The sequence below is a fragment of the Diadema antillarum genome, unplaced genomic scaffold, assembly GCF_040938485.1.
Source record: "Diadema antillarum isolate AM-2024a unplaced genomic scaffold, OU_Dant_1.0 scf00000180, whole genome shotgun sequence".
NCBI lineage: Eukaryota > Metazoa > Echinodermata > Echinoidea > Diadematoida > Diadematidae > Diadema > Diadema antillarum.
This window is the reverse complement of record NW_027271069.1, coordinates 4,122,619-4,247,242: the sequence shown is the minus strand read 5'-3', so window position 1 is coordinate 4,247,242 and position 124,624 is coordinate 4,122,619. Positions and strand designations below refer to the sequence as shown.

General features: G+C 37.9%; 8 protein-coding genes and 1 long non-coding RNA gene across 9 annotated transcripts; 7 read left to right on the top strand and 2 right to left on the bottom strand.

Moving 5' to 3' along the window:
- The first annotated feature begins 8,349 nt into the window (after positions 1–8,349).
- On the top strand, positions 8,350–23,647 carry LOC139723051 (uncharacterized). The gene is made up of 13 exons (XM_071634326.1): positions 8,350–8,603; positions 9,325–9,521; positions 10,272–10,456; positions 11,066–11,287; positions 11,671–11,782; positions 12,519–12,820; positions 16,796–16,923; positions 17,626–17,778; positions 18,586–18,685; positions 19,636–19,773; positions 20,883–21,081; positions 22,279–22,406; positions 23,513–23,647. The coding sequence occupies exons 2-13, from the start codon at positions 9,398–9,400 to the stop codon at positions 23,609–23,611; spliced, it is 1,890 nt and encodes a 629-aa protein (XP_071490427.1). The 5' UTR covers positions 8,350–8,603; positions 9,325–9,397; the 3' UTR covers positions 23,612–23,647.
- A 7,140-nt stretch (positions 23,648–30,787) lies between these two features.
- Positions 30,788–36,530, bottom strand: LOC139723050 (mitochondrial inner membrane protease ATP23 homolog). Its single transcript, XM_071634325.1, has 6 exons — positions 36,380–36,530; positions 35,130–35,175; positions 34,227–34,314; positions 33,626–33,760; positions 32,708–32,794; positions 30,788–30,991 (listed from the first exon to the last, which is right to left on the bottom strand). Exons 1-6 carry the CDS (start codon positions 36,528–36,530, stop codon positions 30,788–30,790), a joined length of 711 nt encoding a protein of 236 aa, XP_071490426.1.
- Positions 36,531–42,700: 6,170 nt separating this feature from the next.
- On the bottom strand, positions 42,701–53,328 carry LOC139723049 (U3 small nucleolar RNA-interacting protein 2-like). Its single transcript, XM_071634324.1, has 13 exons — positions 53,266–53,328; positions 52,087–52,184; positions 51,011–51,135; positions 50,235–50,302; positions 49,458–49,626; positions 48,571–48,695; positions 47,994–48,086; positions 47,191–47,291; positions 46,423–46,557; positions 45,720–45,782; positions 44,595–44,749; positions 43,697–43,776; positions 42,701–42,919 (listed from the first exon to the last, which is right to left on the bottom strand). The coding sequence occupies exons 1-13, from the start codon at positions 53,326–53,328 to the stop codon at positions 42,764–42,766; spliced, it is 1,431 nt and encodes a 476-aa protein (XP_071490425.1). The 3' UTR covers positions 42,701–42,763.
- Positions 53,329–60,365: 7,037 nt separating this feature from the next.
- Positions 60,366–76,070, top strand: LOC139723048 (protein lin-37 homolog). Its single transcript, XM_071634323.1, has 5 exons — positions 60,366–60,522; positions 61,184–61,350; positions 61,909–62,040; positions 66,742–66,815; positions 75,945–76,070. The coding sequence occupies exons 1-5, from the start codon at positions 60,366–60,368 to the stop codon at positions 76,024–76,026; spliced, it is 612 nt and encodes a 203-aa protein (XP_071490424.1). The 3' UTR covers positions 76,027–76,070.
- LOC139722997 (uncharacterized) lies at positions 67,733–68,547 on the top strand. Its single transcript, XM_071634273.1, has 2 exons — positions 67,733–68,020; positions 68,155–68,547. Exons 1-2 carry the CDS (start codon positions 67,733–67,735, stop codon positions 68,545–68,547), a joined length of 681 nt encoding a protein of 226 aa, XP_071490374.1.
- Positions 76,071–86,326: 10,256 nt separating the features above from the next.
- On the top strand, positions 86,327–98,863 carry LOC139723047 (EF-hand and coiled-coil domain-containing protein 1-like). Its single transcript, XM_071634322.1, has 9 exons — positions 86,327–86,876; positions 87,563–87,998; positions 89,312–89,449; positions 91,832–92,070; positions 92,800–92,957; positions 94,209–94,262; positions 96,325–96,483; positions 97,203–97,290; positions 98,808–98,863. Exons 1-9 carry the CDS (start codon positions 86,327–86,329, stop codon positions 98,861–98,863), a joined length of 1,878 nt encoding a protein of 625 aa, XP_071490423.1.
- A 1,450-nt stretch (positions 98,864–100,313) lies between these two features.
- LOC139723046 (uncharacterized) lies at positions 100,314–103,069 on the top strand. Its single transcript, XM_071634321.1, has 4 exons — positions 100,314–100,783; positions 101,375–101,533; positions 102,054–102,401; positions 102,879–103,069. The coding sequence occupies exons 1-4, from the start codon at positions 100,753–100,755 to the stop codon at positions 103,067–103,069; spliced, it is 729 nt and encodes a 242-aa protein (XP_071490422.1). The 5' UTR covers positions 100,314–100,752.
- Positions 103,070–105,192: 2,123 nt separating this feature from the next.
- Positions 105,193–107,355, top strand: LOC139723105 (uncharacterized). The gene is made up of 3 exons (XM_071634372.1): positions 105,193–105,280; positions 105,748–105,876; positions 106,689–107,355. Exons 2-3 carry the CDS (start codon positions 105,750–105,752, stop codon positions 106,868–106,870), a joined length of 309 nt encoding a protein of 102 aa, XP_071490473.1. The 5' UTR covers positions 105,193–105,280; positions 105,748–105,749; the 3' UTR covers positions 106,871–107,355.
- Positions 107,356–108,728: 1,373 nt separating this feature from the next.
- LOC139723104 (uncharacterized) lies at positions 108,729–110,951 on the top strand. The gene is made up of 3 exons (XR_011710324.1): positions 108,729–108,839; positions 109,826–109,942; positions 110,775–110,951. It is a non-coding gene; the product is annotated as an uncharacterized lncRNA (long non-coding RNA).
- The last annotated feature ends 13,673 nt before the right edge of the window (positions 110,952–124,624 follow it).

Below are 124,624 nucleotides of genomic sequence, written 5' to 3'. Positions count from 1 at the left end.
CTGTCTATAGTGGCCACCTGCTGTATGCGACCGCTAAACGCAATTGCCCCCCCCCCCCCCCCCCCCCGAAAAAAGCCATGTTACAACCCTGTCTGTAGTGCCTACCTGTCTACAATGGCCACTTTTTTGTCTCCCTTGGGTGACCACTATAGACAGGCTTGACTGTATAACAAAACCCTCATAGCAAGGTGATTTTGATAATTTGCAGGTCCCAAGTCTTTATATTTCTTTGCTTTTGTTATGACAATATAATTGTTTTGTTTTTTCAATAGAAGGTTCCCCAGTATCTTTTTTTTTTTTTTTTTTTTTAAATGGGACAAATGGTACGTGATGAGAAACTTTATGTGACAAGATGCCATCATTGGAATGAAAAAGTTAACTTGATGTGAAACTATTTAGCCTCAGAGATCATAGGAAATACCTGTTTGCCCCCTCCCTCATTAAACACACACACACACACACACACACACACACACACACACACACACACAAAAACCAAAACAAAACAAAACAAAAATATTCATACAGGTATCAACAAGCCCGACTACCTGTGTTGGCAATAAAAGGAATTGACTGTGTGTACTGCATAATATACAGTATATACAGTACATGCATATACAAATAGAAGCATATCTATGGTGTGTCATCTCCTTGCAGTGTACATTTCACTTTCAGTATCTTACTCCCTGGCCGTGTACTAGAGAGATATTAAAAGGGGAAAGCCTTCAGAGATGCTTGTCGGTGTTGCGTTAGAAAAAAGGAAACTCTACAAGCCTACGCTTTGGCAGACCACCAGATAGAAACATTGCCACGAAATTGCTCTTAGACATTATCTCTGTCCATTAAAAACAGACTCCGTAAGATCTGTGCTCCAGTAAGATTTAGACACCGAAATCACTCTACATCCCTGCTTCTCAATTGGTGGACCGCGATGATGATAAAGAGTAGAGCAAAAAAAATTCATATTTCATGTAACTATGGGCAGCGAAATAATTTGTGGGAGTCAAAGTGGACCGTGTTGGGGTTGTAAAAGGTTGAGAAGCACAACTCTAGATAAATCTTCTGTTTATTTTGTGTACTTTGTTAAACGGATAAACTTGAATGAATATTCAAAGTCTGGCTCTGTAGTTTTGACTACATGAAATGAAGTGATTTGTGTGTGTGTGTGTGTCTCATGCTTTTTGTGTGGATCTCAACAAGGATATATTTCACATAATTAGTTGTGCATCATGGGCATTAACTGTTTTGTCGTAATAATGATTGTTATGTTGGCAAAGCTGTCCTTGACTAATAAGTCAGAAAAACACTATTCTCAAATCTTGATGTCAGTTTTAAAATATCAAATATAAACTGTATTCCTCCTAACATACAAATTATTGTATTGGTCATGAAATCAAGAGAACCAGACATAAAAATGCTTTCAAATTTTTTGTCCATGAAATGTATAAAAGGCTGTCCTCACCATACCACAAATTTGATTTGTACAAAGAATGAACTGTGCCCTTGGGAAATAAAGAGTTATGGTGGACTGCACTGCCTCTTGTTGCTCTTGTTGGTTTTCAAATACAGACTTTTTTCCTATCATATGTGTTTCTATCTAATGTCACTGCTTCTTCCCTCAATTTACACATTGTAGACCATGCTAGTAGAAGTCTTGTGTAAAAGCCAGTGTCCTAAAACCTTACTACACATACAGATTGGATGCCATGTTTAGACATTGGTGTTTAATGGGTCAAAAGGCTTCCATTTGACAAAGTGTGAACCGTTCTATGAAAATTGAGAGAGTAGACTACATTATTATCTGTCATGCTAAACCCTTACGTCTGTCATGTGTTGAAATTTGATGTAATCTTTGTAAGTGCTACTCTGCATGAGCAGTGATAAAAGCAAATTGCAGGGTTTTTGTTTTGTTTTGTTTTGTTTTTGATGAACGAAAAATATTTGACAGAACATTCTTACTGCCTATGTGAGGGTTATATGTATTCATTTAGTATTGCTGTCTGGTCTAGCTCAGTAACATGCAATCTGTCACCTGCATCCCCTCATAAAACCCTGTTCATTGAAGCTGTTAATACTGCAAATGAAGTTAATCTTGCTGAAAATCTTTAAAAAAAAATTTCTTTTGCTACTATTGCTACCTTTTTCTTGTTGAAATCTTGAAATCTTGAAATTCAAAGCTTTTCAAATTTTTATGAGGCAGGTTACTATGATGTGTGAATTGGCCTATGACTTTAAAATGCTTGATCTCCTGTATGCCATGTTGCATCTACAGTCAACCTTGCCTAAGTCAAATCTATTTGGACTGAAGAAATAGCTTTGCTTAGAGAAAATCCGACTTATGAGGGATTAAATTTAATAGAATATAAAGAGAAGAGGACTTGAAAAGCCCTCGACTTAGGCAATTATTCGACTTATGCGAGGTCAGCTTAAGCAAGGTTGACTGTATTTCAGTGCTGATTTTCTCAGAACTTTCCACATGTCGGGTAGCTTGGTTAAAAAGACATGATGGAAGAAAACATCAATGAAAAGCTTAAAGCGCAGTTGACTTCATTTCATGCCGAACCTAACAGTAAGAAGTTCATCAGAGCCGACTAAATTGGTAATGAATTGCATTTTCAAAGTTTGAAATTGATCAGACCAGAATCAGTGAATCAATTTTGGGGGACTTCGTTAGGCGTTTGCAGTGAGTGACAACATGTTATGATGAAATTATTAGTCTGTGTGTTATCTTTGAATAATGTAACGTGAGTGACTCATTGATATGTGTTCAGTACTTCCACAATGGCATATACCTTGTGGTATATCAACATGAAGTGTAAATACAGTGTACAGTGAATGCTTTATTGGTAAAGTTGATAGTGTATCTCTGATAGCAACAAATGTAATGAAGAAAATGAAGTTTTAGAGTGTTAAATTGTCATTATCAAATTCCTGTTGTAACAAATTTGCATGTAAATGCTTATACAGCTGTATTAAATTATATGATATGAAAAATACATACGGAAGCAATACAACTTTGTTTTTGCATTCTTTATTTTGTGTAGAAAAATCGAGATAATGTACCAATTTTGCTCCGGCCAATGCCAAATACATTGTAACAAATTTAGAACGAAGAACACAATGGTGAAACGAGGGAGGGAAAGAAACGAAGATAGAAAATGAGGAAAGACCAAAGACTTGAAGATACAAAGTAGAGAGGAATGATAGAAAGAATAGGGAAAATAAAAAATGAATGAAATAAAGGGGGAAAGTGAAAGGAAAGATGGAAGAACAGAAAGGGTAAATGAAAAGCAAGAAGCCTATATAGCTAGAGTGATTTATACAACCTAAGTGGCACAAAATCGCTTTAAATGAAACCATTTTTTTATTTTTGTTTTTGTAATTGACTTTCAATGTCCCATTGCATATTAAGAATAAAGAATACAAGTGCATAACAGTATCATGATTTAACCAGATAAGGTGCTTTCATTGGAAAAATCTAGATAATTAATTTCATTTAACAGGAAAGCAAATAAAAGATGATTAAAAAAAAAACTAATCTCAAATTTGTATGTAGCACTACTCTATTCTGCTTTTGTGCATAAACAAGATACACTATGTACTCTGAAATGCGAGTAATGCACAAATCATTTCAACAAATAATTCATAGTTTATTATACGAGTGAAGAGAAACTTCACGTAAACTAAGAGTAAACGGACTATGCTATGCAAACACACGTCGACTTGCTTTGCTACATCGTACCCTGATCATCACTTGTACTGTGGCCAAAAGAATATCAAAATATCATAACTTGTAGGCCTATGTTTCCCTGCAATGTCTTTGCTAATCACATTAGTAACACAGAAACATGCAAGTTATGCTCGGTCTAGAGAAGATGCATTCCAATGTCTTGGTCTTTGTTAATCATATTGATACTTTAGAATAATAGTTTTAAAATATTATCATGATATATATATATATATATATATATATATATATATATATATATATATATATATATATGTATGTATGTATATAATATTTTTCCCCCATAAGTGACGTTGTGAGTATCATGAATTAACACAAGTCAAGATGCATTTGCATTACATAGTTCCTCTAAATGTCCCCGTTTACAAATGTCTATCCTACTTGTGTATTTCCTGTGGGCACATGCTTCTACTAACTGTCATGTAAAGCCAGCTAGTTTTAATTATCTGCCCCCTTCAAGCTTTACTGCCATGGCATTCTTTCAGTTTCAGATGCAGCACGTGTAATGCTCTCAAATATGCATAAATATAGCTCTTAATGACGAGTGTGTCTAAAAATTCACTCAATGCAATTAACCAATCAGGTCCTGGTGATGTTTTGCTACAGAAAATAAAATTAATTATCATCTTATTAAATCCTAACTCTAAATTTCTGATCCTTATAAACCAATGTAATGTAGAAGAAAGATAGATGAACCATCGATATACATGTATACATACGTTGCTACATACACTGTATGGATTATCTCTGTCTATTTCTCTATCTATCTATCTATCTATCTATCTATCTATCTATCTATCTATCTATCTATCTATGTTATTCTATTTATTTATTTATCTATCTATCTATCCATCTATGTTATTGTATTTATTTATTTATCTATTTATTTATTCATTTATCTATCTATCTATCTATCTATCTATCTATCTATCTATCTATCTATCTTATCTATCTATATTGTTTATATATCGAGTATATGAGAGTGTAATATAATACGAACACTTCTACAAAAAAAAATATTACCCGGTAATTACACAAGATTGGAAAGAAATTCACAAACAAGAATTGTAATCTTCTTGATAAGGCCTAGGAGCTGTCAATTCAAAATCGGTTTCCAATTTAGAAATTAGGACAAGTCGGAAATTCGGTAATAGAAAAACAATCATAATTGACCAACAATCAAAGGGCTTAATAATGAAAGATTAATATTTCACTTTACTTCATTAAACACTAAAAAAGATTAGTAAAAAAGTACATCAACATTATAATATGGCATCAAACCACGGACTCGTGATTTAGTCGTGTTTTCTTTTTGATAATTCACATTCTTCCAACTTGATTATGCTAGAAAATTAGAACAAAAATATGTTGAATTTTCTTTACAATTTGTTTAGCGTTGTCCAACTATTACATCGCGAATTGCTGTAGTCTACCCCGTATAGTATACTCTACTTATCCAGCGAACTGTCAACATTCATATAATTATTTGGAAAGGATTCACTGATGAATACATGTATTTGTAATGATTCTGAACTCTCCAAATCTACATGTAAGTTTTTTCTATTTAAAGTTCTTTTGGGACTAACTGAACATTTACTTTAGGTTTGCGAACAAGCTCTAACAGTTTTCAACCAAGATATCATTTTGCGCTCTTCATACGCCGCAATGTGAAATGTTGGGACTGTTATGATCTAAAAAAAAAGGATCAATTTTGGCCATTCATCTGCGTGGAAAAGTCTTCGGAAAGAGAGAGGTGGAAAGAGAAGAAAGGGATGCCAACTTTTTATGTTTGGTTTTGATTAAAGGAGCTATTAATAGACATGACAGAGGTCCAATAAGAGAGAACGCTTTTTACTTGACGGACACTTATACTTTTCCTTTTTTTTGACGGCCATTTGATAACGTTGTGGGGGAGGAAAGTGGAGAGGACACCGTGCTCGCCACCCTGACGGCACACAAGAGAAGAGGGGCTCTAAAACCCTGTCCAGGCCTAAAATTTGCCCTTCTTTGAAGATTTTATCAATTTTTTCCTTTTGAGTATTTCGTGCCCCAACAAGTGCAAAGAAAAAAAAATAATCAAAGAAAATAATTTTCAAGTACAAAGAAGGGTAACAAACACAAAAAAGAATTTTCACTCAGATTGGACAAGAACCCATGAATGGTGATACGTGTTAGAATAACAGGACTTTTTGTTTGCATGTTGAAATGTGAGGGGAGAGGGGAGGGCAAGGACCATACCTTTGTACCCTGTATATGAATGTATGCTTTTGATTTGTTTGTTTGCATGTTTGTTTGTTTTGATCCACAAAATGAAGGTCAATGATTGTGAGGAACATTCAGGTTATGAGAGTTACTGCATGTAATACGAAGGCTATAACTTGCTGGGAAGTTGTCTTTAAAAAATAAAATCACGATACTTATAGAAAAAACATCGTTTACTAATCCTATTCTCTCACATCATGATTTGAACTTTGGTTACACAAACTATTGTATGCAAAGATATTATGTCATCAGCCATTTAAAAAAAAATAATCTGAGAAGCATGCCAGCCTGAAGAGTTTCAACACACATGATGTCAGGTTTGACAGGGAGGTGACAAATGAGGATGTCTCCTTGACGTTTCATCATTGATCCTCCCACCAGATATTTACCCTATATGAATCCTTTCTACTATTGAAGATAAAATATAGGAAATTTTACGATAACAGCATAAATCTTCTTTCTTCTATATACGTTGTAGAGTTCAAAGCCCGTTTCAGCTGAGTTAATTATATTCTTTATTCCAATTTCCAGCATCAAAACTTCTATTCCCCTTTCTTGGAAGAATTCCCAGCCAACATCGGACTGCCACTTTAGGGCGAAACAATCCATGATATTATGCTAAATCTTTCTATGCCATATATTTCTATTATATATTTCTGATATAAATTCGGCCATTATGTACAAGGGTTCTGTACCAACCCGCACTCAAAGCACTCTCCGAGTTAAAAATATTTTGACCTTCGACCCCGCTGCTGTTTCCTTAGATTCACATTAGCACGCTTAATTGGCAAGTCCACAATCACTGACAATATTCTCGAAACATTTTGCTTAAACGCTAGTATTATGAGGAAACGTTTTGTTTTGGCTTGTTTTGTTTGATCATTTTCAATCTATTTTCTCTTTCTCTGTCCCTTCCTCCACCTATCTCTCTCTTTATATATGTTTGTGTGTGTGTGTGTGGGGGGGGGGGTGCGTTTACATTAGTGTCTTTATATTTTGATCGGCTGGCCAGGTGAGCAATAAGGAGGTTTAAGCGACTGGGGAGTCACAACTGTCTTCCCTTGGTAACCCCGTCACTCATGGCAAACCGGATCTGCCTCACAGTCACAGATAGGAAGACAACTGATCCATGTCTCATCGCATTTTCACCTGCCACTCTCAGTCTGTATAAGAAAAATATATTATGGCTTTACGAGAGTAACAAACCATTTGCTGTTCTAGACATGAGCGACATATAATGGAAAATTAGACTACGGGGATGCACGAATAGAAATTGCGCAAATATTGAAGGAATAAATATCAAAATTAAGGGCATATGTCCGAGTATATTAACTGACCTATGATTTATAATGAATAGTGATGAACGTATCACTCGAAGATTTCGTTTGTCAGAACTAATCGGAAAATGATAGAACCGGCTTTCCAGATGGGTACGGCGTCAAACACTTGCACTAGCTCTGATTTACTTTTTCGCATGTTTCTCCACGGGATTGACTATTTTCTTTTATTATGTTCTGTAAATATGTGGAATTTAATTCAATTCAACGAATAAGCAAGCACGAATATATACCCGACAGAGGTTGGAAATGAATCTTCCAAGGCTGCCAACATTGGAAACTAGTTGAGAGTGAGACTCCCATAGGCCAATGCTGTAATTTAGGAGTCAAAATGAGTGAGATCAATAGAAATGCATGCAAATAAAATAAAGTTTTAGAGTGAGAAAGGACCAAAATGAGTGAGTCTCACTCTCAATGAGTGAGAGTTGGCAGCCCTGACTGTATTCTTCTCACGTGCTCAGTAAGACGGCGGATACTAGTGTAAACCCCTCTATCATCTACAACACAATTTCACCACTGGAATATCATTTTGTGCATCCCGTGACACCCTGCTGTTACTCGATTACAGCCAATTCGGAACTCCAGCTCTTCAATCTCCTTGGCTATATTACACACAGGCTCACTCGATATGAGTGATCGGATATTTCGCAATACGCAACTGCCGAAAGCCCCTTGTCTGTTAGTTTCAAACCCAGTACAAAGTGCAACCATGCAATATTGTGAGTCAACGGCAAACGAAATTACCCGAGTTAGCTCAGCTTCACGACGATCGGGGAATTCCCAAATTTTGTTGCCAATCAGTACAGACTACTTTATTGATTTAAAAAATTATCATAACCTTCAAATAATTAAATTCAACGATTAGTAAAAAATAAATTAGACATAAAAATATTTATTGTTTTATCTAAAATTAATAATGTGTCTATTAATGATATTCTTAAACATATTAATCAGACACTATTGGACATTTTAGGAAGTCTTGCAGCTGCAGGTCAACAAGATTCTTCCTTGGTCTCTGAACTTTTCATTTTGTGTGTTACTGGTCTCGCCGCTGAATTGAATACAGCAAAATTTATACCTTTCTACGCCTGACCCTCTCTAAAAATTGTGACGAGTGATATAAACATACATTGGCCCTGTCTTCGTTCTAGTATCGCCAATATGTCATTTGCTGTGTGTTGTTGGCGTTGCTAATCCGGATCATATCAGTGCATTATCCATTATCGCAGTGTCCAGTGACCATCGACAAGTGTGTGGTAAGGCGCTGGGCGTTGTTGAATGTTGCATTGCATTGCTCGTGCATGAGTATACGAATGTCCTGCACCTGTATTTTGTAAACGTTGGTTAAGGTTGCTACACAAATTTACTTCATGACAATCGTACGAACTATAATTTACTAGATGACCACTGTATATGTTTGCGTTATTGTGATGTTCTACTGACACTGTACTGTACATAAATACTAAAATAGACTCTACTAGATATTGACTCATACCTAGCTGCTGAGTGCTGTAGCCTGGAGGCTGTAGCCCCTGTACATGATGTAAGGTGTAGTTTATGTCTAACATACATTGTAGTAACATTGATTAGAAAGGCAGAGGCTACGTCGAATGACTTCTCGTACTAATTCCAGGAATTCCGCTCGGCGGGGGCTTTATATTCTCGAATTTCGCGAGTCAGGTGCTGCTAACACTATCATAATCGTTGATTTAAATGTTAGTAGGCTTATTGGCGAATTCAACAATGTGAAGATATTAATCTTAGTTACGGCCTATAGTATAAACCCGTTCACAACGAGATTAAAAAATCCCCATAGACTTTGTACAGGGCCCACCCGGTTCCAGTAGGCAACAGGTTAAAACTGTCAGTGACAGTGAGTGTATAATTATAAGTATGTAGCGTACAATGTAGGTTAACCTGCACTAAGATGCTTTATACATATATTCTTACAAAAGTACTTCTTTTCTCTTGGAACAGGTACAAACCTTTGTGAAGGATATTTCAAGACGGGATATACTATCACGACGGAAGTAGTGGAGAGACTGCAACAATGGCTGATGACAAACTCATCAATCCACACATGATACAGAGTGGTGGCCTCAACACCATGATGAACTCGGACGACCTGAAGACAGAGCTGAGGATAGCAATGACTGACAATGACCAGCTCAGAGGTAAAATAGAGCTCAACCAATCTCATGGTCTATTCACGAGGTTATTTATATGATGATATTTGATGATTCCTCAGTGATAATAGTGTAGTATCAGTAGTAATGATAATAAAAATGTTGATTGGTATTTGATAGATACTGTTCACAATGAGTATTGATCACAATGTCAAGATTACGGAATAGCAGTTATAACACATTATTAGCAAATACAATACCGAAATCTACAGAACTACAGATTTATTACATTTTATGGAATCAGTTGTAAATTGCTCTTTAAATGAGGTAATTGTGGAGGATTCTGTCATTGACCAGGGTATGGCATGATTGCATACTTTTTGAGGATGAATAGGCCTACTGAAACATTTAATAGAAGAGGATAGATTGAATCTAGTAACTACAGAATATATTTGAGCAGGACTAGAACAGAGATTTTGAGCTGTTTTATAGGGGAGTACCATCAATCTCATGCTTTTTTTAAAAAGATAAAGTTCTCCTCTTCATGTAGAATATTGTAATGTTTGGCCTTCAATTAGAGTGTGTGCCATTTGTTGAGATTTCACCCCAAATATATAAATCTGTTAAGGACAGGCTGATTTTGCTATAACACGCAGTTCCCGTAGAGACCTGCCCGAGTATGCTTAGGACTCATCCTCGTTGGGTTAAATGCTTATTGTTGGTTAGAAAGTGAGAGATTTGCGGTTAATACAATGAATTATTACAAGTAGTTTTTCTCTTTAATTCTTCTACCTATAGCCCAGCTAGCAGCTTGTACAAGTTCGATGAAACAAAAGATGCAAGAAATGGAGATCATGAAGCACACTAACAAACAGATTACTGAGCGCTATATCGGTCTGTATAAGCTGTCCAAAGCCAGTTCTGTCGCTCAGCGTAACAAGATTGCTGACTTGCAGAGCAAGAACCAAGAACTTGTACAGCAGGTAAGCCATTGGGTATTGTACGCAGTATTCTGTTGTTTTATTGTTGCACTGGGGCTACCACAAATTTACAGGTATTATGCAATTCAAGCCCTAAAAGTGCGATTCCACCCCATGTACTAGTAAATCTTAATAAGTAGAGTAAAACCACAAGAATGCAAAGGTAGGTCTTTTTAAAGGGACATTCCATCTTTGAATGAACACAAAAAATCAAAAAAAGCAAATCAGGGAAAATCTGAGATACATAAGCAAGATATGGACTTTGAAAGTTCAGGAAGTAAGAAAAATGGACAAACTTGTTAATATCTTGGTACTGAGCAGCTCTTTGTTTTGTTTTGTACAACAAAAAATCCTATAATTTTCATTTTCTTCGTATGTTTGGGCATTTTTTGAAGTGACATGCCAAAATGTATTACTCTTAATTACAGTGAGTGCATATCAGGGACAGGTCTGAAGAACATTTCTCTTGGGAGAAAAATGAATATTGGTGATTTTTTGAGCACACAATGACCAATCACAGATCTCTATTTATGTAGACCATTTAATGTAACTATACCTATCCATTCATTCATTTCATCTCTCATGTGCTTTCAATAATCTGCTCCTCCTCAGCTGGATGACCTAAGGAAGGGAAAGTCCCCAGTACAGCCCGGTGAAAGTGAGAAGCAGAGGGCAGTCTTGGAGGCTGTGAAGGGAAAAATAACGGCCATGGAGGATGTTTACGAGCAACTCCGAGGTGGCACTCATGAGGCTCGGATAAGCAACCTGTTGAAGCTACTCTTGGGACACTTGAAGGCTGCAAAGGAGTTGCTGGGAACATGTGACCCAGTTCAGGTAAGAGGCATCATATTAATGGATAACTTATTTCATAGATTGAGAGATTACCATTTCAAATCAATGGGGAGATAAATTTTTCTGTCCTTACATTAAGTCTGTTTTTTACTTATGCACACAAATATGTTTGCAAAGATGCATATCCTGTTTTATTTTCTATTTGTGGTGATTATACAAGCTAATGGAAATAATTATTCTAAGATCATTGCGATGACAGCCACATTCCTCCCTTTGATCACATGTATAGCACTTTGTGAGAAATACTAAAAGTTGGGAAAAAAAAAAGTGTCTAAATCTGACTTGAAAATTTGGTTCAGTCATGGAACTCAATACACTTGAAATGAATCTGAATCTCTTGATTCACCAGTCTGAAGGTGCAGTAGGAGGAGCAAACCGGTCAAGATATCGGACAAGCAGATGAGAAGGGTGATGATGGTCAGCCCAAAACTGACCAGCAAACCAAACCCAAAGTGATGTCACCCGTCTCTCCCACAGGTAAGGTGTATCAGTTAAACTTGTCTAACCAGTCTGGTACATAATTCTCAGTATTCCCAGTTTTAGTCAGTGTTGTGGCTCAGAAGTGAGTTTGATGTAGTCACTTAATTCTCCATGAATTGATGCCAGGTGCCCTCGTCTATACCAAGAGATTATACTTAACATGTATAAATTATGTATGTGTATCATATACATGCACACGTGTGTTTCATGCATTGAACAATGCCGGTATTGATCAAGTTGTTGCACAGGAGCATGTGTACAATCGTGAACTAAAGCTTTGCACTTGTCCATTATTATGTCTGAATGAGTGATGAATGCAGTAGTGGCAATTACTGAACGTTACCCATGAATGACTGGTACGGCTACAAAGCAGAAAACGCGCTGAATTGTCGGCTCCGCTGTAGCAGCTGCTCCGTGTGAGTCTGTTGTTGCTCCCGATGGCCGCTATAGAAAGGTTAAAATGTACCTCGGGAGACAAAATTTGTAACCGCTAGCTGTGTTAGACAGGTGGCCGCTATACACAGGGTCTTTGACAGGGCTTTTTCTCTCCGGGGGGGATTTTTCAGTGGCCGCATACAGCTGGTGGCCGCTATAGACAGGTGGCCACTAAGGCAGATTTGACTGTATTGAAACATTATCCAATGATAGATGATACATAATGCACACAGAAACATATTCCATGCATTGTTGCAATGCCTGATAGTTGTTTTTCTTCTGGCTGTATACTCTTCAGGTCAGCAAGCATACAGCAGGTCACTTCAGGCTCTGCTCATGAGTCTGAAGCAACAGGTTGATGAGAAGGACCGCAGCCTGCACCGAGAAGAGGAGCGCAACGCCGAGCTCCAGGGCCAGATCACCGCCCTCCAGCGGGAGCTCGGCACCCTCCGGGGAACCCAGCAGAACGTTGCCGCGGCGATGGAGAAGCAGCGGCAGGAAGACAGCAAGAGGTACGAGCAGGAGAAGAGAGAGCTGATGGCCAAACTTGATGAGCTTACTCTCCTCGCGGCGGACAAGCACCAAAGACATGCATTTGATGTGAGTGAAAGGCATGATTTTCTCAGGCAATTTTATCACACCAGTAAAGGGTGATGGTTGGATTTAACCCGTTGAGGACGAGTCCTGAGTATACTCGGGCAGGTGGCTATGGGAAATGCGTGTTATAGCAAACTCAGTCCGTCCTCAATGGGTTAATAAAGCTGTCCTTGCTGTAGAATCAGGTATCTTAATCAAGAACTTCACAAACCCAAGCCATCAGTGAAATTATTATGGCTAAGCAATGCTGCATTGAATTTAAAGCTTGCTGTTAGATAACACCACTATCATGATGTTGTAGACTGTCATCATAGTAATGCACAATATTTTCTTCTACTACTGCAATTATAAAGTGGCTTTACCACCTACAGGCCAGGCTGGGTTTCTGGAGATTTAACTTTTCGATTCATTTGAAATGAGACGTATAAGGGCAATTCCGCGGTTAGTAACGTTACATTTGAGGGACATTCTCATGATTTAGATTAGACTCATTTCTCTATCTGTGGATGTGAAGTCTCATTAATGTCACCAGAGATCATTCTAGTGTAGACCTAGAGCAGAGCAAAGAATGAAATCATTTCATGACTTATTTTAGAAGAAAGGTCTGCTTTTAATGCCGGTTAGTAAAGTTACAAAAAAAGGACATAAAAAATTGATGAGCACCTTTGAACGAAAAGTTTGCTAAAACTGGTATAGCTTGAAATATATCAACACTTATTTTTCATTTCTAGCTTTAAGGGCAATATCTACCCCAAATATCCTTTCTCCTTATAACTTTGTTTGAAAATTAAGTACAAAAATCATGGTTAGTAACGTTACGGTTAGTAACGTTACGGTTTGTCCAGTGATTACAGAATTGTGTGGTACCTCAAATCATTACATGTTTCCTCATGAGAATGCAAAGTTAAAGCTAAGAAACATCAGATAAGATATGAAACTCTTATTTCAACCATCAAACTCATGCAGTATAGTACCATAGTACTTGTACATGTTAAAAAAGACTAGGAAAAAAGTTTGCATAAATTACAAACTAAAGAAAATACCACTTTTAAAGACTAGGTCAAGTGATATCCAGTTTCATAACTTTGCCAATCACTGTTCATCATGACTCACAGTAATTCACAAAAGCAGCCTGTTTTATTGAGCAAAACAGTTAACGTGTTCCTTATCAAGAGTACCTTTAATAAAGGGGAAAGAAATCAAAGAGCAAAAACTATTAAAGGTACCAGTATGTAGTATGTACAGTGTATGGCCAATTGTGATGTGCGTAGTCATTGCACAATAGGAATCCAGCACTATGCAATGTTTTATATTATTGTGAAAGTACATTAATTCAAATAATAGTGTATAACTATACAGTGTATTAGTTGAATTCATGTTTATTCAAGTCTAGAGACATGTATTTTTTTTCTTTTAGACCAGTTTGAATGTCTAATCTCTGCATTGTTCTGAAAACAAAAGTCTGTTTGCTGTACCTGAAGTGTAATATACCCGACAAACCATTGTATGATAATTTCAAATTGGGAGAGAAAATTTGAAGTGACGGCCTCAATTGTTTTTAACACTACTTTCCAAACAAAATGCTCTGCTGGCCCACAGATTCCATCAATTGTCCCTTCCCATGCAAAGTGGCAATAAACCCCCCCCCCCCCCAAAAAAAAACAAACAAAAAAACAACAACAACATTCGCTCAATGTGCACCTTGTGAGCCTTCTCTTAGTGATGTGAATGTTGCAGATGCCCCCCCCCCCAACATTTCCCGCCACGATTCCGCAACGCGCAAAGATTTTGCCGCATCGTTTCATGACTTTTTTCATTGAAGTCTCCCGCATATTTTGAGACCAAATTTGCGACGTACGGGTACACCGTTCTGCAGTTACGTAATGTTTGCATAAATGCATGTCGACCTGAAAACAGCTCAAATTCATGATATCGTGTGCAAATCCCATGCAAATTGTGCTTTTTTTTTTGTTATTTGATATCAATTAGACTATTTCAACCTTTGACCAGTGAAATCAATCAATTCTAATGTAGATAAGCTTGAAAAAGAGCCTGCAACAGATTTTGGCAAAAAACAAACAATAGAAAACAAAGGTAATAAAACATTAAAATACATAAGAAATTAACAAAACAATAAAAACAAAAGAAACTCATTTTGATTTTGGTATTTTTGCAAGAAAATTGTTTGATGTATCTTGAGGAACTCTTACACAAAAATTTAGCAATCCTTCAGTCTTTTTTATGGAGTTATAGGTGAAAATATGATTTCTTGCATAAATTTGCATAATTAATTTACTAAAAAAAAAAGACAAAATTTTTCTAAAATTGTATCACCACGTAATCTCATAGTTGACATCTGGCTCTATCATCAGGCAAAATTTTGCCAGACCAAGACCTGTCCATTTGAGTCTTATTCACTTATTTCATGGTTAGTAACATTACAATACACACAGGCTGTGGTTAGTAACGTTACGTGGTTAGTAACGTTACACATTTTGACTGCTGTTATTTCTAACTTCTATAATCATTAGTAATACTTATTTTTATATTTCAATTAGTCATTGGACACGGCAGGAAAAATTGAAATATTATCATTCATAGACACTTTATACTTTCTGGAGGTAAATAATTTCACTTTTTGGTTAGTAACGTTACATGACTGTCCGATGGCTGGGGAAATGCAAACATGTTTGCATTTCGAAGACATGTAAGTCGATTTTACTTAATCTATCCATGGAAGCACTGCATTGCCTCTATGAATTCAATATTTGTGGCTAGAAAATGGCATTTAGCTGGACTAGCTATCTTCTTTGCCATTATGGAGATTTTGCTGATGAAATTCAATCTGAAAGATTACTTGTTCAAAATTGATGAATTCAATACCTAAAACTATCAAGATACCCTGAAAAATAGTTTTTCCTGAATTATCAATGTGTTTTTTTCTGAAGTCAAACACAAAAATCAAGGAAAAAACCAAATCGAAATTTTATGGTCATGTCCCTCTAACTGCGGAATTGCCCATAAGCATTCCAATTAATAACTACGAACCATACTCATATTGAGAATATCATGAATATGCAAATAGATATAGACATGTTGACAGTTTTCATTTTTCATTTTTGTTGTTGTAATTAGTGATGACAATTGTAAGCATTCCCTTAGCTTTGCTTTTTTTTTTCATTGAATGCTCTTTCTTTTTCTAGTTTGTCTTTCAAAGATCAAAGGGTCTAAATAATGTAATAAACCTATATCTACAACCTTAGATGGCATGCTGTTACATGTCTAACCAAGTGCTGTCCAAGTACTCCCATTTCTGTCTGAGATTGCTCAAATGTTCTGCAATTGAGAGACACTACATTGAACATGTTCACATCACATCTAATGTGATTGCTGTAATTAGAATGTCATTGAGTTGTTCAAATGTATGTAGGCTCAATGATTAGTTGATTATTCATTGTTTTTGTGTAGGTTCAGCATAGAATTGGTGTATTTGCTCTAAAGATGATAAATGTTATGTCACATATTTCAAATACTAGTACTTGTTTGTAACAATTATGTAGAATATGTATGTCATTTACTGTAAAAGTGGATATTTTCTCGCGACTAATTTTTTGCGCTTGGCCGGGTAAGAAGAGTTTCGCGTGTTGTTAATTCCGCGGAATCAAGACATCATGCACGAGAACATATGGCAAGCAAAAATATTCGTGTGTTTTTATTTTCGTGCTAGTTTCTGGTTGTGCGAAATGCGTGAAAATTTTAACACCGTGAAAATGTCCACTTTTACAGTATGTGATAATTCTTTTTTTTTTGTCCTTGTCAAAGATTATTATTTTTGAGATGAATTGAATTAAACTTGATTCTTGAGCATTGAATATTCTTGAAAGAAAAGAAAAAGGATCATGGTGCTTTCTGTTGGAAATTGACCCACTACTCCAAAAATTAATGAAGAGAAAATTAATCTGTGTCTATACTAACCAGGAGGAGCCACGCTATCACAGCGCCAGCAACGAGCTGAAGCAGCAAGTGACGAGTCTTGTGATGGAGCTGGAGCAGAAAGAGAGATATCTGGAGGAGGAGAAGAGACAAAACAAACTTCAGACCCAATTGTAAGCTGGCAGATGAACCATCACTATCTTCTACAACTACCTTTTTTTTTTAGTTTAAACTGGCATATGAAAAAAATAAATATCAAACTCTCATTCCCCTAAAACGTATACATAACTTTTTATGTGCTCAGGCATTTATTTTGCCAAGCTTTTTCATCAGGATTCAGCAGTCCCTTCAGATTTGACCTAGTTGTAAAAGGTATAAGCCCATTCAGGTGTAGCAATGTGCTTCCGTCTAAGAAGAAAGCCATGGTGACAAAATAGAGATGAGTTGGGAGTAGGTAATCTCTATTCATTGGCAATTTGTTTCCAGACACCTGAGCCAATCAACAAAGGAAGCACCCTAGAGGGTGTGCCAACTAGCAAACAAAGGACAGTGTGGGTTTAATGCATTCATTTAGCTCTTGTGCTCCATATCATCAAAACTTCACCCCTCCAATAAAAATTAAATTGATACCACTCTCAATGATTAGATATACCACTAGATCCAGTGTGAAAATGTTCATTGTATTTTAGTATATTTGTATAATTCGTGTCAAAAGTATTGTGAAAAGCTGTACGAGGTGGAACCATTACAAGTAACATTGGTTTGAATATTAGGTTATCTTCAGTCAAGTAATGCACCATGTTGTGATTCCACTGGTGTAGGAAGATTTTGCAAGGAGTGATCTGATAACCCATATTTTTTGAATCTGTCAACAGAAATGAAAGTTTGCAAGTAAAGGTGGCTACATACCACGAGGAGCTGAAGAAAGCAAGAATTGAGGCCCAGAGCTACATCGAGACCGTCCACTTAGAGCTGAAGAGGAAAGAAACCATGTATCTAGCTGAGAAGCAGAAGGCAATGCATGAAAAGTGAGCTCATACTTTCATGAGAAATCTCATTGTTGGGTTTTGGTTGTTCTTTCAGACTGCTGAGATGTGACTCTGAGTGCAAGATAGTGTTTGCCTGCTTTTGATAGGCTTTGTGAACAATGATGTACTTTACCTACACAGTGTCACAGGATCAAAACAGAAATTTAATTCAAATCAGCTTGATATGGGGTGGTCTCTTCTTTATTTTATCTTCTGCTTTTGAATACATTTTTCATATATTTTGTATTGCATTGAATTTTGTTTGATTATTTCATTTGAAAGAATTTATGTGATATTGAACATAAAATTTGATTTGATTTGAATTGAAATGAGACAAAAACAACAAAACAAAACATAAACAGTAATTTGAATGATTGCCAAAGAACACTAGTTAATCTTTGCCAGTAAATGAATTCTTCAGCTCAACAATGTTTATTGATGTGTTTTGCTTGAACTATGTAATTTGCCACACTTTGTACAACTTTTTGTCTTGTGGTTTTGATGAGCAGGGCTGGATGAGACAATTACTTGTACCTCCATAACTTTGCATAACATTATTCTGATGAAAGTTCATAAATTACTAGACAATGTTGGACATTTTGTCCCGTGAAAATTATCTCTCCGAGTTTCTCTTAGCATCGTATAAAAAGTGGTATTTGAGACCATAAAGAATACATGCACTGAGGTGAAGTGAATCATTTTGAACTCCAATACAGTGAAAAGACCTTTAAATTATCCATCATGAAGAGATATATACCCTTAAAATATTGGTAAAGAAGAGTGCAATTGCTCCTCTCTCTATTGTAGACTGCAGTATGACAAATGTAAAGATGACATGGCCACTCTACAGTCCCGATACAGAGAGATCCAAGCAGACCACAGCAAATTGAAGGATGTGGAACGACTGGTAAGATGAATGACACTGCATTTCATTTCAATGACTTTAAATCAATTAATATGGCGAGTAATGACAGTGGGTCATATGGGACATCTCTGTAGGTACCTTTTCTTCCAAATGCAGGAGACAACATGGAACAGCCAACAAAACTGCCTTCATATAATGGAGGCTATACATTACATACTGATCAAAGTTCTTGGCAAACTTTGTGAAACACATTTTGTTACTTATATCCAACTTTTTAAGGAGGTGCTATTTAATCCTTTCTTGTGTTCCTTCAGTTTTTTCGTAGAGTATAATTTTACTTTTTTTTTTTTTTTTTACCCCAAACCATCGTTCAAAATGTATTGGCCTGTTCAGCTATGTCACCCTGAGTATGTATGCACCTTGCCATAACTTTGTTGAGCCCGTCTATCAGTACTCGGGTTGCTCCCCAACAAATTTTGCTTTAATACACTCGGGTATGACAATGCAGTAGTCCTTGAACGAAGGCCATTGTGATGTACTGTAACAGTGGATATTTTTGTGTGAGTAATTTTTTTTTTTTTTTTTTTTTTTTTTTGGGGGGGGGGGGGGTTTGTGCCCAGCAGAGTAAGATGAATTTTGCATTTTTTGATTCCACAGAATCAGAACATTAATTACTGGACTGTATTCTCAAGCAAAAATATTTGTGTGCTTTTATTTTCATGCTTGCTTGCCATTACTTTTACAGTAATGGCATTTTAAAGGAAGACAACATTCATCCATGCACATTACAATTAGTGGCTGGATGTTTTTGCAGATTAGTTAAGAAATCGTGCCAGTGGATGAATTGTTCAGCCAACATGCTACACTTCGGACAAAACTGAGTGTTTAACGTGTATGCAAATTGGCATTATAGGCTGTTTGAGTAGGCAAATTTGTCATTCTAAAGATGCTATGTTTGATTTTCTTTTGTTTTTCTTCTATCAATGTACCAGTACCAGGAAAAGGAAGACAGACATCTGGCTGAGATCTTATCAGCGGAGGAGGCGATCCATGCCAAGGATCAGGAGAAGAAGAATTTCGAGAAAGAGGTCACAAAGTTAAAGGGTGAAATTCACATCTGGAAAACACAGGTTAGAATTGCATCAGTCCTTCTCATGTAAAACCATGTCTATGTGTGATATGAGGTGTGATAAAGTAGCTCAGATGAGCTCTACAAATATGCCTAACAGGTAGAGGAAAAAAAAAGAAGAAGACAGAAACAGGCAAAACTCTTGAGTATCCCTGTCATTAAAAGTAGGTTAGTGAGTGAAACAGGACTCTAGGCCTGGCCAGGTCAATGAATTCTGCCTTTTTCTCTTATTCACTATCAACCCTTTCTGTGCATCTTACGTTTGATAATGTTGCATATTCGTGATGTGATCTCACTATATGCAACACCAATAAACATTGTTGGAGAGCACTGTTGCATATTCATGAGGTGATCTCACTGTATGCAGCATGAATAAGCATTGTTGAAGAGCACTGTTGCATATTCATGATGTATTCTCTCTGTGTGCAGCACCAATTGACCGATTCTGTGACGCGCTATGTGTATTTTTGGCATGGGCGCAGCCATAGTGGGTGTATCAGCCGACCCCCCCTCCGCACTCCCCCACCCCTCTCCCTACATTAGCACGCGCGCAGAATGAAAAACTGCTTTAGCCAATAGGCGTCTCGTACTGAATGCGCGAATGCTTGCTTAGTGCGCGAACCTTTGTTACAAGTGCGTGATAAACATGTTGCCCCGGGGTGGGGGAGAGCAGGGGGGGTCGGCTGATACACCCACTATGGCTGCGCCCTGTGCCGTAAAATGTCTGCTGCCCTCAACGAACCCGAATTGGTCAATAAGCATTGTTGAAGAGCACTGTTGCATATTCATGATGTGATCTCACTGTATGCAATGTCAATAAGCATTGTTGAAGAGCACTGTTGCATATTCATGAGGTGATCTCACTGTATGCAATGTCAATAAGCATTGTTGAAGAGCACTGTTGCATATTCATGATGTGATCTCACTGTATGCAATGTCAATAAGCATTGTTGAAGAGCACTGTTGCATATTCATGATGTGATCTCACTGTATGCAATGTCAATAAGCATTGTTGAAGAGCACTGTTGCATATTCATGATGTGATCTCACTGTATGCAATGTCAATAAGCATTGTTGAAGAGCACTGTTGCATATTCATGTTCCATTCAGACGGAGGTGTGTCAGCGAGACTTCCAGGAGGAGAGGAGAGCTAGGGAGGTGATGCATACAGAGAAGCAACGGCTCCTTGGGAGGATTGACGAGCTTTCTAGGGAGAAGAAGAACATTGAGGAGGATCTCCAGTATTACCATCGTCAGCAACTACAGCAGACCAGGTACCAACAGGAGACCCCAATGTACGACAGATCAGGTGAGGGCAGCATTTGATTCGTTCACTTCTTCATTCTTTCATTTTCCTTTGTACATGTAGTGTAAAGCAAGATATGGTCATGGCTTGAAACTTTCACGGATGGGAGCCGACGACCTTTTTTCGCGGCACGAAATTGTCGGAAATTGTCACTGGCATTAAAGGCATATAGTGTAGACAAGAACTTTTGCCTGCATTTTAGTTTCATGAATTTTGACTCTCAAGAAATTTCGCAAAATTAAAATGCATACGAACATTCCTCATTTTACCTTATTTGATTTCTCTCTCATTTTGTTGTTGTTGTTGTTTTTTTAACTTGTCATGCTTCTTGATGCACTGGATATGGCCTACTTGGTTGTAGATAACTTGTAAACAAAGTAATGCATGAGTTATCAATTTCACCTATGGTGGACAGCCTTGTACGGCTCACTAAAGAAGCTATTTGCAATGTTAAAAGTGTAACAAAATGCAGCTTATGCCAAATTTAGCATGTTATGGACAAGATTCTGAAATCCACATATGTTTTGCATACAACATGGCAAGCTTCTGTTAACAATGATCAAAAGTGCTTGATGATTATGAGGGCATATTTTTAGGGATGCATGTGTTCTGTTGACTTGTCTCAAGAAAGCAGTTAGTGTTCGGTGGAGTTTTGTGGGAGAATTGTGTTTAGCAACTATTCTTTTCCAGTGTAATCACAATGTACCCTAAATGTGGTATTTTTCCTTTTTTTTGGGGGGGGGGGGCTGTTACATAAAAAAATATGAAAGTGCAGAATGTGTGTGTGTCTGTGTGTGTGTGTGTGTGTGTGTGTATGTGAGTGTGTGTGTTGTTTTTGTTTTGGGGGCGAGTTGTTTGTTTAGTTACATTTAGTGTGAATGAGAAAGAACTAACCCAAGAGGAAATTCAAACCTGAGAGTTACTGCCTTGAAAATCATTGTGAGCATGCTCTGCCATCCAACACTACCACCAGTACCACTTCTCCCATACCATGCAAAATGATCATATTTTGGTCCATTTTTTTCCAAATTCCCCAATCTTCTCAATCTTTCTTATACTGTATTGTAATTGGAGGCGATTTCACACATGCTGAGCTAATTGATTGTGCACATCCAAAGGAAAAACGACATTACATGCAATGATATGAAGCAACATCTTTTTAGCGAGAGTTTTTTTTTTCCCTTGCTTCCTCCCCCGAAGGTCGGACGGAGTATTTGCCGTTGAGGAGGCCTCAGTTTGAGGCAGCTGGAGAGGATGAAGCGGGAGGGGAGGCGATACTAGCACCCTTCCCAAGGGAACCAATGTACCCCGCTCCAGCTCCACGACAGGTGAGTACAGTGAACCAAACATTATTACCCCTAGTTACAGTCATTGAGAAGTGGTGTTGAAGACTATCTCATTGTTATGTGGTAGTGATTACGTAGTACAGAGCTGCCAAGTCTTTCCAAGTCTGCTGGAAGCTACTAAAAAAAAAAGAAAAAAAATGAAATCCTCCCTGATACTGGAATTGTTTGTGCTCATTGAGGTGCATATAATATGTGAGTGTTTTCCTACTTGCTCTTTGGACCCATCCTGATTTCAGTGTATGAATAGTGGTTGCTTGGATAGCATGTCCTTCCTCTTATATGGTTCAGTGCTGTATAGGTCAAATCTCTCAGGACTGAAGAAAAAAACTTTTTATTTGCAGAAAAATTGACTGGTGCAGGATGAATAACAAAACAAAACAAAACAAGGGAATGGGTTTTGGAATAAAAGTGTGACTTATAAAACGATACTGTATAAGCTATTTTCGCGAGGGTGTAATTTTCGTGAAATTCAGCAATCACTATTGGATCACGAATTTAACAACAAGTGAAAATGTTCCCATACAATACGGTAGCAATGCATTTATGATAGCTTCAGTGTTGATTTGCAAAAAATAACATCTCGCGAAAATGTCTGTGACCTCCTAATTCGGGAAAATATCTGTACACAAAATTAACAGCTTATACAGTATTTGACTTTTGTGACTTTGAGCTGTGTAGAGCCTACTGTATTCAGTTGAACCTTTCTCATCGACCGATAGTCTGTAGATTATCTGGCAGTATGACTCAGATATCCATATCACCTTGCATTAAGATACTGTATACTCCGAATATTTCGTGAAGTTTTTATTTTCATGAATTTCGCGAGTCAGGTGCTACTCGCGAAATGAAAGACACGCGAAAATATTGACTCTGATCCCAATGTGGATGCGACGTATGCGTGTACAATTCTCCGTTTAGTACAGGACTCCACGATTGCAAATTTAACCACTCGCAAAATCATCGGAAATTACCGATATGCGAAAATTTTGACTTGCAAAATATCTGGCGTATACAGTAGTATTGGAATTAATTCATGATCTTAATTAAGAAAAGGCATGTCTTTGTCTGTTTCCTTTTCTGTCCTACAGCCACAACAAGCTACCACAGACAACTGGTGCCCAAAGTGTGGTGAAACCTTCCCCGACTTTGATACCCTCACCATCCACATAGGGGACTGTATAGACTGAGGTTACCCACATTTCACTCTCTTTCTTCATAATACAATGTATATGCAATGCAGATTTGTTTGCTTATTTGTGTCTACATGTGTGTTGTTGGTCTTTCTTTAGAAAAGAAGAAGAAATTTCTTTCAATTACCTGTAAGTAAAAAGGGTATTTTGGTTGGAATGACGAATGTAACAAAGCCAGGGTTAGAAGGAAAATGTTCAGCAGTGGAGTGCATTTCTCCATACAATCATATCAAATGAGAATCAAAATAGCTAGCTAGGTCGCATGATTGTATTCTTTTTTTCTTTTTTTTTCATGAAAGCTGGACTTCCTGTTTTATTCATGATCAATTTCAAGACAAATTATATGAAGTTCATCAGCTGATTGCCATGCAGTGTCATGCACATTGAACATCACGATCATTTGTAGCAATTTTCTGCTGCCAAAGTCAAAACAGAGTTACAGATGGTTGTCGAAATTTAAATGAACAAAAAGTAGGTTACATAACTGTGATAAAATTCTTGTTCAAGTAAAATCTAAATTAGAATTTGAATTTAGATTTTGCTTTGGTTGAGGTGTTGAATCAAGAGTTTCTTATGTCTACTGGTATGTCCATTTCCTTTTCTTAATTTGACCGTGGTCCTTGTGGGGTATGAATTAAGCTCCATATACACAGGAGGAGTTTGTATTTGTGTTTATACTGTTCAGACAGAGAATGACAAACAGATTGTGTCTATACAGATGCTTCAGTACTAATTTAATTGTGCTTATGTTACACTATGTTATAATAACATATGCTACTCTGAGAAAATCATATGCTACTCTGAGAAAATCATAAGCAAGTTTGCAATGCAAGCGGACAAAATCATTAATCCATGTACAGTATGTATTGCTAGTATAAAGTTTGTTGTAGCCGTTTCCGTATTGATGTCTGGTACACTATATATAGTTAGAATGAGTGCAATAGGGTTGACAGAAGTCACATCTTGTGTGATATTGTCAAAAATGAATGACAAGGTACACTTCTAAGATGTGACAAGTTATTTTGTTTGTCTGTTAGTGTACACTCCTTCAAGTGTCTACCATGTCAAATAATGAGTGTGAAGGAGTCACTTTGTTATACTTGCCACACTTGCTTATCAAACATGCTGCGTACCATGGTTGTTATTATGATGAAAACTGCATACTGACATTGCTTGTCCACCAGTAGCCAAGGAGTACCGTTTTGTAAATTCACCTACCATGCGACTTTCATTCAAGGAAATAAAATAATGAAAAGAAAATAGATATCGATAAAGTATACCACTTTACTTATGAATTTCTGTACATCCAGCAGGTTTCTTGTGAGACCCTGAATATTCAATTACTTTGTTTGCAGCCCACCTCGTTTAAGTAGATCAAACATGGCCTTGCAAAATGCTAGCATAGTGGCATTTTTGTGCAACAGGTAGGGCTACAGCAGGTATACTTTCAAGAGCAATTTTGTTGATTTGGTTTTGGTTAACATTATTCTGATGTCACAGCCACTGGAGCAGGAACATGTTGCTGTGGTAGCCAACTTTTATACAATTCTGATATTACAATTACTTGCAAAACAACTAGCCTCTTCGGTTGTCAAGGTTTATATTATATAAGTGGGTTTGATCATTTTGATGTACAGCAGTGAAGTTTTAGTGGGAAATTTTGACAAAGAAATCCCTCCAAAAATCATAACACCCTCCAAAAAATATAGATCATTGCTAAAATTATCTGTTCAGGAATTTGTTACGCCTGGATTTAAAGCTCAATGTGAATCTGTACATCATTTGTGCTTTCATAGTTTCTTGAAGTACATGGATGTTTGTGAGGTCGTATCAGTGTGATTATTATTTGGCCACCTCTTACTGTGATATTTTGCTTTCAGTGGCACCAGAATATCTCAATGAGTCCTTGGTAAGGTATGCTCCCTCTTGTAATCTCAGATTGGCTCAGGAAAATCCTCTCAAATGTCCTGTCATCACAACTAAATTTTATAGTGAGCGATCTTTTGCTCATGCTGCTCCCACACTGTGGAACGCTGTTCCATGTTATATAAAGGAAGCTTCCACAGTTTTAAAGTTCAAAACTGTTCTTAAGACATTTCTGTTTAAAAAGTGTATTATGAATGAGTTTTGTTGTGCATCTACGGGACATACACTGTACATTACATTTCCTTTTTCCATATCAGAGACACTATGGTAGTGATATGTGCTATATAAGCACTGTATTATTGTTATTATTATCATCATCATTATTTGCTTGTCAGTGCCCAATATCAAAGTTTTCAAATAAGTTTGTAGCATAAGTGACCTGCTGCAGAAGCTCTGTGACCATGTGACCCTCCCCGTGTGAGAGTACACCTATTTGTATCTCATCAATTTTTATGAATCCATTGCTTGCCATTCATTGTAACTACCAACTGCTAGTTCACTTCTGTAGACACCACACTGTGGATCAGTGCGTCGAAGCACATGTAGTTTGTGATGGTTTACACATATATATATACAATGTATCAGATTATTCTGTGTGGAAGTCAGTCTCAGTTGGACAGAGCAAAGAGGTTTAAGAGAATGGAGTCACAACTGTCTTATTTCCTTTGCTAAATGTTTGATGCCGCCACTCGAAAATGCTTGAAGCATGAGCCAAACAGATCTGCTGCGCAGATCTAGGGAAGATATGTCTTTGTGATGGTAATTACTTTTCGCCATCCCTACTTATAAAAGATATGTGACATGTAATGGTAAAGACATGGGAATGCACGAATAGAAATTGCAAAAAAAAAAAAAAAATGAAATGAAAATAAAAATTACTCGACTGGGCAAGCCCTGGTACAAGTCTGATATATCTATCAATAAAAAAATTATACTTGAAGGTTATTCCATATCAGATTTATTTGCAGGAATTAAGTGGAAAAGTGATAAAACTGGTACAATTTTAAACACTTTCACATAATACAGCTCTCATTTACACTTCTGCACCAATATCTGGATGGGATTGACTTTTGTTGTATATGCTTTATCATCAAGTGAAATTTCGTGTCATTTGATAAATAAACAAGCAAAATATAGCCAACATTATGTTAACTTTGAAAACGAATCTTATTGCTCAGGAAGACGGCGGCATTGAACATTGATCATCAAAGGCACATATGCACTTGTGGATTTCTTTTGTACCTCAATAGAAAACTGAAAAGTTTGAATAATAGCAGCAAGTTGGAACTACAACTCTTAAACCTCCTCGGACAGAGTAATCTTTCTAGTCATACACATATAACAAATATTCATTGATAATTTGGTGGGTTTTCAATATTTGCAGTCAGCAGATGGTACAGTGCAGGATAACAGAAATGTAGTTTTAGGTTACAAGCTTTCCAGGCACACCAAATGCATGATGCTTGGGTTGAAAATAAATCTCACTAGACTTTGATGCTTTTGAAGGTAAATTAAGTATTATATATTATGTATTTTAGTCTGACCGCAAACACATGCTCTTTCAGGTTATTAACCAGCTTGTAAAACATATATATGGTGTCTGTATGTTAGTACATGTATCTATTCTGGGGAATCTGTGTTATCTTTATTATTGATTAACCAGAACTTTGCATTTAGGATATAGGGCATATCCACCATTATTGATGTCTTACATTTGTTGTTCTGCTCATATACTTTGTTGAAATTCAATTTACTTGGATAGTTAATGTGCATTGAAAATGAAGCACTGCATTTCATGTTTGTAATGATTGTAAAAAATTGTATTTTTTAATAAAGACATTGATCACCAAGAGGACTGTGATTTGTTTGAAAAGTACCTGGTATTCTGAATTTGCATTTGTTTCTCATTGCTCTTACTCATGTGGTATAGCAGTATAATTTTGCTTGAATGATTAGCTGTTTGGAATGCGCTAATCTATTTAGTGTCTGCACTGTGAGTAAACTTTCACTAATAATGCAGTTATGAAATGCTATGACATGATCAACCGTGATGCTGCGATTTTGTTAAGTTGGAAACTTGATCTTGACCATTTTACAGCAAAGCCACTCAACTTCAAGAAAATTTTCAGACATATTTCCATCCCAACCCCCTCCCTAAACACACACTCACAAACACACACACACACACACACACACACACACACACACACACACACACACACACACACACACACACACACACAATAGTCTGAGAAAGTCTTTCTAAACAAATTTCCCAATCTCTCACTGCATACTGTATCACTGATGAGCTTCTCAGTTCATGATGGTCCGAAGAGGTCTTTATTAGAGCAAAATCTGCCTTGTTTCAGGTATGTCACTGTGATCAGGCTCACCATTCACAGTAAGACAAAAGGATGATTACAGAGTAAAACAAGTGGTGCATGAGTGAAGTAAGTAAGGTTGCACACTCATTCTATGAGTAGTATTTAAAATGAGTCCAAGTATTAAAGGGATAGTACAGTATTGGTGGAGATGAGAATTGGGCTTTTAACTTTTTGCAAGATACCAAGAAAACACTTATTATATAGTACAGAGCATACCAGTTTAAGAGGAATTCAAAGTTTATTTGATGAAAATCGGGTTTGGAATAACTGAAACATCCAAAAACAAAGTAAAACAAAGCGATCGTAATAAAGTGTGGGTCCCACACTTTATTAGAATCGCTCTTTCTTGGATATCTCAGCCATTCCAAAACCAATTGTCATCAAATAAACGTTGAATTCCTCATAGAATTACATGCTCTTTCATATTTTATAAGAGGTTTCTCATTATCTCACCAAAAAATGTTAGAAACCTGAAATTATGTCTCAACCAGAACTGTACGATCCCTTTAAAATATGCTGATATATGCATGAAAAAAACTTTAAGGAAAATGCAACCTTAAGGGAGAAAACTCCATTACACAACTCAAATTATGAACAAAGATAACTTTCATGTGGAACCACAGATAACGATAACAACACTTGAATATTAGTCTCTGGGTCTGTCTTGATGGAGTAATCCCTATAGCAGCTGCAACACAGCTAGACTGGGATGGGTTGGTCCAGTGGCAGTATGTGATGGTGCACCCGCTATATCAAAATACATGTACAGTGTATACAATTAAAATGTAATGCATGTGCAAGTAAAAGATGCTCTTGAATTACAGCACCCTGTCACCAACGGGAGGCTTCATCCTTCTAATAGTTGGAAGGGCAGCCTCCTGGAAAGCAGCAAGGGTTTGTGCTGTTACTGTTTGAGGTAGTAGACAATTCCATACTGATGGCTCGGGGGTAATGCAAGTAAGTGTACGTTTCAAAAGCACTTTAGCTTCCATGAGGTCATCCCATGCAAGATTGATTTGATTTCTGACAGCTCATTTCCCCTCATTTCATCTGAAGGCAAAAACTTTTCAATATCTAACTTGACTATGCGCCAGATATTTGCTTTCTTTGTTCAAGCATGAAGTACTGTGCACATCAAAGTGTGCATAATGAATCTTTTACAAAATTGTTTCCATCTGATCCCCCATCTCAGGGTTGACGGAATAAACAGTATGTATTCCCATCCTCCCCCCCCCCCCCCCCCCACTCAAGCATGTCATTCATACTTGGCATTAAGTGCTTCAAATTGACATATTACTTTTCATATTTCTAAACCCTGCTGCACTGATATGAAAGGAGGCACTACTAAATTTGTGTCTCCAATGATGTAAGAAGCTCATCAACCCACGGGATATATGAATACATGTATTATGCAATAGACCTGGAAAAGGCTCTGAAATGCTATTAACGGATGCTCTTATAGTTGTGACACATCTTTCAAACCAGGGAGGTGAGAAGAGATTTCCCACCTCCCTGTTCAAAACCTGCTTCCTTACATAAGATGTTAAATGTACTCAGCAATGTTCACAACAACAACACATTATCAGCATTCATATTATTCCATACAAAGTACATCTACTTCTGCTTTACTTAGGAAAATGGAACTTTGTGACAAATCAGTCACACAAAACATACAAACATAAAAGTCAACAAGTCAACAAGTCAACAAGTCAACATTGCACAGAAGTCAACAAGTCAACACGTCAACATTGCACAGAAGTCAACAAGTCAACAAGTCAACATTGCACAGAAGTCAACAAGTCAACATGTCAACATTGCACAGAAGTCAACAAGTCAACAAGTCAACATTGCACAGAAGTCAACAAGTCAACACGTCAACATTGCACAGAAGTCAATGTACTCTGCAGAGCATGTGACAGAAGGTAGTCATGTGACCCATTATCATAATATCTCTTTTCTGAAGAAAAAAAACATGCAGCAAGGCTGTTTTTTATAAAGATTATTAAAAAAAGGATAAACTAATCTAAAGAAATAACTGCCTTATGACCTTTGAAAGGTGCATACAGGTGTGGAAGAACTATGTGATATGTCTTGTTGGAAGACAAAGTAATAGTCAGTGAAAAATACTAACTTGTGGTAAGCATCTTCTCTGCTTTATCATGTGTTCTGCACTGTGACTCTGGGGTAAACTCACTCTGTACATAATCATCTTTACAATGCCTGCGGGTTCTTCCCTTATGAGTGCACTTTTTTACACTATTCTGAATTGGTTTCTTTTGTACACACTCAAAATTTCCAAAACCATCACTTGGATATCACTTGATTTATCTTAACAATGTTTCTTCTGTGAAACAGACACAACTGTACACAGTACAATTAATATGTCTAAGTCAAACACTCTTTAGTGTAACAATTTCACACATATTCTTTCTTTCTGTCATAAGTCCATCTCTCCCATTTAATACCAGTCCACTCATGCTTTAAAATTATGCAACAAATGCAACAAATATATAAATCATGCAACAGAATTAACTATGCAGCAATATCTCTCATGAATACATCTCATCTCTAACACCATTGTATTAATCCTCTTTCGTAGTTTTGCTCCTAACTGGTGCTAAGGTCGAGCCACACAAATCGCACAATGAAAATATCTTCACCTGAAGAAGTCTGACCCATCATTTTGATGTACTTGCTGGATCCTGCACTGCAGTTCAGCTACTAGTGACTTCATTGGTATTGGGGCAGAAGGGAGTGGGTGTGGCTCGGTGGGTGTGGCTCAAGCCCACAGTCCAACATCAGCTCCTTCACTTGGTACCCCCACTGAATAGGGCAAGGATTCTTAAAGACGTCTTCCCTGTTATCATGATGGGGGTTTGCTCTCTGTGGACTGTGGTGGACTGGGTGCTGCATCCTTCAGGTCAGAGGGTCTCCTGGGTATCCGGTTGAAAGGGGCGTGGTCCCTGAAACAAGTGTCCCAAACGTCGTCAATGGCCTTCTCTGCTTCATGGCGAGGTACATCTCTGACTGACAGGATGGAGCTCAGTGCCCGACTTCGCACACAGGCCTGTGAGGAATGTATTCAGATCAAAGTATGTCGTCAATGAAGGAGCAAAAAGTTAAAGCTATTGAGACATATCAGACCATGATCTAGCCTGGTTTTTGGGTGCATGTGATCAGTAATACCCCCGTCTCACAGAGAATTTTTCTCATCACTCACTGTAAGCACAATTCTTGCTTCAGGCCACCAACCGAAGTGTATCGTATGGCAGTCTGATGAATCCCACTTGTGTTGGTCAAATATCGGGTCGGTGTCAGATATGCAAGGCGTGATCCGATGAGACAAGATCGTCTGTTGAGGATCGCGCTGACGTGTGTGACACTCACCTGATAGTCAACCAACACAAGTCTGATTTATCGGACTGCGATCCGATAAACTTCGGTGGGTGGCCGGAAGCAACAAACTTTGCTTCTGATGAGTGACTGATGAGGAAAAATCTCTCTGGAATGGAGGTATAAAGAGCAATTACACTGACTTTGTGTGATCAAGTCTGGGCTAAAACTTCATTAACTTCAATATACCCTCAGATGCATTATCCATGTAGCCACTGAACTGCACATTGTCATTCTTCCTGAAAATAAATGAACCCCCAATACATGTCATACATATGTGTGTGCACATGCAGAGCTACCAAGTCTCAAGCATTCTGAGTGAGACTCAAGCATTTAGGGGTCGTCTCACGATCTCACGCATGGCACCCATTTTTCTCATGCATCGGGCAAAGTCTGCAATTTGGGCCCATAATAAGGAGCACAGCTCAAAGGATTAAAGTGATAGTTACAATTGAAGGTACATTTTCCTTTTGTCTTTCAAAATAAGTAAAAAATAGTCACCTGATCGCACCAGTAAGAGCTAAAATTTGAAAAAGCTCCCTACCGTGGGGGGGCACGGGGGGGGGGGGGGGGGGGGGGGGGGGGGGGGGGAACCCCTCCCACACCCTCGCTTGCGCGCACATTTGCTCGCCGAGATGCCGAGTCATGAAAATCTCACTCATAAAAATTTTTTGAACTTGGCATCCCTAGCACATGGTGGTGGCAGTTGGGGGGGGGGGGGGGGGGGGGAGGCCTGTGGGTTTTAATGGGTGCGCATTGTGAAATGTGCATGTACCTTTGCACTGTTTACGTCATCCCTGTTTCACCTAAGTCTGCAAATCAATCACAGTAAATGCATGATCGATTAGTTTGAACCCATGGAAAAAAGTTGAATTCATTGCTTCCTCTAGTGAGTGGAGGCTGACATTGCAAGAAACCTCTACGTGCTAATGGGTTAAGAAATTGTCCATTACACTTCGTTGACAATACACTTTGGCTTTTGACTCGTTTACCTGTTTTAAAACTGTTTTCATTTCCACTTTAGTACTTGCAGTAAGAGAACATTTCATTTCTTTGTTCTAAAACTTCCCGTAACTCCACACATGCAATCAATTAATAAATCAAGGGCAACACATACACATTAAAGCGGGTTTTCACTTTTCATTCGAAATCTGAGAGCACACAATGAACTTCTGACTTTAGAATTTAGTCCGTAGGAAGTAAAATGTCTCTGTAGTTTAACAGGTTACAATAGCATTACAATTTATCACTAACTTTCATGCACAACCCCTTGCCTGTTCGAACAATTTCCCCCACTGCTTTCATCCGTGAGACCAAACAAAGCTTAGAATTCAATCATGACGGCTAAAAAATGGCAACATGCAAGATGAAATGTGCACGAATAATTCACCTGATGCTGTTTCCTGAAACGGAACTTCCAGCTGTAGACGGCATCACTGAGGAATGAGCAATCCCCACTGAGACTGGAGGCTCTGATCTGTAGCAGATTAAAAATCAGTTTCTCTTAGATAACAATAGTCCAATTACAGTAAAGAAAAAGAAAACTAGCTCTAAAACAATAATTACCACTTATAAAGCACTTTACATAAAATGATCTAAAGCACTAAAATACAAAAACAGTCAATGTAGTTGATAGACTAGTCAGTCACCCAATTCTTCCGATCCAATGATAACGGCATCAATATTTTTTTCTCCAAAAACCTCTGAATGATAGTGATATGTAATGTGTGTGTGCAATCAGCTAACCGATCGACAAAATCGTGATATTATTCGCAAAAATGCATGCGTATAGGTGGAACACGCACATATCAGTACCGGTGCTTATGGAGCAGAACTTAAACGTGCACAGCACAAGTGCCAAATTGTTATAGAGATATGATCTGACTTATCGACATACGTATACTTTCAGGGGCTTTCACAGGTGAATTATGGCTGGTTTTTTTTTTTGTGTGTATCTAGCTGTATACAAATTTGATTTCCAGAGTATTGGTACACTTTAAAGGGACACTACAGAGGGAAAAAAATCATTTCAGAACAATACAATCATGTTCACCTATGTGTGTATTAAACTATCCATTAGTGATAAAATGAGCAAAGAAAATGGGATTCCATCGGGATTTGAACCCGAGACCTCCGGATGCTAGCCTGGTGCTCTACCGACTAAGCTATAGAAAGCCCTAGTTCAGTGTTTGTCCCAGAAACACTGAATTCTCTATGCTTTTATTATGTTTTTATAAAACTATTTGATACACTCTCAATCTACAGCGAACAAGAGCAAAAATAAGTTCTCCATGAAAAATTCTCTCACCTCTGAGCAGGCCAAGTGTCTCAAATCTGTCCAATCTACCTTTGCCCTGCAGTGGTCATAGGCATGTATCAGCTCATGGGTGAGAAGGGTACTCAGAATCCTCTGGGACGGACTCTTGTTTTCACACAGCACAATCTGTCCAGAAAAGCAATGATTTAATTGTTTTTATATCTCAACATTCTTTGAATAACATGCTTCTTATTTTTTAAGCATTACCCCCAAAGTATGATATCTGGCTTCATTATGACCAACTTGAATTATCATATCATTAATATCAAAGCAATGTACATGAGCAGTTCCTCTGTGTAACAAAAGGTAGAAAGAAAGCAATGCTTGCCTCTTCAAACTGTTACAGACTCCATGATAAAGAAAATGTATAACTTTGAAAAAATCAAAGTATATCTAAATGAAAAAAAAAATATGACCCAATCACAGAGATTGTTACAGAATCTTTTAGTCATAAAGAGATTTGGCAGTCCTGCAGATTGAAACCTGAGATTTAGGGGGAGTAAGAACAAAGCAAACTCACTGCAAGCTTTCTCAATTGAAAACAAGCATTTCTGTGAGTATTGCTCAAATCCAAAAGATCTTGATATCTTACCTGTCCATTGACCGGATCAAATCCACCATTCACAGGGCTGTCTTCAGCACAAGGCTCACATATAATGTGGGTCTCTGGAACAACTGGGCTGTATGCATTGAAAGAATGAAACAGGATCTCCAACAGCATTATACACAGTTGTGTTTCGTAAACATTCTAAGGATAGTTGTTTCTTTGCTAACATGTACAAAAGGGATGACTTTATAGGCCAAAAGATTGATGGTTCATTACAAGCACCATATGTGTTATCATTATTAAATAAATAGAGACCTTTGTTGTTCATGTGATAAACAATGCAGTTTAGTTTCAAAGTTGCTTCAGGCATTGAACATAACAATCAGAGGAAATAAATAGGGACGATAAATGACTCCATCAACATTGGTGCAAGAACAGTGAACCAATTAATTCCCTCAAAACATTTCAGGGCATTATCATATGTGTGAAAATACCACCATTCTTTTTTTTTTTTAATTGGAAAAAAGAAATGTCAGTAAATAGTTCAGTGAAACACATTGCAGCAACTATTTGTGCATAAATTCAGTATTGTTGTTAAGTGGTTATAACCAATTTAAGCTAAATGTGCAAAATATGAGACAACTTAAAATAATTAAATTGTTAGAGTAATATCACGTTGCAAATAAGCATGCAAGTACAAGCAAATGACATGTGTCTTTTTTTCTTCACCTTAATGAGAAGGTAAAAATCCTTTGCATTATTGATACTGACAATTTGTGCACACACAAAACACCAAAAGTTTGGTTTGATTGTTATAAGCTGCATTCTTCATTCTACAGATCACTGAACTTCACTAGGCTAGGGACAAGAATACAGCTTGGGGACTCCCCCATTTCTAAACACACACTGAGATGTAATCAAATTTACAGTACTGGTAATTTATCTTACCAACCAATGTTCTCCATAGCAGCCAGCATGAACTTCACATACGGATCTACAGTGGAAAGACAGAGAACAGAGACAGAGAGATAACTGAATATGCTCTCATGCTAGTACTGCTATACCAGCAGTACTATACTTGAGAGTCGGGGCACCAGTTTGCTGCATAGGTCCAGTTTGTGGCACCCCTAGGAATATCTAGCCATATCTTCAAAAGTAGACGGGTTTTTTTTTTCTAAATTGTTTTATTTGAAGAGCAACTAAAAGAACTCTCTTTTGATACCAAAGTTATGAAATAACTCGGGTGATGGCCTTCATAATTTTGTGTCGTCTGTGTCACGCCGTTTTAAAAAAAGTATGACTTTCTTAACATAACATTAAGATTTTGTTCTGTTGCTAGGCAACCACCATCATCCCATGTCTGTCTCTTTACACAAAATCGTAATATCAAAAGAGGCCTGGCATGACATGTAAGGAATCCTCCTGTGACTGTGTTAAATATTCTAAACTTCATTTCCTTTGTCAGTTTTGAGGATTGTAACAGTGTACAGTGACCAAAATGTCGGGGATGGGTCCGGTTTGCGGCACCCCTATGGGATTTACACATTATAGAAATGTCTAACAAGTAGTTAGAACTATTTTACATTTAAAAATGGGTGGAAATTGATGAAATGCATGCAATCTTGAAAAACTAAAAGCAATATAAAATTTATAGGTTTTCCCTCAGGACATCTTAATTTAGGGCCTACATTAGACTCTGGTTTCTATTCTTGATTTTAAGAATCTACTTATTCATTTGAATTAAATCAATGTTTTAATCTTAATGATGTGTAATTATGTAACATACTGCAGCACCTTGGCTTGAACTTGTTCGAATTGTGTGACTAAATTGTCGCAAATGAGTGTGCATTAAAGTATTTATTAATATCAAAATTCATCATTATCATTACATTAGGCCCATCAGACGCCGTGCGACACTTGTGTACAGCGACAGGGCTGTGTATAGTTACATTCGTTATCAGCACTTATATAGTCAGGGCGCTCCCATTATATTGGAGACAGTGCGTGCAGTGGAAACTGACGCCGCGCCGTAAGCCGCAGCAGCAGCGCAGCCGTACCCATACCCGCAGCAGTAGTAGTAGCCGCTGCGTATCACGCCAGCGCGCCTGCTCATGGTGCTAGCAGCAGCAGAGCGGCCGGCCAAGGACGACTAGACTATACTCATTAAATACCTCATAAAATGGCTTTAGAAGACTTACTATGCTTGCATGCGAAATCTACTCTATCAACACAGTTCTTGTGCCTTCGTCTGTCATTCCATCCCGGAGATTTGCTGTTCTGCGGAGTCGACTTAGTTATGTCTTTACGTGGAAGTTCGGCATCGGCATGGTCTTCCACGGGCGCAGCCATTTTATTATGCAATCGCCGGCCGGCCTGCCTTGGTCAAACAAGTCGCAATGAGGGCGCGCTTACGGGGTGTAAAACACAGAACTCTTACACAAGGTAGAGTCCCTTCATCAGGGACGCAGTGGTAAAAGGGACTCTATAGCATGTTACAAAGTAACCAAAGCTAAGAGTACACTGTAGGTAATGAGATAATCTCTATGAAAGTTAACTGTGCGTTGTCATAGTACAGTGGCGGATCCAGAGGGGTGAGCAACAGGCGCAAGCCCCCCTATATTTTTTTTTAAAAACAAAAGAAAAAAAAAATGAAATGAAACCCGCAAGTGGCGCCACAAATATTAGTTGTGCTCCCCCTTTACAGAATTCCTGGATCCGCCCCTGTAGTACACTGTGAAAAACACAATAACAGCAACAAATATAAATTGAATGATTTACATGAAAGAAATTAAAGTGAAACTACATGTACCGGTACCACAAATTAATATTCCGAGCTAGCTATAAAAAAAAAAAAAAAAATCCAAACACACAAAAACGGACTGGATCTGCATTTGCATCTGGATGATATACAACTGTACACTGAAAGACTCTGAATAAAGTATCGTTCAGCACTGTGGTGTACGAATGTGCAGCTACAACTGAGGTGACGCTGGAATGCATCTTTAAATGTATAAAAATTATTAATCTCTTTGATATTCCAATCCTTCACTGTTCTTTAAAAAAGGAGTTGGCAAGTGCAGTCAAAGAGCCATGTAAAATAAAAGTACTGGTAGTTATCAGAGTGATAGCTTTGGGTTGCCATGCCTCTCGGTGCTTGATTTGGGCCGATATCTAGAATTAGATCAGTGGTGCTGTGTTTAATCTTGCGATATGTTGATAGCCTATGAGCTCATGTTGTTCTGGAAGCTAAGTGGGTGGAGTTTGAAATCCTTTATCATTCCGGTGGCAGAAGACCGCCATTTGTTGTCATTACAGATGAATCTGGTTGCTCTGTTTTGTAATACTTGAATCTTGTAATGTTGCGTTGAGTGAAGGGATCCCACACTGTACAGCAGTACAGTACTCCAAGTTGGGACGTACTAAACTCTTATAAGCTTGTATGCTTACTACAGTACCTACATTGTACTAGCTACCAAGTCTCACTCCTCCGGGGTCTTTCTCATAATGCTCACATACCTGCCAAGCTTTTTTTCATGCCTCACAAAGACAAAAAAACGAAACAAAACAAAAGTCACATTTAGGAATGATTCACTTTTATCAGAATAAGACAAATGATTATACAAGTATTTGGTATGCACCTGATCACACAATATACAGTGAAAAATGCCTTACACACGAAAATAATGACTGATCCCCAATATGAATGTGACGCACATGTATACATTTCTCCGTTCAGTACAGTACTCCACGATCGCAAATTTAACCACTCATGAAATAGTCAGGAAGTCCTGATTTGCGAAAATTTAGACTCGCTAAATATATGGCGTATACAGTATGTAAACACTATCTTTCCATATGACACATATGCGCGACATCTGAGGAAAAAGAAAATGTTTACATACCCAGTACTCGAATCATATGTAATTCATCGTGTTGAAACATACCAGGGTACTGCATGGCTCAGTGTGAATAGAAAACTAGATTTTAGCACAGGGCAACCTGTTTCAATTTCATTACATCAACTGCTGGATGGTATATAGGTGTATATGAACACCGGCAATACCGAGAATGATATGAATCTCCGGAGTGATAGAACAGTACATGTACAATGTATTAAACGTGGTGGAAATGAAGGGAATACAGACAGTCCATCTCTTCTGACATACTGTAGGCCTACTTAAACGAAACTTGTTCGACTTGATCTTTGACATCATTCTCAAGAAAAATACAACATGTACTGATAAATTATTAATCACTGTTAGAATATTCCAAACACTAGTATGCATCAACATGCTAAACATATCACTTTGATATGACAGCTCTTATTTGAAGATTTTGGATTAAATTTGTGAACATTCTGAATCTATGAAGTTACAATGTACAACTTGGTGACATATATCTAAAATCTGCATATATTTTGTTGCTCAGCATTACAAGACTTCACATTATTCGACTCCCCCCCCCAAAAAAAAAAAAAAAAATCAATCTTGCATGTAGAAGTGCTCTGTGCAACAGATAAGTGTAATTTATGCAAATTTAGACAAATCAAGGGTTATGGTAATCTGAATGCTGTCACATTATTAAATAAGCTGGAAAAACACAAAAATTTTTTGTAGGAAATGCTGAAGAAATGTCTTTACCACATGGCGGTTGCTCTCACAGAATTCCCATCATTAGGTTGGTTGATAAAATGTCACTAGTCAATATGTGACCGTGCACCTCAAAACGAACATGAAGTCGCACACACTGATTTTGCGTGAGGACTGAAAATAAGTGAAATGGGTCAACCTAGCCGAACTTGACTTTTTCATATTTTCTGAAAGAGCGGGTCTTCTTTTACATTATGCTAAAATTTGGTATCATAAAACGGGAAGGAAAGTGTGTTTTTTAGCAGTTTATCTCGATATCCTGATATTAGTGAAAACGAACGAAATAATTCTGAGTATGTAGCAAATTATATTAATGAATTGTTTTTATCTGTAACAACTGATTTTTATAAACTGGACAGATCACAGTTACCTGCATATCTGCCTTCACCTTATGAATGCCCAGTCATACAACCACATGATGTTTTCAATAAGTTACGTAAGTTGAGTTTACGAAAATCAACTGTGTCTTATGATTTGCCAGTGAGAATAATCCGAGAATTTGCTTATGAGATATGTTTTCCTTTATGTCATATTATCAACATTGCCTTTGAGCAGGGTACTTTCCCAAAAATGTGGAAATATGCTGAAATTATTCCAATTCCCAAATGTTTTCCCCCAGTAGTATCTGAGTTGAGACCAATAGCTCTGACCTCTTATTTTGCTAAGATTGCTGAGTCTTTCATAGTTAAATGGCTGTTAGAAGACATTAGGGACCAAATCGATATCAATCAGTTTGGTAACCGCCCTGGTCTTTCAACTTGTCATTATTTGATTGCAATGCTTCATAACCTGTATAAAAATGCTGAAAAGCAAAGCAATGTATCAATTATGGTTTTAACAGATTTTTCGAAAGCATTTGACCGAATTGATCATAACATTCTGATTCATAAGTTGGTATTTATGAATGTGCGCCCATTTGTTATTTCATTAGTTGTGGATTTTTTATATTGCAGACAACAGGTTGTTAAATACAATGGCAGTATCTCTGATATTAGAGAATGCAATGCAGGGGTTCCGCAGGGAACAAAACTTGGACCGGTTTTGTTTTTGATTATGATAAATGATGCTTGTAAAGATTGCCCTTTTTCATTTTATAAATATGTTGATGATTTGACTATTGTAGAGGCTAGGAATAGAAATCAACCATCTCAGATACAAAGACAAATTAATGCACTGGCAAGTTGGTCATTGTCGAATAACATGAAACTTAATCCTCAGAAATGTGTTTTTATGACAATTTCTTTTATGAAGCAATCAATTCAGCAAAGTTTGTGTATCAACGAAATTTTTTTGAAAGAAACAAGCATTGTTAAGATTTTAGGGGTGTATTTTCAGCAGAATCTCAAATGGGATGCACATGTTTCTGAAATGGTGAAAAGATGCAATAGGAGATTGTTTATGTTACGCAAATTGAAACACTTTAATTTATCAATAGTTGATCTTATTACAGTGTATACAGGATATATCAGACCAATTCTAGAATATTGTGCCCCACTTTTTCATTCGAGTCTTACAAAAAAACACACAGAGGTAATAGAAAAGATTCAAAAACGTGTATTGAAAATCATATTAGGTTGTAATTATGTTACATATGATATGGCCTTACAAGTGTGCAATTTATTATCTTTAAAAGAAAGGAGAAGGAAATTGTGTTTAGATTTTGCTCTGCAGTTAGAAAAGCACCCCAATCATTCATTGTGGTTACCGGATCAAAGAGATGTTAAAATCAATTTAAGAAATATTACAAAATATTCTCAACTGCATTGTAAAACTGATCGGTTTAAGAAAAGTGCAATACCGTATTTTATTGATATACTGAATGATTATTACTGCAATGACTCTTAGTAGAGTTTTTTATTCTCACTACTGTCTAATGTGTTGGTAAATTTATTTATATAGTTATATGTATAGGAGTTTGCAGCGTGGTGGGTAGGGAAGACAAATGATACATTTGATTAGGAAATTTTTATGTATTTTATGCATGCTAGGAAACCCCACTTTTTCCATACTGCACTCAAAGTTAGTTGTTAGACATTTACACAATGTACAATACATGTACACCTGTAGGTGGGCCTGTCTTTAAACGTGCACTTAGCACAGGTACATTGTATGGGCGTGTGTTGGGTGTGGTCTTGTGGACATGACGGTGCTTGTGTGTGTGTGTGAGTAATGTATGTGTGTGTGTGTTTATGTGTGTGTGTGTTTGTAGCTGCAATATGTGTGTGTGTGCTTTCCCTGTGTGTACGTATAGTGTATATGTATGTAAATGTATGCGCGTGGATGTGAGTGTGTACATACGTTGTATTGTACATCGAGCATGTGCACTGTGTCTATGCTCATGCGCGTTTGTGAGTGTTGTACAGATATTCGATCTACACATCAATGTACAGTACTGTAGTTGTGCATGTGTGTGTGTGTGTGTGTGTGTGTGTGTGAGAGAGAGAGCGAGAGAGACAGAGAGAGTATGCCAGTGAGAAATGCTTTAGGTATGAGTGGGTAGTGAATGTGTGTACATTACGGGGGAGGGGGATGATCACCTCACCAACAAAATAATGTTACTGCAAGTATTTGTGGAATGTATAGTGTAGGTTGTTGACGCGTCTTTCCAACCACACTGCAAACTCCTGTACTCCCTTTTGTATCTGTAGAAGAGCTTACATTTTTTTTCTTCTTCTTCTTTCGACAATGAGTTGAGTAGCCCTGAGTGTTTCTTCCTTTTCTTTTCTTTTTTCTGTGGAAAAAAAAAATTAGGAGTGTACCGCTACTGTTTATAAAATGTCCTTTCATTTTTTTTTCTTTTTGTATTTATATAACAATCTGTAGCGTTAAAAATGTATTAGTTGTGTATACAGAATGTTTGAATGTAATGTATTTTTTATGTATTATGATTATGTTATTATTTCATCTGTTTTGCTGTATAATCTCTGTATATCTGTGTAATTCGACTTTTAGTCGCCGACTCAGATTTTATTTGAATAAAGACCTTTTAATCAATCAATCAATCATTTTTGGTGGAATAGTGTGATTAGGTGTGTCTTTAGAATCCCTTTTTCATTTCTGGAAAACCTTGTCCACACTCTTCACTTTCAACTCTAATAACTTTTGAAAGGATAGTGCTACTGCTTTGAAAGTTGGCATTAATTATGGACAGAATGTGTTAATCAGGCATGCTTAATTTCAATATAATTTGATAATCTCTTCATTGTTGTTACTCTGGTGGTTTACTTCCTGTTTTTTGTCCCATTCATCGCACAGCCAGCACGGTCTGGTAAAGATTAAGCGCTTGAATAGACACTGTACTTCAGAGCCTCTTTTCTCAGTTCACACTTTTCCTGAGTTTGTGGTTTCTTTCCAATATTTAGATAGGTTAAGAGAGTCCATTTGAATTGAGTTATACATCATTTTAAAGCTTAAAGTTTGCTCTTTCAGAATATGGTCTTAACTAAGAATTCATGTCTGGCGACTTTTTGTTTGTTTTGAGGTGCAGGGTCACATATAAGACAAGGACATAGGATTTTACCGATCTTCCAAGCAATAATATCTTTTATTATGTTAACTCAGTGTCAATCAGTTTGTCAATCTTTGAAGTTATACTCCTTTATATTTCAAATGGTCCCAGTTATGTTTGACTTATCATTTACTATACCACATTATAAAATGAAGGATTTGAAAAAGAATCTGCTACATCTTTCACCCAGACACATTTGAAACTGCCATCATATTATCAGCAGCATGGCAATCCAATCAGCACCCATTCTTCGCAGGAGTCTATCTCCCTCAAACAAAATGGTGAAAACAATGGCCTCCTAAAATACATAAATTCCTCTTTTCATTTATTTAGTAGCAATAAAAAGATATTAATGGGTCTGTTACAGTACTATGACAATTGGGAAGACGTATCAGACAGTTCTTGATCAATTAATCTAATTCTCCTCATTTCTCTTCGCTATTCTTCTTGAGCCGAACAATGACGATGCTGTTCTTAGCTTCCTTCAGACGCCACCACCTCCCTAGCCGGTGCTCCTGCCCCACCCCGGCAACCAAGAAATTTCCATCACTGGAAAACTGCATCGTATTGATAAAGCCAACCTGATGAGTGATGAAGAAAGAAAACGCATTAATGACATACCCTGCAAAGCTGGAATTCAATAAGAGGCTAGAGACAGAAATATATTGCTAACTAGAATCAGGATATAATTTTCCTTTTCACAAGTTATATTTACATTATTTTCTCTTTCCATAGCAGACTGTTAGTCTGAAATATTTGTCTTGATGTATGGTAGAAAAAGAAACTTTTAGTTTGCTAGTTGTACTGTAAACTTATCTATTTGCTTTCCATTCCACAATATGACAATTTAGTACAAGTGTACTGACAAATGCCATCAAGGGTGCAAACGAACCTTTTATTAAAGTGCAAGGTACACTATTCATATTCTAAAAGCCTCAGCAGCATAAATTCAAAATGTCTGACAAAACAGATGTTCAATTTCTTCACATACACAATTATGGCTTGCACATTCTCCCCAATTCACTGTACCAAAGTTTATGGCTGAGCCATTAAAGGTAAAGAAATAATATTATCATGTTCTCTTTACAAGAACACTAGGAGATTAAGAGCCGAACTACCAATCAGAATTGATCACTACAGGTTTACTTTTGATTTTTATTTTGACAAGTTTCATACTTGGAGCCAAAGACTGTGACATTGATGTCCGTATCTACTTCAGCATGAAATTAAGAGAAAAAGAAATTTAATTATATGGGGATATATACATCATTTCAGTCCCTTACTTAAGTCTCCTGAACAAATGTGGCCAAATGTTTTTTTCTCCAAATCCTGTACATGTAATACTGAGTTTTGCTCACCAGTGGGAGTGTAAAAATAGGGGTCAATGACCTGTAGCCATCGGAGCACTGCCAGAACCTGATACAGCCATCCTTTGATCCTGCTAACAAAAATCATCATTCATTGCAATTTTCACTTCTGTGAACAGTGTGATATCTTTTAAACTACATTATGAACGGACAACCAACTAGTGCTGACAAGTCAGATTCGAATGGCATTACCTGTAGAAGCAACACGCAAAATAAAACAATACAGTGCATTCCCATTATAACGAACACAGTTATAACGAAATTCTGAATACAACGAAATCAAAACTCAGGCCGAAACGTTATCAGCTCTACGTACTCTCATTGTTTAGTTGTTCGATTATAATGAAATTTCGATATAATGAAAGAAAACTGCCAGTCTCGAGGACTTCATTGCAATGGGAGTTCACTGTAATAATCTGACTATATCTAATTTCACATATGAACATGGTGTACTCCCTTGGGAAGATAAAGAAATTTATAGTGCCTTAACCAGTTTTCAAGTCCTCATACATCAGGACCTAGAAGCTTACTGCCGTTACTCAGCTAATACAGTTTTATATTCTGACCAATTCTGTCACTAGATGAAATTAAGTAATTGTTTTTCAACTGATTTTTGAGGACCAAGTGTTGTTTCCACACGTACAAAACAAAAAAATCTGGCAGTTGGCAAAAATATGCCCAGGGACAAAAACAAATTACTTCCATGTGGAAAAGAAGAAAATGTACAAACATAAATGACATTTCTTCTGCTTTTACCTCCTGAAGAGCAAAATAATGTAACCTAAGAAGAGCTGAATCATATAATAAAACTTCAGCATACTTTGGACCAAACTTGATAGAGATTACACATTCGACCATTTAATTTTATAGTTCTCTATAAAATAGTCACCTGATGCCACTAAGTCTGTTCCTTGAAGTGCTGCTACCGAGGATATCCAGTTTTCCTTGTGCATTGCGCCCTCTGCTGTTGTGTCAGGACCAGGATGGGCATTTTGTATGGTCTGCAACGGTTTCTTCTTCATGACGCTCCAAATAGCGATGGATCTGCACATTGTTGAGATAAAATTTGAACATTGTGTGTATGTGTGTGTGGATCTGCACATTGCTGAGATACAATTTTTAACATTGTGTGTATGTGTGTGGTGGGGTTTGTTTGTTTGTGGGTGTGTCTGTGATGCTATTAGTGCAGAGGGATGGAAAGACAATATCTCAGAGAACATATCATGCTACCAACTTCAGCTCTCAGATGCACATGGGGCACATAACTTGCAGCGAGCCCTCTGTTTTACTTTTATGAAAAGAACAAAATCTATAAACTTTTAGCCTAGATTTTGAGTCATGAAGGTAGGTATTATCTAAAGTTAGACAAATTACTCAATCTAATCAACTGGACTTAGATGGACAACCATGAAGAAAATGGTTTCAAAACTCGTCCATGTCACTCCTTACAGACCCAGTAAAGTGGGGTTACTGTGGGGTGAGAAGACTGGTCCTACTCAGATATATTTGGGAATTTCCGAAACGAATTGTGTACAGCTGTATTACTGATCTCTATGTAAGAACCCACAGCCAACGAATCTTGGCTTGAGTCAAACGCTACCTACGAGCGTAAGCTTCAATGCACATACACGTATTTGCTGATGGGCAATTCAGCAAATGAAATTTGATTCTATCTGCCCATCTTTCCCTCCCCATGCTACCAGGTCTTTAACCCATAGAGGACGAGTCCCGAGTATACTCGGGCAAGTGTCTATGGGAAATGCGTGTTGTAGCAAAATCAGCCCATCCTCAACGGGTTAAGACTGAAGGCAGGAAATAATCGTTGCCAAAGGGAGATCTGATGATGACTGTTGTGGTATCAAACAATATTCTGTGTCCTCTCAGCTCCCCGAGAGCCCTCATTCAAGCCACATTGGTTCTTTCATAAGGTTTCCCATGCTTATTCCTGTTGAACGCATTGAACAAGTTACCTAACTTAAACTTAATGTACTGAATCTGGTTTTCTGCAACTTACCCATCATCTGAGCCAGAAATGAAATGCTCTTCATTGATCAGCCTCACACAGTCAATGGACCCCCTGCATGATAGAATATATAGTATTTTTGGTAAATGATTGAATTATTTCAAGAAATGGTGGTGGGGTTAGGTTAATTCTTATCTTTTCTCTTTTTTCATTATACAACATTAACATGCCAGAGTAACTTCTTAATGTTATTACCCTCACTTATCAAGTAATAAACAAAAATGTTAAAACTGAAAATGATATGTTACTTCATGTCGTGATCATAGGAAATATTTTCATATGCTGATAAATTGCTAAAGAGCACTTGACATGCAAAATTAACAGAAATAAAAACCTCGCAAAGTAAGTGGCATATACAGCAGCCTCTCTAAATGTACACACTGTTCTCTGCGAGAGCTCTGACAATTCCTTCAATGATGCCTACAGAAATGGAAAACAGGAGACAGGCTGCCATAAGAACTTTAAACCTGTGAAACTAATTTGCTTTGCTTTACCCAATTTGGCAAAATGGTACACAAGACATACATGAGCAAAGTACAAAATACAATGAAATTGGAATGAACAATGAGTCTGGATAGCATACTTTTAATGGAGATATCAGTGTTGCTTCCAGTAAAAAAGTCCAATAAACATTTTTTCTTTCTGTCTTCGTATTTGAAATAACAGAAGATAGGGTGAAAAAGGGAAGTCTTACGAGTGGCCATGAAAGATGAGTTGTGACTCCTCCAGAACTTTCCAGATCCGGATAGAGTTGTCCCTCCCTCCTGACGTAATGGCACGGTCCCTTGTTAGACTGTCTACTGCTGTAATGGCATCCTGGTGACCAAATCTGTATTACACAAAAATGTTTCTTAGCACTTCAAAATTGCCCCATCTATTTCATTATAAATTTGACAAAAGCCCTATTACATCTACATGTCTAGGAAATAAGCTATCAATCTACATTACATAATACATACATTTCACCTTCACAAGACAAAATCAGATCCAACTATGCAACATCCATGCTTCTAAAGCATGTTAAATATGACCAAAATTGTAGAAAGAGAGGGCGACGATTATGTTTAAAGATACTGAAATGAGAAATTATCCTGATCAAGCACAGAATATCAGAATTCAACAACAATGAAATCAAATAAACCTCCATTAATAATCTGACATTTACACACATGATAGAATGAAATACAATTCACACTATTCTTTTTTTACAGCTGCTTGCATATCTGACACTGACCCGATATTCGACCAACACAAGTGGGATTCATCAGATTGCCATACGATAGACTTCGGTTGGTGGCCTGAAGCAAGACTGCTGTCTTTAATCGATGCCACTTCAAAATTTTGTCTCTCACAAATCATCAAATATTTCATGCTGACATTCTAAAGCATGCAATAACTAAAAGCACCAGCTAGGAGTAAATCCACATGAGAGCCCAATGAATCATCATCGTGCTTTACTTACAATGTCTCAACATAGGCCATTTCATCCAGATTCCAGATCTTGACTGAGCGATCATGTGATGCACTGAAGAGCTGATGTGTACCTCTCCTGAACGCCAGACCCTTCAGAACAACAACATAAGAAAGCTTCAATAATTGATATACATGTATTTCCACGCATATCTACATACTTCATTATTCTGAGTAAATGCACAAATCATTATGATTAAGACACATTAGTCACATATGGAATGATTATTACTAAAGATAGGTAGACATGAAAACTACCACAGGAAAGTTCTCATGATGGAAATTAATCTCATGGATTATCAAACACAAAGAGGGCACACTACCACAAATTAGCAATGGTGCAAGCAAATTTTCATGCCATTAATTTTTCGCTTGCAGCCGGGTACGACGAATTCCAGTTTTTGATTTGATGACACAGCTCACCATTAATATGGCAGAACATATTACTTTGATTTGATGACACAGCTCACTATTAATATGGTAGAACATATTACAGTAAAAAGTAACTGATCTGCATTATGAATTCACATGCTTTTATTTTTGTACGAGTGTCACATCATACAAAATGCCCCCAAAATTTCTGCACTGTGATAATTTTTACTCTCATAGCACTGGAGTACAGAAGACAAGAAGTAGTCATGTAAAATCCAACATCCCTTTCATAAGACTAAATCACTGTTCATTTACTTATCACCATGCATCCCAAACTTATTTGTTATGTCAATCAAGATTTATTTTCCAACTCATGACAAACTGTCAGCACGGTCTCCAGAAACTTCAGCCAGAACAACTTACCGAGACGGCATCCCTATGGCCCTTGAATGTGTGCTTACGCTGACAAGTGTGAGGGTCCCAAACGTGGATCACTTTATTTCTACAGCCGGAAACCTTCAGACAAAACATGTGAAAAAAATGAGCAACACTTCACTTTCATCCACTGATGGCAAAATAAGGAAAAATTTTAATTTACTCTTTTTTGTTTAAAATGATGATGGAACAATCTTTGAATCTTGTCCTTCTCTGCTCACGACCAATGGAATGAATGTGTTCTGTGATGATATTTTTTGTTTCTTTCTTCCTTCTTTTTTTTCTAAAGCACATCAAGCAAAAATCAAGATAACAGATCTTTACATTTATTACATTTTCCTTTAAAAAACAAACAAAACAAAGACAAATAATGCCTTCAGATGCTTTTGTAGCAGGAGCATAAATAAAGAAAATTCATTTACATATAATTAATCAAAAGCAGGAGAAAATTTGACTTGTTGTCAGGAGGTCAGGAGAATGATGCATCAGCAAAAGAGTCTCTGCTCAGAAAATCGAGAGACTGGGTGGTTCCATTCCACACCCAATCTTTTACCAACCTACTCACCAGGAATGCATTATCGGATGATATCGCCAGGGCCAATACATGAGCGGTGTGTCCCACATGTGTGTCCTCAGTTCCCTTGCGGCCACCAGGAATCTTGTGCTCCTTCTTCCCCGTCTCTGCATTCCCTGGTATTAAAAAAAATTCAATGAAAAAAGGTACAAAAATTTGCTGATAGAGACCACACATCCATGCACAAGAGTAATTTCCAGTTTTTACTTGAAACTTATAAGGCTGAAGCTGCCGAGGTATAAGAATTAGTACAACATTTTCATAATATTTCTCCACTGATGCTATCATCATTCCTGTCATTTTGTTATACATTTGCGGCAGGGAGTTTTCCACTTACATTATATAGACGACTGGTGTGGGACGGGACATACAGAATAATCCATTCAAAGGGGTTGGAATGCTATGAAGGGAGGTTACTGTTGAGGGACTTATAACATCCCTGAAATAGCATGTCAAACTCTGGGATTAGATCATTCTGTATGTTCCCCAACACAAAAGTCATCATCACCTACTAGTCTACAAGGGTTTGTTAGTGTACTTGAGAATACTGCACACCTTAAACATGCATGAGGCCTATACACAATCAAAAAGATCTCCATTTTTGGCAGTATGATCATATGAAAAGACTCACTCCACTTTTGATGTGGAGTATTTCAAGCTGTGGAAATTTGTCACAAAATTGAAGGCTCCATTGAACTTAGGCAACTAAGACTTTTTTGGGGAAATTCAAGTATCTATAACAGTCTCTCACTTATAAATTTGGCAAGAAACTTAAAAGTTCACAGAAATAGGACCTGTGGAAAAAACAAAATAATAATCACAGGAAATCTCCACCTTTGTAGTTGTACAGAAAATGTCTTGAGTCCAGACACACTCACACTTGATAATGGCACAGTCCTTGCCAGCACTAAATATATGTTTGTTGTCAGACGATATGACAAGGCATGTGATGGCAAGCTGATGACCTCTCAGTATTTGCAGGTTGTCACCTGAGGGCGCTATGTAATCAGCTGCAACTTGCTTCTGCAGTTTTCCACTCTGTTCTAACTGAGATAAACAGTGAAAAAAGAAAGCTTGGTATTACCCAGACATACAAATTAACTGTAAGTACATCAAAGAACAGTACACTACAGGAGTGTGTAGAAGGGGATTTCTGGTTCAGAGGATTGCATGCACTGTCTCCAAAACATCTCTAAACAGTCTCTTAAACAGAAGAAAAAAGTTTCAAATCTTTTGCAGAAGCACATTTGCCTACACTTTGTTATCATCTCCTTTCTATAAGAGATTATGCAAAAGTGTTCCTTCAAAAAAAAAAACAAAAAAAAACAACAACCTATATTGACATTTCTTCATAGACACATTTAATCTCAATGAACATTGAATGAGAAAAGGACAAAACATATATGCTCCTAATATAATTTACATATAAATGTTTTGTCTATACAATAAAGGATTTTTACACATAGCACATGCATAAAAGTGCCCATACTTGCAACGCAAAGTGCTTTATGGGAGGAATCTTTTGCAAACTGCTGAGGTACATGTGATCTGCCATTTGGCAATTATAGCTGTGATACAAAAGCTGGAATTCAAAATTAGAAACTAGAATTTAGGTTAGGTTGATTCTTCCAACACCAACACTGGTTAGCACTTACCAGTTCTGATTGTAACCTGTGGGCAATGGCATCTTTATCCGGTGTCAGGGAATCTGCTGTCTCATTTTCTAAAGAGAGTGAGTATTTACAATGAAGACAAAATCATTTGAAACATTAATAAAGGGGGAACAGAAATTGCAATCAGGTTTCTTTACATTTTTGTGCTACGGAATGACAAAAATTCTTGTCAATGTTCTGGAACGTTTGCTTCATTCTTCTTTTATGATTGCACAAATTACTACCAGCAATCCTATCACTTTTTACTGACCATTTGTTTTGACCAAAGAGCAATCTGTATAGAGATTTTAGATTTAGTGTCGAATTCTTCACCATGACCTTCAGCCTGGGGCTTTTTGTATCAAAGCTGGAGTGTGGAAAACGATTTACAAATCATTTTTCTTGAAAGAAATATGATCACATCAGCATTGAAATATCACATCAGAAACTAGATTTCTCCGCTCATCCACTGCTCATACCCTTCAAGTTCCCCGCACCCATCATTCATGGGGCAACAGAGTTTTCACCCAGTCTGGCTCTTCTCTCTGGAACTCACTGCGTTTGAAATTGAGAATGAAGACTTCATTCGCTCTGTTCAAGAAAGAACTCAAAACATTTTGTTCCAATAACTTTGCGCTTTCTTTCTAGTTTCAATTGTGGTCTTTTCCTGAATGAAGCAATGTGAGAGGAGTTCTTTCCTTTCTGCGCCAGGAGTGCCACTGTGTGACAGACATGGCACACTAAAAGACTCCATTACTATCATTTTTATCATTAGTTACCTTCTCTTTCCAACTGGGCAAGGTATTGCTTTGTGAGACGGAGACGCTTCTCTTGAGCAGTCTCCTGGTCCTCTTCTTCCTCCGAGGCACCTTTTGATGCCCAGCCTTCATCATTGGCATCATCACTTTAGAAAATAAAATGGGAAAGAGAGAAAGTAACAGAGAGAGAAAAAAACAATTCACAGCATTTTATCAGAAAAGGATGCATGGTGTCTACAACTGTAATTCATAACCAAATACTCTGTCAATTATAATCCTGATTTCCACCTTCATGCAGTCACTTCCTGAAATTACTACATCAAATCATAAACCGAAAATATGCAGGATCAAAAATGCTAAAGGAAAACATTTGCTACGAATTTGTTCAAAATATGGCAGAAATTACTGTACAGTGTATTTGAAATTGGAGGCTACAGATACAATAAGTGTATAAACCATTCATCCTGTAGTGACAGGCAATAGTCATCTAAATAAAGTGCTCACAGTAAGAGATGCAAGTTTTTAATGAACTTTTTCGAAGAAACTTGAAACTCAAGAAATGCACAGGTATGTTACGAAATCGTTTTTTAGTAGTAAAAGAAACTCATATTCACCTTGCAAGGGCATTACATACAGAAATATTTCTTCTTTTTATTATCTGAATAAGCATTTGGGCATGGGCACCATACTCTAAAACAGCAAGTACAGTTGTAGCCCTTTCTTCTAGATGCATGACAGTATCACTTGCCCTGGGCCCTGGTCAAATGAGCTAGTACTACTACAATAGAGGATTTATAACACCATAAGATTGACTCAGAGTGACCAATCAGATGTCCAAACTGACCTGTAATATATTGTGTGTGACCCAAGGTTTGTACATAGGTTCTTTCCATGACAGATTCATATTATATCTTTGCATCACAATGAAATAAAACCATGTTATTTTAATACCTGAAAGTAAAAATAAATAAATAAATAGGGCCTTTATAAAAAGGGGGAGGAACAGGAGCAAACACCAATGAATACGTAACTTGTCACCTGTGCTACACTTAGGGAAAAAAGAAACAACAAAGTCGTCGTTACAATTGTAGTTGTACCTTTCAATGTCAGAATCACTTGGAATTTCTTCCTGCTCCAACTTTGACAGTTTCTTCTTTTTCATTGTCCCAGCACCATCCTTGCCTGAAGGGATACCCTGGAAAAAAAAATCCATGTATGTAGCACACATGTTCCGAACAACGAGAAGCTCGCCAGCTGCTCAGTGCATGATCACTTATGCGTGGTGGTTCATGGGATCATGACATGGGATATCACCTGGGCACATGATATGCATGGCCGGCGGAACCGTGGGGGCCGTGGGGGCTCGGGCCCCCCACTTTTTGTGCAACATAGAAAGGAATACATAAGGTGTCATCACTTTGGGCCCCCACACTTTTTTTAACCTGGAAGTGGAAGTACGTAAGTGGCACTAAATAGAAATAGATAGAGATCTTGAATTGTGAGCGCTGTAAGGTTATGTTTTTCACTGAAGATCTTTTCAGCTGAAAAATCCGGAAATGGAAGGGGAGAGATGATGTGAGGACCTTCTTTTGTTGTTTTGTTGTTTTTTTTTGTTGTGCTTGTCAGCTGAAGAAACCCAGAAATGGAAGGGGAGAGATGAGCTGAGGACCTTTTTTTTTTTTTTTTTTTTTTTTTTTTGCTTGTTAGCCCATGAAACCCGGAAGTGGGCCCCAAAACTTTTGAAAATGCTCCGCCGGCCCTGATATGGCCATATTCGATATGGGAAATATGGGGTAATGAGATGAGGGCCCTAGCTATAAAGTGCATGACTGCCAAATAAATGTAGACTACATTTTACATTCTTCCAGAATTCTTCCTTCTAGAATCTACATAAAATTTACATTAGTAAATCTATCTTTAAATCTTATACTCAATATCTCAGTATTCATATTCACCAATCATACTCCTTGCGCGGTAGTTGTAATTGTGCCTGGAACATAAACTCCCTGCCAACATCTGCCATGACACTACGGTAGTCACTAGCAGAACCTGCAGCCAGCCACACACATCCACAAACAAGGGCTGAAAATCAGAGGAAAGCTTGCTATCACTTCTATTCTACCAACACTATCGAACCCCGCCACGGAACAAGCCACCGTACCCACGAACTCGTCTCATCCCAAGCCGACGCACCCCCGGTTCGCGGTTTTCACCCACTCGAACGAAGTCAGCGATCTCCCGTGCTGTGATGTCATAAAAATGGTGCGAATACTTACCTTTTTCCTTTTCGATGATTTCGTTGCTGTCTTGCCCTTCGATCCACGGATAAAAAACGACATACTGAGTATTGATGAGTATCGGTATTCTGTTGTCTGCAGGGGAGTAGGGTCCGGTAAATGCCAGTAATATAGTCGATCACTTCCTCTCAGGGTGGCTAAGTTCCGAACACGTGGGTAAAATTTTGTATGCTGTTGCCGTGTACATTTTAATGATGTGTATTCCTGTCATGTCTAGCGCCATAAGCGCCTAGTCTCACCTCCCTGCTTGTACAGTACATGGATGCGTACCACTCACAGAACTCGCTGTCTGTTAGTGGTACCACACACTCCTTTTCATCGTAGCCGTGTTTCAGCCTGAGAATTTATTATTATTAATATTATCATTATTATTATTATTATTATTATTATTATTATTATTATCATCATTATTGTTATTATTATTATTATTATTATTATTATTATTATTATCATCATTATTGTTATCATCATTTTTTACAGTTCGTTGCAACTCTCGCATGGCGTTTCCATATTTCCTCCTTTCCTTCTCTCTTTACTTCTTTCCTTGCACCTTAAGGGGATCGTATAGTTTTGGTTGAGACCTGATTTCTGGTTTCTAACATTTTTTTGGTGAGATATAAGGAGAAACCCCTCATGAAATATGAAAGGACATGTAATTTCATGAGGAATTCAATGTTTATTGATGAAAATTGGTTTTGAAATGGCTGAGATATCCAAAACAGAGCGATTCTAATAAAGTGTGGGACCCACCTTTTATTATGATCGCTTTGCTTTACTTTGATTTTGGACGTTTTAGTCATTCCAAACCCGATTTTCATCAAATAAACTTTGAATTCCTCTTAAAATGGTATGTTCTGTACTATTTCACAAGTTTTTTCTTGGTATATATCTCGCAAAAAGTTAAAAGCCCAACTCTTATCTCCACCAATACTGTACTATCCCTTTAAATTTCTTTCCTGACATCTTTCTTTCCTTACAATCCATCTTTCTCTCATTTTTTTCCTGGTCGTCTTCTTTCTGGCTCATCTGTCTGGCTTTCCATCTTTTTGTATGGGATATATATGATAGGTCTACCCTTCTTTGTGCTTTAAGGGACTCGTGGCTATAGTAACCTGATCAGTGGGAATCAGTGGGAATGCCGCTGCATATTGTTCCAATCCTTGTGGGATTCATTTAAGAGTACATTATATCTATACTGTTGTGTGAAAATGTTAGTGCTTCAGAATGGTCTCAAGCTTTCCTTATATTCAAGTAATGTGCGGTTTAATGTTAACGATCGCCCTGTCAACGATGTTAACGATCGCCCTGTACAGGCATGTAAACCTGGCAACATTAAACTGCACATTACTTGAATATGAGACCATTCTGAAGCAAATAATTATTTTCACACAACAATTATAATTTACTCTTATAAATCCCACAAGGATTGGAACAATCATCCCCCAACGGCATTCCCACTGATCAGTTACTAGCCATCTCCTTTAAATCCCTCTTCGTTTTCATTCCTAATCATGTTTTTTTTTGTGCGGTGTGTGCATGTTTCTTCAAATATACAAGGCGTTCGCATATGAATTTCTTATTTATTAAATTCTTGTTTTGTGTTTATTTAAGTGCTGCTGATCTCAGATCTGATCTCATGTACTGATGCTCTATTATATAAATTGTTCTTTTTACACCAGTGCTCCATGCACCATTGTTTCAAAAATCTATGTGATCACTTGGAGGTATGCCACGGACCGTGATGTCAAATGTGACTGAGGATAGACCCTATTCATGCCCTTAGGGGTCACTGTGACTGCCATGGGAAGCAGTAAAGTGGCGGATCCAGGTGGGTGAGCACAGAGTGCGCACCCCATTTAATTTTTGTTGAAACAAAAGAAATAAAAAGAAAAAAATGGGGCCGTATACGTGCAACTCCCCTTTAATTTTGTAAAGGCACACAGCCCCTTTTACGGAATTCCTGGATCCGCCCCTGGCCTGCATGGGCCTCCCACCTCCCTACCCTAACTGACGAAGGACAATAAGCCCAGCTCCCTCATGAAACCAAACAAAAGTTGTTTTTGATAATGCTAAAAACTTTTAGAAATGACAGGATTGATGGTAACTGATGAAAACGAGAGCGCCAAGGACTGCCAGTGTTTCAAAATATTAGTACTCAAAGGTCTTGTTGTCAAGCATTTTTTTTTAGTATGGATGAATTTACTTCCCATCACAGAAAGATATAGTTGTCTTGTCGAGTTTTTTTTTATCAAACCTTGAGACTTGATATAGAAACAGTTGTATATTGAGAGAAGGGGGAGACTAGAATGATCACAGAACTGACGATTCTGTGGACTAGATTGCACACTCTGCAGACATTTGCATTAGGACCTACTTGTATAGAGGCTACCTCACTGAAATCATCCTTATTACTCTGCCTTGTTTGTTCCATCTTACAACAGAATCAGTTGTAATATATTGCTATTGTAAATTATTTCATGTGTAGGCAACTTGTAAACACATGCACAAGATGCTTTCAAGGCTGCCTGAGCTGGCTCTCATATTGTAAACGCCACTCTTACAGTATATGTTTTTGTGTTTTATTTTGCCGAATAAATGGCCTAAACTGGCCTCACTCAATCGATCAATCAAAAAATCAATCTTCATTATCTTTAAGCTTTTTCGACATAGAAGAAATGTATGCGACTCTTCAAAAATTTGTCTCAGTTTCCGATCTATAGGCCTATAGAATATGGAATATTTTGCCGCAGGGGCAGCATGATCCTCCAAAATAATAATAGATATCAGCCTGGAAATTAGCCTAAATACCTTTCGCGGGAGAGAACGATTGCAGTAAAGTTGTGCGGCGGTGTAATGACGTTCATCCTTTTACACGTAGGACGGACGGTACACTCTAACTACACGCAGCGCTGGCGACAGCGCTGCACCTGTATTCCTTCGCGGACGTTGTTATCGTTCACTGTTTCCTTCATGAATATCTTTATTAATCGTGGAAAACTAAAATATAAGGAATTATCGTAATCTATGACCACCATTCAATAACTGGTATGCGATTTTTTGTTTAATTACGTCTAAAACTTACCGAAATCTATGGCTGAAATCAGGTCTGTAAACGTCCTTACTGCTTCACTCCTCATCTGCGTGTTATGTGAATGGCATTCACTCTCGTATACTACAACGTAGGTAGTCGGGGCGGAAGTGATGAGATAGTCGGATGACCCCGACTAAAAAAGTTCAAATCATTGCCGGTGCAGCACGCGCGGATCTACTACAAGCTTTACGTAACACATGAAACGCACGGGCGCACGGGCGTACGTAAAAAGCAACCACTTCTGAATGCGCATGCGTGGTAGTTTGTTGCTTATGTGAAGCTCTCGAAGGAAAAGATGCCACCGCACGATCTACTCCGAAAAATTCAACAATAAGGTCTGGATACCAACAAAACGCCGAATTCAACTCAACCATCAGGAAAATACGCTGTAGGTAAGTGTTGCAAATTATATTACTCTTAAAATCATACAAAATAAAAGGTATTTTATGTGATTTTGCCGTCAATAGTGACGGTCGTTTACAACGTTGAAACACTAACACATGTCAGACCCTGTGCGCAGCACAGTGTCTGGTCAGGCTAGGTACACTCATGACCTACACCCTCAGTGGGTACACTGCGATTGAAAGACTCGCTGCATGCAGCTGCATGCAGCTTTACAAAACGCAAAGCCTACGTATTCGCAACGCATGCATAACGACATAATGCACTGCACGGTGTAGGACTGCAAGAGGACTGATTCGGGAAAAACAGCCTCAATCAGCGGCCACAGCACAGACTTGACGTGTTAATTCTTCTGGAAGATGGGCGAGTAAAACCACGTTAACTCGTTTCAGAACACTGCTGCAGTAAAAGAAAGGTGGGCATCATAAAAACCAAGGTAAAACAGTCTAAACTTTTACTTTTAACGTTAGATTCTCAGAGACTCCCATCCAAAGCACCTTCTGATCTGGAGATTCTCCCGCCTTAGCTACACCCCTTGGGCCCTATAGCAAACGGGAGATTCCAAGTCGATGTGTGCAAAGCGTGAAATTCCCAGGGTTCTAGATGCTCTCTGGTGCTATCTAAGGCTTATTTTTTCAACATAGAACGTCTACGATAGCAATAAATAAGAAATCCTTTCCAACGGGAGACACAGAGCCAGGGCGGGAGACTCGAAATCATAAGCGGGAGAACGGGAGATTTTGCAAAAATGGGTTTTCGGCGGGAGATCTCCCGTCGAAAACAGGAGAGTTTGAGTCTCTGGATTCTAAAGTAGTAACGTTAGGCCTAGAGGAGTAATGGGGGGAGGGGGGGAGGGCGTAGCCGTAGTAGCTGCTGCACTGTAACGAATGTACCGTAGTTATGGGTAAACTCGGCCTAGCGGGTAAAGTCGGCCGCCAGCGCGCACAGTACAATTTTATGTACTGTGCGCGCTGGCGGCCGACTTTACCCGCTAGGCCGAGTTTACCCATAACTACGGTACATAATTACGTAAAATCAACGTTAGGTGTACAAGTGTACATGTAACGTTTGTTAAGGATAATAGGATGAACGTCATTTATACAAAAACAGCGTCGCACAACTGCAATCGTTCTCTCCCGCGACCCGGCGCGGGGCGCTGTACACAGCGTATTGGGGTCGCTGCTGCGGTTAACACTAACACTGTAAACAACAATCCCAATTGGCAATGCAAATGATAGGCCTAATGCTAACAGTACTTGGTAACGCATATTTCCCAGAGCCAGAGTCTTTGACTTTACTCTTGGGATTGTTCTTGGGACTCGTCTTCAACGGGTTAAAATTTTTTTTTCAATTATTTGGCACATCATTTGGCATTTAATATAATCATTCCAAAATTGCCCCCAAATGGATTGGGGTGTGTGTGTGTGTGTGTGTGTGTGTATGTGTGTGCTACACTAATCTTCATCTTGACGTGATGGGCACGCATGAGTATGAATCACAGTGATCAGGAGCGGATCCAGGAATTCCGTAAAAGGGGGGGGGGTGCAAACAATATTTCTGGTGCTACTTCCGGGTTTCATCTCATTTTTTTCTTTTTATTTCTTTTGTTTGAACAACAAATAAAGATGGGGCGTGAACTCGTTGCACCCCCCCCTGCATCCGCCACTGTTGAGTGTGAGTGATACAGTTCGTGTACTTTTTAGTAGGCCCTCTGCTCTAGACTCCCATACATGTATAACCCTAGGGCGCTCCTTCACACAGGCAGTTATACTAAAAAAAGCCATAAAGCCTATATTTTTTAAAGGGAAACCTTTGAAAGAAGAATGAAAATCACAGAAGGCATAAAGACAAAGTATGCAATGTGGGCCGGTACGGCGATACAACATATGTTATGAAGTGCTCACTGAAAATCAAGTGTGTGATGAAATCCTCTGAACACAAATGTGTACAGAGACAGCACTCTTTTTTCATTAATATTATAATGACAAACATGAGATTAGACATTTTGGGTCTGTCAGGAATTCAGCATATATATGAATTGCAGTTCAAACACAATTTAAAAAAAATATTCTGTCAAGACTGTCTACTGACATATTGCTACAGTGTAGATTAAAATGTAAAAGTATTATTTTGTTTTACTCAAACAGAACAAAAGTGATTGCAACTGATTGGCAAATTGCCCTACATTGACTCAAACGTTTACGTTGATGTAGGGCAATTTGTCAATCAGTTGCAGTGAAAACATCTCAACAGAAGAATTTCGTGAATTTGAACAAAAGTGATATCGTGTCTTTACTTTTTTATTGGCATCACTTTGTAGAAAACCACGTTGCATCATGTCTACGCCAATCAAAATAAAACAAGAGACTACAGAGGTAACCGATGCTCGGGTGAAGCTTGAGGGTGTTCTGCAAAATCTGGTTGACAGAGCAGAAAGGCAAGTTTGTTTCGTTAATATTTTTAGTTGTCATACGTAAAGTTTCCTTGTGTGCCTTCATGTATCCATTGATAATAAAGACGACAATAAAAAATATGTTTGTCAAAAGGGATGTTTTCTGTAGGCTTTTAGTGCTATGCTCAGAACTGCCATAGCCTGTAAAACCAACACTTGGAAATACATTTCCATCATTAAATGTGTAGCTAATAACTTTTGAAATTGCTATGAACTACACTTATAAATATGTACAATGATGAATTTGTAAGAAATAATGAAGTGAAGGAATCTTTGATTTGAAGTTTCTATACACTATGGTGATGCACTGTGATTTATCAGTGAACTGTAACAGTTGTGGCTTGCATTTTAAATCTGGTCATGTTTTAATAATGTGCATGTGGTTGATGCATACATTGGTAATGCACATTACACGTATGTGTATGAGCAGATTTAACTAACTAGTATCTTTTAACATTGCTTTTAGTCGTTAGTCATCAAGGAGGTTTGGGTATTGAAAGGATAATGACAAACATTTCCACTGGATTTAGAGCTGACTCCTTAAGGCTGAAGTGTGTTTGTTTATTGTTTTTGTGAAGATGATCTCACTTTGTATTGATTCTTCATATGTTTGCAGGAAAACTGCTTGATTATAAATGAATCATATTTCACCATCTGGCTGACCTATAGACTGTAGGTGTGTCCTACTGAATGTACAAGCTGGTTCTCATGGCATGATCAGCTCTCTCTCCATTTTATACCTTCTCAACAGTTTCTCCCATGATAGTGATGTTGTAGTGAAAGAGGAGCAAGATTTGGACAGGTAAGTGCTTACTTCTGTAGTTCAGTCAGTGGTTAGCCCTTATTTCCACTCTTAACTTTCTTTTTATCATCATCTTCATTTTAATCCACCTTCTTAATCCTTACAAATACAAATGTATTTTTTTTTTGACATTCTCATGTCTTTTATCAATACAAATGTATTTTTTTTTTGACATTCTCATTTCTTTTATCACACTTTTTTATCATACTTTTTTTTCTAATTTGGTATACCTGGTAATCATTTTGTTCATGTTTATTTTTACCTTTTGTATAGCATGTATTTACATTCTCTATTTTCGCATGTATGATGTTATACATTTGTAAACACACGGAATGATATTTGGTGACTTTTGCAGGGCCTTTGACGATGATATCAGGGAACTTGAATCAACGCCAACAAAGAAATCACCATCTAAATCGAGAAAGAGGAGAAAAAGGGATTATGCCAATTCAGATATTGAGCAACTTGATGATGGGCTTCGAGCACAGAGTAAGATTCTTCCTCCTTATTTTCCTGTCATTTTTTTGTTTGGATGTCTTTTCTTCTTTTGATAAAGTGCAGGTCACCATGTGGTGTATCAGTGTACTGCCTGTCTCTGTACCTGTTGTGTTGTGTGTTATGTATGTGAGGTAAATGTTCCATGAACTTAATGAAACTCCAGTATGAGGGATAAAGATGAAGAGCTAGTGATATTTTACAAATGTTTTTTGTAAGACTATTTTTTTTTTTCTTGGCCAGTTTTAGGCTTGAGTGGATTCAGTATACTTATAGGAGTCTAATATACATGTATACTCAAATTTTGAGTCAGACTCACAGAGGAAACTGCTGGTCAATGGCACTAGAAAAAAAAAGGTAACAGCATTTGAATAAGTGACACATTTTAAGCAATGTTTTCAGTGAAATCATTGTAATGCTACACAGGAATGAGGGACAATGTGAAATGGATTAGTTTTACGGAGAATATGTTTGACTGCAATTAGAAACCTTCGCTGGCTTGAAAATGTATGTAGAATCGGATTTATTATGCAGACTCTCTTATCATTATTCAAATTTGCATACATGTGTAGATTTGTGCCCGATGCAAGTGAATTGCTTGAGCTGTCAAGTTATGCGACCATGCATGAACTTTGCTTCTCTCTGCCCTACACAGATTCCTATGTGATGAAGCTGTTTGATCGCAGCGTTGATTTGGCTCAGTTTAAAACCAGCGCACCTCTCTACCCAGTGTGCCGAGCGTGGATGGCCAACTCGACTTCAGCAAAAGTCCCACGCAAAGAACAGTCCCCATCACCGGAGCCACTTCCAGACCAGGATATGGTGAGTCATGAGCCCGATAACTCTCCCATGTATACTTTTGTTTTATTTTGTTTTGTTTTGTTTTGTTTTGTTTTCTATTTCAAATCACTGATGATATTTCATATGTTTAGTAACTTTAAGCACAGTGTGTTATTTATTGACATTATACATGATTTTTCTTTACATACTGACTGCTGACATGCAAAGATAAAGCTGAATATATTATGTTCAAAGTTTGAAACAAAATGACATGTTCTGTGTGCTGTTTTGTGGATTGCTGGGGTCTATCATTGCTAAGTAGATTCTTTGAAAGCCCATGACATTTCACTGTTGTGAAATTTGTTGGGTCATTATCAAGTTTGCATTTTAATGCCATGAAGAACCAGTATCTGTTCACTACCCGCCCTGTTGAATTTTACAAAATGAGGGCTGCCATTCTTTTTTTTTAGTTTTTTTTTATTTTTTTACAATTCTGATTCAGGTGATATAGTACAAGGGGTGTGTTCGGGTTTGAAGAATACAAAAACTGCTACTGTGCATTGTCAGTTTTGTTTTGCAATTTCTTTTTATTTCTTTCAGTCTGAGAATGGTCTGGTGTACCGTCTCCCCTCACCCAGCCAGACGATTGATGAGATGAGAGAGGAGCTATCAAGGGACCCCAGAATACCCCCTGTCACACCCCACCCTGATGAACCTCTGGACATCAATGCTGTAAAAACTTTATTTCCTTCTTCACACTGTTGTCTGCATTTAACCAAACTTGTTCTATGTACACTGTACTTGAAACTACCAGTTGGAATCAATACAGAGTGGACTTTTGAACAGGTGGCCTTCTTACCTAGGTCAGAAAAATACTAAAGTTCCTGGAAGGGAATCAGACATATTGGTTTTTTACTACACAGATGGTAGCTTGAGTAGATACCAGGGTGGTCCACAACTTGAAATTTTAGCATGTTGCAGGGGGAAAAAAGTGATATTGCGCATGAAAGTATGTGCGCGAAGTCCCTTGCGGCCGGGGTCCAGGGCCCGCTTAAGGGCCCTGGAAGCTCTGGGGTTCTAGATGCTCTCTGGTGCTATCTTAGCCTTATTTTGAACACTTTGATCACCATGATCACTCTGCAATGCCAGGATAAAAATCATTAATATTTGAAAAATTATGTTTAATTGTTTGATTATGACATAAGATTTTAAATTGTTCTTGAAATGTTAATATATCGTCCTACTCCTTACTCATAAGACCTTTTGAATATATCTTGCATAGATATACTCCTCAATGGGGATGCTATGATAAATGACAAGGACATCTTGAACTTGTACTACAGTACAGCACACTGACTGTCTTTAATATTATTTACTTTCAGTTTCACCAGGGAGGAGCCACCTCCCTGGTTTCACATTGAAATGCCAAGATAACTGTGTACTCACAAAGTAGATGAGATGAGTGTAGAAAAGTGAGAACTGCACTTTTGCAGCCTACTGGTAAACAGACGTTTAGTTAACTTGAATGACATTTAACAAAAACTCAGATCTAGATAATTCTATCCACAATAAGCCTTTCCAGAGAGAAATTAAATTTCCAAAGTACAGAGCTGCCAACCCTTGGAAGCAAAAATTAGTACTCAGCAGCTGCAAAATTCGTATTTTCCCACCAGAATTCATATTTTTTCAATCTCCTTTTTTTTTTCTTTTTTGCTATTTTGAATTAAACTTGTCAACTTATGAGGCCTACAGGCTCTAAACATAACGTTATGACACATGCCGAAGGATCGAGCTGGTCACCAGCACGATAAAGATGCCAAACTACGCAATGTTCAGCGTTGATTGATTGCTTTCTCGCAATGAATGTGTACAAGTGCAAGTACAACTGTATGTACCTCCAAAAACTTGCTGGGCTGATTATGGAAGCTTCCACTATCTAGCAGGGGACGGGGAATGCTTTCATCTTCTCAAGAGAGCTTCTGTGTGAGCGGATGCAAAACTCTGTTCTGTGTTTCCAATTATTGTTTACTATTTAAACATAATCATGCGTTGTTTTCAGGCTTTTTTATTTTATTGGATTTTAAATATCAGTATTTTCAGAAGTATTCCAATTCCTTTTCCCCTGACTGGAATCGGAAATTCTGCTATAACGATGATCGCAAAATGCCGCGCTGTGTGTGGAAGCGCCGATGCAAACACGTGGCTTCACGTTCAAAATGAAATGGTGCTAGACGGGTTCTCCAGCACTTACCGAAACTTAGTTTTCACTTTAAAGGAATGCGCCATGTGCTCGATCCTGCCTGTAAGAGGTTACTGCAAGTTCGATGGATCGAATGCGCCATAGCTGAGCTGAGCTGAATGGCTTGTTTACGGTAAACATGCAGTTTACGTTCGATACGAAGAAATCATTACGCCTTTCACGAGAGAAAAACACACAAAACAAACAAACAAACAAACAAACAAACAAAATACACCCACGAACGAATGTTGATAGCCAAAACTTTGAAAAGTAATAAGCAGTTTTGATGAGCGTGAACTGGAATTAATTGTCATTACACGTTGTATTAAACCAGGTGATGACTGCATCTCACTGGACCTACAATTGTACTCGTAGTGAATTTGTCTGGTCATACGAGACCTTTAATTCATGTATTTCTGTGATTGCATTTTTAATTGACTGAATAATCAATCCTTTTTTTATTTGTTCAGGGAACATTAGATATTCGATCAAGTACACTATAATCGACTGTTCGATGTTTCCTACTATGCGCCAAAAGAAAGGCTATAGAAATAGAATCATGATATCTTTGCAATGATTCCTTTAATTCAACTAATGAGCTGGTTCTTCGATGGATATTTCCAGGATATTTACACGCTGTTTATTCCAGTGCGCGCATTCTTTCGTCTGGCACGCACCTGGGTGTGGCACCTGCTTTTGTGGAAATTTCCACAAGGGAGAGGGGTGGGGTGTCAAGTTTCTTCTAGCCGAAGAGACTGCATACACGATCTCTTCGCTTTTATTTATTGTCATTCGTGCTTTCCCCTTATTCTTTGCTGATATTGAACATTTAGATTGAACTTTACGAAGGTTGCCATAGCACGTGGTTCTTTTTGTTGTGAGGTGTATGTAATTTCTTTTTTTATCATTCTTGAGAGGGGAAAGGAGAGTAAGGGGGAAAGAAGAGTAAGAGGGAAAGGGAAATAAACAAACGTCACGTACGCTCAGCATTCACAGGAATCCGTCTTTTTACACCAGTCACCAGCATAGTTATCATCATCACCATCAGACATCACTCAAGATCATTTTAGCCTTTTCCTATCAACATTAAGAAACACGCATAGGCCCTAATCCCTCGAGATAAATACCTAGGAAAATAAATAACAAATACAAAGTATCAACACCTCCCAACAACACAAACATTTTTATTTAGAAAATACAACAAACAGCACATCGAAGCGGCTGCTGGGATCAAACTCCGAGCTCCGTCGCTTCGATTCGAAAAAGTATTGCAGCGAAGCGGAGAAATCGCCGTTACAAAAATAACAGGGCGAGACACGGAATTACGTTTAATTACTTCAAAGTATAAAGGGAACGGATAAAGTGATATAAAAGGGAAGAAATCGTACCAAACGAGGTGCGAGAAACGACAGAAATTAGTTTAGTATTAAACTTAGGCCCTAGCAAAATTTTGCAGCACCGAAAGCTACGCGAAAATGAATACACATTGGAAACTCGGTATTGCGACGAGATCCTTGGGATAAATTCAACTTCGGCGCTCGAGTAAAATCTAACTTACTAAAGGTTCAAATGGAACGCATGGCTTTTTAGAGAAAAACTAACCCGCTGAATCTACCAAAAAAAAAAAGATTAAACAATTTGCATTTGCTTACTCCATCGTTCGTTTTTGTTTTTGATTTTTTTTTAACGAAAGATGGAGGTAATTTTCTCTCTGCGGCAATGCTTTGAACGCATCTAATTTTGCGTAATTGCTATTGCCGATGGCAAGCTTCCTATAGAATTGATACGAATCCTTTCAAATATACGAAACAAAGTCTAAGAAAAAATCCTGGATATCCTGACGTTGAATTCCAGTGGTATCATAAATCCTTCTCACTACCAAAATTTAATCATCTGTTCCTTGCGCCATTTTACCAACCAACCGTTCCTGAAATTTCATCCTAATCTGTTCCCAACTTTTGACCTATTTTGCGAATAGAGAGACAGACAGGCAGACAAACGAACAGACAAACCAAAGCAGCAAAAAAAAAATATATATATATATATAAAATACAACCTTTGGCGAAGGGGGGCATGCATTTCATATCGTTTGTTTTTGCGTAACCCGACAACAAGCGTGACAACAAGCGAGCACGTGTCAGCCTTCCTCAGCCTCCCTCGGCCTCCGACCCTCTCTTTCCGTCCTCTCTCTCCCTCTCACATGCATACAGGCGGCTGTCTGTGCCGCTGCATAGGTGTTACTTCACACAAATTGCTGTGTGTGTGGATCCCGAATCAGAGCGCAATCCCATAGCATACACATGTGAGCAGGGAGGTGAGGGAGATAGTGAGCAAGTGTGTGATGTGGTGTTGTGCGAGACTGTTGTACTGATAGCTTGTTGTTGAGCCGCGTTGTGTTGTGATCGGTGCGGTGACTGTGGATAAACTTTTGGCGCTTGTAAACTGCTGCTCCTTTCAACAAGGAGCACTCTCGTAAGTCATTTGCGAGTTAGTTACTTTTAGCATGTCGCAGTTTTATTGGCATGGCGCTTAGAATGTCGCAAGTTTTGAAGGATGTCGCGCAAAAATTTTAGCATGTCGCAGCGACATGCTAAAACCCCTCGTGGACCTCACTGAGATACTATGCTTTCTTTGACTGCGTGGAGAAAGGCTTTGTGTTAAAATAAGTTTGCATGAGTACAGCTTTAAGGAATGAATTGCGATGGACTAATTATGGTCGGGTGTTAGAATGAGTCAGTAGTGCCCTTAGCTACAGTATCTTGGCAATGACTTATTAGATCCAAACTGTATTGCTTTTTTATGTGGTGGTATGTAGTGCAATGGGCATGCACAGACACTAATAACAGCCTCTTACAAGATTTGCTTTATTTGATTGTGCTTGACTGTCTCTTACCAAAGTTTAAAACAACAGCAACACACAGCTGCACAGACATGACAAATTCAGTTGTACATTCCAACTCACAAATGTCCCTACTGATAAAGTGGTATTACATTAAAAGTGTAAAACGATAAATGATGCGCGTTATAATATATTGATTTTAATATGACAAAAAATAAACACTGATTAATATTCCAAGCTCTGTTCTCAAATTATCAAAAGAGTGGGTTTTTTTTTTTTTCCATTTGTTGCTGTTTAGTTTTTTTGTTTTGATATATTTTGTCTAATTCTGATAATTATTTCCCCCTCAATGTAGGATTCCAGTCAGGCTCCATCCAAAGAAACACTTCTAAATGGCCACATTCAGAGATGGAAAGACATCAGGAATGAGTAAGTACCAAGAAGAAGTGAGGATGTATATTTCCTATGGAATATTTATTCTTTATGCTATAGAGTCCCCACAGTCCCCACTTAACCAAATCTTTGAAATTGTGGCCCAGTTACAAATTTCATCTTTTTGTAATGGCCCTGTCACACCATGATGATTTAGCCAGTGCATGCCGATGTCTAAAGATTTCTTTAAAACATTAGGCTGGCACTGGATTACAATGTATTTTTCAATTTTGGGCATATACATAGCTTTTTGCTGATGATTTTCACATAGGACCTATATGTAGAGTGTTAGTAACTTTAGACAGAACATTTCAATAACTTATAGATAAGTTATACCAACGAATGCCGAGCTTATTGCCGGCGTTCACAACTTAAAGCCAAAACATACTTCTTGTGTGCTCGCAAAACTGTCTATTTCTGCTCTTATCTGTACACGTATACACCGTGTGAAAGAATGCAATTAGGTAATGGCAGAAATGCAGACTATATATACCAAAAAGGTTCACCAGAATTGCTGCAGTGTCAGAGCTTACCTGAACGTGGTTGTTGGAGAATGTTTTATATTTGAAAACATGTTTTAGCTTCAAGCATAGCATGCAGCAGTGCATCTCTGATGATTTGTGTAGTAGCCTATGAAAGGCTGCTGCTCGATTCAAATCATAACGGCACTTTTACATCGCAGTATTGACATCACCGACATGCCAAGGGAGTCTTCTGGACATGGACATGGATGCAGGGAAGATCAATCATCACTCACAGCCTCACCCTTACCCTCACCCTCTGATGGAGATGATGGATGGTCAGTGGCATCAGTAACTGTGTCCGTGGCCTCGACCTCTCCTGGGCCAGCCCTCCCTAAGAAGAAGAGGGTCAGGAAGGTGCAGTTTGTACTTGAAGTCCACGAGGAGCAGCTCATGTGCGATTTCATTCGCAAGAACAACATCCTGTGGGACATCAAGAAGACGGGCTATCGGAGGTTGGACAAGAAGGCGAAGCTCTGGAGGGATCAAGCTAAGATCATGGGGAAGACAGCTCAGCATCTTCAAGGCTGGTTTAAGTCTGTGCGAGACACCCACACCCGTCTCGACAGGATTAAGGGCGGTGAGGGTGCCCGCGAACTGACAGAGAGGGAACAGTGGGTGAAGGCAAACTTCAGCTTCCTCAAAACTGTTGTCCGCCATCGTGCCAGGTCTATGAACGCTGTAAGTATACCTCAGTACAATTATTACCATTTGTTTTCTAATGTATTTGATATTAAATTTTGCTTTCATTAATAATCTTTAAATTTGCCTTGCATTTTTGCCTTGTATTCACTAATCAATTGTCATTATTGCAGATGAAGGCAACCACGGCAGCACACAGCAGGGACCATGAAACTGCCAGGGCTACTGAGACTGCCAGGGCTACTGAGGCTACCAAGGCTACTGAGGCTGCCATTGTGATTGATGATGACAGCATGCCCCCCTCTGTCCCCTCCTCATCCTCACAACCCAGGGACAGGCATGGTCAGGAGGATGACCCATTGCTGCAGTCACTCCAGAAGAAGGTGACCGAGTTTGAGGAGCTCTTCAAAAGTCTCTCTCAGCCTCAGCCCATCTCAGCTGCTGTTACCTTTGCCAATTACGTGCGTGACAGCCTGCTTGGCATGTCCAAGCGCAAGTTCCGGAAGGCGCGGTCACGCATCAACATCATCCTCGGTGAGCTGATGGATGAGAGTGATGAGGATTAACCTTCCAGACTCCCCACCTTTCCAGCTCCTGTTTCCCGGTGACCCAGTCTAGCACCAGCTACCCACACCCTATGGCGATGGAGATGTACTAGCCATCTCCCCACATGTGCAGACACAAGGCACCGACTGCGTCCAGTCTAGGGTTCACAGACAGCCGACTGTGTGAACCAGTGTACTTGCATGCAGCCACTGCAGCTACAGTACCTGAAGTAGCAGCCAAGCATGCCACTGTATGCTACTCTAGGGTCGTCTATCAGATACTGAACCAGAGCCCAGCGCCATGGACAGTCACAGTCAGAGTCTGTGTTCTTACATCTCAGTGGCAGATCCAGAGGGGGGCGCACCGGGCGCACCCCCTCTTTATTTTTTGTTAACACAAAAGAAATAAAAAGAGAAAAATGAGGGGGGGGGGGGCAAATGCGCCCCCTTTAATTCTGTAAAGGCACCTTCCCTTTACAGAATTCTTGGATCCGCCTCTGCATCTCTGGATGCTCAGGACTGCTCGACCTGTCCAGTGGTTCTGATGCTGCAGACAGCATCTCTGGGGAGCTGAAGAGACCTCCACCACCAGAGAAGAACTAGTGACAGTAACAGTTATGTGCTTCTCACGACTAAGAGAAACAGTCCAGTGTTTTAGCCATTTTTGTAGCGTTGTATATTGTCATGTATGACCATTGTCATTAATTTTGTTGTTTCATTTGTTTCATTGTGTCTGAAGTATGCACAAGATCCATCATCAAAGATGTTCATTACTACTGAGTGTTTTAGTGACAAGTAATTCATGTCTTTCATGTCTACAAAATGTTACCATTGGTCTTAATCCTAACTGAGCCAGAGTATTTCGAGAGTTCTTAAAGCTGGGGGGCCTCCCAGGCCCCTCAATATATTTCGGCAAAGGTCAACTCAATGTGCACGAAAATTGCCATATTTATAAAATAATATGTGTAGAATAAAGTGTGATGTATTTTCTTGTTTGCGTTTTTATTTTTTTATTATATGATATGCACATTTTCATGACTTTAGTTATTCAGTTATTTATTTATTTTAGTTATTTAATCATTATTTTGCTATGATATATTAGTGAAAATGGCTTGAATATTGGTTGTAAGCAGACAAATAAGAGTCATATGTTGATGTGATAAAACTTTGTTTTTTTCAGTGTATTTACATTGTATATTTATGAATCATGAATATAAATAGTAGCATGCAAATAACAAGCTGATATTTATTCTTCATATTTTTGTTTTTATTCTTATGTATTTCTTTTTCTGTAAGTTTCATTATCTTTTTTTTTTATTTTTTTTTTTTACCAACCAGAAATTGCATTCATAACATAGGTAATGATATTGTAATAGTAAGAATGGTGTTGATTTTTGGAGTATTTTTTTTTTTTAAAAGCCATAGGCTAATACACAGGCAAATTAAGAATTTGATCATTTTGCTGAACTTGTGATTGATAATTGTAATCTGTTACCGAAATCATGGTCAACGCTGCACAAATTAGGTATCAAAACTTGAGTGTATAAAATGTAGCTGCTGCAAGGCTCCCCAGACCCCTGGCCTAGTTAGGGTAAGTCCTACTAAAGTAACATGGCATTCAAGTTCAGACCAACAAGAATGGTTTATAACATTACATGTTTAAACTTTAAAATTTTGTTTCTTCATTTTAGGTAATTATAAAATAGTCACTTCCTCATACAAACATGTTTTAATTGGTTGCTGAAAAGAGTGGGGTTGATGAATATGTTTATTGATTGCTAACTACCAAGTAGTATATGATTTGATTCATTTCATTTTTGAATTTCAGTTTTTCCACTCAAAAAATATACAATAACAAAAAAGAAATTGATATATAAGGATTTGAAGCATACACGAGACATATCATAGATATAAGATGCAATGGTCAAATTAAATATTTTGTATGAAATATGTGTTGATTTCATAAAAGAACTTGTGTCTTGTCAATAAATCAAGCTGCATGCTAACAGAAATGCGGATAAACATTGTCGTACATGAAGTGCTTGGCTTCCACAGCAGCAGCCTCAAAGAAAATTCATGGATGACTTGTCATAAATCAGCTCAAATGAGAGAGATGGAGAAAATAATGAAGTGAATGAAAATGACGGAGGAAGGATGAGGTGCATTTGTGAGTCAGTGTGTGTGCAATAGCAAGCATGCATGTATGTTTGTGCGAAGTTTATATTTGACTATGCGCACATAAGCGTGTGTAGTGTAATGCTTGCAGTTGAGTTAACGAGTATATGAGTGGGTTAGTATAAGTGAATGTGTATGCCTGCACGTGTATACTTGTGTTGGTGTGAATGTGTGTGTTTATGGATAAGGTCCATTAGAGAGGCCTTAAAATAAAGTAGCTGAAACAGGGATACTTTAGCAAGAAAATATCAAGATGACTTCAGTTTTATGTTTCACGAAGTGATAATTGATTCCGTTTCATGACTGCTTATGAAAATAATGTGGAATACATGTACAATTAAACAGTGAACTGTAAATTGTTCCTTGAATCATGGCCATGATGTGGAATTGATTTAAGATGCGTCTGCAACCTTGGAAACGATCCATTTGCTTTGGGAATTTCACAGTTCATTGATTCAATGCACCTACTGTATATACATGTCATCATATTTGCTAATTTACAGAAATAATGTCTGCACTTGACTTGAGAACATGTAGACCCATTCAAAAACAAAACATGATTTTCTCCTACCCTATGGCAAAGATGGCCCAAATTTTTCACGGTGGATGAGTGGCTCAACTGTGCTGAGGGAGGCTTGAGCTATTTGATATCTTTTTTTTTTTGAAAGCAATTTCCACTTCAAGATGAAGTCAGCTAAAATGAGTGTGAATCTTCCAACCCGCAATACAAGTAACTCGGAAATACGGCCAAATATGAGGGAAAAAAAAAATCCTTGGACCTACTGTGGCTAGCAGCTCATCGTACATCGCTAGGGACATATACAAGGAAGTTGGTAAAGGATGCGTGGTCCTCATGCATTTTAAATTCACACATCTTGGGTCTCGCGAAATTTATGAAATTAGAATGCACACTAACATTCCTTGTGTGACAGTAACCATAGTGTCTTGAGAAATGCAGATGGATTCCTCCTGTGAATCCCATTTGTGTAAACCAGTTCGCCTGAACGCTACCCATATGTCATCATATGGTATGTGTAATTTAGAAACACACTCAGTAAATTCTGTAGTTGTCCAGAAAACGTCGAATACGTCTACATACATCGAAGTGTGTGGGAGGTGAGTTTGATTAGGTACCAAGCATACTACTTGATAGGTTAAATATATGTTATGGGTGCGCTAGGCATTATCTTGATGCATTTTGACTACGGTACCTACAATTTATGGTACATGTGTGCAGGGCATATACCTCCAAAAGTTTTATGCATGCTTAATAAAGACTTGAACGATCTTGCCATACTAAACTGTATACCAGTGCGCTGAACTCCTATCCATAGGTGGCTTATCCGTGGTACCTGTAACATATTTGATGTTTATTCGTCAATTTTTTCATACATTGGCTAAAGCGTAAAGGTGTGACAGGGCCATTACTCTTGCAGACCTGCAAATAGACTGAATATTCATCTTAAGTAGTCCTGTGGTTCAAGAATTAATTGACATGAATATTTGCTAAAGAGGGGACTCTCCTACAAGTTGGACTCAATGTGTTGGGACCTTCTTTGTAGTGTCACTTGCATTTGTGTATTTGTACATGTATATCAATCTAAGGACATTGTTACAAAAGAGAAAGTATGTTGTACAGTCAACCTTGTTACCTCGACCTTGGATTAGCCGAATGTCACTTACCTCGTGGGCAAAATGAAAGTCCCAATTGTTCTATGGAGTTTCCGTGTATTAAAGCCCCGGTCACACAGCACTCCATGTCTAAATCACGTACAAAAAGTTATGAAAATTTGGGGGATGTAGTCGTAAGTGGTAATTTTAGGTCAATGTTGGTTTGACTGTGCTTTGTACGGGGTATGGCCGTCGGCGGCTGTTCCACTGCTAAAGCACGGCTAACCATGTCCAGCCACTTGTAAGGCTAAAAAAAGGTTCGCATGTGTTTGAAAGCGGGAAAAAAAAGAGGCAAGTTACCACGGCTAACCGCGGCCTCATCGCGTCTGTAGCACTGCCAATCACATGTTTAGCACGGACGTAAAACGGGCACTCCACTACCATAGCACTGCCCAATGACGGGTAACCGTGGCTCGGCGGCGTCGGAAGTGCGGCATAAAAGCAGCCGCGCACGGCTGGTCTTCACAGTTGCCGATCCAGATCTTGTACAGTCCACACTTCCACGCAAGTTCGTTCGGTGTTTTCAGTTTCATCATGCCCAGGGAGAAGGGTTCCCCTGCCATGAAGAGGTCAACGAATACCAAAGCCCCAGCTGAGGATGAGTCTCCCCAAGACTCCCAGGCCCAGGTGACAGTCCAGGTCCATGCTCCTCCTGCTGGTGCTGCCAGTCCAAACCCTGACCCTCAGGCTGATGCTGGTCCTGTTGCTCCTGGAGAAGCTGAGGTTGCTGCTGATGGTCAGTACATTTTATTTTATTCATTTCAATGTCTTTTCATTTGCAAATTTTGTTACTTTCAAATTTCAATTTTGAATTTCAATTTAGAAATAGAAAATTAGAAGCGTGTCACTAAATGAATATATTTTTCATGTACAGGTACTACCCCTGCTGCTACCACTGCTACCACTACCTCTGCTGCCACCCCTGAGGCCCCCGTGGAGCTTGGAGAAGTCAGCCCCCCAGCCCTTCAGGAAGGAGAAACATTCTTTGTGGAAGCTGCTCAGGACGAGGAAGAAGAGCCAGTGCTCGTAGGCAAGGGCCTTGGACGTGGACAGGGCAAGGGCAAGGAGAAGGCTGCCCCCAAAGCCCCCAAGAAGGACTGGAGTCTTGACACTGCTGTAGAGGAGGACATTCTTGAGTGGCTGAGGGGCAACTCCTACCTCTGGATGCGCAGCAAGAAGACCTACAAGCAGAAGAGGGCTGCCTGGGAGATGAAGGCCCAAGAGCTGGGGATCAATGTGAAGCACCTAGAGCAGTGGTGGAAAGGAATAAAGGACTGGTATGTGAAGCTCTCCAAGAAGACTAGTGGCCAGGTGACCAAGATGCTCACAGAGAGGGAGACCTGGGTCCTGCAGCACTGTGGCTTCTACAAAGGTCAGTACATTTCATTACATTGATTTCAAACGTGTTTTGAATTTCATTGCATTTGTCAATTTCGTTTCACATTTCAATGTATGAAGTGCTTTTACGTGCAAAATGTCAATGCCATATAACTAAATGAATGTTCTAAACCTTTCAGGTTCCATCTCCAGTGACACCAGAGATCCCCTCGTCACTCTAACCCGGGTCCCCTCTGCCTCTGCCTCTGCCACTGCCACGTCCACGTCCACGGTCTCACGTCCCCCCTCCCCCTCGGCCTCAGTGGACTCTGATGGTGACAGGCATGCTCACGTCCTCGAGGACGTGGAGTCCGCAGCTGTTGACCAGGTCTCTACATCTCAGCCCACATCCACGTCCAGCCGCAGCCGGAAGCGTGACAAGAGGAGGAGGGATGAAGAGTACCAGGAAGAGGAAGACACCTGGATGCGAGAACTCCGCGCCACCATGCAGGCCAACCAAGCCCTCCTGGAGAAGTTTGTTGAGGAGAGGCCCAAGTCTGACCGTGAGCCCTTCGTACGGTTTGTTGCTGACACCCTGCGTACAGCTCCCCAGGAGCAGTACGACAAGATGAAGGACCTGATCTTTGACATAGTGCGCGGCCAGCCCTCAAACCAGCAGTTCAACCAGCCCTACAGCTGCCAGCAGTGCTTCCGGCAGCACAACCCACAGTATCAGCAGAACTGGCAGTATGGCAGCCGCTTGATGCAGCAGACCTCGTTACCCCCCATGCGGAAGAATGATACTACACCCTCTCCTACACCTCCGCAGTTCTCTGACCAGCAGCCAACCTACCCCCAGCAGCAGCAGCACGTGATGCAGGGGGATGAATGGAACGCTAACCTCACCGCTAACCTCAGCTTGGACAGTACCATGCTCCCACCTGCAGGCAGATCCAGCCTTGCCTCTCAGACATCCATGAACACTCCCAATGAGTCAGCCACCTCTCCTGGACTACAGATCAGGCCTCAGGAACAGCAGACTCAGGACTCCACTTCATCTGAGGATTAGCTAGTTAGTTGATTCTTAGTTTAGGCTGCCAAGGACCAGTATTAGCTATGTGTGCATGTGTATGCTATTGTTTGTTAGGTTGAGAAGATTGGGTGTGTATGCATTGCTGTAAATATGCCAATAAAATTGGTACAAAGTGTGAAATGTGTTACTGTTTTCTCTGGTTAATAATTAGAAACAAAGAAATTTGAATAAATGACCATCCACTGAAAAAAAAATAATTAAAGTAAGTGAAATTTGAAGTTAGAACAAAATGAAAAAATTTAAAAAAAGAATAAAGCAATAGCAAACAAAAAAAGAAATGACAAAGTACATATGAAATTGAAATACAAATTGGGTTAAGACAGTTATCTTCTAACTTTTAATAGAAGGTAATTGTCTTAATCCAGTTTATATTTTCCTTTCATTTCATATGAACTTTATACTTTGTACATGTATTTATATGCCGCAAATCAGAAGTGATACAGAAGTGATTAGGCAGTGATCAATCGTATTTAGAACTTGTTTGAGACGTCGTTTAACAGGCTTAGGTAGTGCTATGTACGCGGAAAAATCCATTTGTCAGTGATAGGCCGCTAAACACACGCTATTTCCCGTGTAGCAATGCGTAACATGCGTTCGATGACCGTGCTCTGCCCGTGACAGACCGCTAGACTTTTGCATCTTACCGCGTATCCCAAGTTTTAATCACTGCCAGAACTCAGATCATCACGTGTGTTTCACGTGTGTCGCACATCTTTACCACGTGTGCCGCCCGTGGTTGTTCGCGGGCTAAAATCCAACGCCGTTCCGATTTTTCCCCACGTCCTGCCACGTCTATAAATTGACCATAGCTCGTCCTAAACTTGACATCAACGCGAACAACATCGTCTGCTTCATCGGAGACCACTTTTTGATGGGTTTTGGCCGTGATTAAGCCGTATGGCGCTGTGTGACCGGGCTTTAAGGTCCGTGGGGCCGATAGGTTTTTTTTTCACTGTATCAAAATTTCGTTATAGCCAAACAAATACAGTGTATCAAGATACGGTATATAGATGATAATTTGGGGATGTTGATTTTGCTATTGTGTACGTTGCATATAAAAGTTTGTTACAACCGTGTTCACTATAACGGGAGTGCACTGTATCATAATAGAGCAATATACACCCATACAAGGTATGTCTTGTTTTTTTATTTTTCTCTCCAGCTGGAAGACGGCATCTCAACTGAACCAGTCCCGATACAGTGAGAGCTATGCCATCCTGAAAGCCATGTTTGAAAGGCAATGATGCCTGGACCTCTGGTAGTAGGATAGTGGTGGTCAACACTGGAAGTATGACTCTGGACAACCTTTGAATCCGTCTCATCCAATCATTTCCTAGCTGTGCAGACACACCCACTTTGACCGACCAATCCAAGGATGAGGCTGGAAGTGTTCCTTCATGCCCAGTTTCCCTGCTCTGCACCATATGAAATGAATGACATGTGGTCATGGGGGTCCAGTCATTCCTGTGCTTTGACAGTGCAGTGATTTCAAAGACTATGACTGATATATTATTCACTGTCATCAGGAAGAGTGGATATTGTGTGTACATGTACAGTATGTCCCAAAAAGAATTACAATCCGATTTTCACATTGATAACACCCAATATGATTAAACTGTCTAAATGCTACTTCAAAGTCTTAAAATGGAACACCTTAGCTCTATTTTGCAGAAAACCCCATTTGATTTTGATAAGTGGTCACAGAGAAATGTGGATTGTTGTAAAGCATGTCATGAGTATGATTCTTCCTAGTTTAGCATTTCGATGCTCTTGTGTGTGAATACAATAGACACAACTTGGATAGAAGAGATTTCTGACATCCTCTACAAAACTCCTCATTTCTCTTTGACCACTGAAGCAAATTGAATGGGGTTTTCTGGAAGATGTGGGCAATGAGTTATAGTTTCATACCCTGAATATGTATTAAGATTGATTCAATATTCTCAAAGATATCATTGCGGAGGGTCCCGTTGTAATTGTGTTTTTTTTTTTGACATACAGTAATATATGTATCGTTGAGAATGATTCTGTAGGCAATGTGGTTACACCACAGGAATTCAACGTTTTCACGCTGCCAACCCGCAAGGATTAGGACTCTCTCAGTAGACCCTGCATACAGGATGTGAATTTGACTAGCGACTTTTGTCTAAGTCAAATGCTCTTTGAAATGTATCAGGGCATTCCTTGATCTTTAATCTCTGAAGATCAAGTGGCATTTTTTAGGAAAAGAGCATTCCTGCCAACTGTTCCTGTTTAATAGGAACATTCCCCCCTGGTTCCTTTCTCTGACATGATACAATGTATAGATCAGCAGTTTCAGTCTTATACATTTGTACAGAGAGAGACAACTGACTAAAGTCTTCACCCCTCTGCTTTAATAATCTCTTGATAACATTCCTATTTTTATACCCCCGCCAAACGAAGTTTGAAGGGGGTATATAGGAATCAGCGGACGGGCGGTCGGTCGGGCGGTCGGGCGGTCGGTCGGGCGGTCGGGCGGGCGGTCGGTCCGTTGCAAATCTTGCGTCGCGAACTACTTCCTCAGTTTTTAACCGATTCCCATAAAACTTGGCACAGATGTGTGCCTTGGGTTGTAGATGTGCAAGATGTATTTTTTGACAATACCCAAAAGTACGTTGCCATGGTAACGGCATATTATGGGCAAAAATGGGTACAAATCTTGCGTCGCGAACTCCTCCCACAGTTTTTTATCAATTTTTATGAAATTAGGTACAGATGTTCATCTGAATATGTTAATGTTCAAGACACATATTTCCGCAGTGGCAAAAAGTGCGTTGCCATGGTAACGGCATGTTATTGGTAAAATATAGGGCAAAATGCTTCATGGCAAAACTGCTTCATCAGTGTTCTTCCAATTCTCATGGAATTCATATTGAATGTTTGTCTTAGGATATAGGTCAGCATGACACATTTCTTGACAGTGACAAAAAGTATGTTGCCATGGTAACAGCTCACATATTATGAGCCAAAATGATGGAAAATTTTGTGTTGCAAACTACTTCCTCAGTTTTTGCCCAATTTCCATGAAACTTGGTACATATGTGTGCCTTTGGTTGTAGATGTGCAAGACGCATTTTTCGACAGTACCCGAAAGTACGTTGCCATGGTAACGGCATATTAATGGCAGAAGATCAAGGAAAGATCTTGCGGATTTAACTACTTCCTCAGTTTTTTGACCAAAGCTTATGAAATGTTGTTTTGACCAAAGCTTATGAAATGTTGTTTGGCGGGGGTATAACCAGTCGCTGTAGCGACATTTCTAGTTATGCCTCAGCCACGAAGTGGTGCCGGAGGCATTATGTTTTCGGGTTGTCCATCTGTCCGTCCGTCCTTCCGTCCGTAATGAATTTTGTGGACAAGGTAACTATCAAAACCTTTTGAGGTATCCTAATGAAACTTGGCATGTATGTGTATTAGGGGGTGAAGTTGTGCCTATCAACTTTTGGGCGCACATGCTCAAGGTCAAAGGTCAAAAGGTCAAGGTCAAATACATAAAATTTCACTATTTCCGTCATATCTATGCAATGCCTGAAGATATTTTCTTGAAACTTAGTGTATACATGTATTACCCAATTAAGATTCTCTGGTGAAAGTTTGCGTCATGAGGTCAAAGGTCAAAGGTCAAAAGGTCAAGTAGAAATATTAAAACTTCACCTTTTTTTCTCTGTACCTTGGAAATTGTTCAAGGTCTCTTCATGAAACATAGTATATATACATGTACTGACTGGCAGTGATTATGAAGAGAATTTAGGGTTCATGGGGTCAAAGGTCAAGGGCAACACTTCAAAATTTTGCTAAATATTTCCCTCATGTTTATGCAATGCCAGCAGGATTATTATTATTATTTTTTTACACTAGGTGTATGCATGTTTAACCTAACAGAGATTCTCTGGAAAGATTTTTTTTCTTTTGTTTATGCCTCAAAGGTCAAAAGGTCAAAGATCAAGTGAAAGTGCTGAACTAAGTTTTTCCTCCATATCTCAGAAGTGGCTCAAGTTATCTTGAAATGTACTACATATTCATGCATCTTCTGCCTGACAGTGATTATCTTATGAATTTTAGGGTCAAAGTCAAGATTAAAGTCCGTAAATCCCAAATACATGCTCTCCTATTCATCCAATTAAACCTAGGTCAAGGAAGGTGAGCATTCAACACATTTGTGACAAACTTGTCATTTTAACATTTTGCCAATTTTGTGAAAATGTAATCACACATTGTCCACATGTACTATTTAGACCTATTAGGAGAATCATGCATTATGGCGGAGGCATACCAGTCGCCATAGCGACATTTCTAGTTTTTTTTTGTGTGTGGAAAGAAGTAACTTCTTAAACTTAATTTTCCTATGTTGTCAACACCTGTTAATAATGATGTATGGGAAATCATATGGGTGAAAATTCCTTGTTTGGCATTATTTTCTGCTAGATGTTATTACACATGTATTTACTGAATGCTTGGGTTGGCAGATATGACAGAAGAATGTATTTAGAGTCGGAAAGAATGTGGGTATTCCTTGCTCACTGCAGTAAACTGTGGTTTTCATGAATGATGTGCCTGTATTGCATCCTATGCTTATAGCTTTCTTGCAGTTTGGGTTTATGTTGAGTGATTGCCGCATACCAAAGGATCAGTGTAATATGGTTTTTACTTCTTCCAGTTATGCAGGTTAAAGACAAACAGACTACGATGTCATCACATACACATACCGGTTATATGCTTTGAGAATGTAAAAGTCACCTGGGTTTAAAACAAAATTCCACCCGGAAAATTAATTTATGTAAATAGAAGCAGTAAAACAAAAACAAGACAATGAAAGTTTGAGCATATTCTGATCAGAATTAAGTAAGTTGTGATTTTTTTGAAGTGTGATCACTGAAGAACAAATTGCCTACTGTGTGATGTAGTATGTGAGCTCACCTTTTATATGCCCTACGGCTGTGCACAAATTTCCATAAATTGTCTCTTTTTCTCTTTCTCTTTAGATAATGGAATTTTTTTTCATGCAGGGGTTGCGTAGAAAAATATATAAGATGATTGTATGAAGAGTGCAGGTGCGACTGGAAATTTACTTGATGAGAGAATGAAAATTACTTCTTTCTTAGTTCACAGGATGAGCTCACATATGACATCGCAGAGTTATCCAATTTGTATTTTACTGTAAAAGTGGATATTTTCGCGCGACTAATTTTTCGCGCTTGGCCGGGTGAGAAGAGTTTCGCGTGTTTTTAATTCCGTGGAATCAAAACATCACGCACAGGAACATTATGGCAAGCAAAAATATTCGCGTGCTTTTATTTTCGCGCTAGTTTCTGGTTGCGCGAAATGCGCGAAAATTTCAACACCGCGAAAATTTCCACTTTTACAGTAATTGATACAACTTCAATTCTTTTTTCCATTTTTATCAGAATTTGCTCAATCTTTTGCTGTCCTGTTCTCCTCATTATTGTTTCTATTGACACAAACTAATTTTTAGAGCAGATTTCCCCTTTAATTGATAGTTTCAAGAAGTGTGATCATTTTGATTGGTGCCTTTTTAACTCTCTGAGGACCACTAATTCCTTTTTGTCATTGACATCTTGTGAGGTGTAGTTGATAAAGATATGTAAAGGTTAAATGGGATGCACTGGTTTGATCAGTGTATACACAGTAATCAGTCCTTTAGAATTGACAAGATGCAATGTATTTGCTGTCGGGACAAAGTGAATGAACGAGGTTTGGAAAATATGTTAACCTGTTGTTATGACGACGAAGTGTTTCCCCTTAGGGTTGGTTCATGAAACTTTCAGCTCCTGTTACCATAGTAATGCACTTCCACACCTTTACTGGGACACCAGAGTCCACATTACATAAAGGAATGAAGTACACGCTCCACTGGCTAATTATAGTAATTGTATCTGCTGTGGTTGATACAATGGTGTACCCCAAATCAGAAATTCTATATAATATTTCAATAGTGAATGGGCTGTTGGCTGTGGTAGCTTTGATTGTTGCATGTCATGGAAATGAACACTGAATATGGGAAGAATTGTTTGCAATGCCCTCGTGATCAGTTATGGTGGACTAGGGGTATTATTTTCATTAAATGGCCACACAGACAGAAACTGGCTCATTTTGTGATTACAAGTTTATGTTGCTGCATTTTCGTAAAACTATGTATATACAGTATCTAGTGTACATGTATTGAAGGTGTCATGATTTAATGCTTCTGCATTGTTATAATGTCGGAGGTAGCATCACAGTCTGTTGTCATGAAAACACCATTTTCCAAATACATGTTGTGCCCTGTGTACTTGTATGTAGATGTGACATTGACACTTTGTCTGAGTGTTTTTTTTTTTCTATTGTGAATGTGCATGGAGTGCAGGGTCTGCTGAAGAGTACTATTGTTGCAGACACACAACAAAGGCAAATCCTGTCAAACACTGTGCCCATTCCAGAGACTTGTCATAGTAAACATTGCTACAACAAACTTTTGATGGGCAATGAAATAATAAAATAATAATAATGATGATGATGATGATAATACTACTACTACTACTACTAATGATAATAATAATAATGATAATGATAATAATAATAATGATAATAATAATAATAATAATAATAATAATAATAATATTATTATTATTATTATTATTATTATTACTATTATTATTATTATTATTATTATTATTATTATTATTGATGTTAATGATGGTGATGATGATTATTTGTACTGACATGATCACCATGATTACTACTACAGTGTACTACTTCTAATACTACTACATGTACTACATGTACTTGTACTTCTTTTACGATTTTCAATCTCGTCAGCACTACTGTATCATATACAGTTTGTATTCCACACGTTTGAAAATAATCTTTGTCTACACCTCAGCCTAAACCACATTACTACAAAAGATCATTAATATTCAGAGCTGGAATGGTATATTGTATCTATTTATTATAATTATTTTTATTTTTTTACATCCTTTTCTCTCACTGCGTTTAAGTGAAAGGGGTGGTATAGTATTGACGGAGATGAGGACCGGGCTTTAAACTTTTTGCGAGATACCAAGAAACCACTTGTGAAATGCTACAGAGCATACCATTCTGAGAGGAATTTAAAGTTTATCAGATAAACGGTTTTGGAATGGCTGAGACACCCAAAAACAAATAAAACAAAGCGATCCTAATAAAAGGTGGATCCTACCTTTTATTAGGATTGCTCTGTTTTGAATATCTAAGCCATTTCAAAACCAATTTTCAAATAGACACGGAATCCCTCTTGGAAATACATGCTCTTTCATATTTCATAAGAAGTTTCTCATATCATCAAAAATTGTTTGAAACCTGAAATGAGGTCTCAACCAAAACTACAGTATTATGATCCCTTTAATCTTACAAGTATTCCTTTAATCTTAAAAAGAAAGTAACTCCTTAAAGAGTTTTCCTGCCATGCAGGCTTGATAAAGTGATGACGAATATTATTATGTAATCCATTGTACTGCTATGCTGCACCGATCAACATTTTACTTCACATATACTTCCCTCCCATTGTTTTATTTGTTAATCTATTTGTTTCAAAGGCTTTTAACGTGATTTTGTTTTGCTAGTTATTTTCATGGAAAATAAGAAGTAACAATTATTGTCACTTCTTTTATTTCCGTATCTTAAATGAAACAAACAAATAGCAATCATTTCGTTTTAAACACACTTTATGACAAACTAGTTTTCATAGTATTACATATAAGAAGGAAAAACATACTGTTCGTGTTAAAACCATTAACACAGTATAAATATTGCCTTTTACTGAGAAGGGGAGTACATGTAAGCGAAATAACATTATCCTGTTGTACTACAGTGGACACGAATATGACAGCAGCTAAGAAATCCTTTGCCTACCGTATAGGATGCACAAATCATTTTACACACACAGGCACATGTTGAGTATGTACATATATATATATATATATATATATATATATATATATATATATATGTAATATACTGGAATGGATTATTGCTGAACTATATCGTTGGCTTTGTCATCTTTGGAGAGTATCACAGGTGTGATAAGTGATGATAAAGGATGTCGCATCAGGAGGCCAGATTATTGAAAGATTTTGACATTTGCTTTATGTCTTCCTCGGCCTTCTTTGTACAAACGGATGGTCACTAAAGAGATATAAACGGAGGTGCATGGGATACAAAGAGGAACACAGAATGAAATAATACGCAATGGAATATATAGAATGAACTGTATATTCGGAATGGACGTAATTTCAGTACGTGTATAACGTTTTTTAAACACTTGACAATAAACAAGCTGTATGACATAAAAGAACGGATAACTTCATCCACGAGCTGCGCTACATGTATTTGTGTTCGGTGTATCAATATTTCAACCATACATGTCTACTTAGCTGTGGTGTTCTAGAAATACGTCCTTTTATGTTATGTAATCGCAAAATACAATGTATGCGAAATTTCCAGTTGTGTTTATTGTATGTATTCCATACAGCTTATTTCATTTTATGTTCCATCTATCCCGTACACCTCTGTTTATGTATCTTTTTAGTACTTATTAGGCATAAATCCATCTGTTTGTGCAGACAAATAAAACTGAGGTATTTAGACAAAAAACAAAATAATGTCGAAAGCCTCAAAAATCTGGGCTCCAGCGACATCTTTTGTCATTATTTATCACACCTTTATAATATTCTGTAATGTAGGTAAACGATTTTTTTTTTTTTTTTTTGGGGGGGGGATATCCTTATGTAATCTGTTTCGTTATATCTGTTCTTGTCTTTCATTAGACAATAAATGCTTTGGGTTGGATTAATGCGCGGTCGCCCGCTTCCTCTCCCGTGACTAAACCGAGGAAAAAGAGGCAGAAATAGCTCTCCGCCTAACGTTAATTTTGTTTGATATATTGAATTCCTAAAGAAAATATGCCGGTGAGTGCTTGGCTTTTTAGACAGATTTCATCTCGAAATCGCCAGTTGGGCAGATACATCAACAAAGAAGCGGTATACTGACGAGGTGGAGCTCTCTTCTCATGCGAAATCAATTGGTGTGAAACGGTTAGGGCGTGAAAGCGCGCTCGCGGAGTAATTACCGGTAGCTAATCAGGTGTGCGCGGAAAGCGGGATTTCGGGAGAGCCCCCCGAGACCAAGATTCAAAGGGTGGCTTCTAGGACGCAGACAGTAAATACAATCACTACATTACTGTGTGTTTGTTTCGTATCTTTTCGCCCCTTCAGTTCGAGTGCTATTGACCTATTACTCTGTTTTTTTTCTATCTCAATTATTTAAGCGCTTTCTTTTCCCCCTCTCACTATTTTGAAAAACAAAGTGTATAAACAGAGATGCGCTTAATCAGACGAATAGAAGATAATGAATGTTTGACAACTGATTTTACCGAGATATCGCGATGGGAAATAATACTGGGTTTTTTTCTAATAATAATAATAATAATGATAATAATAATAATAATAATAATAATAATAATAATAGTGGCTACTTGTATAGCGCACAGGTCCACTTTAAGTGCTCATGGCGCTTCAGAAATGAAAAGATATTTACATGTATATACATATTCAAACATTTCAACAAAGAAGAAAATGGTAAACAAAAACAAATATATACCAAATAAGAATGCAACATATACCAATTAAAAATACAATATTGATCCAACATTAATGACGTACAGCAATTACAGTCCTCAGTATGAAAGGAACAGATACGTTTTAAGGTTGGATTTGAATGACTGTAGATGACAGTTCCCTTAACTGAAGAGGCAACTGATTCCACGATTTTGGTCCCATAACGGAAAAAGCACGATCACCATACCCATGTTTTACTCTGGGTGTTTGGAGTATGAATGTGTCTGATGATGAACGTAGCCTTCGTGTCGAATTGTATTTTTGAACAGAATTACTTATACGGGGGAGAAAGAATGAACTGAATGATGTACTAATAACAGAATCTTGAAAATAATCCTTTTTTCTACAGGTAACCAATGCAAGGAACGGAGAACTGGTGATATGGAATCAAACTTATTAGTAAAAGTTAACAATCGGGCAGCAGAATTTTGGCAACCGTTGAAGTTTTGTGACATTTTTTTTTTTGGAAGATTACATAACAATGAATTCGAAAAATCCAACCGAGAAGAAATCAAAGCATGAATAAGTATCTCAGCGGCAGATTTAGACAAATATATCCTTATGAAACCTAAATTACGCAACTGATATCGAACATTCATCATGTTTCAGCAATATCATAAGCTCTTTTCAACAAAGACATTGATTTCCTAGCTTGGATAATCACTTTGGTTGCGAGTATACTATATTTAACTAACAAAGCACTAGTCGAAGCAGTTGTACTCGGTACTTTTTTTTTCCTATGGATATTGACGAAGGGCAGCACTGAATACAAACGATTAATGTAAGTTTTGTTGATCTGCTTGGATGGCTAATTCAACAAAATATTGCAATGAACCTTAAATGTACTTACAGTACAGTCATAGGCCTATTGATCTTGTTACACGAGTTGTCTTGAGTCTGAACTAAAAAAAAAAAAAAAAAATGTGTTTACGGTATCACGAATTTTGTGCTTTGCCAGGACAAATATTACTACAGGCGTTCCCAGCTCATCATATTCGTCGATCAGAAACAACAGTTAAAGGTAAATTATACTTACGACAACATTTATACCGGCACATCATTTCGAGGATCTCGTTAAACGTACTACAATGTATTTGCTACGAAGGCGTTGATTGGCTGACCGAGATGTGGAGTTATCGTCAGATGAAGGGCGATGACTGGGAACAACCAATAGTGTACACTCACCTTCGTCAACGCGCATGTTGCCGTGCGGTGCGCCGTGGCGAGACGCTGATTGGATTGTTGTGGGATAGACAGATTAAAGTCATGCTTTGCGACATCATACTTCTGCCCTATTATTCGAGAAGAGAGGTCGACGCTTTGATGAGTGACTGTTTGGATCTCGGGAAAGACAGAAGTGTTACTTCCAGAGGATTGACCAAGGTACGAGAAAGTGAAATTTGTTCAGCAGTCTGTTGATGAATGCTGTGACGCGCCAGTGGCAAATAACTGCATGCACTCGCGTATTGACGTAGATGAGTCAAGGTAAAAAGGTAAAATCACTGTCGTGACCTGGTTATACCAGGGACGTTTCACAACTTAGTGTTTCTATAGTCCTGACATTTAAAGCTACAGAAGCAGATGTTCTAGTGCATTTCGAATGTTGTCTTAGTGTATTGATTGACTTGACGGGGGGGGGGGGGGGGGGGAGGGGGGTTCAGTCTGCCCAAATAAACAGGACTGTGGAGAGAGAGAAGGGGGAGGAGATTCCGACCTATCGCGGCTCAGCCAATCATATTCACTGATTTGAAATTTGGTTCTCGACAATCTAGCACTCAATGCTCTTGCTCGCATTGATAGAGACCAGTGTTCGTTTAAACAGTCTCTGGGAAATCAATACGTACTTTCTTTTATGTTCCGATAGCATTCTCAGATGGAGAGCAAGCAGAGCTTCATTTTTCCTGTTCATCGAGCTCAGTGGTTGACCAGAGCGTTGTCACTTGCTTACAACCATCATGCAGAAGGCGACATCAGCAACGAGATCGTGGTGCTATCGACCGGCATCGACCAGTACATCCAAGAAGTTTTCCATCACCTCAGCAAGAGTGACCTCACATGTTGTCATGGTGACGAGGAAAAGAAAGTCTCTTCCGTCGACTTTGCTATTCTTTGTCACTATCTTGGGTTGACACGGGAGGAGCAGCTACCGGTTAATGGCGAGAGGGAACCAACGGGAATGACTTTTCGGGAATTCCACTCCCGGCTGATAGAATGCTTCTCTTCATTTGACATCCAAGATGACGATCTCGAGGAAGAGAAAAGAAACAGGTGGAATAATAACTCTGGAGGTGTGGTTGAGGCGCATATTAACGTACGGCACGGTGGCGGGATCTCTGTGCGTCACATGTGTTCCAACTGCTTCAAGAAACAGTCTCCAATGGATGTATTCCACTCTTTGCTTTTCAAGTGCGGGAATAATTCAGGTTAGTTCATGTTTATCAGTAACACAGGGAGCACCTTTATGGGTGCAACTTTGCACCATTCAGACAGTGTCACAATAGGAGCACCTCTAAATATTCAACTTTATGCAAAGCTGCGCCCGTAAAGGTGCTGCCAGTGTGACATTAGTCTGCATCTTCAATGATGCAGATTTGAACCTGTTTTTCTAAGTGTGTGCTAGAAAAAGTTTTATTGCTACCACTAAATATCGTCGACCTTATTACCGCTGAGCCCCGTTTTATCAAAAGGTAAAATCGATTATAAATTTCCTTAACACAGAGGCTGGCATAGACTTACGCTAGAAATCAAGTATATAATCAATTATAACTCTTCATAAAACAGGGCCTTGATCTTGCTATTTCGTATCCTGAAAATAACGTTTGTACTTAGCGTAGGCCTACAAAAAATCATAAACATCTATCCGCTACATGAAGAGCATGAATATCATAGGCAATATTCTTCATGTAATGGTGCAAAATTTTTCATAGAATTATGGTAAAGCTTTGTAACAAAGGCCTACTTGTGTATGTGAGACATTCTTGTTTATCATTTTACAATTATTAATAGAATATATGGAATCTAAACATTCCACAGAAATATCGCGAATCTATCTGCTCAATACATGTTAAACCGTTCTATGTTTTCACCTTGGCGTCTCGCCTTTATGAAGGTGATTGGAATCAGGGCAGAAATGGTGAAAATATTTCGGCGGAAAAACAAGATATGGACTCCCTTGAAGAAGAGAACAATAATCTCCGCGAGCTGGTGGAAGATATGCGGGTAGCGCTGCAGTCATCCGACGCCAAATGCCTGGCGCTGCTCGTTGAGGTGCGGAAGCTATCCCAGGGAGATTACAACCCTCAATTTCCCCACCACTATCAGGGGAATTATTCGACTGAAGCTCCATCGAGGAGGGCCAACTCCGGGGGTGATTGGGAGTCTGTGAGAGTGCTGCAGCTCGTGAGGGAGCTGGCAAGGCTCCGTGATGAGAGGGACAGTCAACTCGAAGAGGCCATCTTGTTCACCCAGCAATTGGAAGTTGAGCTTTGGAGTGAGAGACGGCAGGGAGAATTTGACAACCAAGAGAATGGCTCCTCACACACAAGGTGACATTTCATGATTCTATTTCATCATTTTTTTATTCCATACGATAATGAAGATGATAATGTTTTACAGCATTTGTATGGCGCCATTTTGTTTTTTAAAAAAACTCATTCAAAGGAGCACATATACGTGTTTGTGTGTGAATATGTATTTCACTTTGTTCATGACATGCATTTACCATTACTTACATGCACCTTTGAATCTATATAAATATATACATATATATATATATATATATATATATGATTAAGTATATGTGGATTGGGTGAATACTAGTATGTGTGTGTGTGCGTGTGTGTGTGTGTGTGTGTGTGTGTGTGTGTGTATGTGAGTGCATGCGTTTCCTTGCCTATCCTTTGTCAAATCCGAAACTACTGTCTTGTCTTTTGTCAAAAGTTTCTTACATGCTGAATTTTCTATTGCAACATTTCGTTGTGTACCACAATTGTTTATTTCTAATGCATTCCACCATAATCTTTGTGTACAGATACGATAGGATATACTCCTCTGACGAAATCATTATTGAAATATAAAATTGTTTCCCATACATTTATCAATGAGGAAATATCTGTGCTGTGGAAGAACTGCAAACAATCATGGAAAACGTGCTACTTTGTTGATTTAAGACCAATGCCTCTCGATGTTAAGAGTTTTCTGTTGTGCGGTACATAAGCATGATAAGTCATGAGTGTAACATTTTTATGTACAATGTCGTCATGCAAAATCATCTTGTAGATTTGCTTGTCACATGCTTTCATTGAGTTTACATTTATTTATCATTAACCTCTAATATACTCTTGCTATGTCAACTTTCTCAATATTTTGAAGAATGAATGAGCACTGCCTGCGTTGAACTGATAGTTTCAACTTATTTGTAGCTGAAAGCCAATACAGTTTAACTAAGAAAGAACCCTTTAATATATATGATAGCATAACACGAACGAACTGACATTGAAGACGAGATGACCATAGAATAATGTAGATTATTATAATATTTAACCTGACAATAATAGCTCTCGTTGTTGCTACTCGTATATCTACTACAGGATTATTATATACTGCATAAAATATTGTAATCACATATAATCACTGTAAGTTTTATCATTCTTACAAAAAAGTTCGTAGATGTGATCATGTCTTCTTCCTTTTTTTCAAAGAAGAACTTTTATTCACTGGGAGTAAAAGCTTGAGCAAAAGAATAATATTTCACCATCAAAACTGCAGTGTCGGGCCTCTGACCAGTCAGATTATCGATGATAAAAATAATCAATTGAGAAAATGTTTCAAAAATTAATTACGTCCCTGTCACCCACAGAGACGAGACTTATTCCGCTCTCCTTAATCAGCTGTCTTCAGCGAGGAGTAACGTGCAGACTGGTCTCGATAAAGTACGTCTACTTGAGATTAAGCAGAGTAAGGGATTGCTTGCCTCAAAAGCAGCAGACACAAATGGGTAGGTGACGATATTGATAAAACTATGCCGTGGTTGATAGGGTTAGGGTGAGGGCATGAATAGTTTCATTGTAACTGTATACCAATTTCATGTGTGTCACTCATTGCCGATTGGTATTTTCCATCTTCTCTTTCTAACATCCTTCGTAAACATTATGAGAGGACTATAACGTATTCTACATAAAGACTGGTGTGTGTGTGTGTTTGTGTGTGTGTGCGTGTATGTGTGTGATGATCTTTTCTTTATACTAGGAGGAATATCACTGGGGAATATACGCTTTCCTATCACGATCAGATGAATGCGAGCAAATAGAAATGGTCGGCGCCACTCCAGAAAACTCATTTTGAGGGTCCTCCACGAATAACGTCTCATATACGAGTACTCCCAGCGTATGTGGTGCCTTACCAAGCGGTTTCAGCGATATTACTTCCAAAGAGGATTAAAAAGGGATTATCGTCATATTTATCTTCGAACCGACCTACTTTTTTTTTGAAGTTGTTTGCGACTGCATAGCTGGTGGTTCATTGATAGCTGTACGTGTACAACTCTTATACGGTGGATTAGGGCGGTCCGTGGACTACAGTCATTCAGTTAATTTTCCCAATGCCTGGCAGCCTCGCCAGGTGTATCCAGTGTCTAAGTATTTTTGCTTTATTGCAATCATTTATTATTTTCGTCTCTGTATTTTATTTCATATTGCATGTCTTTTGCCAAATAAAATAATAATGATAATGATGATACATTAGAAATATACTGCACATTGTAGATCGCTACATGGATGCAGTGTGCTTCTTGGTATGCATAGCTAAAATGACGTAAAGCTTTTGCTAGGTTTGGGGGGGGGGGGGGGGGCGTGTGTGCTGCGCTTTTGTATGTTGACTCATACTGTCTGCAAGTGTTTGCATAAATGATATAACTGTCATTATCTAATATGACTATACCATAGTCCTGTTCTAAAACATTTGGGTACATTGAATGTTACGGAACGTAGAAAATATCCAATTGACTTATAACGAGAAAATTTGACATAGGTTCCTGTAAAGGAGAGGATATGGTGTTTCTCTTTAAACATTCTCAATTTTTCATCAGTGGTTACTATCCATCATTACAGCAGCAGATTGTTATAACACAGATTCGAAAATTACGCCCCGAATAGGAAGTACGTGTATATCTTATACGTCACGACGATTTTACGTCTAAAGCTTAAAAGAAAAATTGAAACATACTTGCTCTGTAAGAATCTTTGGCTGATGCAAAAAGTTTGTTGGCCTTTTCCTGTGTGACATCATGGACATAGTATTTTATCTCACTCTCTCTTTCTCTCTGCGATACATTTATGTTTAACTTCGTTACATTCCATGATAGGAACGTTTCATGACTTCTGTACGCTCAAGCCCCTGTCTAGACTAAAAGGATAAGGCTTTGACTTTGATTGCTGACGGATTATAAGATCACGTCGTCGTCGTTGTTGTTGTTGTTGGTAGTGGTGGTTTGAATGGCGCACTCTTCTTCTTTGGGGTCCGCATAAATTCTTATTGAGAGGTTACATAGTCTTGAAGAAGAACGTTTCTGGCAGTCGAGATTGCCTTAAGATTGCATAATTCCGATTTGCGCGCTCGAAAGAGTGCGGCGATTTAATAAATAAATTATCCACACTTGGTTTCCATGCAGGGTGACATAGAGTTCACTGGTACTGTGAGGAGTAACAGTAACCACCTTCACTCTTGGTTTTCAATATGATAATGACTGATGAAATATCTGTTTCGACATTTCTCTTTTCTTACAAATTTTCCTATATCCAGCTATCGATCCATTATACATTCATGATTATATTCATTAACGTCTAGTGGATGACCGCGACTCTACGGATAGGGATATTTTTAATTAGATTCAGATGAATATGAATCTACAAATAAAAAAAGTGTCTTCCAGAACACATGAACTTCATCAAGTCTAAATCGATAACTTCTGTCTTATGAATGTTAAAAAAAGTTGTAAATACTATCATTATATCAATGCTACGCCAGTTCAAGGAGAATTTTGTCTATTCCTCATTGAGAATATTACCCAAAATAGTGCAAATGGAGGCATAAAAGCATTGTAAGTCTCGTCGACGTTTGGCGCTGGATTCATTTGCTGTGATGCGCTACCGAAAGACGTTCTTCTTAAACTTGAATAGCTATAATATTGAATAGCTATATTAAGATACCTGGTCGTCCTGGATGATATATGATCATGACCATGATATGAAAGTAACATGGCCTTTTTAGTGCTTACATACTTTAGATAGCAACGATGAATATTTCATCACGTGCTTCAAAAAAAAAAACAACTCTAACAACAAGCAAACACAACTTACCGTCGCTAATCTTTATCCATCAGGTTTTCCCCTACATCTGATGAAGTCAAAACAGAATATCAAGACGTGATCACGGAAGAGGGAATTACCCCTGAGATGTATTACGACTATATCGACAAAGATGACGAAGACGAAGACGAGAACGAGGAAGAGAATGACGGCATGAATGGAAGCCCAGACGACATAAACAATTCGCCAGACGTGAGCAAGTTGAGCGAGACCAGTGTCGAATCGGCATCCGATGATGACAGCGTCATAACGAGTGAGCGAGAAGGATGATATATTTTATGTAGGCCAATAGTGTCACAACAGTATAGCACGTTAAAGAACAAAAAGGATTTCACATGGGTACGTTTTTAGTGACTATGGAAGGCAATGACATAATGCCTTCTTTTAAAATGGCACTTATAACATGTCTCAACAGGCATACAAAAAAGAAGACTGAGCTTTGAAACAATGGGAAGTTTAATGTGTCAGATATGGTTACCTCAAATATAATGTGGTCATCGATTAAGCAGATCAAGATTAAAGGAGAAAAATATGACTGACGTCATGAATAAGAAGAGTTAATTAGGCAATGCATTTGCAATAAACTGCAGAATATTTCCAAAAAAAAAATCAAAGGAGAATTAAGAAGAATCAATTCTGATGCACATGACGATATCTGTCCTCTAGCATAAGAGGTAGTTCATTATTGTAAGGACATACTTTGGATTGTTTACTCTGTGTATAAGCGATGGTTTATTATATGAAATTACAGTACATACTTTTAAAGCTGCACAATGCTCGTGATGTTTCAGTGGATATAATTCGTCAAGGTTTGAAATTTGAAGGTAATGGATATGTAAATCTGGAAATAGCAAAAGAGATCATCATTGACAAATTGAAATTCAGCTTTATTGTGAAAAGCAGCGAACGGTCTGTTTTGTACTAAGCAAAGTTTATTCTGAGAGCGCTGTTCGTCACTTTAACTGATTCATCGGAAGTACAGGTGTACATTGTGGTGATTGGCAACACTATGCTGCTGGTCCCAATGAGTCCTCCCACATCACCCATGGCAACATGACACAGGTGGAGGCAGAGAAGCTGATGCAAAGTCTCCAGCAACTGGAGGAGGAGAACGAGATGATGTCACACAGAATGGAACAGGTGGACATTTATTTTATCCGTCTATGACAGCTCCTATACCTGTATACTAACTCATTGGTATTCATTCATTCATTCATTCATTCATTCATTCATTCATTCATTCATTCATTCATTCATTTTTTTTTTTCATTTCCAGCAGAAACATAATATATTGTACTTAAATTGAATACATAGATTGCATCACAATGCATAATAAACGTAGAGGTATATACTATTCTACCGGTAAATACCAAAAAGGGAGAAATAGAGCTCAGTTTGTAGAGCCCAAAGCAGTTCCTCGAAATTGAGCGAGATGAGCAATTGTCTATAATATGACAATCGGTTGTTTTTGTTTATTTCTTCTTTATTCCCGGCTGGTCATCTGCTGGAATACAAACAGCAACAAAATGATTCAACAAATAATTTTAGTCGTTTTCTACACTATGTCAAGAAATCTGTCCCCGGATATGATGCACAGAAAACCGCTATCATAATTATTCAGCAAGGTTTTGTAACGAAAATTATTTAGTTCTAAATAATTTTCTAACCCCAATTCAGCCTTTATCAACTATACAAATTTTACCAAGATAGATTTTGCTATCGGTTTTATAAGTAGGCCTACTTATTCATCGGTGGATATTCAATAATCGAGTAAATTTAACGAAAAAATTAGAAACTTCAGAGTATGCAAGACAAGGTTAATGTACTCCTTGACTCGGCATGGTTTTTACTATGTTACGATCTGATTCATTTTATGTTTGCATGCAAAGTAATAGCACTCGCGGGGGTGTATACATAAGACTTTATGTACCTCTAGACGAGAGCTGTTGTGATTATGTCAAAAGCTAATTTCCCCTGATATTCCAATCGGCATAGCTCTCGCGCTGTAAAATCAGTCAATTTTTCTTAATCCGCTGCATGCACCATCTTTTGTTCATCATTCAAGACTTTGAATCCAAACTTACCTTATACATGTAACAAAATCCATCTACTTTTGATTTATCGATATCGGCAGTATACGTATATATTTTGTCACTGTAAACTACCTCAATTCTGCCTGTCGGGTGCTATGGTAGTTGTTTTTAAACCATTGATAAAATAATAAAGTAATAATAATAATAATAATAATGATAATAATAATAATAATAATAATAATAATGATAATAATAATGATAATAATAATAATATTAATAATATGGCCTACGTGTTCATTGTCTCTTCTATGGAATTACTGCCTCGAAAAATAATTCCCGACTCTCCCCATGATCACAGTCTAATGATTTAGAAGCGACAGAGATTGAGAATTGCGTTGCCTGCGAGCAAAACGTGAGTCACGAAATGCGTTCTTTGTACCGACTAAATTAGCCGTGAGTTAATGACAATAACCGCTTGTTTACCCTATGTGTTAATGCTATATTGACTCCAGGCAGTGATTTTAGAGCGCTGAACCTCTCATCCTGTCCACTGTGTCGAAATATGAAAGTATGAATTACGCCAATCTCAGGCCGTTTTTTATTTTTATTTTTTTTTTTGGGGGGGGGGAGGGGTTGAGGAGATGGCTGTTGAAGGGTCATTCATCTTTTGTATTTTTCAATCACTTTATTCTAAAATGAAAATATCGAAAATATCTATGTAATGTTCCTTTTGATTGTTATGGTTGTTGGCGTTATTTTCTACTTGCCACCTGTTCCTCCTTATCATTTCAATTATTTTTTTTAATATCAAGATTATCTTTATTACAATATCATCTATATTGTCATCTTTTTCAATGCCGCTAGTGTTTGGAGGTAACACTGGTGTATCTCGCATGGATTTTATATTGAAGAATATGAACAGGGAGGTGAGACATCATATGGAAAGGTTTTTGGCCAAAAGTCTACTAAAATCATTCTACAGCTGAGAGTGCACGCTGCCCGCACACACAGAACGCCAAGGTGCACGCTTTGAATTATTCATGAGCCTACACGGTCTGCCACACACGTCGTGCACACAGCAGTGATACGGACTGGTCCATTGTCGAATATGGGTAAAATGCTGCAGAAACAACATAGGGGCAGTCATAAACATAGCATTATATGGGTTAAATCTACATTGACAACATGAATTACATGCTTTTCATGAAATTGTTTACATTATCTGCTTTTTAACTGACCACACACTCACACACACACACACACATATACGCGCACACTCACTGAGGTATCAATCTTATATTGCTGACAGACGTCGCTTTCTGGTCATGTGCAGCAACTTCAGTAAATTAATAGCAAAACCCAAGTACACTCTATAAGATGCACAAATAGAAACTGAAAGCTGATGTAGTGTAGATTCACAATCATGTTGGAATGTTGACCACTGCAAGTTCCACCGGCACTGCACTGCACTGTGCTTCATGCTCCACTCGTTGTTACCTGGGCACGTTCACCCCCATTACACAATGGTGCACTCTGCGTATATGCGCTTGCCGAGAAAGATATGATCATCGAACATCATCGAAGAAGAAAATTCCCGTTTTCTATATCTTCTCAGCAACATATAAAGTCATAACTGGTACAGTAGGTGGTCAGTTAATACAAGGGTTCACCGCTGACTTCAGGAAACTTAGAAATGAGAAATACATATCCAATTTACGTTATAACTCACGGTATATGAAATCATAACTCGTCCAAATGCAGCCACAAATAAACAGTGACGTCATGTTTCATATGATAATGAGCTTCTCTGAGTCGCCGATTGTGATTGGATTGAGGACGGGACCTTCTCAGTTTTTTGCCAATTCCGACAAGACCTACAATCCAATCACAATGAGTTTGACATATATGATAGAGAATTTTTTGGCGCGTAATATGGTCGAAGCCACAGCTTCATGTGCCATTCGGTTGCGGAGATACAGCCTTTCAAATAGGGAGGTATCACTGCATCACACGGCGAACACTTCAGGAAGTGTGTACAATCCTATGGGGCAGTTATTCTGAAGTGAACTCACAAAGCTGTTTTTGAGCAGCCAGTCCGACGTTATTAGAAGTCCATTTATCTTCTAATTTTAGTATTCTACAGAAAAATGTCCTAAGACTAGAAAACCGCTAGCCACAAGTCCACGGACATTACTTACTTTATGATATTTTTCCATTAATGACAGTAAGTCGGGTTTTGCTTGTGCGTCTCCATAGGTTATAACACAGGGTGCGCGCGCGCGTGTTCTGTGTGTATTAAAAGAGACAACCTTTCCATATGTCCCTGACATGCAGGATAAAACTTTCATTTACAGATATTATATCGCTGTGTATCAAATAAACAAATCACCAAAGAGGACAGGCGAACCATATTTTTAATAGCTGGCATTTTCTGTTCTAATTGCAACATTTTCTCATTTTGGACAACCTTCCAGCTTCAATCGGAACTAGCAGCCGAGATTCGTGGAAGAGATGAGGACCGGGGTCGATTTGTCGAAGACGTGAAGGCGATAGAGTCAGAACGTTTTCGACTGTCGTCTCTAGAGGACGAGTTGGGTGATGTCATACTACTGCTTGGTCGGGTTCGAGAAATGGTGAGATTGCCATTATAATGTAGAAAGTAAAGGAGAGAAATCAGATTAGGAGGATAAGGAATTCCTATTAAATTAGGGTGACGGCAAGTGCCAATGACAACGTACTCTCACGGCTACTTCGCAACGAAGGATAATTGGATGAATTATGGGAGGAGTTGCAGTTTCATCCATCAATTTTTTCTTTTTCATTTCCTATCATGCAACAATTGCTATTTGTTGCTGGATCCAATTCTTGCTTACTTGTTTTTCAACAAATAATCAAGAAACATCCGTTTTTATTTTGTATGCCTATAAATCCATGTGTATATACATCCCAAATATATGTCATTATGTATGTACGTAATACATATGTACATAATTTATAAATGTGTGTATATATGTGTGTGTATGTTGGTATGTTCGTGTGTGTACCCGCTTGAGAATATTGGGACTCATAATCTTTGAAATGCTACTTGTGTTATGAGTTTATTTGCGACAAATCACCGTTACCGTGTTTTTTGGCGTATAATTTTAATTAGTCTGCAGTATAGTAATTGACTGCAAACATTTGATAAGATTGAAGGGAATACCAATTGTTCTCCGTTTCTTCTCTTAAAAATAGAATTGTGCCCTCATTGTCGGGAAATTCAGTCGTAATTGTGATTGCAACCACGTTTTTGCAGCCGTGTGAAAGCAGCCCTTAATTGCTCTGAATTATATGTCTATCCTTCATCAAACAGAACCTATCAAAGCGCTCTCTTGGAAGAATCTTGTTCGACATCGTGGGCCGCAGTCCTTACCAAGCCGACGTTGACCACAGCAGTACTGGTGAGAATGCAGGAAGTCGCTATCTGAGTGTATATTCTCTTGTTGTCCAGCTGCAAATAGTGCAATGTTATTTGTCATTGTAGTTGCAGCTTTACGAAATTATTCCTTCTTGCGTATTACCAATACGACTCTACACGAGCAAGGTTTTGTAACTATTAGTACGGTATTCTATCACTTGGTCTACTCCCAAATCGTCTAATAGCCAGTTAGTCTCAACCCACACGGTCTAATCCTGTTTCGTCTACATGTCCAATTGCCACTTAGCCTCATTACCAGTTGGTCTACTTCCAGTTGGGCTATGCCCATTTCGTCTAGCTATTACCCACAGTTTATTGGGAAAAAATCCAAGGAGACAAAATTGCGATTAGACCATAAACATGGTCATTAGACGAAACGATAATCAGCCAAACTGAACATCAGACCAAGTGAGGATTAGACCAAACGCGCATAAGACGAAATTGATAGTAGACCAAATGAGTTTAGTCGTAGTGGTGTTAGACGTACTGGGAAGTAGACCATCTGATATTAGACCAAGTGGCAATAAACCATTAATACCACCATAAAAGAGCATGCGAACGTCGTATATTAATCCGTCTTCATTTTACCCGAGGGTAACTGCTTTTGTTTTCGCGTGTTACATTGGAGGGTAGCAACAATGTGCCAAATCGGTCGGAAATTCATCATGGTCAACACTGATGATTTCAACAGGATTGGGCTTATTGTTCGATCAGTCAACTTGTATATTAACAAAATTGTGCTCTGAAATTTAATTGTATAGAGTCAACTCTAAAGTTAATTCTTTTACATGTATTTAGTGGTTTAGTATTGAGAAGTAAAAAATGCTCTCTGAATTTTAGATTATTATTGAGTTTGTTCAACGCTTTTTAATATATTTTCCAACTTGCAACTAAAGTGAGGGTAAAGCACAGAAAAACAAAAAAGTTTGCCAGATGAAATATTGCGTCGGCTCAATGGAAAAAGGGGTTAGCGCACCTTCGGGCTCAAATTTTCCAAGAAAATAAAAATTTGTCATTCGAAAGCAGATGGCATGAGCTACATTTTCATATCAACAGATATGTCAAATTCGATCTAATTTTGTAAAAAATCCCAAAAGAAAAAGGCGATAACGTGCCGTATGCACGTCTTTGTGGTAGCAAAAAGGGGTTAACGTGAATGCGCTCTTTCGCTTCTCTTGCCTAAAGCATGGTACGAGAAGCATAAAGGGGTTATCGTTCATGCACAACCACATAACGCTTTCTCGTAATTTCGCTTGCAATGCGTCCTGACAAGTGAAAAGGCGTTATCGTCGTTCTAACTGTACTGACGCGCGCGCGCGCGCCGCCTGAGATGAGCTAGCGCATCGGCTGCATGCTCAATATGCCATGTACATGTACAGTATGCATAATGGGTACGGTTAGTACGCAGAGTCTACCGGTATTAAAATTGACTTCAATATGATATCATTAATTGCATTGGACTGCTGAATTGAAGGACGTCAACTATCTCATACTCCGTAGATCTACCCGTGATCGACGACGAACGTCAGAGTTCAGACGAATCGGAAAAATGGTAAGGATAAACCTTAGTAGATCTAGATCGATCTAAGGGCCAAATCGTGAAATCAGCCACCACTCACCTCGCTCGTGCGCTCGCTCCGTATACAAAGTCGATGGGAGAGGGTAACGGGCAACAGCACTGACGAAATAAACGGCAGTGAATGGACTGGGGACTTATTTCACGATAATGCCGATCTAATTAAGTTAGACGACTTTATGTTAACACTATTTTAATTGCTGTTGGGTTGTTTTTTTTGTAGAATTAGCAGCATGATTCTCATAGGATTACTTACAATTTAGATTTGCTGGACCTCGATCTAGAAACTCTAGATCTAAGTTAGTAAGTAGTTAGATAGACCTAGACTATAATCTAGTCTGAGACTAAAGTTAGATCTGGTCTATAATTTTAATATTATAGAATATAGAAAAGGTCTAGATATGTATAGATATGTATAGACCCTAGATCTAGATGTTAGTTTGGGCGCTAATTTAGTTTCGTATCCATGCTCATAATATATGTTCTCCCGAGTAGAATTTCACGAAATTTCTAGACCTAACATTTAGAGGCTCGACTCTAGATAGACCTAACATAACACTAGTGGTTAGATCTAGATCTAAATAAGTTACACTCGCAGGAAATGTTCTCAAACATCAAGTCAGTCTTCCAAATTTTGAGCGAGATCGGATCACGGGTAGGGTCGATATCGGCTTCGAACTTAAGTCCTACATTGTCACGTCACTCGCACAGCCCCATTCATTATTTTGTGTAAAATCTAGATCTAGCGTTAGGTAATATTTCTAGATTCTAACGTTAGAGAGGCAAAATCGTGTTTCCGGCCCCATTACTTGAATCGATCATCGCGATATAAGAGACAGATTCACGGCCTAGGGTTAGGAAGATCGCGATAAGGAGGCAGACTCACGGCCTAGGTAGGGTTGGGGAAATCCTGATATACATGTAGGAGACTGATTCAAGGCCGAGGGTTAAGGAAATCGCGACATATTGATAGGTTAGGTTTAGGGTTATATAAAAGATGCACGGTGGATATCAGCCCCACCAATGTGGTAACAGCGCGCAAACGCCGTTTGGTGGGGTCGTAAACACGAGTAGATCTATGATACTGTGCTCACCAGCCCCACTGCCGTATAAATCCTGTAGGCCCTAGCTGTAGTCTGTACAATTCACATCTGTTGGTTCTGAGCGCGATCAGTAATTTGATATAGAGAGTTATGATCGATCAGCATGTAAGGTCCCATATCATATGTATTTGTAGTGATGGGGCCTATTTCACGAGTAGATTGATCTATGCCTCTACTAGAGACTAGACAAGTAGACTCGTCTATCGCTAGCTATCTCGCGATACACAAAATACCGACTGTGGCTAAGTCAGTGGCTGTGCGAGCGATGACTCGTCGCAAGAATAGCCACTACCTCAATAATATGCTAAGTCTTTAGATATACTGTAGTTTGAGTTTGTCTAGATCTCTATCTAGACGTGGAACACCATTCTATTTTTCTAAAAAAACGTCATTTGCATTGCGTAAACCCATCCATTTGTCCATTTGCATTTAACAAAACAAAAAATGACACTGGAGTGGACCGTAAGTACGTAACAGCACAAAAATATACAATTTTTTGGACAGCCATTATGACTGAATTTCATACCGTTTTCAGTATTCACGTTGCGTACATGACATGTCCAGCTGCCCTGAAAACTACCCTCTTTACTTGACCTTTTGGACAACCCTTAGATCTATACCATTTTCAGATTTACAGTGGGCTCGTGAATTCCATATAAAATATCAAATATATGTAAATCTTCTGTATCTGTATCCTCTTAAATCATTTTAGGACACCATTTAACTGTTACTGGAAGCCTCACAGTACAATCATATAGACGTCAGCATGGAAGGGCCTCTGGAGAACAAGTCTGATGGTAAGGGTGAAAATGCCATTTAAAATTGATCCATCGTTTGTTGCCGGATATATTCAATTTCAAATGTTAGGGGAGGGGAATGTTATATGACATTTCCATGTCATGATGTATAAGAATGCTATTCGCTCCGTCTTTTAATTTGTAATAATTTTGTAATATTTATAACATTTGTGATGTACTTTAGTATGCAGCTAAGTGGCTAAATGTAATTTAAAGTTAAACGGAATATCTATGTGTTTATTCCTTGGCATGAATGCAGATTAATATCTATTAATTTTAGAGCAAATAACTGAAATGAAGTTTGGCAGAAACTATTAACCCAATTACCGTACTCTAAAAGTACTCAAATACTTGTATGTTTCACTCATCCAGTTCACCCTGGACCTGAAACTGACTTGTTGATGTATGTTGAATGGAAAAGTAATAAATCCCGCTATTTTTACTTGCACATTCTCAAGTCTGCCTGAGCATAATTATAATAAAGGACTAGAGCTTGGTGAAACCTATCAAACTGCTTGTATTATAACTTGCTGAGAGAAAACATTCTAAATATTGCCAGTGTTTTTAGTGATTTATTGCATATTCTTTCAGAAATGAACCACACAGCCCAGCCCAGCCAACTTTTCGAAGGCCCACTTAGGGAACCTTGTACTACCGATGCCAAGAATGAATCAGTGCTTCATCGTGGTGACAAAGACGACAGCAGTGACGACGACGATGACTTGCCCCTAGCAGTATTGATTAAGCCAGGTATATACAGAAAAAACCCCAGCTACGGTAAAGTGGTAGAGAGTAACGTGTTTGTAAATTCCCTCTTAAAAAAAAAAAAAAAAAAATCATTGACAGATATGCAATTCCATTTTTAAATTACCTAGCTTAATTCTTCAAGGTATGTTGATTACAACGAATTGCAGGATTGGAGTCGATCTCGTCAATTAAAATTTAATGTATAAATAAACATAGCCAACTTCCGTAATGCTGATGAGTTGCCCTTTGGTAGAATTTACTAAACAGGGTGTGTAATATACATAAATTAGCACTTATGTAGAGATAAGTGAGCGTGAAATTGAAAGTTCATTTAATCTACATTATCAGGGACAAGTTCATTATACCATTATTACTGCATATTCTAAAGTCTTCCTGAGCATGATTAAAATAAAGGACTAGAGCTTGGTCAAACCTGTCGAACTGCTTGTATTATAATTTGCTGAAACAAAACATTCTAAAAATTGCCTGTGTGTTTTTAGTGATTTGTTGCATACTCTTTCAGGAAAGAACCACATAACCCAGCCCAGACAACATGGTAGTGACAAAGACGTCAGTGGTGACAGTGGTGTTCACCCTGGACCTGAAACTGACCTCTTGATGTATGTGGAATGGAAAAGAGATAAATCCCGCAATGTCGTCAAACTGAGTGAGGTGAAATGTATCGGACTTCCTCTACCAGGGAATACAATAGAAATGAAATGTGGTAAAAGGAGGAAGGACATCTGGAAGGCGACAATTATAGACACTGAGGAAATTTATGATGATGACTGCAGTGATGATGAAGCCCCAAGTACCAGCTCCTACATCGAAAAAGAAGAGGAGTCTCCTCGTGCTAATTCAACCCAACAAGGTTTGTAATGATTTGTGCGAGATTGTATTGGGGCATCCCATATCAACCAATGTATTTCTTTAAAATGATAGGATAACGAAAACAAAGGATTCAATATTAATGGAACTAATCTCAGTCACCTTCGGTGTGTTGATGTGATTGTCATAATTTGAAATACAACTAGCTGAGACTGAGATGTTGTCACAGCTTGATAAGGAGAGTAAAGTGAGTATTACAATTAATATGTTCAAAACAAAAGTCATCGGCCAGTGTTAAGTAAAAATAAGATTTGAAATGGTAGAACAAGAAATTTAATAAGAATCCAAAAAAGTTGATTGTTAAAACCAGAATTGTATAGTTCGAACAATAACATGTGTAAGGACCGAGTGCAATAATTTCCTGAACAATTAGAACACGTATGGTCTGTGTACCTTGGTTAACGTTGTGCTACTCTGCCAATATTTATTTACACACTTCTCTTCTGATATACTCTTTCAGAAATGAACCACACAGCCCAGCCCAGACAACTTTTCGAAGGCCCACTTAAGGAACTTTCTACTACCGATGCCAAGAATGAATCAGTGCTTCATCGTGGTGACAAAGACGACAGCAGTGACGACAACGATGACTTGCCCCTAGCAGTATTGATCAAGCCAGGTATATACAGAAAAAAAACCCAGCTACGGTAAAGTGGTAGAGAGTAACGTGCTTGTAATTTCCCTCTTTAAAAAAAAAAAAATCATTGACGGATATTCAATTCCATTTTTACAACTCTACATTATCAGGGACAGGTTCATTATAGTATTCTACTGCGTATTCTAAAGTCTTCCTGAGCATAATTATGATAAAAGACTAGAGCTTGGTCAAACCTATCGAACTGCTTGTATTATGATTTGCTGGAAGAAAACATTCTAAAAGTTGCCATTGTTTTCGAGTGATTTGTTGCATACTCTTTCAGGAAAGAACCACATAACCCAGCCCAGACAACATGGTAGTGACAAAGACGTCAGTGGTGACAGTGGTGTTCACCCTGGACCTGAAACTGACCTCTTGATGTATGTGGAATGGAAAAGAGATAAATCCCGCAATGTCGTCAAACTGAGTGAGGTGAAATGTATCGGACTTCCTCTACCAGGGAATACAATAGCAATGAAATGTGGTAAAAGGAGGAAGGACATCTGGAAGGCGACAATTATAGACACTGAGGAAATTTATGATGATGACTGCAGTGATGATGAAGCCCCAAGTACCAGCTCCTACATCGAAAAAGAAGAGGAGTCTCCTCGTGCTAATTCAACCCAACAAGGTTTGTAATGATTTGTGCGAGATTGTATTGGGGCATCCCATATCAACCAATGTATTTCTTTAAAATGATAGGATAACGAAAACAAAGGATTCAATATTAATGGAACTAATCTCAGTCACCTTCGGTGTGTTGATGTGATTGTAATAATTTGAAATACAACTAGCTGAGACTGAGATGTTGTCACAGCTTGATAAGGAGAGTAAAGTGAGTATTACAATTAATATGTTCAAAACAAAAGTCATCGGCCAGTGTTAAGTAAAGATAAGATTTGAAATGGTAGAACAAGAAATTTAATAAGAATCCAAAAAAGTTGATTGTTAAAACCAGAATTGTATAGTTCAAACAATAACATGTGTAAGGACCGAGTGCAATAATTTCCTGAACAATTAGAACACGTATGGTCTGTGTACCTTGGTTAACGTTGTGCTACTCTGCCAATATCTATTTACACACTTCTCTTCTGATATACTCTTTCAGAAATGAACCACACAGCCCAGCCCAGACAACTTTTCGAAGGCCCACTTAAGGAACTTTCTACTACCGATGCCAAGAATGAATCAGTGCTTCATCGTGGTGACAAAGACGACAGCAGTGACGACAACGATGACTTGCCCCTAGCAGTATTGATCAAGCCAGGTATATACAGAAAAAAAAAACCAGCTACGGTAAAGTGGTAGAGAGTAACGTGCTTGTAATTTCCCTCTTTAAAAAAAAAAAAAAAAATCATTGACAGATATTCAATTCCATTAACATCAGGGACAAGTTCATTATACTATTTTGACTGCATATTCTGAAGTTCTTCCAGAGCATAATTATGATAAAGGACTAGAGCTTGGTCAAACCTATCGAACTGCTTGTATTATGATTTGCTGGAAGAAAACATTCTAAAAATTGCCATTGTTTTCGAGTGATTTGTTGCATACTCTTTCAGGAAAGAACCACATAACCCAGCCCAGACAACATGGTAGTGACAAAGACGACAGTGGTGACGACGACGACGACTTGCCCCTAGCAGAATTGATTAAGCCAGGTATGGAAAGGAAAATTTGAAATAAAAATTAAAACACATTGCACTATACCAATTTGTAATTGCCTAGCTTAAATCTTCCATGGATGTTGATCACAACAAAGTGCAGGTCTGGATTTGAGTCATTCTGGTCAATGAAATATGATAAAAATGAACATAACCAACTACCGTAATGCTGACGAGCTGCCCTTGGCAGAATTGACTGAACAAAGTGTGTTTATATAAATATAAATTAGCACACACATAAATTTAAATGAACGTGAGAATTTATCTGCATTATTTAAAATACTTTTAGGGACAGGTTCATTATAGTATTCTACTGCGTATTCTAAAGTCTTCCTGAGCATAATTATGATAAAAGACTAGAGCTTGGTCAAACCTATCGAACTGCTTGTATTATGATTTGCTGGAAGAAAACATTCTAAAAGTTGCCATTGTTTTCGAGTGATTTGTTGCATACTCTTTCAGGAAAGAACCACATAACCCAGCCCAGACAACATGGTAGTGACAAAGACGACAGTGGTGACGACGACGACGACTTGCCCCTAGCAGAATTGATTAAGCCAGGTATGGAAAGGAAAATTTCAAATAAAAATTAAAACACATTGCACTATACCAATTTGTAATTGCCTAGCTTAATTCGTCCATGGATGTTGATCACAACAAAGTGCAGGTCTGGATTTGAGTCATTCTGGTCAATGAAATATGATAAAAATGAACATAACCAACTACCGTAATGCTGACGAGCTGTCCTTGGCAGAATTGACTGAACAAAGTGTGTTTATATAAATATAAATTAGCACACACATAAATTTAAATGAGCGTGAGAATTTATCTGCATTATTTGAAATACTTTTAGGGACAGGTTCATTATAGTATTCTACTGCGTATTCTAAAGTCTTCCTGTGACATAATTATAATAGATAACAAATGACTAGCACTTGGTCAAACCTATCCAATTGCTTGTATTATAATATACTTAAGAGGAAACATGAACTAAATGCTAGAGTTTTCTGTAACATTTTTTTTTTAAGGAATGGATGACATTAACCAGGCCACTGAGCCCATGCAACTTTCTGAAGACTCAATTGAGAAATCAGTGGGAACAGCCAATGACAAGGATGGTGGAGATAAGTCACCTCTACCAGAATTGACCCCAAAAGGTACTCAATTAAGATTAAGAAATGTTAACCAACATATAACTTGCGAATAGCCTGAATGAGAGATTAAGAGTGGATATACGATGTTCAGAAATTATTATTGACAGAAGCACAACCGTTTCACAAGCATATGCCAGAGTTCCGGGAATTAGATAAATGTAAATGGCTTGAATTCAACTTGTCATGCTGCTTGAATAGAAATTATATATCTATTTCATTTACAAATAGGCCTGTATGACAGTATATGTCTTGACAAGAAAATATAATTGACACAAGTTCGGGTAATTCATCTACAATTTTGTTAGATTCCATTTATGATGATCCATTCGATGTCAAATCTGCAAACCCTAGTGATATAAATGTGATTATTGTATGGAGTCTGGAAACTGAATTAAGGAGCAAGATAGCCAAGCAGACACGATAAAGAATTCATGTATACGTTCTTACAGTTGGAATAAATATCACATGGTTATGATATCACCAACAAAATATTGTTCACATTTTGAAAGACAATGAAAGGAAATAAGTGGCACATGTAATTTTTCGATGGCTACCCCTTTTGTCTGGGGAAAGGGGCTTTCACAATTGGTTGTGCGATCGCTATTGCCATTATTTCTTGATAGTATACTTTGTACAGGATCGCAAGCAATCGCAAGCGATCACATGACCGATTGTGAAAGCCCCTTAATTAGCAGCAGTGCGTATGATAACAAATTGCTAGCACTTCGTGAAACCTATCCAATTGCTTTTATCATAATTTGTTGAAAAGGAAACATGAACTAAATGCTAGAGTTTTCTGTAACATTTTTTTAAAGGAATGGACCACATTTACCAGGCCACTGAGCCCATGCAATTTTCTGGAGACTCTATTGAGGAAGCGGTGGGAACAGATACTAATGACGAGGATGGTGGAGATGAGTCATCTCTACCAGAATTGACCCCAAAAGGTACTCAATTAAGATTAAGAATTGTCAACCAACATATACTTTGCGAATAGCCTGAATGAAAGATCAATAGTGGATATATATGATAAGAAATTATTATTGGCAGAACGCACAGCCGTTTTATGGGCATGTGCCAGAGTTTATGGGAATTAGAGAAATGTAAATGGCTTGAATTTAACTGGTCAGGTTGCTTGAATAGAAATTATATATTATTGCATTTACAAATGGGACTGTATGACAGTATGTGTCTTAAAAGAAAACAAAATCGACACAAGTTCGGGTAATTCATCTACAATTTTGTTAAATTCCATTTATGACCATCCATTCGATGTCAAGTCTGCAAACCCTAGTGAAATAAAATTATTATTGTATGCAGTCCGGAAACTGAATTAAGGAGCAGGATAGCAAAGCAGACACGATACAGAATTCATGTATACGTTCTTACAGTTAAATAAATATCACATGGTTATAATATCAACAACAAAATCTTATTAAAATTTTGGAAGTGAATTAATATGAATAAGTGGCATATGTCATTTTCCAGTGCTACCCCATTTTTCTTGGTAACGACGGTGGGGTATTATTTGTGTGAAATATAATTTTATGTATTACTTAAGCCATGAGTTGGTAACAGTTAGTTAAAACAATGTTGGCTGTCACATTCTACGTAATTACCTAATTCATGGTCATAAGGGAATATTGATTTGAAAGTGTAAGATAAAACAACATACAAGTCCTCTCTAACATATCGGGCGAAGAGGTTATAATTTCATTAGTGTGAAAACATGAAAATGAATCTGTTGTCGAAGACTTGAAGTAAGCCATCTCCAAAATGGAAATGAGCCACGCCCCCTTTAAACACAAGTGAGCAATAAGGCAACTGACATTTGATAATGTGTTTGGAATCATTCAAAGTAATTAGTTGTTTTACTAAAAAGAGGCATTTGATCAATTGAATGGAAATATAAATGAAAAGTTAAAGTGATTGGAATTCGGCAACGAGTGTTAACTTGTTTTCCATTTTAGGTACTTTCTTGGATATAAGTCAAGCATTTCCTGAGTCGTTGTATGAACTGCAACAGGGCCTACCTATGTTCTGTTGTAATAGAGGATGTACTCGTGAAGTTTACCAGGAATGTATGACATGTTGGAAGCTGATCTGCTATGAACATTTTGTCGCAAAGGATCCTTGCAGTTGTCACGATGGCAAAGCTTGGGAGGTAAGAGTTAGCACGTTAAGTCTAAGCTTTAATTTAAAAATATCAAAAAGAAACTAAATACTAACAGTTCACCAATAATTCCGCGTGAGGTTTCACATACTTGACATAGTAGACAGACCTTGACATACTATTGTTATTTTCATGAACTTCTCATAAAAAATATTGTCATGGTGACTTACAGTAAGCTTGGAGCTCGTTATTCAATATACACATGCATACATGAACTTGAATGTGATAAACATTGCCAGTCAATATTTATTCTAATTCTTCAGAGACTGTACCACAACATATGATTATTTCTAATGTTTCTATGTTGTAATCAAAATCAAACAAAAACTTAAGTCAATGGAAATGAACTAATATTTCTAATATTGATTTCTTCTTGCGAACAAACTAATGCAGATAGCATAAGAACTAAACAAGAAATCTTCAACACTTCGTTCACATGTAAACGGAAATAGTGTCGGAATTGAAACCAGATATGTTTTGATGCATTGTGTGTGACTCGTACTAATTATAGATAATTGAAATTGCGTTTAGTTCTTTATGAGAATTAAATTTCTGTTTGATTCTGATATATATATATATATATATATATATATATGTAGGATGTTACAGACTGTAGCAGCAAGATCCAGAGGTCTCACTTAACCATGCAGACTTCGAGCGAGAGCGAAGCGACCGTGAGCAGCAAGATCCGGAGGTCTCACTTAACCATGCAGACTTCGAGCGAGAGCGAAGCGACCGTGAGCAGCCAGACCCGGAGGTCTCACTTAACCTTGATGATGCTGAACAGCAGAAGGTAATACGGATTTTTTTCTTCTCTTTCAAATATAAATCAGTGTGACAACAAGCAATCACACAATTAAAGACATATCGTCCTTTTTGCAGATCAGCAGAAAACCATCCAAACATCTGTAAACCCTAGAGCATGGTGGGCAGGTTGTATATTCAAAATGTGAAATAGTTAAATCATGTAAAATTCAAATAATGCACGTAAACAGTGCATGAGAGATAGTCTTGCTCAGACACTTGGAAGTTTTGTTTCTTGAAATAATAGTTATCTGTGTGTAATTTAAATTACAAAACACATTATGAACATAATGTACATTATAGAAGACATTATTCAATATTTTGTAAAAAGTAATTAAAAAGGACTGTGTCAGAGACTAATATATTTTTTCGAGGTTCGAAAAAATAAATTCAAATTATAACGGTAGTTTGTACTTCACAAATGAAGACCCTACAGGTCTAAAAACTACACAAAGGTTTTTGTAACAGTGTCTTCTTCATTATATACCTTATTGTTTTACACCAATTGTATACACAAATTCAATGCAAAAGGGACATAATGTCTTTAAGGCTCTCCTTATCAATAAGTCCTCTAAATCACAAACTTATTAAAACAATCATATCAATTGTGCTTGTACTAGCATTTTGCTTATTTCTCCTGATGGCATAACGGCAATTGACTAAGCTCCTTCAAATTTAGCCAGGCAGAACGATAGCAGCCTCTTCCCGTGTTTTGAATAAAAGCGATATTTTTTATTCTTAATTCATAGATTTGTGAATTTATAACATAGTTCCCTGAAGACAGCATGGGCTTTCAGTTAAAACTATTAACATGTCATCACAGGCACCTTCAAAGCTTTTGAAAGGCTAATGAAAACTTTGCTAAAAATTTAACCCCCTTTTTGTATTCTCTGTTTCTTTTTGTTTTACTGAGTCCAGTTAGATATTCAGATAATGCTCTTACGTTGGCTTCTTGTCTCCATATATCACTCGAAGGATGAAATAAATGAGACGGAGCAAGATCAAGGTGACCGTGACTCCCTCGAGCATCAAGAGGGTCAGCATACCCAACATGAAGATAACATGCACGAGGTTCAAGACAGTCAGTCTGAGGTGATTATATGATATAAAAGGTGTCATGAATTATGATAATATGAGCAGTATTTCAACAACAAAAATCTCTGTCAAATCATTATCTACACTTAGTAACTGCTTATTTCGGAAAGTGTGATTGGCTCTTCATACACGGGTTATGTACTGTAGTTCAATTACAGACTTGCAATAGCTTACAATCAAGTCCATTGCAAACGCGCCAGAAATTTAGTTTCTAAATTCTAAATTCCAAAATTCGCTACAACTTGGGGCACACAAGGATCAGACTGGTTCCACTGTATGGAATAATCTCCTTTTAGTTAGATAAACTTTGCTCTTCATCAGAGTCCTTTAAAAGTAGTTTAAAACTCACTTCTTTAATGCTACCTTTTGATTACCCATGCCTTGTATTAATAATTTACTTTCTATCTTACTCTTCTATTTTCGCGTGGAGCATTCTACAGAGTGGATTTGCCGCATTACAAATCTCATCAATCATTATTATCATTATTACTTACTGTTGCAGAATTTTAGGGAAACTAATATGAGAACTGCCTCGTGCCGTTTTTTCGACCTCTAATTTACGTCTGTAAACTCGCTGAAAAACGCATACGTTTTTAGACGCTAAACGGTTCAGTGTAGGACAGTACCTTTGTATTCACGAAACATGGCCCATATCTAATATTGACTTTTCACTTGCATATTGACATGTTTCTGTGGATTATTTTTGAACCTTCAGTATATTCCCACTTTTTTACAATAAACTTATGAAACAAATTTCCTTTTTACATTCTGTGTGCTACTTGTAGCAAGGAGAAAGAAAGAGTTAATCATGTGTTATTTTCTATTTCAGAAACGTGGGAGGAAGAGAAAACGGAATCCAGAAGAATGGAAGAAAAGACAGCAGTCAAGAAAACGTAATCGGGGAGAGGAATATGTTGTACGTAATAAAACAATCCCTGCCAGAAAGATAGGAAAGAAGTGTAACACAAAATGTCCCCATAAGTGCTTCTCTAAGTTCTCTGATGAAGACAGGAAAACATTGTTTGAGGATTACTGGAAAACGGGCTCCTACACCCGTCAGCGAGATTTTATTCATCACCATATTTCTCGGTCCAAAGCAATACCTAGAAAAAAGAGAAAAAGTCAGAAGCGAGTGCGTCACATGTACAAATACCATCTCCCGCTCACATCACAAAGGGAACGAGTGTGCAAACATTTCTTTCTCAGTACTTTGGGAATTGGTTCCAAGCTTATTGAGTATACATTGAAGAAGTATGAAGGCCCGTTTGCACGAGAAGACAGGAGGGGAAAGTTACCGTCAGTGAACAAAACTTCAGAAGAAGATGTTAAAAAAGTATGTGAACACATTGATTCATTTCCTGTTGTTGAATCACATTACTGTCGTGCGTCTTCAAAAAGGAAATATCTGGACCCTTCTTTAAGCGTTTCCAAGATGTACGCAATGTACGAATCGTCTGTATCGAAACCAGTTTCCTTCGCAGTGTATAGAAACATTTTCAATTCCCAATATAATTTGGGATTTCATCATCCGAAGAAAGATGAATGTAACACATGTGCTTCATTCAATAATTCAACTCCGGAAGAAAGGGAAGTTAAAGAGCAGAACTACAAGAAACACATTGCTGAAAAGGAAAGTGCAAGAGAAGAGAAACAAAGAGACAAGGAACGAGCAAAGATCGATCCAATCTTTAGCTCCTTTACTTTTGATCTTCAACAGGTCTTGACTACACCCTATGGCCAGACATCTTCGTTCTATTACAAGCGGAAAATGTCTACGTATAATTTCACTGTATACAACCAGGCTACTGCATGTGGAAATTGCTTTGTCTGGCATGAGACTACAGCGAAGCGGGGAGCATGTGAGATTGGCTCATGCCTCTTAAAGTTCATGCAGTCACTTGATCCTGATACCACACACATAAGTTTCTTTTCTGACTGCTGTGGAGGCCAAAATCGGAACAGAATTATAGCTTGCACTTTGCTATATGCAGTTCTGCACACTAATGTTGCCATCATTGACCATAAATTCTTGATCAGCGGACATACTCAAATGGAATGTGACGCGATGCATTCCTGCATCGAAAGGAACAAAAGGGGAGTGACAATCCATCACCCCGACCAGTGGATACCAGTTATTCAAACAGCAAGGAACAGGAATCGGTATGAAGTTACCCACATGACGAAAGAGGACTTCCTTGATCTGCGTCAGTTGACAACACCCTGTGTGAAGTACATGAAGAAGGACAGGGCTGGCAATCCCGTCAACTGGTTGAAAATTCGTCAGATCCGCGTACAGAGGACAGACCCCTCTGTCATCAAAATAAAGTATGATTTCAACGAAGACTTCGTAGAAGTTCGCGTCTCGGGCTCAAGTCGAAGAAATGACATGCGTCTGCCTCTGTTGTACAAGCAACATCTCGCCCTCTCAAGGGAAAAGAAGCAAGATTTGCTTAGTTTGTGCAAGGACAACATTATCCCATCGATGTATCACAGCTACTATGAAAACCTCACGACAGAGGTACAACAGTCTCAGAGTGATGAATCCGAGGAGGAGGAAAATGATGGACACATGCATCAAACATCCGAACAGTGAATCATATTGTAGGCCTACTGTTGTGGCTTGAACACAGACGACAGTACAAATACATATACAGCTGTAGTACTCTTGTGCATCGTTTGAATTCTACACATCTTGCGACTTTGACATTTCACAGACATGATCCAAATACTAGTATCATTAGTTGTATACAGTGTTTGGTGTATTTAGGGAAGTCTGCAAAAGGACTTTCTAACTTTAAGGCGGAGATACACATACAGTATATAACATGAGCCAACCTGATGTCTGCATTAGAGCCTATTAGCATATGGAATGGAACTTTAGATTTCATACTGCCTTACTTTGGTAAAAGGAATCAAGAGACATACCATCCAAATTTGAGTAATTGACGTTTTTATATTACACCTAATGTGCTCTTCTTCCAAGTCAAATTTAATGCACAAACACTCACCTTGCTCAGAGATATAATAGGTTATACATTGTGATATTCCATTGATGCCCTTGCAAATTTGAGACACATTTTGGTCATTACAAGGAGTATCACTTTTGTCGCTTACTTCGTTTTGCCCAACTAGGGCACCACATTGAAGGGAGAATGCAATGACTTGGACTTGGACATTACTTAGATTGAACACGTAGGCCTGTACTTACAAAATACAGTAAGTATGTACACATTTTTGGATAAATTAAAATGTATTCTAGGAATTCTGTTTTTCCATTGGTAATTCGAAATATTCAAAATTAAGTGCAAATAAGGACACTAACAATAATTACAGAAATACCTGGTATAATGTGTGCTTGTGTGACAATTGTATCATAATAAATTACAAAACGAATTGAATCGAATCTGCAAATCCTCAAACCTTGGGAAATTTGAATACATGTCTTCTTGTATTTCAAAATATTCCGATGAACTTGATGAGATATGGGGTTTTTCGCCCAAAGTGAAGAAAATTTATGCTTAATTTACACCATTATCTTTATTTTTTGAAATGTAAGTATTGGAAGAATGTGACATGCCCTGCAAAATTACAAATGTGTTGTTTGAAAATTGATTTCTAAGTTGCAATTTGAAATGCCACGATTTCACTTTCTTAGACTACTTTCACAACATAACTAATAATTGTGATTAGCATTTGGATATTCTGCGATGCAATGACAGCAAGGAGAGCATGAATTCATATTAATGTAAATAAAGGCAAGAACAGTAAAAAAATGTCAACAAGTTTTGAAAAAGTATCATAGTTAGAGACGCGAGTATATACCTGGCAGAATGTCATCACAAGTCCTGCATAGATGCAACACTGTGTATTATTCGAAATGTATTAATCTAATTGTCGATTTCACTTTCGTAACTATATCTGCACAGCATGAACAAGAAAGTGAATAATATTTTGATATTTAGCATTGTTTCATATTTTATGCCTCCGCCAACGAAGTGGCCGCAGGCGTTATGTTTTCGGGTCGTCCATCCGTGCGTATGTCCGTCCCATTTTGTTTTTTTCAATATCTCAAGAACCGTGATGGTTTGACATCAAACTTAGTATGAGGGTATATGGGGGGGGGGGGGGGGGAATAATACTTTGGTTCGATTTTGGGGTCATTGGGTTAAAGGTCAAAGGTCACAGAGGTCATTTTGTGGAAAAATGAGGTAACTTTGAGAAAATAAATAAAATGAATTTAATTGTATTAACTGCCTTAAAGATGGTTCGTTCCTTGAATAGCTATGCAACATCGTAAGTTGATTAAAATGTAATTTTAGACAATCTGAAGCTTTCACGTTTGGAATCTTGATGTATACACGCAAAACATTATGCCGTTAAATTTCAAACGACCTTTTTTCATACCTCGAAACAAATATTAGTCTGTATTACAGTCCCTATTTGTAATTATGTAATGATGTGTGAAGTCCTTATTTTTACCATATTATTACAATATTTTCCAAAACATCTTCTACAATAATGAATAATATGTTCAACATTTGTTTTTTTTTCAAATTATACGCAGAAACCTATTATTTCAACAAATAAACATGTCAATTGTCTGAGCAAGAACTATCAATCATGTATTGTTTATGTGTATTATTTGAATTTCGCGTGACTTATCGACTTCAAATTTTGAATATATAGCTTAAAAGTGTCATGTCAGGTAGACCGATGCCGCAATTTAAATGTTAATTGGCTGTATATATATATATATATATATAATAAACTCATTTGAACATACATGGTGTTTGATTTGATTTCATTGTTGGTATTTCATTGGTCAGCTACATTAGACCATTAAAGCACAAAGATAGCTTTGATAAATCTGAAAACCTTTGAAAAATACTTCTCAAAAAATTGTAGTATTAATTTTGATCATGATCATTGTGCCAAGTCATTGAGCAGTAGTAATTGCTCTAAATTTCTTCATTAATTTCTAAATAATTTATGTGAGTTATTTAAGAATGGTCTCGAGGGCATTCGAATGAATACATGCACATTATCAGCTATAGTTTACAAGGTGTAACTATGAATAAATCGTTAGTCTAATATTTGTTCAAAGCGTGAAAATTATTTAGAAACACTTGCGAGAATGTCTTAAGATATAAAGAGCAAGTTCTATTTTATTTTCTGTTTTTCATTCCCAAAACTATCTCTGTGCTTAGTACCAGACCACATTCAAAATTTTCTCGTACAATATACATGTATTATCTATGCGTAACTCTTGATTATTTTTTTCTTTAAAAATTATGAATTATGTACCAAATGAAATAACCAATGCTGCAAAATATTATCCCCTTTTGTCACGGGCAAAATATGTTGAAATAGCTTGCAGGAATTATCTAAAGGCAAAATAAGCTGCAAATCCTTAAATTGGCAACATAATTCTATACACTGTTGTAGGTGCAAATTGGCAACTTTTTCGATTGGAAAGGATTGCCAAATGTTTTTATGCCATATTGTATACACAAAGCATACATTTTCGTAGAATTGACTTAGAAATGAAGAAATTTATGTTGCTAATTTTAATACTAAAAAGCGATTGATGTCCTCTTAGGAATGTGGTCTGGTATGCATGGGGGCAATTCCATGGGAATGTGGACATGGCACTAAAATTTCAACTTTATCATATTGCAAAAGAATTACTCATTATGTATTACCCATATATTGAAGTTAAAGAAACTCAAAGAATTATATCAATCGGTCAAATATTTCCCGAGAAACAGCTACAAATGTTGAAGACAATTTTTCTGTCATCCAAATTGCTAAAATGCATGCTTAACTTGATATAACTTTTTTTAATAGAAAAATTCTGCTAGCACTTCAATTAATTCATTTTAAAGAAGCAAATTGGTTCTACTTCAGTCTCCCATGAGGAAATTTTTATGCCACCTTCAAAAAATTCTAATCACCACATGAAAGTTCAGCCCTTGAGCCATGTAACGCGAGTTACCGAAACAAGAAATATTTTTCATTCTGAAGGAAGCAGTGGAGGTAATTTGTTGGGAATCATAATTTTCTAAATTCATCACACCCTGATACTGTACACAGGATGTTGACTTGAATAAACACTGTTATCACATTAAAAAATGTCAATGAAAAGTGTAACGCGAGTTACCATGTAACGCGAGTTACCGGCATGTAACGCGAGTTACCAACTATAAACACAAGTTTCCCCCAACATAAGCAAATTTTAGCACTTAATTGAGCTAGATTGTGGTGAAAACAATCAAATGCAGTGCTATACACACTATGCTTGACTGAAACAAAGGAGGGTAGCCTAATAAACTGTGATTAGCATCAAGGCCACTGATCACATGCCACATTGAAGAGTCTAGCCTGGCTTTCACTGCATGTGTACATTTATCCAGCAGTGAATGAGACCATTAGATTTATCTTTTGAATTTCCTGCATCAGTATTACAGAATTTTTATTACAGAATGCTATAAAGCACAGGAAGTGTTGGTTCTAATCCTTGTTCGGTGGTTTACTGAAGATGACACCTGTCCGGAGATCAGGAGGTTGTGGGTTCGAATCCTGCTCAAGTATGTATGCCCATGATTTTTTATCATGGCTACTAATAAAACACTGATCAATTCAGTGAGCTTATTAACGTTGATGTAGGGCAATTTGTCAATCAGTTGCAATGAAAACATCTCAACGGAAGAATTTCATGAATTTGAATAATTACGCAGTACCCACTGCATGTTATAAGGATTAGAACCAGCACTACTTGCTGTCGGGCGAAAGCACGGTGGTCTAGTGGAGATGACACCTGGTCCGGTGATCAGGAGGTCGTAAGTTTGAATACTGCTTGAGTATGTACGCCCATGACTTTTTTATCATGGCTACTACTAAAACACTGATCAATTCAGTGCTTATTTACGTCGATGTAGGGTAATAAGCCAGTTCGTATACACTGTAGCTCATGTACACATTGGTACAAATGACCTTTCTTTTTTCTCAGTTGGTTCGGCACTTCACTTGTTTTCAAAGCAGCATAATGTATAAGCTTGCATGACATAACAATTTATGGAACTTCAGTTCAAAAAAAGAATGAACTTGCATTTAGATCAGGGGATCAGAATACTCCCATCAGTTTATAATTTAGCAGGCATCCATTTCATTGTTTTGTATTGAATGCAGTAACAGCTTATTTCCGTTTATATTGCAAAATACCATTCTTGCTGTCAGGTGGATGTGCTGGCAAGCATCATTTAGATAAGGATCGCATGAATAATCATCGCATCACAGATGCTAAATGTCAGTGAATTTACAAACCAAAATGCCTGTTCGTACAAATGATCTTTTTTTGTTCATGCACAAAGTGGAATTACGAACTGGTCTTTTTGTCAATCAGCTGCAAAGAAATGTACTAGTTTTCACTCCTCACAAAGATAGGATTTGAATTTTTGAAAGATTGTAAGCTGTTTCGTAAACTTGTATATAGGGTTTGATACTTTTATGTTTTGTTTTAAAAAGACTTTCAACATTTTTCATCTTTACACTCTGAAACTTACAATGTAATAATACACCCATATCATCTAGTATATATTCAAACATATTCAAGGTCTCTATGAGGAGTGAAGCTCTTACTAGTCTTAAACACACTCTTCTATTGGGTTTATTAGTAAAATATTTGTTTAACATTTATTCGTTTTACTATCTACACAAATAAGCATCTCTCAGATTATTCAACACAAGATTCAGTGCCATCAGAACAATTGTATGTCATCAATTTGTGTCACCCTGTGTTAGTGGACATAATGTAACCCGAGTTACCGTAACGCGAGTTACCGACATAAAGGCTCCCTACATTTTTCCAGGTCATTGTTACTCAACTTTGATATTGTTAATTTATGAGTCCTAACCCACTATCAATTCAAGGTAGGAAAACTTTTATCAAGATTGTCTAGTATGAGGAGACTTTCCAAAAAGAGGTCTTCATAGAATTGACCATGTCCTTTTTGTGTAACGCGAGTTACCGAAATTAAATGATTCAAGAATCCCAACATGTTTGTCCTTTATTTTTCTTTTTGGATTCATTTAGTTGGTGTATGTCTACTTAACCCATGATGAAAAAAGTAACTTGTAGATCCTACCAATTACAAAGATATTGGCACATTATCCCAAAAATGTACCCATTATTTGTAACGCGAGTTACCGTGGAATTGCCCATGGGGTTAATGCATTTCTCACAAATACAATATATTGAATCCTATAATTTAGAATTTTCCAGTAATAAAATGGGGATAAGGCCCCACTACAGTATATAAAAGACACGACTGATAAAGCCTAGCAGTTACGTTAAAATCACTATTGGGTACAGACAAACTTAATGCACACATGTTATGGAGTGACAGTACCCTTTCAACACCGTCAGTTCGTGCGATGTTAAATGGCAAGAAGGGGTTATCGACGCGCGCTTTAGCGTTAACCCCTTTTTGCCATTCAAAAGCACGCGAAGATATGGCTGTATTAAGGTTACTAATGGAAAAATTGTAATTACTCAAAGATTTAATGAGGATTATCGCTGAAAGTACGCTTGTAAAGTAATTAATCGTTAATCTACACTATATATAAGAAATGAAGGAATCAACCTTGATTAAACCCAATTTTGAAGCCAAAAAACCTTTAAAGTCAATTATCTCGAAAACTTTTTTCGCGCAGCCCCGCGTAGCTCGGATGCGTTAACCCCTTTTTCCATTGAGGCGACGATTTATTTCATCTGACATTTATTCGATTTTTTTTTTTTTTTTTGCTTCGGTTTCCTTTTTGCCTGAAAGTTCTTACCTTTTTACCGAGACCATCCCCTGCAGATTTACTTGTGTTTTTTTCTCTATTACGAAGTGACTAACATCGTGCCTTGGTTTAACAAATTTCTACAAAGATATTAAGGTGGACTTTCACTTCTCCTTGTGTGACCACAGAGTACTTTTGGTTGTGATCTACACATGACAACATTAAGCCATTATGTCAGCTTTCGAATGAAATATTGATGAGATTTGGGTGGTCTGGCAGGAGACAAGTAATCCACGTTAAAAGAATCGACAGGATATTAAGGGATTTAATCCATTCAATAGGGGAGCCTGGTCGCATGTGCATTAAGTCTATGGGAATTTCAGAATTCAATTTGGAATGGGTTAAGAAACTCGTCTTGTCGAAAGATATCAGTAAAAGGTAAAGGAAATGGTGAAACACTGCACATAGGTATAATATGCTAAGACAAAAAATGCAGACCATTAATTCCTGAAGAGCATGTAGCACGTATTTTTAAATAGGCAAGTATAATGACATGTGTATTCTGCCTCTTTGGGACTCTGGTCAACAATGTTATATTTATCACGGATATCAGAAAATGATTATGAAAAATATTTGTGTGTTTGTTTTTGTTTATGTATTCTCCATTTAACATGAAAGATACACAGACCAAAACTAAATCATACATGAAAGATTCCAAAATGGTTGGATTGCCCATTTTCAGATTCATTATTATAAAGATGTTCTTTAATATTTGGTCCGGTATACATAGCTGCTGAAAATTATAGTACAGTGTATAAATAATTTGTATATTCAAAAATACACACAAATGATATCCCCCTACCTAAAAACTTATTTATTCTTGAAAATAGAATCGGCAAAATTACTTTTTAGCCATTTAATCATCAAGCCATGAGCACCAGGAAAATTTGGTGGCCAAAACAATACACAACGCACAAGTCGCTCAATCATGTCTACTTTTATAGCACACGTGTCTCTCATAGTGCTTGAAAGTGAGTTCATGAACTTTCAATGTCTCATCTACCATGTACATGGTCATTATCAACTTCGTGTCTCATCATAAAATTATCCTCTATAACTCGCACGTTTAGGGCTACGATTTATACTGACTCTGATCTTGTCTGTTCGCATAGGGTACGAGACCGTGCAAGCATTCATCCACAGCCTGCACAAGGAACTTCTGCATTCCCACTTGCTTCTGATGAATGGTAACCATGGTAACGCAACTCAATCACGACTGAGATTCACCTCCGGACAGCCCGTGGTCATCGATAACCGGAAGAGCCAAGGACCAGCCTTCCACGGCATCGAGAGATTCGCGGCATGTGCTGATGATGATAACGGCGACGATCAGCAGCAGGAAGCTACTGCTGATGAAGACGCTAGGCAGAACAGACCCAACTGTTTTCCAGTGGATTTAATCAAGACTGGCTTTGAGATGAAGTGCTGATTGTACTCATAAAAACCGAGTCTTCGAAATTTGCTTATACTTGAAATTAATATCAAAGACACCACAGATTGAGAGACAAAGAGACAATTATGAATAGAGACAAACACGACTGAAGAGTTTATTCTGAAAAAAGCAAATCAGTAGAACTCTTCTGTGGAATTACCTGTGACGTTTACATCATATTTTGACGAAGGTGGCTTCCCTCTGTTTCTCCCTCACACATATTGTCGGTTGTTTAACAGTAATGACTGAAACATGGTAAACCGAAATAGCTCCTTTTTTAAATAATGAAATTAATGAATTGATTTGTGTAAAGTGTTTGTGTGTGCATCATTGCAGGATGGTTTTGTTGTTTTCTTTCTGTATTTTTTTATCATGTTAGGCTATGAGATAGTGTAGTAGGAAAGGATGGTGTTGTATTTGGTTGAAGGAGTGGTCCAAAGTGACCAAATGATTATCGTTGTAAGATCTCTGTTGATTTTAAAGGACAAGTTCACCTTTATAGACATGTGGGTTGAGTGAATGCAGCAATATTAGTAGAACACATCAGTGAGAGTTTGAGCAAAATCGGACAATCCGTTAAAAAGTTAAAAAAAAAGTTTCTGCTCAGTCACGGCTGGATGAAAAGACTACTATAGCTTGTGATGTCACATGAGTACAACGATATAAAGAAAGAATAAAGAAAATTTAACATATTTCCATTTTTCTCGCATAACAAAAGAACACTCGACTTCTCTCTTTCAGAAGGCAGGGGGAATAATATTACCCTTAACATACGTCAGTAGCAAGTCAAAGAAATGTGCACTTTATTCAAAAAGTAAAGTTTTGTGAAATTCTTTCTATTTTTCTTATATAGTTATACGCATGAGACATCATACACTGTAGTAGTCTTCTCTTCCAGCAGTGACTGCGCAGATACTTAAAATATTCGTAACTTTTGAACGGATTGGTTAATTTTCCTCAAACTTTCACTGATATGTTCTACTAATATTGCTGCATTCTCTCAATCCCTATGAATATGAAGGTGGACTTGTCCTTTAATTGTTTTTGGTTAGTGTGCTGTGGATGTTCTCCACATCTCTTTGGGCATTCTAAATGATTAAGTAGACTTATGTTTTGAGGAGTTCGGTGTGCAAGTGATGTGTATAGGAGATGATATACATGTACAATGTTCTTGCAGAAACTGCTTCTATCAAAATGAGATGAGCTTGTGTGCGGATGAATTGAGGCCAAAGTCGTAATTTGAATCAGAATTTGATTTCAGTGAAGCTGACGAGTGCAGATGTGAAGCTTTAACGAAAACTGTGTATTAAGATGACCAAGATCTTTCTTATCAACTTGCAAGATGGACTTGGTGCACTGTTGAAAAACAAAACACGCATACACACACACACGCACGAAGAAGCAGTAAGAATTGAAAAAATTCAAAATGTTAAATTCAAGCAATTGCGACGAGGATTAAATCTGTAATGTTGACCTAAAGTTTGTTCAGTTTAAATCTGCTTGTGTCTGTTATAATTCAAGTATCGAGTATATGGTATACATGAATGTATTCCTTAATCTATTTTCGTACGGACATGCTTATGCGAAATATCAAAGAGAGAACCAGCGATTATAATACATAATCATACCATGGCCCCGTCTGTTACAGACAAATTGCAATTCTATCAAAAAACAAACAAAACTCACGGGTGAATAATAATGCTCCCGAGTAATTTTGATAACCGCAATGATTGTAAATTGTGATTTAAAGTGTTTGCTTTTGTTTTTGATTTTTTAATGAAGTGCTCTATAAGACATGGCACATATCTCTCACGTGTCGACTCTCATTAGGCAATCAGTAACCCTTTGCGTGCCACGTTATATTACCTGATCACGGGCTTGGGTGTAATATTTTTGCACATTGGTACAGAATGGGTTAAGTTTTGCCATGACGCTTCCATCTACTCAATTAGAACAATTACCGCTCTCTGACACGAAACAATAATTGGGTCTTTAAACTACTCGCTGCAAGGAAAAGAACGAACTGTTTGATTTGATTGCGAAAAGCATAGTTTATTCGTATAATTCAAAATACACTTAGATAAATAATGCAAACACTATAAATAACACAGTGAGTTCGTATTCTTCAGGATATTGCGATGTTACTGCGAACAAGTACAAATTATGACAATTTTGTGCTTTCTTCATAACATTCCATTAAGAACTCGAATTGTAAATATTTGAAACGAAGAAGCAAAACATGCTCATGAAAACTTAGCATTTTACAGGTATACAATAAGTAAAACAGTCGACCTCACCTAAGTCGAAATTGTACAAGTCGAAAAACTGGCTGGGTCGGGAAAAAAACCCTGCATGGATATCAATATGCGTTAATTCAATCGCGTAAATCGAGATTCACTTAAGTCGATGGATTTTTTCTGGTCTCTTTGGATTCGACTTAAGCGAGGTTGACTGTACTTGTCTGCTTGTAGCACAAGAATGATTCACTTAATGATATCGAAAGAAGGACTAAAAAGGGAGATGGGTAGTGGATAATTGTGGAGGGCTGGTTGATTGCACCTATAAACAGCTCCCCATCCCTGACACTTTATTTGTGCATAAATAAAATATTTCGTTTACCACTGTAATTAGAATCAATTCAATTCTTTTGTCTTTTCTTTGGTAAACGTTTTGAGCTCTGCGGATGTACATTTAATTTCAAGACAGGTTCATTAAAGGCAATGCTTAGCTTACTGAGGTATTTCCGAGGTTTCCCTGACCAAATAATAGAAGTCATTGCACTTAATGGCGTAGTCACGTGATGAGGAAAAAAAAAAACAGACGAAGCGAATATCACATAACTTTGCATTTCAGTTTAAAAACCACTGAATGTAAATTTATGAAGGTATAGCGTATTATATATGCCTACTCAATTTGTATAGTGTTTACTACTAAGAGTGATCCCAGTAAAACGGAAATGATTATTAAAATTACCATCTTCTGTTCTTACTCATTCTGTCTAAAATTCTGCACACAAAATCACTTTCAATGATTGTTTATTTGTCTTTGTTTTATTTCATGTAATACGAATATCAATATCATGTGAAATATCATCGTATTCGTTTTAGGTTAAGACAATGAAGAACCACAATCAGACAATGCAGAATTAAAAATGATTATCAAAATGATATACCTAAGAATAAAACAAGATCTTGCGATTATTGCTCCATATTGGAGCGGTCATTGTAAATTCGCAATGTCGATCTCCTAACCTATAATACTTCATTTATCGAAATGAAATAGGTAACTTATCATCGTAGTCTTATTTTTATCTGGTACCTTGCTGCTCTGCAAGAAGAGACAGATGATACTAACTTAAAGTCTTGAAGACGCGATACAAAATTCTGGGATATATACTATTGTGCTATCTATACGTACTACATCCGTTCATTTCATCGAGGCAGAAAATGTAGTATACTGATAACAACTTTTGATATGAATTCGATGACTGGTAATCGTCGCATTGCGAATTCACAAAGTAAGAATAATTATCGAATATTTCCTTATGATACGAACAAGGCTTTTCAATGTGAAATACATATGCATTCCATAACGGAAATACAAAAACATTAACAAATCCCACGTGGGAGGTTCTTGAATAGCGCTTCATAGTAGCATATCATGCGATTAGAATATGAGAAATATGAATACTACACGGCACATGTTACCAAACAGGATAGTTTAAATACGTTGACAAACGCAACCGACCGACACTTTGATGTTGACGGACACGTATGGGCTGTCTCTTTCTCCCGGGCGCTGGCGGTACAAGACAGTGCGCGTGTCGTAGACCTCTCGACAACCCGAAGTGGCGTCCAACGCCGGCGCGGTGTCGTTGGAGTTGGCGTTGAGCATATGCATGGGGCAGTCTGTGCATTTGCAGACCGCATACCGGATGCTGTAAGGGAATCTGTTGGCGTCGTAATGCACGTCGTAGGACCACGGGCAGAGGCTGACTCTATTCTGCAGTTCTTCATACGCAGGGGGTGCAGACCAGGGACAATTCATGGTAGTTTTTGTTTCCGCAATCAGCTCCGCAAGGGTGCTCCGCCACGTGTTGGCGTGGTTGGCGTTGAGGTCCTCTAGCGAAGACGACACGTCCGCGCTGTGATGTAGTCGTTGGAAAAGGTGCGGGCGTGCATGCTGTAGCAGTCCACCCGGGATAACATTCGCGTTGCCAAGGGCAACGCAGGCAATGATGATACAGAGGTGTCGAATAGAATCCTGCGTGACAAAGAAAGAAAGAATATAGTCATACTATTCAGCGCATAACTGAATGTTATGAGAATGAAAACAGTCCTGTAATTCTATCAAAACTGACAAAAATTCAAGGAATGTAGGCCTACCCATTTTGTGGCAGTTTT

Bases quoted from the DNA above. Each gene is read 5' to 3' on its own strand.
- LOC139723051 (XM_071634326.1), top strand. From the start codon at position 9,398: ATGGCTGATGACAAACTCATCAATCCACACATGATACAGAGTGGTGGC. The intron at 12,821-16,795 runs GTGAGTGAAAGG...TATACTAACCAG, and splicing joins ACCAAAGACATGCATTTGAT to GAGGAGCCACGCTATCACAG. The intron at 19,774-20,882 runs GTTAGAATTGCA...TGTTCCATTCAG, and splicing joins TTCACATCTGGAAAACACAG to ACGGAGGTGTGTCAGCGAGA.
- LOC139723050 (XM_071634325.1), bottom strand. From the start codon at position 36,530: ATGGCTGCGCCCGTGGAAGACCATGCCGATGCCGAACTTCCACGTAAA. The intron at 32,795-33,625 runs GTGAGAGAATTT...AATCTGCTACAG, and splicing joins GACACTTGGCCTGCTCAGAG to ATCAGAGCCTCCAGTCTCAG. The intron at 30,992-32,707 runs GTGAATTATTCG...CATTCCTCACAG, and splicing joins GTTTCAGGAAACAGCATCAG to GCCTGTGTGCGAAGTCGGGC.
- LOC139723049 (XM_071634324.1), bottom strand. From the start codon at position 53,328: ATGTCGTTTTTTATCCGTGGATCGAAGGGCAAGACAGCAACGAAATCA. The intron at 46,558-47,190 runs GTAAGTAAAGCA...TGTGTAATACAG, and splicing joins ATGGCCTATGTTGAGACATT to ATTTGGTCACCAGGATGCCA. The intron at 45,783-46,422 runs GTAAGACTTCCC...TCTATCATGCAG, and splicing joins CTCATCTTTCATGGCCACTC to GGGGTCCATTGACTGTGTGA.
- LOC139723048 (XM_071634323.1), top strand. From the start codon at position 60,366: ATGATATTTGGTGACTTTTGCAGGGCCTTTGACGATGATATCAGGGAA. The intron at 61,351-61,908 runs GTGAGTCATGAG...TATTTCTTTCAG, and splicing joins CACTTCCAGACCAGGATATG to TCTGAGAATGGTCTGGTGTA. The intron at 66,816-75,944 runs GTAAGTACCAAG...TTTTCTCTCCAG, and splicing joins TGGAAAGACATCAGGAATGA to CTGGAAGACGGCATCTCAAC.
- LOC139722997 (XM_071634273.1), top strand. From the start codon at position 67,733: ATGTGCGATTTCATTCGCAAGAACAACATCCTGTGGGACATCAAGAAG. The intron at 68,021-68,154 runs GTAAGTATACCT...TCATTATTGCAG, and splicing joins GTGCCAGGTCTATGAACGCT to ATGAAGGCAACCACGGCAGC.
- LOC139723047 (XM_071634322.1), top strand. From the start codon at position 86,327: ATGGAGAGCAAGCAGAGCTTCATTTTTCCTGTTCATCGAGCTCAGTGG. The intron at 89,450-91,831 runs GTAGGTGACGAT...TTTATCCATCAG, and splicing joins AAAGCAGCAGACACAAATGG to GTTTTCCCCTACATCTGATG. The intron at 97,291-98,807 runs GTGAGAATGCAG...CATACTCCGTAG, and splicing joins CGTTGACCACAGCAGTACTG to ATCTACCCGTGATCGACGAC.
- LOC139723046 (XM_071634321.1), top strand. From the start codon at position 100,753: ATGGAAGGGCCTCTGGAGAACAAGTCTGATG. The intron at 101,534-102,053 runs GTATATACAGAA...ATACTCTTTCAG, and splicing joins AGCAGTATTGATTAAGCCAG to GAAAGAACCACATAACCCAG. The intron at 102,402-102,878 runs GTTTGTAATGAT...ATACTCTTTCAG, and splicing joins TGCTAATTCAACCCAACAAG to AAATGAACCACACAGCCCAG.
- LOC139723105 (XM_071634372.1), top strand. From the start codon at position 105,750: ATGGATGACATTAACCAGGCCACTGAGCCCATGCAACTTTCTGAAGAC. The intron at 105,877-106,688 runs GTACTCAATTAA...ATTTTTTTAAAG, and splicing joins ACCAGAATTGACCCCAAAAG to GAATGGACCACATTTACCAG.